A 144,179-nucleotide genomic window follows, 5' to 3' on the forward strand; every position below is an offset into this window, starting at 1 on the left:
TACACTGTAAAAAAAATATTTAGAAAAAAAGTTACCTGGTTGTCTTAAAATTTTGAGTTCATTAAAAATGTAAATTTTGAGTTAATACAATGAACATTTTTTGAGATTCGACATTTTGAGATTTTCGCATATTGGGTAATTGTGTGTTTTATTTCTGATGACGTGGTGAAACATGCCAAATTGTGCTATTTTCATGATTTATCAAATTTTTTATGTGGTTCAGACACAATAATATTTTGAGTTTCTATTAAACAAATTTCCTTCAATGTATCAACTCAAATTTTTAATTTCAATAAACTAATTTTTTTAAGGCAACCAGGTTGGTTACTTTTTTAAGTTAAACCAACAACAACAACAAAAATTACAGTGCAGTAACGCATTAAAGCGATGTAAAGGCAGACTTATAGATTAATAGACAAACATTTGTAGCAAAATATTTTTGAAATTCGACTTATTTGTTAAAGTGATGATTTGTAAATAATCTTACATTTCTCACTACTGTACAATACTGTGGTGGAGCCGTTGCTTAGCCTACATCTGCACTTTAGAGCACCCTCAGTGATTTAAGAAGCTTCCTCTGTGATTTGATTCTGTAACCGGGCCATAGGCACAACCCTTTTGCACCAAGTGCAGCGCGCCAATCTTTTTTTCCGTCTTTCAAGCAACTAGCAAAAGTGGACACGCTCAGATCGTTAAAATAGGACCCACAGTCTCTCACTTCTACCAATATGGATAAATGATTTTGGTGACATCACTCTGCACTTGAGCTTTTTATCAGATTTTTAAAGAAGTATTTGTCAATTCAGGGGGAGGTACTTTTGACAAAACCTGAGGGAATCTCCAGATCAGTCTGTGTCGTTATGGGATATATTCGAATATATTCATCCGAAAGTTATTCCAAACAATTGGGTAAAATGCTTTTTAAGTTTATTTGGAAAAACAAGCCACATTATCTGGGGAAATACATTTGATGCAATTCCACAGATCATGGTGGTTTAGAGGTGTTGAGTTATGATGCTTAAACAATGTATTTAAAATAAGTTGGCTAATTTAAAGAATAAAGACAATGGCAACACGATCACATGAGAATGCATATTAATAATACTAGTGTGCAATGTTGTGGAATGTATACAGCAAAATGAGTTCTGTACGCCATAAAGTATAATACGCATGCACATTCCACAGTATTGCACACTTATACTATTAATATGCATTTTCGTGTGATCGGGCTATTCAGATCTACCTATTCTTTATTGAAGTGTAATTATTCAATTGACAAAATACCAGTTAAGCTTGCAAAATGTCCTAAACAAGCTCTCATGGCATGGACACTGGCCTTCAAGCATAACTTTTCACCTAGGAGATATTATACAACAAAGACATCCTATAATAAATCCCATTTTCTTATTTTTGGTTTAAAAACAATATTGTATTAGTTAGGCAGCTTTTAAACAATGATGGAAATGTATTAACATATAGAGAATTTTTGAATACATTTAAAATACTAGTTAGCCCTAAGGAATTTGCTGTTGTAATGGATGCAATCTCCTGAAAAGTATTGATCCTTCTGAGAAACATCACATCACAGGAGGAGGATCTCAATATACTTAACAATGTATATCCTCCAGCTCACTTTTTCTGGTCTTCTGTGTTTGGAAGACAAAGAATTTAACATTTATTTGCCGCTGAGGTAACTTGATATAATATACTTAAATGAGTTTGGGATTTGAGAAAGTAAGACTTTAAACGATTATTAATTTATTGTTCTGTTTTGTGTGTAATTGCACAAGTGAAAAGGCAATTAGAGCTTATATCATTGTAAGCAGGTATGATGTTTTATAAGTAGCACCCTTTTTGTTATAAATTTGTTCTTGTCCTCTGGTTTATGTTACTTCGGATACTTTGTCACTTTACTCTGAATGAATATGCATCATTATTCTGCATGGGTTCTGTCCAATCAAACGCTCTCTAGAATCCACAGCATCCCATCCCCTACTTTTTTTTCTATATTGTTTATCTATCGTGCAGGCAAAATTATCCATGCAGCTTTTAATGGTAGGTGTTAGACACATTAGAGCGATAAAGAAATATGGATAAATGAGTAATAAAGAGCAGGATGTGCTTGATGTTCAAGTTCAATGAGCACAACAAGTGTGATATATCTCAAAAGAGAACTTGTGTCCAGTTTTCGCACACTGACAGGCAGCTTATAATATATAAAACTCCTGATATTAGAGTAACAATTACAGAAAAAGCATATTTCATTACCTTTTGGAGCTTAAGCGTTCAGTTTGAGCAGATGTTTTATACCATCATCACTGTCCTCGTCAGAGCTCATTTCCCTGTACATTCAGCATCTGGCTTATATTTGCGATCTCGCGCATATTCTCAAAACTCATTTTCAACGTCTTCAAGATCAATATTTTAATCGCTGACAGCGATAGTCACCCGATCCATCATAAGTGACACTAATATTTGAATGTGTTCCTACTTGCTCTGCCATAGTAATTTCATAAATGAGTAATTTCAAGTTTTGCAAATTATAATTATTATTGTTTCGTTTTCAGTCTGTGGTAATATGAGTGAAATGTCACTTCATCATTGACATTGTGTATCAGACATTGACACTTTTTGGAAGAGAGGTGAATTGCACTTATTTCGTCACTATAGATTATTTTATTGTTGTAAAAAATATATTTGTACACTCTAATACATCTCCGACCCTATACAATTTGTACATAAAACGAATGAAAAAAATAGGCATTATATATATATATATATATATATATATATATATATATATATATATATATATATATATATATATATATATATATATATATATATATACAGTCTTGTTCAAAATAATAGCAGTACAATGTGACTAACCAGAATAATCAAGGTTTTTAGTATATTTTTTATTGCTACGTGGCAAACAAGTTACCAGTAGGTTCAGTAGATTCTCAGAAAACAAATGAGACCCAGCATTCATGATATGCACGCTCTTAAGGCTGTGCAATTGGGCAATTATTTGAAAGGGGTGTGTTCAAAAAAATAGCAGTGTCTACCTTTGACTGTACAAACTCAAAACTATTTTGTACAAACATTTTTTTTTTCTGGGATTTAGCAATCCTGTGAATCACTAAACTAATATTTAGTTGTATGACCACAGTTTTTTAAAACTGCTTGACATCTGTGTGGCATGGAGTCAACCAACTTGTGGCACCTCTCAGCTGTTATTCCACTCCATGATTCTTTAACAACATTCCACAATTCATTCACATTTCTTGGTTTTGCTTCAGAAACAGCATTTTTGATATCACCCCACAAGTTCTCAATTGGATTAAGGTCTGGAGATTGGGCTGGCCACTCCATAACATTAATTTTGTTGGTTTGGAACCAAGACTTTGCCCGTTTACTAGTGTGTTTTGGGTCATTGTCTTGTTGAAACAACCGTTTCAAGGGCATGTCCTCTTCAGCATAGGGCAACATGACCTCTTCAAGTATTTTAACATATGCAAACTGATCCATGATCCCTGGTATGCGATAAATAGGCCCAACACCATAGTAGGAGAAACATGCCCATATCATGATGCTTGCACCTCCATGCTTCACTGTCTTCACTGTGTACTGTGGCTTGAATTCAGAGTTTGGGGGTCGTCTCACAAACTGCCTGTGGCCCTTGGACCCAAAAAGAACAATTTTACTCTCATCAGTCCACAAAATGTTCCTCCATTTCTCTTTAGGCCAGTTGATGTGTTCTTTGGCAAATTGTAACCTCTTTTGCACATGCCTTTTTTTTAACAGAGGGACTTTGCGGGGGATTCTTGAAAATAGATTAGCTTCACACAGACGTCTTCTAACTGTCACAGTACTTACAGGTAACTCCAGACTGTCTTTGATCATGCTGGAGGTGATCATTGGCTGAGCCTTTGCCATTCTGGTTATTCTTCTATCCATTTTGATGGTTGTCTTCCGTTTTCTTCCACGTCTCTCTGATTTTGCTCTCCATTTTAAGGCATTGGAGATCATTTTAGCTGAACAGCCTATCATTTTTTGCACCTCTTTATAGGTTTTCCCCTCTCTAATCAACTTTTTAATCAAAGTACGCTGTTCTTCTGAACAATGTCTTGAACGACCCATTTTCCTCAGCTTTCAAATGCATGTTCAACAAGTGTTGGCTTCATCCTTAAATAGGGGCCACCTGATTCACACCTGTTTCTTCACAAAATTGATGACCTCAGTGATTGAATGCCACACTGCTATTTTTTTTGAACACACCCCTTTCAACTAATTGCCCAATTGCTGGGTCTCATTTGTTTTCTGAGAATCTACTGAACCCACTGGTAACTTGTTTGCCACGTAGCAATAAAAAATATACTAAAAACCTTGATTATTCTGGTTAGTCACATTGTACTGCTATTATTTTGAACAAGACTGTATATATATATATATATATATATATATATATATATATATATATATATATATATATATATATATATGCATATGCATTTAATGGTTATGAAACAAAAAATGAGAGAAAATCACTCGCTGATCTTGACTGAATCACTTTTGTAGCTTAATAAATATCAGAGTGTATAATTGAAGTCTCTGCAGTGTTTTATTTTACATTTCATTACTTTATTCAAATTGTATTTACTCATTTAAAGTATATTTGTTCTACTGTATTTATTTGCTTGCCATTTGTTCCTTTGTTCTTATTTCATTACTGACTGTTTACTTGTCTTCCATAGCTGCTTAGGAATGTTTTCCTTACACTATTTGACCTATTTTTTTTTTTTTGCTGTGGTATCGAAACTGGTAATGAGAATAGTGAAATGTGACTTGTATCCAAAATTACCACTGGTATCGTAGCAACCATTCTATCAAAAAAGGAGACTAAATCATGATGTATTTTGTTACTGTGAAAATAACTCCTGTTGTGATATAAGGTTGTGGTCATCTCACACATAATATTGTTGCCAGACAGCTGGTTCTTACTGTTTTACATGTTATTTAATGTTCACCACAAGTAAAGTCTATTTGAGCAGTTGGTTGTAGCAGATGAAATGAAATGCGAGTTTCTCAGCAGTTGTACAAACCAAAATGTTCTTTGCATTCAGAATATATCCAGATTTCAGTCTAATATTGATACTTCACTGACTGGCCAATTCTCCACATATTGTTTTTGTTTTTATTTGAAATACATTTCCTGCGAAAGAGCATTGCATTCGTTGTAAAATAGCTGAGATTATATAGTCACTGTATCAGTAAATCAATGTTTTACCACTGAAACTTGTATACAAAACTGATTGAAATACAGTAAATACTGAGGTATTGTCAGCTGTTTAGTGTGGGAGAAACCTCATGCATTACAGGGAAACTCTATAATAGGTTTCTGTAAACTACTTTAACAGCCAACATATTTACACATCCATCAGTAAATCGATAAATCTCAACAAATATATTTTATTCAATAAAGTATATTACGACACATACAACTTTATATACAAATGCATTAATGCATGTTAAAAAAATGTACATGAAACCCCCGAACAATCATTTTTTTGACATTCATCCTCTAGCCAGTGCTCTTGGAGCAGAGCATACATTCTGAGGGAATACTTGTATTAAATACCCATGTCAACGAGGTCACAAATTTGAATTTGGAAGAGTTTGCATTGACTATAGATAATCAATTTCAGACACTAAAAAAATTCCCATTGACAGGCAACCTTCACACCAGTTCGCGCAAGTCTAGTAAATCCCAATTCAGAGGCTGCATCCTTTGAAGGCTGAATGTGGCACAACGACAAAGGCTGTCCCAGTCCAAAGGCTCCTTCGAATGTGGCCTTCCTTCTCTAGGCCGTGAGTACATAAGTAAATAAATGGACCAAGGTGAACCTATTTAGACAGGTTGATTGTGAACCCTGTTTTGTTTTCAGACAGCCCAGTATAAATGTTACTGCCGTTTGGCGGCAAGAACAGTCTTCAAATTACGAAGGATTGGGACGCAGCGAAGGGATATTGTTGCGGTGTCTTCTGTGTGTATAATAGTAACAATATAGCTTTCCTTAGTGTATTCATGGTGTTAGATTTTAACTATGACCTGGTCAATTAGAGACGTGTAGCATGTAGGAAAAAAGGGGGTCCTCCTCGGTAGAGATCGCGTTCGAGGGGGCACTGCGGTGCGATCGAAAAGGGCACTTTCACTTTCAGAGGGGCAGGGGCTCAATCATGGCAAATCAACACTCTGAAAAGAATCTTGCTCTGCAAGTTTTATGTTTAAGCTACCTGAATAACATTGTACAAACATGCATGGCACAAACATTGAGGAAAACTCTATTGCTCTCTTAAGTATTGAGGTTTGTTGCTTATACACTGACCAAGCGTTCACTTTAGGATTAACACACTGAGTATTTCTTGGCTAGGAAGTGAGGTTCATTGAATGACTGAATGGTACAGATTTTTACTTCTAAAAATGTCAGTCTTTGAGATTCGTCCAAACTGTTTGAAGCAGTACCAAGCCAAAACAAGTCAAATTGGAAATGGAAACTGATGCTTCATTTGAGATTTTGTAGTTGTAACATGCTCAGTAAGAATGTGGAAACATCAAATGTAACAAGATATCCAGGAGTAAAAGCTAAAGGAGGTCACTGGATAAGGAGGCCAATATATTTAAGAAAATGTCCCAGTCCTTGTAATAACAAAACACACCATTTTTTTAATGTAACAAATAATCAAAAACTAAAAATGTTATAACCTGTAGGGCCATAATAGTTTTTATTGACTATAAAAAGAAACTATATGTTAGTTGGATTGATGAAATGTATCCCAGAATCATTGGGAATCATTCTTTCCAAGTAATCCAGTTACATTTTGTGCCAAGTACAGATTTAGATCAATATTGCTTAATGGAATTTTCTTCTAATTGTTTTAGCCTTGATCACGACCAGCTGTTGCCAAACTTATGAATAAGCACACCCACCTGATACAACATTTAAGGGGACAATTTCAGACACTAAAAAAAATATTTAATATTAATGCTTGTTACTGTGATTAGGATACAAAACAATTTGATAAAAAAAATAAAACATTTGAAATGGTTTAAACTCATATGGGTCGCATAAAGACATTATTGCTGTGAGTATAAAGTGACCACAAATGAAGGATGACAATTGTACACATTCCTCAAATTTCATATTTGTTCTCATTACTTGGAAATCATTCATTGAAAGTTTCATTTTAGATGTTCACATGCTTTTTTTTGTCATTGTGAACGATAAAGTGCCACATACATTTACACAGACATGGTAACAAAATACCAATGGGCGCACACTCATTGATACAGACAACATACCCTATTTTTTGTTTAAGTAAAGCAGTCAGTACCACTGTACATCAGTACCACAATAGCATAAATTACAAAACTTTTTCACATTCACAATAGTCTGCTATAAAGTCTGTTGCATACACTTGATCGAGTGTATTGTGGGTTGCTTAGCCTTGACGCATCATCTGTATTCCTCAAAATTATTTTTTCCCCCACCAGAATCAGTGATTAGCTTAACCAAAACATATTAGCTTAATAAAACATACCACACACGTATACCATTGAGCAGTCACTGTGTAGTATCTACTTTACAATAGGTCTGAAAATATGCATATGGTTCATCACATATACTTCTGTGTATTTGACACCTAATTCATCGAGGTATTTGCCTTTCATGACATGTCTTTCATGACTCAGGACATGTCGGCAAAACATTCCCAGCGTTAAACGTACACTGTTGGGTTTTCCCTTTGAGACTGGACCTCACAGATGCTGTATTCCCACCTGAATATAGCAACTCAATTCCAGTCAATTTATTACAGAAACATCACATTTGATCCTAAATGTTAATTACTACCAAACAAGCAGGTATGAGTAAGCCTAACCACTAGACTATGTGGAATTCCAGAGTAACTCAAGAACTTGTCACTATTGTTCTTAGTGTTTTAATAATAGAAGCTCAATGATAACACGTGGAATTTTGGATCTAGCTGCCCAAAAAGCAGATACTGGCACCACAGTAAGAAGGCTTGGAAACCAAGGGAGAGTAAAAACCTTTCAAGCATTGACTTGCTTATGGCCGTTCCCTTTCAGTCAAATCCTTCTCCTTGCTTTGCCATTCTCGAGTCATGGCTGCAGGGAAATAACAATACTTCTAACAATGAGACTTCCCGCGGCAAGAACTGCTTCTTGATAATAAGCAGTTAGAATAATAAGGCTACCCATCAAGCCATGTGGAGCCAATGTGCCTGTCATGAAGACGTCTCCCTACTGGTTTCCGTGATGTTCAAGTCAGCGTTTGTAGGTAAACCTGAGTCAATAGGCGCGGGAACGGCTAAGTCCGCCATGAGCGGGTGGCCAGATTCTGTAACAGAGTCAGTGCTTGTGGCACGAGGTGCGGTTGAATCCGCAGTGGCATGAAGAGTAGTACCATTACCTAAAGACTCTAGTAGAGCTGGTGAAGGTGGGCTGGATTCTGTGGAGTTCATCGCAGGTGGAGCAACTAAGTGTAACAAAGGAGTGCCGGAATCTATGGGTGAAGAAACTGGGATGCTGCTAACTTGATCTAGTACTGGTGATAATGACAACTGTGTTGGGGAAGGGGCTAGGTTAACAGGGGAGTCTATTGAGGAAGAGGGAGGAATGTGATTTAAAGACTGATTGGGTGATTGTCCAGTGGATGTAGGTGATAGATCAGACAGGGTCATTGCGCAGAGAGGAATGGCATTGTCTACTGGGGAGGACACTGTCAGGTGGACGCTAGAGTCGCTGAGAAGCGGTGGCGAAGAGGAGGTAAATAGAGGACCTGTAGAGTCCACTTCAACTTGGATGTCTGGCAAGGGAGACTCCAATGCAAGAGAAATATCTTTATTTATAAATGAAGGAGTTTGGATCTTGGTCGATAAGGGAGAGGTCTCCAAGGCATGATTGCTGTCCGCAGTGGAAGAAGGCAGAAAAGTTAGAACAACATCTGGAGGAGATTCTATTTTAGACGTCTTAATTGCGATCGGGGTAGAGGTGTTTGGGATAGAGGTAAGGAGAGGATCCTTGGCAGCTTTGGGATACTCCTCAATGGTTTGCTTGAGTTCATCTTGCTCCTGGGAATTCAAGGTCTTCAAACTGAATATCTCTATCGGACCCTTCTGGACAGGGGCATCGTTGAACATGAGATCGACTGCAGATGAGGCAGTCGAGTCCATTGTGGAAATTGCAGTGGCCGCCGCTTCGTGGAGAGGCGTGTCCCCTACCCTTGCATACTCGCGGCTGTCAGACTTGGTCAGGAGATGCCGTTGCTCAGCTGGCCTGCGAGGTGGCAGTAACGGTTGGCGCATGTAACTTTCAGCATCCGCTAATGTTTCTGGTAGGGCTTGATTTCGTGTCTCTGGCAGCAGCAGGATGCAAATGATGCAGATAAGAGTGCAGCAGGCAAAAATGATATGATGCAGAAAATAGCCTTTCTGGTTATGCAGCTCCATGATGGGTGCAGTCAGCATTCCGAAACCAGCACTGGCCAGCACGAGGCCTAGCCCACCACCCCTATACGGCAAATAAAAGAACAAGGTTAGGGGTGCACCCACCTTATTTTTCATGCAAAATTGGGCCCTGTCATTTGTACTTTGAATGTGTCTGACTTCTAGCGTAACAGCTCATCATGCTGCTTTATATTGCAAACTGGTATTTCTTTCTTATTCCTTGCAAAATTTGGGATATTCCCACGTCAAACCTCATCTGAAATGCATCATAAAGGCTGATTTATAGTCATGCGTCCTTGTCTGTGTCAATGTGCAGTTATACATGCATAGAGAGCATGTGTACTCCCGAGAGAGGGGTTCTGGCAAACCAATCACAGCGCTTGCAGTCCACGTACAATTAACACGTTGTTAAATTTTAGGAGAGGTGCACGTCATGGTACTTTAGGCTACGCACTACACTCGACACAGAAGTATAAATTGGGCTAAGTCTGGATCAGATTCAGAATGATGAGTCATCAACACACCAAAAGCGTCACAGTCTTTCACCCTTTAACGTTACGCAGTTTTGATTTCTATACGGTTTAATGTTTGATGATTTTTTATATTTTACATTTGTGTCAGAAATGCTTCTATTGCTTGTTTCTGCTGCTTCTTTTCCTGTGTTTTGATCCAAAGATTTTGTACTCTTTCAGAAGGTGAGTACCATATTCTTACTATATAATTTGAACTATTTCCCCACCGGCATTCAATTTGTTTTTATTATTGTAGCATTTGTTATACGTTTCACAATTTCATGGCTTCCAGAATACTTAGTTGAACGAAAAACTAAACTTGCCATATATCAAAAGAAAGAACAGTGATTGTGTTTTTGGCAAAGACATATGCTTCGTTCCCGACAGATTGGACTTTGGATTTTTCCGTTTCTCTGAAATAACATCTGGAACACCACTCAAAGTCAGACATTTGGCGTGTGAACTCGGGGTACATTGATCAACCCGATCTCAGTGAGACGGGTCTTTGATGTCACTTTCAAGATGTCAGCAAATCATGTTTCCAATGAGCATAAAAGTAAAAACAAACTTTAATATTTTTTTAAAGCGCTGTTTTGAAAGCGATTTTATGATGTTTTTATTCTATTTTTGCCATAGTTGACACGATATGCACCTGATATGCACGAATGATGATCAAAACATAGATGGAGTCCATCAACACCCCCAAAGCTTCACAGTTGTTTCCCCCTTCATGGGTTCGACATTTCATTTAATGTTTGATGATTTTTTATATTCTACATGTGCGTAAACAGCACCGCCTACCGCATAACAGTGAAAACACAGATTGCTAAAAACGTTGTAAATGGTAAATAATTCTTGTATTGTCGACTCGTAACTATAAACACTGGTTTGTTGTGCAAATATTTTCACAGTTTACTGCACTTTTATTCTTCTAGTTATTTTCCAATAGTGGCTTATGAATTGGAAGTCTCGCACATTCACAGAAAACAGCTTACTTCCGCATTGCTAAATAAGGTGGATATAAGCAGCCATGTGTAAAATGGAGTATCACCTCAATCTATATACACAATAACTAATATAGATGAATGCCCTGCTTTAATAAATTAAATAAAAGTATGCATGGAAGTATGTCCATTGCAATGAAACAGACATTTATCAAAACACTGGATTATAAACATCAAACTTTTTTTATCTAACATAACTGGAATAAAATACCCATACAAATCAATGTTGGAAACAGATTATTAATAAGAAGGTCTAAACAAGAAAGACCTCTAGCCTTTTTTATTTTTGTCCATATCATCTGGGATGGCTCACCTAATAACAGTAGGGGTGATTTCAGCACAAAAAAAGATGCTTAGGTTGCTGACAGCGTGGGAGGAGAACATGCCAATCATGGAGAATGCCACGGAGAAGTTGTACTTCAGCGTATCGGAGCGTTCTTCTGGGAGCGAGAGAAGAACACAAGATGATGAGTCATTTATTATTTGTTCCTCAAAAAGAAACATCACATGTGCAAATGAAAATAAGAATGATTTATGACTCATGCAAAAAGGTGAGCTGGCCCCACTTTATATTAGGTGGCCTTAAGTACTATGTACTTACATCAAAAAATAAGTACAATGTACTTTCTGTGTTCAAATTGTATTGCAAAGCACTTTTGCTGATATTGAGGTGGGATACAGGTAGAGTTAGGGACAGGTGTGGTGATATGGGTCAGTTTAAGGCTAGGGTTAGGTGTAAGTGAAGTGCCAACTGTGTAATTACAAATATAACTACAGAAATTAATTACAGATGTAATTACGTGCAGGTATTTTTAAAATGTAAATACAATGTAAAAACGTGTATGTACACAATAAGTGCATTGTATCAAATGAGTAATTAAAATGTTAGTATATAGTAGTTAAGGCCACCTAATATAAAGTAGCCTGGTTTTACCAGACTCTCGTACATTTCATTTGTACATAGATTCTGGCCACTCTCCATTGACAAGGGTTTATTTCCGCGAAGGCGGGCACTCTGTTGAGGTTTAAAACTATTGGATCTGCCCATAGCCACTCTGGATCTGCCATAACCAATCGCTAACGTTTGGTCGTGACGTATGTCATGTGCCCTTCGCCTGTTTCACACATGGAAATCCGACAAAATAAAAGTGCACATGTGCATGCCACCTCAGTTATAAAACTATAGGATAAAACCTTAAAACTCATGCATTCGGATTGTGATTTATTCACGCCACGGTGGATGGAAGAGTTTTGTGATCGGGAACGCGACGCTCACGTGGTCCGTAACATCATTGTATGCTGTAAATAAAATGTCATATGCTTGGTATGATAATAAATGCTGCTATAAAATAACAGACCAATTCAAATGTTTAAGTCCTTTTATTTTAATTTGTTTGAGCGGTGATGAAATATATTGCTCTTCTAAATACTTGGCAGCATTTTAAGGAAATACAAGTCTATAAATGCATACAAATAACAGCAAAGCAACCGTATGCTGCTCTGCAGTGGTCAAAAATGATTACAAACAGTGAATTTTGAAGTGATATATTGTTAAAAACTCAGAGATGTGGTTTCGGACAGCTATTACATCAACACGACCTTGCGTTTGTCAAAAGCAGTAGGTAACTCGGCCGGGGATTTTTACACTGGTGGTGAGAGACGGACGGGAATAAAAAAACTGACCAGTCCCTGTAACTTAAATGATGGCAATACCTTCCGACCCCACGAGAAACAGTTACCGTCCGAATAGCTTCAGCCAACTCCTTCATCACTAATGAAGCGATCTGGAAAATCAAACTTTTCCTGAATTTACCCTGTTGGAGGGCCACAACATCATGGCCAACAACAAACCCCAGCAAAGACTGTTATTGCTCCGGCTTTAACTTCTGGATATTCAGCAGCGGTGCCACAATGCAATGAATGGTTTAGTTTGCATCTTTCTCCGCCGCCATTACTGAATCTCAAACTAGCGCTCGACATCAACATCATCGTTCTCAGCCACTCCCTCTGTTCGCTGATTGGACCGGTAAAAATTTGTTCGGAGAAAACCTAAGACTACACAGCAGTCCCAGTAGTGCTGAAGGAAAATGAAGATTGAGCGAAAGTACGTAGGAGGGCAGAGCCAGGCTAAATATAAAGTAGGTCTGGTGAGCTTTCAGCAAATGTGAATTTAAGGATATCTAGGGGTAGGACACCTGGTTTTGATGCTTGAAGGCTTTCTTGCAAATACTTTCAAGTTTAAACCTGCTGGTTTTGTATTGGGTAATGATCTTCTCAATATCAAATGTTAAATTAAGGTTCAGCTTCAGTGCTTTTTCAACCTTCTCCTACATTGTGGTATATTTCACTTATTTCACCTTTTTTTGACAAACACTGTTTTCTGGATTAATTTAATCATGCCTCTACATTGCTTTAACTCCCCCCTTCTATGTAAAGCACTTTGAGTGCCTAGAAAAGCGCTATATAAATGTAAAAAATTATTATTAACTGATTAAAAATCAAGCTTTTTGACAGTGTTTGAGACCTGGGAATATTTTTCCAATTATGTTTACATGCACACCAAACAGCAATGTAAAGATGAAGTATGTAGGATTTTTTTGAGGTTGTGGAAAATTATTCTGACAAAACTCTATACGTAAAGCATGTCTGAAAAATACGTTATTTAACATTTAACATTACTGTTTTAATTAGAAGATGTTTAAAGTAAATCTATAGTTCTAATAATAATACAAAATATATTATTCTATTATTATCTCGCGCCGCATATTAAACTGGCATAGGTGATATTTTAACATTGGAGGAATTGCACAAATCATGTGAATAAAAGAGCAAAACTGCACAAATAGCGTTACATTATACTTTACCAATATTTAGCTGAACACTGTACTTCCCCAACACTTCATTCATCATGGAGCACATGCAGGGGAAAAAACAATAACACGTCAAACTGTGAAACTGCAACAGGAAAGTATACATACATAAAGATATGCATTTGAGCTGGCAAAATATAGTATGCTTCAAATTCCCCCCAAATAATATGTTAGATTCACAATGCACAGCACAAAGCCAGTAATAGTGAGAGCTTCTTAAGACGTGTGTGTTAATGATGTACTTTTAACCTGCTTATCCCGTACATGCGGCTAAAGCTTGGTTACTTTAGTTGTTGGCGTTTTCAACACACGTGTATGATCTCTGTAAGAATGGAGCTTATATAAAGGCCTCACGAGCCACCTTCCTCGCCAAAAAACTCTCTTAATCTCTTAAATGGCGAAAGGAAAATGCCGTTTGTGTTTGCATCAAGGTTGCTTTCTGCATGTGCATGTAAATCTAGACATTGTTTACCACGTATAATTGGATTAATGTCGCCCTCATTGCAATCATCGGGCAGTGGTTGTGGTGCGTGTGTGTTCTCACAGTTTAGCAGGCCCAACTGAAGGAGAGACGCCAGGGCTGTAATGATCATGAACATGAGGAGTCCCCCACGCCGGCCCATCACGCCCACCGCAGGGCAAAGGGCCACGCATGACGCCACAGCAATGCTCCCCATGGTGTAGTAGTCGGCGTAGAAGTTATGGAACATGGTCGTCTGGACATCCTGGTCCATCATGCTGCGCGCAAAGCAGTGGTGTATGCCATAACCTGTCAGTCTGAGAGATGGAGATACTTTTAATTATATATGAGAGGTTTCTGTCCCTTCCGGGTACCATTGAAGATCCAAAAAGGTCATAAAGGCAAATCCACATGAGTAAAAGCTGTTTAATCCAAGTCTTGTGAATAACATACATGATGAACAGATTGAATTTAAGCTTTTATTTACATATAAACACTGATCAACACTCATACATAGAGCGTGCTTATTGTAAATGTATAATAACCAATAAGCCAAATGTCTGTTTCTGTTTCCAGTTTCATTCACTTTCATCTTCCATTTTACCCATGTGTATTTATTTGCATGTGTGTATGCGTTTGTTTAGGTTAGTTATATGTTTGTGGTTTAGTAAAAGAAAACTTTTATGCACATTTCACACACGTTTTGATTCTGGTCTCTGCTTTTAAATCAAAGTCCATTTTAAGATGTATTTTATTTATTTACATGCTAAGATTTTTTTTCTTTTGGCCACTAAAAATATCCTTTCTGAGAGTTGATAGATTAATTGACTGTAATATTAATTCAGCTACATCAATTTGATTTGATGAACTGACGCAAATATGTATAATTAATTATAACAGATGAAAAAAAGTCTTACAGGTTTGGAAGGATATGAAGGTGAGTAAATAATGACAGAAATTGAATCACATTTTAGGTGAGCTGACACTTTCATTTTAAAAATGAATAATCATCCTATTTCACACTTGACTAGATGTGCAAATGGACACAAATTGGTTTGTAATAAAGAAACTTACGAGTTGACACAGAGCACAACTATATTCTTCCACAGGTTCCTCGTGCCAACCATTTTCACAATGCACGTCTTCTTGGATGGCTTTGGTAGAGCTTGGTTTAGCTCTGAAATCAATGTAGAAAATAAGGAAAAACGTGGTTAGTTCAAAATTCCCATTCTAAAGCTCTAAAAACATTTTAAAGGTAGAGGTCGCCAAATCACTCTACAGTTGGTATTCCAGCCACTGGATGACTAAACAAATGGGATTATATTGCTATTCCATTTTGTCAAGGAATCCGTTTTCTGTTTGCCGATTGGGACATTATACATATATATTATATATGCCTTGATGACGTTATACATGGGGTAGGCACTACCATCCCTCAAAGTTTCAAGTCTCTATGACTTATGGTTTGGTCTGCCCGATCACTTTTAGGAGAGAATGCTGATCCTTGGTAATTCTAACAATTGCAATAGGTTGTCAGCAGCGCAACGTACTTGAAGCCCCAAAAATGCGCAAGGATCAATCGTTCACAAATTTGACCGTAAACATGCATGCAAGGAAATAAACAGGATACACTGTGATGTAATGCGGACTTTTGCTCCTGTTGGTAGTCACTTTGGCTCCGTGAGTGTTTACATTGTCAGCAGCCGCAGCACAAGCACAACTTATTATGTTGACTTTGGATTGTCAGCAACATACAAGATATTATTTTTTTCATTTAAGAAGCCTGTCACTACCAAGATCATAAATGGAAAAGACCATTTACAACCAATACTGGCAATTTACTAAGTAAATAGATGTTTTAAAGCTTTTTAACAGTAATCGGGGTTAAGCCAAAAACCTAGGACTAGTTCGCAAAAGTCGGGGTTTGGTATAAATGTCGTGGGCATGTACGAAAAATCACGTAATATACTTTGTATTACAAAAAACGTGAAGGGTTATTTTATTTCGAATTTCTCACAAACTTCTAGGGTGTAAGTCAGACATGCCCAGCTAGTTTAATTTCGATCGGTCTCTGGTAAGCTTGTCTGACAGTCGCCGGAATTTCCTTTCCGTGTTTTTCGATACGTGAATGTCCTCGTAGACAATCGCGGCGCCTTGGACAAAGCCACCGCATGCCAATTTTCAAGTCAACCAGGGGTGCGTTTCCCAAAACCATAGTAGCTAACCTGTTAGCAACTTAATTGGTTGGAAATGGGAAATTGCATTGCAACCAACAAAGTTGCTAACTTAGTTAGCAACTATGGTTTTGGGAAACGCAGCCCTGGTTGACTGTTTTTTAGCTATAACCGTTTCCATATTTTTTTCATTCTATAGCGCCACCAAGTGGCCAGTTGCCCCTTCCTTTTTCACGGGACCACAGACAAACTCATACATATGTGTACCAAGCATGATAAAATGATCTCATTCCATTCAAGTGGGACAGCCGTTTTAGTAAAAGTGGCCACGCCTACTTTTAAAGTTTTGGCATCATGTCGCAGGTAGTGATGGCCAAATGAGTCTTCCTGAACCACTGAGGATTTCCAGCCCATTGGTTCACCAAAAGGTTCATTCACCCGAAGCCTCATGAAACAGTGTGCTCCCTAGTGACAACTGCTGTGCAAAGCAATGCATCGCACACAAATGTATTCATCCTGAGCAACCAAATTGTCATAGTGTGGGCACACCCTTTTTCTATTGCCTGTGTATTAATAAAGTATTTTACTCTGCTTGTATTAACCTATGCACACACAACTCACACAAACACACAACTTTGTGTTCAACTATTCAGTAGATCTTTAGGTTAGTGATGAGTGAATGCCCAGAATGATTGTAAATAAATTATTGTGAGTGCAGTGCTTATGGGACTGGAATTCTGGAACAGCAAACTGCAACAGGGATGGGAAATGCTTTCCCTAATACAGTCTAGTCTTATATTAATATTATTATTATTATTAATAATAGCAATAATATATATAATAATAATAACAACACTACTACTAATATAGAATATATATATATATATATATATATATATATATATATATATATATATATATATATATATATATATATATATATATATATATATATATATATATATATATATATATTATATTATATATATATATATATTATAATCACGTAGTATAGGTATTACAACTAGATATAGGCTAATTTACTCTAATAATCTACTGAACTATGTATAATTTACTCTAATAATCTACTAAAATAAGTATAATGTAATATAATATATAATACAAGCTATGATATATAATGATATCGCTACTACATACAACCAACACCTCAACACCAATGCAAATGCCTACTGCAAACCCCACAAGAGCCGCAAGGTTTCGAACCACTTTTATCCGAAAGCGATACTCCGAATGAAGCAATGACGTATTCAACAGAAAACGAGGCCTCGTTTGTCATCGTCACGTGATTTTCACGGAAACGATACCTCGAATCGAGGCTTCATCTGGAACGCCACTTTTTGCTCGACACAAGCTCCGGAGCCTCGCTTCAGATGTCCCATCACTAGTCGCAGGCATGTGTCGAAATTTCCACTTTTTTTATTATTGATAATCAGATAGGAGGGTTTTGTTCTGATAGGGCGAAAAACCTAGAACTAGTTTGGGGGGGTTTATTAAAAAATGTATCCCAACGGATGGTGTTTGTCCATATTTGACCCAAATTTGAGTTAAAACAACCCAGCATTTTTTAGAGTGAAGTATTCCAACGGTTTAGGATTTATGAGCAATTACGTACTTTTGATCACTGTTGCGCCACCATCAGGTCAATTGGGACATGCCTCGGTGACACTGTAGATGGGGTGGCCACTACCATCCTTCAAAGTTTCAAGTATCTATGACTTACGGCTTGGTCTGCCACTTTTAGGAGAGAATGCTGATCCTTGGTAATTCTAACAATTGCAATAGGTGTTCAGCGCAGCGCACTTGAAGCCCCAAAAATATGCAAGGATCAATCAAACGTTCAGAAATGTGACCATAAATATGCTTGCAAGGAAATAAACAGGATACACTGTGACGTAATGCGGACTTTAGCTCCTGTTTGGAGTCAGAGATAGTGTTTACATTGTCAGCAGCCGCAGCACAAGCACAACTTACTATGTTGACTTTAGATTGTGTCAGCAACATTCACCTGTCTGACAGCCACTGAGGGCTTGTGCAATGCAGAAACCGGATAGTATCCTGGTGAGCAAAACCGGTTTCGTGTTCCACAGACGAAAGGCATACCGGTTTGAACAAGGCGAATGAATAATGGTAAATTATATCTTTGGGACATTTAAATGCATTATAAAACAACTGGGAAGCCTTTTGGTGGTTTGGTGATTTTGGTCAACATAATGACACTAACAGGTGATTAACTGTATGAACCATTGAACGCCACACAAACCTTTTCCCTCCAGTCAGACATGACATGCATTCAAAAACATCTCTAGCCATGATGGTTCATATAATGCCTTTTCATCAGTGCATTCTACATTCCCCCAAAGTTACCCTGAACGTTTTTAACCTCTCAAAATGATGTATATAGAATAATAGCTGTTTATTGAAAACAAGGCCTTCCACTCATTTTCCTACTTCGGGAACAGTCTTATAATAGTCCTTATAAAATGTAACGTTCCGGTCCTTGATTCTGATTGGTTGAACCATGTTTGAGGCCATTGCAAATGACTCTACAAACATAAACCTTTGACCCCATTAGAGTCCATAGAACCACTTGCGCGGTTTGGGTTAGTATTAAAGGGATAGTTCACTCAAAAATGAAAATTCTCAAGTTGTTCCAAACCTGTATGAGTTTCTTTGTTCTGCTGAACACAAAAGAAGATATTTTGAAGAATCTTTGTAAACCAAGCAGAGAAAGCAACTATTGACTACCATAGTAAAAAAAAAAATACTATTGTAGTCAATGGTTACTCTCTCTGCTTGGTTACAAACATTCTTCAAAATATCTTCTTTTGTGTTCAGCAGAAAAAAAGAAACTCATACAGGTTTGGAACAACTTGAGGGTGAGTAAATGATGACAGAATCTTCTTTTTTGGGTGAACTACTCCTTTAAGAGCAGAGCATATTGGAGGTAAGGCTAATATCGACACAGCACTTTAGCATATTGAGACCTGTCTTGGCACGCGTCATTACAATCGCTCGGCACAGCTGAACTGGTCAGGAGATATCTAAAAATAGCTTTTTGTTTCAAAATGGTGTCAGCCTTTTAGAATTTTGTCACTGATTGCTGTATTTCATTAACGTGTTAGCGTATCATTACCAAACTTGGAATGTGTCATCAGGACCAAACCCTAAATAGTTAAATCCAAAATAAACATAATCAATAACCCACTCCATCCCTCTCAGTTAATGGAAGACATAATGAAAATCCCTAACTCCAAAAAATTAACTTCCAAATTACATAAACTTATATCAAATAATGATGCAACACTTATAATAACCATGACCAAATGGGAACAAGATTTAGCCATTTCCCTCAACACGGACCTCTGGAAGGAAATCTGTAACAATACATTTTCAATGACCCACAACACAAACCTCCAACTCATACAGTTTAAGATTATTCACAGAACTCACATCACCGAAAGAAAGAAGTTTAAAATGGGCTTGAAGGACACAGATATTTGTTCACAGTGCACATTGGGAAGCACAGATGACTATTTTCATGCCACATGGACCTGCCAACCAGTTCACTCATTTTGGATATTAGTAACTACAAAACTCTCCAATATCATGGGCTGCAGAATCCCTCCATCTCCATCACTCTGTTTACTCAATCACAGCTTAGAAATCAATAATCTCCCAGTCAAATATAAAAAACCACTCCTCATTTCACTAACTATCGCCAAGAAAGTAATTCTGCTAAATTGGAAATCAAAAAATTGTATACATATCAATTACTGGACCAACCTTCTTACAGAATATATCACATTAGAAAAAATAACCTACGCTAGCAAAAATATTATATCTACATTTAATGATACTTGGAAACCATTCCTAACTCATCTTCACATAAATCACTTGGAAACTGACCCACGCACTCTCCCAACCACATGTTCACAAACTTATAATAAATAATCTATTATTGTATTACTATTGAATATGCTATTATTATTTGAATATTATTATTGAGTATCATTGAATGAATACATTATTCTACAATTATTTATTGATAAGATCTATATATGTAAAATCTATATATTACTATTCCACTTTTGTTTGTGATGATGGTAGTAGGGATGGTGGTATTGGTATTGACGTTATACATTTATCTGTCATATCTCCTTTGCTTAGTCTAAATAAATAACATTTCAGAAAACATATATAAATATTTACTATTTGTAAACCCTTTGTAAAATGGTCTGGGTAAGGCCTGTCCTAGATACTGTCAGTGGGTACAGCTAGCACATCCTGTAGGCATGGTCATCACAGACTTGGCGATTGGGTTGGCTGGCCCCTCCCTCTTAGTGTCTTTGCCCCAATCCCTCCTCTCATGTAAAATTACATTTGATTGCTATCTGGGTTGGATATGGTGGCTCTAGCTGGGGAGCTAACTAGTGCACACTGCGTTCCAAAGCCACAGATAATAATAATCATAATAATAATTTAAAAATAATAATAATAAAAAGCTGCTGAGGGTTTCCCAAACATATCTTCTGTTCTGACAGGTCACAACCAGACTAAGAGAGCTTGGCTTGGCGGTGCCTGTTGTGGTGCCCCAGCATACTTGGTGGAGGAAAACACAGCAATACATGAGAGGGTTAACTGCTGGGTTTGGGAGTCACTGACGAGGAGGAAAGGGGCTGGGGGATGAGGAATGGAGAGAAGGGACCATGTCTATCTTAGGGATGTCTGTTGGTTGTGCTCACTGGCAATTATGGAGTCGTTCCCAGATCTATAAAATAAAATTAAATAGTGTATATCTACAATAACGTTACTGGCTATTCTGTTATTATTCTTATCATTATTCTTCTTCTTATTATTATTAATAATATCACTGTTATTATATATTACTAGTACTAGAATACTACTATACTTATACTTGTCATCACTACCTCTATCACAACAACTACAACAACTAATACAACAACTATTATTATTATTTCTAATACTATTATCGTTATTATAATTCACAGATGATACAGCTACTATTACGATTGTTAACATGAATACTATTGCTATTACTACCACCTCTGCTACTATTATTTTTAATTTATTTTTATTGTTATATTTATTATTATGATGACTACTGCTACTAAAACTCTATTATTACTATTCCCCCCCCCCCTTTTTTTTTTTTTTTTTTTTTTTCCCTCCTCTCTTTCTCCTCTTCTGTAAGTGTATGTATATCATTGATCCCCTACCTTGTAAAAGTTATTATTTTGTAAATTTGCAATTTTGCTCAATAAAAAAAAAAAAAAATCAGGACCAAACCCTGAACATAAGCAAAGATTCAGAACAGCGTCACCTTCTGGTCAAAACTAATAATGAAATAAAAAAAAATGGCTTATACAATAGCTATGACAATAGCTTTTGATAAATTTTGCCTATTCGAATTATGCGATATTTGGTCAAACTTGTAGTCTGCCAATTTGAGCTCCTCCTAGACCACTGGTCTGATTTTCACTAAAATTGGCTGAGAACATCCTGAGACCATGTCGGCCGAAGGTTATTAAAAGCTTTTTGATTGACCAAATCAGTCTTGAGTAATCCATGGACAAATTTAATGGCATTGTGCCAAGCTGACTGTGAAGCTTTTAGGCTTTGGCATACTGACATCAAACTTTGTGCACACTTTCACACTGACCACACAGCATCAATTTTGTAACAGCATCTATTGGTCAAAAGTGAAAAGCAATTTAATCATATTACATGAGATTTTATTTGAGATTTTTCATCCATTTTGACAAAAATAATCAAAAATATCTTAAATTACTAATTGTTGTGGTTGCTCTAATGCTCCCAGCCATGCTTGCATAACTTTAATTTAAAATTTACATATAATATACATATACAGAACGCATAACTCTGTAGCTCTGACTGGTGATGCCGTGCGCAATGATTATAGCTGCAACAGTTATTATTTTGCACACTATAAACACAGCCAAGCATCTGTATAGTCTTCGGTTGTGTACCTGTCAGGAGTCCATTAGCGTCCTGCTCTAGATTGATGCCGTTCTTCTTGGCCACACGCTCCATGATCCATTTAGAGCGACTGTACTGTTGAGTCGCAAGTAGCCACCGCAGAGATTCTGGAAAAATCCTGAAGAATGAAGGATAAACTTTACTATATTATTATGATTACTTCGTATTAAGCCACAGGCACTGACCTTATCTAATCTGGATCAAACACATTATCACTGAATGCTAGTTACTTTTATAACAGGGCCTCATCAGGGTACGGGATAGTTTTGCACAATTTTAAACGTCCCTAAACACAGTAACAACACAGTAATTTACGCACATCTTACCTGTATATAAAACTAAAAATTACACTTGCAACAAATACATTTGCAGAGTACACATACTTTCTTTCTGCTTCAAATAAGCCTGGAATACAAAATAACAATCCCAATTTATTAAGGATAGTAAGATTAATTGAAGCAATTAAAGCAAATTGCAGCAAATTAAATGTAACAGCTTGTGAAAATGAAAATATTATATACAGTTATAAAATATTTATTTATGTATTATATATATATATATATATATATATATATATATATATATATATATTTTTTTTTTTTTGCAGATTTATTTTAATGAATTTTTGTAAGGTCCAAATTTTGTTATAATATTGTTTTGAACCGCTTTATATTTACATTGGTTACTATTAGCTGTTTTCTAGTGTGTATTTTGTATTTTTTTTGCAGGTGTGGTGATTTGTAATTAAAACCAGACCAAAAATCTTTATAATCAAACTAAATCATAGTAATAATTAATGTTAATAATATAGGGAACTAAAATAACTTTACAAAAAACTTGGGTAGTAAATGTCCGCAGTTTCCATTTCAGATATCTGGTCACCTTAGGTTACTAGCATGACTTAGCACATTGCTAACATGTTTTAGCACATCATTAGCACGTTGCTAGCAAGTTTCTAAGCAGAGGCCGACCTATTGAGATCTCATAAGTGGTTTAATTGTCTCAGTAACACCCCTGTTATTGGACTGTTTTGCTCTTAAAATGATTCCTCATGGTTGACTGTAAATAGTGCATTTATAATGTCATTGACACATGAAAATGTTTGCTTTTGTGTGAAATATTTGAGTACTTTAATTTGAGACATTTGAGTTTTTTAACTGTGATGCAAAGCACTGCTTTCAGCACTTTGTTTCTCCAGTCTACTAAAGAGACCTTGTGTTATATAATCCTTCTAATGCGCTAATTTGCTTCTTAAGACTTTCCTTAGCATTTTCAGGTGATTATGCTGCTAAATGAAGTGTGGAAACACGTGCTTGTTTCAGTATTGAGCACACTTACAATATTTGCTATAAACTTTCATTGTAAATTCATAGAAGTCAAACACAATTAAAATAGATAAAGTCAAATGTTGATTTTAAGAATGGCCAAGCAGCCATGTCAGCGGTACTCACCAGATGTAGGACAGCATGAGTATGAGGGGGCAGATTATGACAACTTGCAGAATCTGCCAATCCCGACAGAGGGCGGCCAGTCCTGGCATAAGCAGCTGCCCGGCCAACAGCATGAAGTTCGCCACCATTGTCATGGAGAAACGCCAGCTCGGCAGACACAGCTCGATCCCTGCAGACCAAACACACATTGTCATTACAACTCAAACTAAAACCAGTTTAAAATCACTTAAGGCAGATTGCAAACACCATTTCAGCATAACACAACTTTATTTAGGCTTCTACAATGAGCTTCTTCACGGGTTAGTGACATCACTAACCCTAAAATTTACATAAACCCCACCTCCGGGAACACGCAACAAAGGCTATTTTGAGAAGAGGAAGAGTTAGAAGGCTGAACAGTTTCTGACATTTTCAGTGCATGTCTACCTGGTGTAATCGGAGCTGCTAACATGAGCTCTTAAAGCTCCATCCTCTTTTAGAAAGGGGGCGGGAGCAGCAGCTCATTTGCATTTAAAGGAGCGCACACAAAAATGGTGCTTGGCGTTTTTGCTCACCCACTAAAAGTGACAATTTTAACTGGGTATTTTGAGGTAAAACTTCACATACACACTCTGGGGACATCAGAGATTTATTTTGTAAAAAGGGGCATTATAAGTCCCGTTTAAGCCATATTGACTTGCAGGTCTTTTCTGTAAAAGGTTCAAATGCACAGTTTTATGGGACTTTAAAAACACTAATTCATGCATGAGCCTAATTCAAAGGCTTCTGTCCTGTCATCTGTCTACAATGAAATGCTCATTAGTATTCATAGCGCAGAAACGCACAGCAGACAGCATGGCTGGTCTTCAATGACAGACCAACACTGCAATATCACTCACAGAACAACATACAGCAGCCCCTGACATGGACTCGGGGCAGAGCTTTTTAAGGAAAACACTCCGACTGCAACACAGTGACTGCACTATCCCTCAGAAAAGCCTAGAATTTCAATGAGGAGCAAGTGAGGGATTCTCTGTGCTCAAAAGAGCTCAGGCTGAAAACACATTCACAGAGTTGACGGGCAAACCACTCTCTCTCTCAGATAAACTGTAGATGATGAACAGCAGAGACTGTAACCGCATCATCCGAACTCAGAATGTTTGAGCTGTTTTAACCGAAAGCATATCTTAAAATATGTCAGTGCCATTGTTTTGTCTCAAGGCTCACACCAGTAATGCATTTTTCTAAGGCATTTATAAAAGCTATTTAAAAGTCCTAATTGAACTAATCCTGGCCTAATCTAAGCCCTGTCTGTGAGACCAGGTCTAAATGTCACACAAAAATGTAATTGAATTAGACACAAAATATCAACCAGTTTTCAGTTTGCGTATATTTAAAGAAAGTTAGCACAAGGACATTTTTCAAGCCAAAATTTAACAAAAAAAGTGTTATATGATTTATTGTAACATGAGTATACATATACAACCCCTGGCTAACAATTATGGAATAACCCCACTTAGAGGATGTTCATCAAGCTTTTTTACTTAATCACAGATATGACACTTTCTTTTTAATGACACTTTATACTGTATATTATATATTAATGGCATGTCTGTTTCAAGATCAAGTAGAGGATAAAAGTTTGGAATCATATTTCTAAAACTAATACCAGGAAATGTCTAAAAAATGCAATTAGTCACCAGTTAAAAGAGAGTGCTTACACACCTTAATGAGCTGTTGGACTTAGCTAATTGAAAGGAAACATGGGCCAACAAGAGAGAGTTGTCAGCTGAAACAATGGAAAGGATTATAAAACATTTCAACACAGAATGTGGCCAAAGAAATTGGTTGCTCCTAGTCAGCTGTGTCTAAAATTTGGTGCAAGTATAATATAAATGGGAAGGATATAAATTGAAAACATACAGGCAGACCAAAGAAGACGTCAAAGCGGCAGGATAGAAAACTCAAAGTAATATGCCTTGAAAATAGAAAATGCACAACAAAACAAATGGGAGGACACAGGAGTCAATGTTTGTGACAGACTTGTAAGAGCAAAATGGGATTTACTTTACCAGAAGAAACAAGGTTACAATGGGCTAAGAAGAAGCAATCATGGAGTGTGGAATGATGAATCATAAATCTGCATTGGTCAAGGATATGATGCTAGAACTTTTGTCTGGCGCTGTTCAGAAGAACACAATTTAAGATTTTTTAACTCCAACCGTTGCTTGTATAATGCATGTCAATGGGGGTTTAATTCTATTTAGACCCCATTGACATGCATTACATGAGCAACGGTTGGAGTTAAAAATCTTAATTTGTGTTCTACTGACGAAACAAACACACCTACATCTTGGATGCCCTGGGGGTAAGCAGATAAACATTACATTTTAATTTTTGGGTGAACAATCCCTTTAAGCCGTGCATTTATGTAAAAAATTAACTGCACACCTAAGAAAGTTCATCAGCTAATCAGAATCGAGCTTTCAACAGCCCTGTAGTATAATTCTACAATAGGTAATAGGCACACTGCGTTACTTAGAGGATGTTCACCCAGATTTTTTGCTGTATTACAATATATTTTTATACAATACAATTTTTTGGTACAAGGTTTTGCTCAATAGCTTAACATTCTGGCCTCATGAAAGTGAGGAAAATAAGTATTTGAACACCCTGCTATTTTGCAAGTTCTCCCACTCGGAAATTATGGAGGGGTCTGAGATTGTCATCGTAGGTGCATGTCCACTGTGAGAGACATAATCTAAAAAAAAATCCAGAAATCACAATATATGATTTTTTACCTATTTATTTGTATGATACAGCTGCAAATAAGTATTTGAACACCTGTCTATCAGCTACAATTCTGACCCTCAAAGACCTGTTATTCTGCCTTAAAAATGTCTACCCCCACTCCAATTATTTTCTTAAATTAGATGCACCTGTTTGAGGTCGTTAGCTGCATAAAGGCACCTGTCCGCCCCATTCAATCAGTAAGAATCCAACTACTAACATGGCCAAGACCAAAGAGCTGTCCAAAGACACTAGAGACAAAATTGTACACCTCCACAAGGCTGGAAAGGGCTACGGGGAAATTGCCTCACAGCTTGGTGAAAAAGGTTCACTGTTGGAGCAATCATTAGAAAATGGAAGAAGCTAAACCTGACTGTCAATCTCCCTCGGACTGGGGCTCCAGTCTCACCTCATGGGGTCTCAATGATCCTAAGAAAGATGAGAAATCAGCCCAGAACTACACGGGAGGAGCTGGTCAATGACCTGAAAAGAGCTGGGACCACCGTTTCCAAGGTTACTGTTGGTAATGCATTAAGACATCATGGTTTGAAATCATGCATGGCATGGGAGGTTCCCCTGCTTAAACCAGCACATGCCTAGGCCCATCTTAAGTTTGCCAATAACCATTTGGATGATCCAGATAAGTCATGGGAGAAAGTCATGTGGTCAGATGAGACCAAAATATAACTTTTTGGTCATAATTCCACTAAATGTGTTTGGAGGGAGAAGAATGATGAGTACCATCCTAAGAACACCATCCCTACTGTGAAGCATGGGGGTGGTAGCATCATGCTTTGGGGGTGTTTTTCTGCACATGGGACAGGGCGACTGCACTGTATTAAGAAGAGGATGATAGGGGCCATGTATTGCGAGATTTTGGGGAACAACCGCCTTCCCTCAGTTAGAGCATTGAAGACGGGTCAAAGCTGGGTCTTCCAACATGACAATGACCCGAAGCACACAGCCAGGATAACCAAGGAGTGGCTCTGTAAGAAGCATATCAAGGTTCTGGTGTCGCCTATCCAGTCTCCAGACCTAAACCCAATCTTTAGAGAATCTTTGGAGGGAGCTTAAACTCCGTGTTTCTCAGCGACAGGCCAGAAACCTGACTGATCTAGAGAAGATCTGTGTGGAGGAGTGGGCCAAAATCCCTCCTGCAGTGTGTGCAAACCTGGTGAAAAACTACAGGAACCGTTTGACCTCTGTAATTGCAAACAAAGGCTACTGTACCAAATATTAACATTGATTTTCTCAGGTGTTCAAATACTTATTTGCAGCTGTATCATACAAATAAATAGTTAAATAATCATACATTGTGATTTCTGGATTTGTTTTTTTTTTAGATTATGTCTTTCACAGTAGACATGCACCTACAATGACAATTTTAGACCCCTCCATGATTTCAAAGTTGGAGAACTTGCAAAATAGCAGGGTGTTCAAATACTTATTTTCCTCACTGTAACTTATACAAATTCACTTACAATTTTTTTTTTATTAATGACATGTCTTTTTCCAGGTCAAGTAGAGGTAAAAAGTATTAGGAATTATAACAAAAATAAATAACAATTGCTCCTCCTCTGGCTTTTATTTTATGCCAGCCTGAATTCTTTGAGGCATGGGCTTCACTAATGAAAAACAATATTCCCCATCAATCTGGTTCCAACTTTCTCGAATAGCAGTTGACAGATCAGCTTTACAGGATGGAGCCTTATCATGGACCAGTTTTTTTAATTCACACCATACCTTTTCAATTGGATTGCGATCCGCACTGCTTGCTGGCCATGTGATTAAGTTGATATGCCTTTCCTGAAGAAAAGCTTTAACACTCTTTGCGCTGCTTATTGTCATCCTGAAAAATTATTTGTGACTTCTATGTTCATGTTTTACACATGAAATTACGTTTTATAATCTATGGAAAGCAAAGCACGCTCTCCCTCATACAAACGAACGCACACATACAACCCAGACATTAACGTAGTGTCGGTCCAGATCCAGTGGGAATCCACATGTACCAGATGTGGCCCGGATCCAGGCCGACACTATGTTGCTGTCACTGAAGTAACCTTTATTTCTATAGCGCTTCCCACAATGCAATTTGTTTTAAAGCAGCTTTACACTGACAGCAGCTTTACACTGACCAAATGATGGTTCAGTGATGCAAACAATTCAATAGTGACAATAGTGTCATTGTTCAGCTGAAGTCAGTTCAGTCAAAGTCCCTTTAAGACAAGTCCTTTCACTCGGTGGCCGTCTTTGTATGAAATTTTGATTTAAAAATATGCCATCGCATATTAGACATACGAATAAGATATTATATATATATATATATATATATATATATATATATATATATATATATATATATATATATATATATATATATATATATGCAAATAATTAACATTGATTACTTCATATCTACAATTAGACCTAGAGCTTCTTTCACCTTTCTTATTTATTTTTTCCCTTAAATCCCTTTTAATCCTTTAATTATTAGATCCATTTAAATAAGATGTTCAAGACATGGCCTTGATTATAATGACTGGCTACTAATGACTCTAATCCAAACCCTCCGTCTGTGGCTGCATGCCGCTAGGAGCGACTGGGTTCAAGTGCGCCAGAAGAGGGCGTCGTGAGGGATCTGGGTTGTTTGTCTGGCCCGAGGCTGACATTATGACCTTCCCCTGTCACATGAGTCACTCATGGCTTCATGCCACTATGTCACATATTCAAATACATTCCATCCTGACAGGACCGCCGGCTCTCTGTGTCAGGGAAAGACATGAGGGCGAGTAAACAATAACAGAATTTGCTTTTCATCAATGTCCCTGTAGCTCAAACTGGCAAATAATAGGGCTATTAATGGATTTGAGATTGTTTGACTTATAAATGTATACATTGAATGCAATAAAATGTTCATGAAAAACTAGTGTCATCTGTAATTTATAATAGTTGAACAGTTTTTCTGTGTCTAGCATACTGCTTTTCCCAGGTGTAACACTGCAGGTGGCGTTAGATTTGGTGGGCTGGGTCAAAGGTCACAGATAAACAGGTGTTGATGCAGCTCCGGAGAACAGTATCTCAGCACAACAACTGAACTTTACTCCAGTCAGCATACAAAACACTGACTGCACATCTTCTCTAAGATTACAAAAGAGCTAAAGATTTGATAGCAAGAAAGTAAAAAAAAACAAAAATAGAAGAATTTATTAACAGTCATTGCACAGGATTGAACATAATGTTTGATTTGCAGATTTGCAGATTTGTCCATTTATAGTTTGTTTACTCAAAAAGCAGGTGATAATTCACCCAAAAATGAAAATGTCTGTCATCATTGACTCACCCTCAACTTATTCTAAACCTGAAGTTTCTTTCTAAAACCTGTGAGTTTATTCCTTCTTTTGAAAACAAAAGAAGATATGTTGAAGAATGTGTGTAACCAAACAGTTTTCTGGTCTTCATTGACTTCCAACTATATAAGTCAATGGGGACCAGAAACCAAGACATGTTTCCAAGAGGGACCCATTCATTTTCATGTAGGATTTTTAGCCTTTTCCTTGAAGTTCAGGTTTGTGTCAAAAGGCATTTTCAAAAGGTACATTATGTGATTTAATCTGAGTTAAACTAAAGCAAAAACCAGCCTTGAACTCTGGATGTCTTTAAAAGGGCACAGACATGATTATTTTACAGAACATCTATCTTGGCAAATCTCATAATGACCCTAACAACAGTGTTGTTATCTATGTCATCTCATTATCTTAGAACACTGTATGTAAAGGTCTCTGTCAATGTGCACACAACATGACTGAATCAGTACACATTAGCTAAGGATTCCAATGATGGGAAAAATTGAACACTTCTTTGGTGTGTGAGAAATACAGCTAGCATTCACCTCAACCTGTTATTGAAGTACCCCGAATAATCACATTTGTGATTGATACTGTTATCCTGGGATATCATGGTCCATAATACAGTCATAACACTAATTATTATCATCAATTAAAAGGGTCATTAAAATGGAAAATCAAAATGCCCATGATATTTACTAAGAAATATTATTAAGAGGTTACTCTACAATAAATACATACTGCAAGTTTCATACCTTAAAACTAACTCCCTAGTTTAAAATTAGTTTTTGTTTTCCATCCTTCGTGAAACACCAGGATTTCATCTATATGCTGTTAACATGCATATGTAAATCATGACGGTCTGTTCATGTTTGTCCATCTGTCACTATTAGCAGGGAAGTGGAGAGGCAATGATCTATTTGCTGCAGTTTATTAACAAAACACTGAAATAAAGGTAATCTAAACAGAAATTATAATGACAATAATCCAAAAAGGGAAACATAAAACCAAGCAGGAAAGAGTATAAGAAACCAAACAGGGAACAGGAGACAATAATCAAAAATAGGGAACAGAAACGCAATAGCTTTACAAAAAGATATGTAAATTCAATGACCGAAAACTAGAGACTCAAACCCAGTGGTGTACACAGACAAAAAAATAAAAGACACAGGTAAAACAGAACCATCAAGGCAACAGAAGGTTCCTAGGACACAAACTCTATCACCAGACCACCACAGCAGAGCAGAAGACCACCATGGTGGAGCAGGCATAATTGGAGACCACCACAGAGCAGGTGGCCACCAAGGGGAAGCAGCTGACCACCATGACAGAGCAGACGAAACTGGAGAGCACCATGGCAGAGCATGGAAACCACAACGTGAAACAGGCAGAACTGAAGACCACAACAGCAGAGCAGGCATAACTAGAGACAGGTGAAACTGGAGAACACCATGGCAGAGCAGAGCAGAAGATCACCACGGCAGAGCAAGCGAATCTGGAGAACACCATGACAGAGCAGAAGACCACCACGGCAGAGCAAGCGGAACTGGAGACCACCATGGCAGAGCAGAGCAGGAGACCACCATGGCAGAGCAGGCATAACTGGAGACCACCACGGCAGAGCAGAAGATCACCACGGCAGAGCAGGCGAAACTGGAGGCCACCATGGCAGAGCAGAGCAGGAGACCACCACGGCAGAGCAGAGCAGAAGACCACCATGGCAGAGCAGAGAAGGAGACCACCACGGCAAAGCAGAGCAGAAGACCACCATGGCAGAGTAAGCATAAATGGAGACCACCATGGCAGAGCAGAGCAGACGACCACAATGGCAGAGCAGAGCAGGAGACCACCACGACAGAGCAGAGCAGAAGACCACCATGGCACTGCAAGCAAAAATGGAGACCACCACGGCAGAGCAAGCGAAACTGGAGACCACCACGGCAGAGCTGAAGACCACCATGGCAGAGCAGGAGGCCACCATGGCAGAGCAAGCGAAACTGGAGACCCCTATGGCAGAGCAGAGCAGGAGACCACCATGCAGAGCAAGCATAACTGGAGACCACCATGGCAGAGCAGTCATCCTTCAGATGAGACGTTAAACCGAGGTCCTGACTCTCTGTGGTCATTAAAAATCCCATGGCACTTCTCGTAAAAAGAGTAGGGGTGTAACCCCGGTGTCCTGGCCAAATTCCCTTGATTGGCCCTTACCAATCATGGCCTCCTATAATCCCCATCCACTGAATTGGCTCTATCACCCTCTCTCCTCTCCACCTATCGCTGGTGTGTGGTGAGCCCACTGGCGCCGCTGTACTGTGGCTGCCGTCGCATCATCCAAGTGGATGCTGCACACTGGTGGTGGTTGAGGAGAGACCCCTGACATGAGTGTGAAAGCGCTTTGGGAGTACAGTAGTACATCTGAAAGTGCTATATAAATGCCTCATTCATTCATTCATTCATTCATTCATTCATTCATTCATTCATTCATTCATTCATTCACAGCAGAGCAGAGCAGAGAAGGAGACTATCATGGCAGAGCAAGCATAACTGGACACCACCACGGCAGCAGAAGACAACCACGGTAGAGCAGGCAAAACTGGAGGCCACCACGGCAGAGCAGAAGACCACCATGGTAGAGCAGTCAAAACTGGAAACCACCATGGAAGAACAGGCAAACCTGGAGACCAACACAGCAGAACAGGCGAACACTGGAGATCACAACGGAAAAGCATTGAATGTTCTCTTATGGCCTCCTTAACTGTGACCGGGAGCACAGAGAGTTCCAAAACAGCCCACATGGTCGTGACAAGATAAGCAGAGAGTTCTGAAACAACCTCTTTGGCCATAAAAGGAGACAGCCTTCTTGGCCGTAACCAGGTAAGCAGAGGTTTCAGGGATGGCCTCCTTGGCCATGACAGGACATGTTTGTGTGTGTGCACAATCTCCTCTCTCTGTATGCAAGTGGCTTTGGCCTATGTGTGTGTGCTTCAATGAAAATGACGCATTAATATAGAACTGACTTGGAACTACCTGTGCATTAAACAGTTTTATTGCACACCTTCCAGCCAATCAGAATCGAGTATTCAGACAGACCGTGGTATAATTATTTATAATCTACAAGCGCGTTTGTAATAAATGTTAAGCCAGCATTTATCACTATTAAAAGATCAAGCATGTCATTGTTAGAGGGCACTCAGGGCAGCTAATCAAATGAGTACATACATGGACTAACAATACCTACTTGAATATGAATATATAGAATGAAAAAAGTGTAGTCAAGTACTGTAGAATATATACAAGTGTAGCTTGTGTAATATTTATATAGATACGTGGTTAGGTGGAGACCATGCAATTAAGGTAGCCAACCATGTTTATAGCATTTCTGGAAGATGCAATGCCCCTTGAAACTGTTCTTAACAGAGAGTGAAATGGCACTTTGTTGGCACAAAAATCTTATGGCAAATAAAAACCCTACTATTACAAGATGATGTTATGAATAAAAAAAGTTATTGATGTAGGGAAGGTTACCAAGGCATGTCTTTATGACTGATTAAATATTTAGGCAGTGCACCATTATTTCATAGTGGGGTGAAAATACAGACCATGTTGTTGTCCAGGATAGATTGACACACTGTGTGCCACAAAACCCAGTCTCCTTTGGTGAGGTTGATTCACAGCTGCACTGACCTTAATTATTTTCACCTGTCCTTGTTCTCTCTCCTTTATATTCTCAACTCATTCTCAGTTATTTGGCGAATTGTTCCCTAAGTTGGTCCGTCTCCAGCCTATTCCAGTCAGTCTTGCCTAGTCATGTTTCAGTCAGTCTGTTATAGAATTCTTGTCTGGACATTCATTATATGCTTGAACACTTAGAGCTCTGCTCTGTCTAGTCAATCTTACATTGTTCCTGTTAGATTCTGTAGATGCAGGTTAGCTATATAGTCCTGTCTAGTCTAGTTCTTGCCTAGTTTCTGTTGTTTTCTGTTCCTGTTGAGCTGCTCTCAGTTTACAGACTGCTCTGCTACTTGTTTTGTGAGCAGTTTAGTGGGAACGATTTGTTCTTTTTTGACAAATTTCCAATTTGCAAACAATCATTTTCAAAAAACAAAGTCTTTAAGAACAAGCGGAAGCTTCTGCAAGCAGGTTGCTTTGGCAGTGGGTGGGACTAATGTGGACGCTAGTGCTCACCTTTCACTGTTCATGCTTGAATGTTCATGCACCAATCAGAGCAGAGTAGACCTATCACAACAGACTGGGCCATCTGACCAATCAGAGCAGAGTAGACTAATCACAACAAACTAAGCCATCTGACCAATCAGAGTAGAGTAGATCAATTACAACAGACTAAGCCATCTGACCAATCAGAGTAGAGTAGACCTATCACAACAGACTTTTTTGTTTTTTTTGACCTTGGCTGCATGTAAACCTGTTGTAGGAGACTCCAAAACAAAATTAGCAGCCTTTAAACTAGCATATTAGGGGCATTATCAGTATATAGCTAATTAAGTTAAATTTGATAATCTTTCCATGAATTGTAATAGTGAACAATAAGAAACATAAATATATGTCCTTGTTTGTGCTTATGTTTGACACCACAGCTCAGGACAGTCAATAGTGAAGCTTTTGGAACAGTGTGTACATTTTTGTTTCCACCTGCCCATCAGCTTTGTCATGATGCAATTGTCCAGAGTAATTAGTCACATGGCATTTAAAGCACAGGTTATTGGCTAATTGCAAATATGGCAGCAACCACTTCTTAAACAGTCACTCAGATTAATGAGAATGCTAGTGGATGGCTAACAGCCAACTCAGCACATTCAACTTTTTTTTTACTTACTTTTTTTGTTTACTTTTTTTACTTTTTACAAATATTAGCAAGTGTTGTTGAGAGAGACAGGTTTTTTGGGAGGCTGTTTCACCACAGACATTTTTCATCGGTATCTATGTAACCTTGTCCTGGTCTCACTCTGGTGGCATCCAGCTCAAGGGTGGGGCTTGTCAGGGAAGAAATTTGCATAGCAACATCATTTCCCCCTTCACCCACCAAGTTTGAATAATAATAATAATATTTGAGTGCTGCTAGAAGGTGATTATAAGTAAATAGCAAATTAGGGTCTGCTTATAACAAAGCGATCACATGACTTCAGAATACTCTGTCAAATTTAATGGGATAAGTCATACGGACTGCTGTGATACTTCACTGTGTTTTTCTTTTTGGACTTTAGTCCCTGGTAGCCTGACAAGCCAGACCCACATCAAGATGTTTGGTCTGGAAACTCACCATTGACAGGGCTCAATCCGAGGGGCGGGATAAATGGTTGTCTTTCAAACTCCCTCTGCACGCGGGATAGCGCTACACCAACCGGAGCAATGAAGATAAAGTAGAGCTTGTTGATAGATTAAACATTCGCCGTATCCGGTCAGCAAAACTCTGAACATGATTTTCCCTTTTTAAGAATGACTTCAGTGCCGTTCTTTGTTCTTTTCTCAGAGAAAAGCTTAACTCCAAGTCTTCCAGAGTCGCGGTCAGAGCTGATTTGAAAGACCGCCGTTCGTCAGTATCTGTGTTTACTAGAAGCACGAAAGCGCAACTCTACCGTCATTATGGCCCCGCCCACCGACTCTATACACGATGTGATTGGCCCGACCAGAGTTTGGTGTTTACAGCTCAGAAGTGTTTTGAGAGTTGCTAGACGACACTCGCGGGCAGATTAGATTTGCTGCCGCTAGGGTGCGTCTAGATTTCTAGGCTAAGTCCCTGGTCCTTTCTGTTGCATTGAAAATTCCAAAACAAATGTTTTATTCTGTGTTCTAAAATAACAATTTCTTAGTGAAAGATTGTTTCTACACCATTTTTTATTATAATCTCATTAGCACCCACTGAGAATTATAAAGCAGCCCTTTAACCTTTGGAAAGAACTGATGCACGCCAAAGTTCAGGACTATTTTTGGGAGTGCTGGGGGAGCCTTTTCAAGGTAGAAGGAGTCGAGCAGATTAATATGACAAGTAAAATGAGAGGCCACTGTACCCACTTTTACAGCATGGAGCCAAAGCTTGCAGACGGCCATCAGACCGCCAGGTCAGGCATTGGTGGCAAACCCTATTACTGCAAGGGCCACTGCAACATCAGTGTTCATCTAAAGAGGATTATCACTCATCAGAAAACGTCTTCACTGTTAAGCATGCAGAAGGTCACCTTTAGTCTACGGGTAATCCATCTGAATGAATATAACAAACTGAAAAGACAGTGCAGTAGAGTAGAACTGCAGTTAAACTTTGTGTGAGAGGCACAAATCATATATATTGAGTTAGTTCTTGACTAAAAACAGTCTAGAACTAAGAAATCTATAAGGCCAACAGCCAAACATACAACACATTAACTCAGAATTCACTGCTACGGTAGAACTAACTAATATTGACAAAGAAGAGCAAATGTTTTAAACACCAAATGGTTAGTCATAGCATATTTGTTTTGAGATATAGGAGCGCGTTGAGTAACTCAAGTCTCAGAGTCCATCACAGTCCCGTAAGAAAACAACACCATTTGCCTTTCCTCTAGAACAGCTGATGAAGGAATGAAAACCATCATACAATCCAATCAGAGCCTAATCATGTGACTTTCACAAAGCGAGATTTCGATGGAGAAAGAGAAGTGCTGTAATGCAGCATATTCGTCTATGCACCCAATGTTTAGTACACTTAAACACTCTGATCCTTTTCCGTGGCTCACAAACAGGACCCACATTATGAAGAGAATTGCATTTGTCACACTTATAGCCACGGTAGAAAGAAAAAGAGACAAAGCTAAAAACAGTAATCACTGCATCACGGAGAGAACTGTGTTGTAATGTTTTCTAATGCCAATGTTAAAATGGGTGTATGAATGATAAATGTTAAATTTGAACTGTATCCGTATCTCAGTATCATTCTGTCTGTAATGCACATATAATGTACACAGATCAGCATAACATATGTATACGCAACAAACTGCGAAGCACTGTGTATTCTGACACCTTTCTATTAGAACCAGCATTATCTTCTTGAGCAATTTGAGCTACAGTAGTTAGCCACACGGGCCAGCCTTCTCTTCCCATGTGCATCAATGAGCCTTGGCCACCCATGACCCTGTCGCCGGTTCACCGCTGTTCCTTCCTTGGACGACTTTTTATAGATACTGATTACTGCAGATCGGGAACACCCCACAAGGGCTGCAGTTTTGGAAATGCTCTGACCTAATCGTCTAGCCAATTTGGCTAAAACAATTGCTGGCTTAACAAATTGGCCCTTGTCAAACTCGCTCAAATCCTTACGCTTGCCCAGTTTTCCTGCTTCTAACCAGTGGCGCCTCCAGAAATTTTTCATAGGGGTGGCCAGATGGGGCCACTTAAAATCTTGGGGTGGCACACCAAAACTAGAAACCATAATTTCAGAATTGTATTCTACTGGTGTAGTAAACCGGCCTGTAGCACGTCACGACACATAATTCCGCGTCGTCTTTTACTAAAAAATATTTTTTTACTTATTTACTTACCAGTAGTCTTTGTCTTCTAACGTTAACTTCTTTTGAAATTGTTGACTGACAGGCATGAGCTGACCTGTTGCTGTCTGAGCGCGCAAAGTTTATTAATAAGTCTATTAATTTATGAGGCTCTTCAGTTCAAATTATCAAGTACCAAAATAAAAATACTCTTTATTTTCCAAGTTCATAAATGATTTTCAAAACGAATTTGAAAAAAAAAAAACATACACACAAAATGACTTATTTTAAATATAAAATACATGTATAAAAGTCTTGGGCATGTCAAAGATTTGTAACAACTTTAGCTTTGATGCATTGTTAGTTTTTGTGCAGCATCAGATTTTTTTCTCCCTCATTTACTGTTCATGGCTGTTTTTGCCCCATTGACTTCCATTATAGCCACAAAAAAATTATTGGAAAGCCATGACACCATATAATCATGCATTATTGATTGTTGGTGGTTTTCCCAGTTGGGAAGAGGTAAAATGTGTAATTTTTACAGTTGATAACCAGGTGGCACCATTAACCCTTTAGATAGGCCTGCTGAAGAAAAAAAAAGAAGCTTAGTTTCTGGCATTTGTATAGAGTATAATAACTGTATTTAAATGAGGGATTAAAAAAAATGTAAAATAAAATGTATAAAATGTATAAACTAAAAATGCATCAGAGCCAGTGTTGTTACTAATCTTTGACATGTCCAAGACTGTGATAAAAGGTCAAAAAATATCCAGTCCACAATCACTTTTTATATTGAAAATAAGTTATTTTGTGTGTATGTTTTTTTTTCCAAATCAGTTTTGAATCCGTTTTTGAAAATAATTTATGAACTTAGTTAAAGAGTTAAAGAGTGATAAGAGTGACAATGAAACATGGAATCAAGTATGTAAACTTGCAACAGAACACATTTTAAAGTATTTTACTTTTGATTATTTTATTTATTTCTAAAGATCTCTTTAGTAGCCTGTATTGGTGTACTTTAAAGGGATAGTTCACCCAAAAATGAAATTTCTGTCATCATTTACTCTCCCTCATGATGTTCCAAACCTGTATGAGTTTCTTCGTTCTGTTGAACATAAAAGAATATATTTTGAAGAACGTTTGTAACCAAATGTTTGCTTTGGGGGCAACATTGACTTCCATGGTAGGAATGTGTCTTCTACATAAAGAAATGCATACAGGTTTGGAACAACTTGAGGGTGAGGAAATTATGACAGATTTTTCATTTTTGGGTGCACTGTCTCTTTAAGCAGTCATTCTGAACCAGTAACCACTTTACTGACAATTCTGAAATTCAAAAATGTTTAATCGTCTTTTTTAATTTACTATTATGACTATATTATTATTTAATTATTTGTCCCATTTTAATCTAAATATTTTTTAAATATCAAACTGCTAAATGATAAATTGATAACATTAATATGCTATAATCTATTATTTAACCGTTCTAATATCTAGAAAAATAAGTCTGCCAAGCTCTGATAATGTATGAAATATTATATTATCCATTAAAAAAACAATAGGCCTACCTTTAGTTCACGAATGTGTCTGTCATCGCATGCTTTCAGTCAGACAGTCTGAGACACTGAAATGCTTCTCTGCAAAGGGTGCAGTTTGTCTTGGGTTCATCTTAAGTTACTGGACAGACCCACTCAAGATACCTTTTTTTTCTATTCAGCCCTATATCTGGAAATCCTCTTGCGTTCAAACTGTGGACGCGAGCTCGACATGTTTTTAAAAAAACGCGCAAGTTTCCAGCGCATGTTCTCGAGACTCCGTCGCTATGGCAGCAAAGCGCCACTAAAACGCAATCTTGTGCATCGCGTCCGTATTGGTTTGATACGGGACGCGTCATTTTGCTTATTCTAAATATTGATTGGGACTAGTACCTAGCGTCACCCCCAGTGGCGTAACTTACTAATGATGGGCCCCAGTGCAGGCTATGCAGTTAGGCCCCCCCTAACCTAGCATGTAACACTTTAGGTTTAGGTTTCATTTCTATATCAGGATATCGGTTGTTTATTATTATTTACAAATCAAATATTAATGGCTTATTCTGTGTCACCGTAGGGCCTACATCCCTTAATCGTAAAAAAGACACTATTTTATAATCACTAAGATTCCAAATGTGAGTTATTTAGGTTATTTAGGGGGGTTCGGGGGCATGCTCCCCAGAGAAAGTGTAGATTTCTAGGATCTACATATGTGCATTTTAAGATGTTCTGAAGGCCAAAAAAGTAGATAATATTACTAGAGACTCATCAAGATGGACATGTTGACATAGGCTACTTTTTTTTGTGAGTTTGTCCGTTCAAACGCAAGACTTGTGAGAGAAATCAATATTTGCGCGCGATGTGAGACTGCGCGCTTTCGGGATGAGTGCACATAGGCAGATGTTCCAATTCGCGTCTTCTGGCATTACACGCGGGTGATGATGGTGAAAATCACTGTCCATATTCGAACCTAAGGCAGCACTCGCATGCATTGAACAAAGTTTATAAAGAGAGACCGTTTTGCCCACATTTTTCTTTTATAATCGCTGGTGTTAGTGTACCACTGAGGAGCCCCATCACGAGTCATGACGGGGGATAGCCTATAACTCGCAATACTCCGTAATTTTTGGCCATACAGATAAATGTGAGATATAATTATAAACTATTAATTGTCTACTTTTATTTGTGTACACTCACATGACAACAAAACTTTGTGCTTTAGTAAAATAAATAAAAAAGGTGCGCTATCTGCGAGAATCTGAAACTCGGTGAATACATGACATAAACATGAAACATACGTCTAATGAAACCTAGAAATCGCTAGATTTAAATCAAATAATTCACATTTTATAGTGAATTGTTGAGCTCGCTGGCATAGAGCGGAATATCTAGCGGAGCGTCACGCAACTGTGCTCCGTTCACATGCTGAAAAAGGTGGTCAGTAGCCTATCCTAAGCGTGACGGTAGAGCGCGACAGCCGTGTGAAATCTGAAACCAGTGCTTTTCATTTGAAATGTGAGTGTCACAATATTCTGCGGAGTCACTTTGTCGCCAGGGGCACGTTTGCAATGTGGGCATGGGCCCGTGTGCGCTGCGGGCCCCCCTGCCGCACGGGGCATATATGCCACATGCCCCATGCCACATGCCCCCTGCCGCATATATATATATATATATATATATATATATATATATATATATATATATATATATATATATATATATATATATATATATATATACTTCATGAATATCAAACAAAAATTAAGAATGATGTAGTCTTCTGGATCCACAGCTCTTAATAAAGCCATTTAATCTAAGAGTGGGTGTTAAATTACAGAAAGAACTCACTCAGTGCGTAGAGGGACAGCGTGATTCCTGCCAAGCAAAAGCCCTCAAAGAAGCGCAGAGTGCTGAACATTGGGACGTTGACAGAGAAGGCCACAGTCATGCCGAAAACTAACATGAAGAAGACAGACAGGATCAGGACCGGGTGCCTCCCAAACCTGAGAAACAAGAGGAACAAATTAACCATTTCATCAAAAAGCTGCTCGGCAGCTTTGTAGGGCAATTTACAGAATGGTCTATACAAGTGGATCGACTGGTTTTGCTTCAGGAGCCAGAATTTAGATATTAGATATCATATGACATTTGACCTTGTTTATTGTTTAAAAAAAAGACAGCAAACATCATTAGGGTGATGCCACTCAAAAATGATTTATTCACTCTGGCGTTGTGCTAATGGTGTATTCTCATTAGAATAATGTTGTATTCTAATGGAGAAAAAAACCTTGGGAGAAACCAGGCTCAGAACATGGCGTCCTGACTAAGCCTGGTTTCTCCCAAGGTTTTTTTTTTCCCTCCGTTCTGGCTCTGAAGAAACTTTGGTTCCTTGCCACCGTCGCCTTTGCTTTTGGCTTGCTCAGTTGGGGATGCTTAAATTTAATTATATTACTGATCTGCCCACATTGACACTATATGACAATTGAAATTAGCTGGAAGACATCACCATTTTCTCCAGAGCATCTGTACAGCCGAACCAAATTCTATTGCAATATTTTCCTGTTAACACTGTGAAGCTGCTTTGAAAGAATTGGCATTGTAAAAATGCTATATAAATAAAGGTGACTTGACTATTCTGGATTGACAAACATATTTAAATGTAGGACTGAATCTAAACGTGTGAAACTCATAATGTTTATGTTTCCGAAATTGCCTTCTAGACCACATTGAGCAGTTTAGAGCTGGTCGATAGGATATTTTACATTTGGCTATGATATAAACAATCATAGCGATTGTGGGATTTGCAATATAATAGGTGAGATTTGTAATAATAAATATCGCTTAATGTAAGTACACTGTATGCAAAGAGGAAGCCTTTTCTGAGGGTACGTTTTTACTTTAATTAGGGGCCAAGCACCAAAGTGCATTGAAACGTTGCACTCACATTTATGCTAATAACTTTTGAACTTTAAAGGGTTAGCTCACCCAAAAATGCTTCTCAAAATGCGTATGCTAGAAACTCACTTCTTCTTTTACCCGAATACTTTACTTTTTCTCAAGCAATTATTAACATTATAATTTGTACTTCTTCTTGAGCAATTATTTCTAATCTCAAGTCATTATCCACCTATATTATGTTTGGTTGGGACAGTGTTATAATGAAGAAAAGGTACTCTTGGTAGCAATTTTACAGAAATGATTTTACAGTCCTATTCTGCTTGTACATAGTACTAAAATAATATGCCCTTATTTTAGTAATTACAATAGCTGGGTAATAATAATTGGGTACTAACCCTGAATCTACCCTGAACCTAACATACATTAACCCATGTAGTTACCTTATATTACCCAGTACTTTCAGTACTTTCTCAGGTAAGTGCAAAATAACTGTAAAATAAAGTGCAACCATACTCTTTAAAGCATAAATATCCAAAATAAAATTAGTTTTAAATCAAAATTATATTAACGCAAGAACATTTTAAACATACTCACCAATCTGCCAGAACTCCCAACACCAAATATCCAAAGATGGATCCCACCAACAGGGAAAATTTGGCAATGTGAACAATCCAGGCAGAGTCACACACGAGACTCCACTGTTGGGACAAAAAGACGGGATATTATTTAAAACATTTCTTCTTTCTCTGTCACCATAGGAAGAAAGAAAACTGATAAAAGTGTGTCGTTATTGTTAATAATTTGGTGGATCTTATTCAGACTTTTTTGTTGGTTTGTTTGTTTAAAGGAATAATCTTCATGCTTGTACTTAATTCAGAATTTTTTTTTGCAAGAGCAATTTATATATTTACAAAGACTATACAAAACATATAGACATTTAAAAAAATACATCAAAATGCCATCAGGGGTGTTTTAGAGTATCCGTTTCTTGACCAGATTTATCTTTTTTCTTAAATAATAATAATAAATCCCACAAAAGTAAGATTTTGTTATAGTCTATTCCCAGGTGTATTTATCACCCATAATGAACGCAACAGGAAGTGTTTGATAATGGGGGGTTATCAAGGTAAGGTCGTGTGATTTCAACATAGCATAGCACAAAAAGGGGATGTAGTTCTTATGTAAAACATTAAATCATATGTGTGTTTTATGTTTCATATCATATTTGACAGATGAGGATCATATAGTATGATATAGTGAGAATATGCAGCTCATACTCAAAGAGAAAAAAATGTATCCAGGGGCCAAATTTGGAGCCAAAACGTAGAACTTCGGATGCTTGTAATGTAGGTCAATGACATCTTTATTACAGTATAGCAAAAACTGACATAAACTGCACATAAATATCAATATCTTCCAATAATATGTCTTAGTAAGATGATATTTAATTTAGGGCTGTCAACTGATTAATTGAATCCAAAATAAAAGTTTGAATTTGCATAATATATGTGTGTGTAAGAAATATTTGCATGTATATACTGTATATCATTTACAGTGAGGAAAATAAGTATTTGAACACCCTGCTATTTTGCAAGTTCTCCTACTTGGAAATCATGGAGGGGTCTGAAATCGTCATCGTAGGTGCATGTCCACTGTGAGAGACATAATCTAAAAAAAAAAACTATTAACATGGCCAAGACCAAAGAGCTGTCCAAAGAGACTAGAGACAAAATGTACACCTCCAAAAGGCTGGAAAGGGCTACAGGGAAATTGACAAGCAGCTTGGTAAAAAAGTCCACTGTTGGAGCAATCATTAGAAAATGGAAGAAGCTAAACATGACTGCCAATCTCCCTCGGAGCAGGGCTCCATGCAAGATCTCACCTAGTGGGGTCTCAATGATCCTAAGAAAGGTGAGAAATCAGCCCAGAACTACACGGGAGGAGCTGGTCAATGACCTGAAAAGAGCTGGGACCACCGTTTCCATGGTTACTGTTGGTACTACACTTAGACGTCATACTTTGAAATCATGCATGACACGGAAGGTTCCCCTGCTTAAACCAGCACATGTCCAGGCCCATCTTAAGTTTGCCACTGACCATTTGGATGATCCAGAGGAGTCATGGGAGAAAGTCATGTGGTCAGATGAGACCAAAATAGAACTTTCTGGACATAATTCCACTTAACATGTTTGGAGGAAGAAGAATGATGAGTACCATCCCAAGAACACCATTCCTACTGTGAAGCATGGGGGTGGTAGCATCATGCTTTGGGGGTGTTTTTCTGCACATGGGACAGGGCGACTGCACTGTACTAAGGAGAGGATGACCGGGGCCATGTATTGCGAGATTTTGAGGAACAACCGCCTTCCTTCAGTTAGAGCATTGAAGATGGGTCAAGGCTGGGTCTTCCAACATGACAATGACCCGAAGAACACAGCCAGGATAACCAAGGAGTGGCTCTGTAAGAAGCATATCAAGGTTCTGCCGTGGCCTAGTCAGTCTCCAGACCTAAACCCAATCTTTAGAGAATCTTTGGAGGGAACTCAAACTCCATGTTTCTCAGCAACAGGCCAGAAACCTGACTGATCTAGAGAAGTTCTGTGTGGAAGTGTGGGCCAAAATCCCTCCTGCAGTGTGTGCAAACCTGGTGAAAAACTACAGGAAACGTTTGACCTCTGTAATTTTAAACAAAGGCTACTGTACCAAATATTAACATTAATTTTCTCAGGTGTTCAAATACTTATTTGCAGCTGTATCATACAAATAAATAGTAAAAAAAATCATATGCCATACATTGTAATTTCTGGATTTTTTTTAGATTATGTCTTTCACAGTGGACATGCACCTATGATGACAATTTCAGACCCTTCCATGATTTCTAAGTGGGAGAACTTGCAAAATAGCAGGGTGTTCAAATACTTATTTTCCTCACTATATATATTTTCCTCACTATATATATATATAGATTTTTCTACGAAAATGATGTCTGGATAATCACGTAAACCTCGCTTCAGTCCAGTTGAAAAATTATTAACAATATCAAAGTAATTCTTATTTTTACTTTTGAAAAAACATTCAATCAAAGATTTCACAGCAAAAAGACACATAAACCACAATATTTTTACACCACATTTTTGTTACAAATTGTACTTAATTATATAAATATTCTATATTTTACTTGCTGAAACTATCAATCAGAGGACAGATGGACTGTAGTGGATTGTGTGCGACAGGTTTATCAGTAAATTTTATGTTGATCATTTGTTTTTAAACCGTTACTTTTGTTTCCAAAGCTACAGTACATAATGGCACTTCCGTCTATCTGCTGGCAAATGTACTGCAAATGCTCTAAAGAATGCTGAAGACGAGCAGAAATGAGAGAAACCAAAAGTGCTAGTGTGAAAGCACCATTAGAGGCCTTTTAAAAAAAAAACTTTGAGAAAGCACTGACAGACAAATCACACAAACGCTCACAGAACAGTTAAACAAAAAGTAACCTTTTACACCATTTCCCATTTTTTTCCTGAAAACCACTAGCTACCAAACTCTAAAAAGGTCATATCCTGTAAAATCTGCACTGTTTGCACTTCGATATGTAAAAATGTGCCACAAATGCTCTGTTATGCTGAACAAACGATTCCAAAGCAGGCATGCAACGAGACAACACTCATATCACATTTTCAAAAGGAACAAAGCACAGTCCACTGGCTGAATGGAGTTTAATCAGAGTGTGCGAGTTGTCATGCACGAGCGCTAGTGTTTCCTGGGTTTCCCCCGCAGCTCCACTGACACAAAGAGAAAGTACCGCAGGATCTTGTTTCCTCTATTGTGTCATGACTGAGCCACGCCCGTCACATGCTTCAGGATTACTGGCATCTGGCAAACTCACTGACAAACATGAGTCACTGTCACCACCATTCGGTTTCATTGTCGAATTTGGTTTAGTCTCTTTGTCATGGTTTTCCCTGTCTTGCCTGAGTTCCAGTGCATAGTTTGTTTCCATGGTTTCTATTACACACCTGTTCCCTGTTGCTTTGATACGCTTCTATGGAAACACTACCAACACCCAAGCGGCAACCTACCCCAGTTTCTGTTGAAACCAATACTGAAGTAGTAACTTTAACTGCAATTCATCGACTGGCCACTAGGGACAGGCTCCAGAAGGGAGCAGAATCTCATTGAGCCCTATGTTAAAATTCCCAACTTTACAGCAGTAAAAAAACATGTTTACAGTCTGGTACAAATTGTGGTTTTAGTCTATATGGTTACTTTTGTCCTTCATAAAAACTATGAGTTTTTTTTAATTTTTTATAACTCATTCGTGTACATTATATAAAGCCTTAAAGTTATGCATAATTAAGGGTGTGGCCATTTTTGAATGACTGGTTGATAGCCATTTATCCGCTGTCTGTTAGTCACTGTGTCACCTCAGCTCCGCCCACGTCCCGCCTCTTTGCCCATTTTCTGTTATCCGGGCGTGACACGAGATGATACACTGCCAAGATGGCAACGACCAGCTTGTCTCTACTTTAAGCTTCAGAACTGCACTTCAGAATCCTATGAGTGATGTCACGGACATTACGCCCATATTTTTTTACAGTCTATGCCAACCAGTAAATGAACCTGCAGTGGTCAGGTGGTACAAGGTGCAAGCTGGTGAAAATTCACAGCTTACAAGTTTTAATTACGAGTTCTTTGAGGATGTGGACGCTAATTGAAAACTTGTATTCAAGATAGTTGTGTCACGCATCTATGTTTTAATTTAAACTAAACAATCCCCTGTGACTGTCAGAACTGGACATTTGTTGTTGTCTTAAATTTTTATTTATAAATATTTTGTAGTGACTGAAACAGAGAAAAAATTATGGGTTGCATTTAGATAGAGGTGTAATTTACTTTAACAATACTATTAAATTAAAGGAACAATATGTAAGAAATGTATTTCAATTAATCATAAAATGGCCCTCATATGTCACTAGACATTAAGAAATCATGTCAATTTCAAATACTTATATCACTGACAACAGTAGTCCGGCCAGGATATTGTATACTGATGTTGATGTTGACATGTCGTGTTTTGGCCTGAAGCTCCGCCCTCCACCTATCGACCAATCACGAAGTCAGTAGTGTTTCAGCATCCGGGTTGCCAGATCTGCTCTAGTTACCACAGCACAGCTACAAACGTTCCTGCTGGATCCTTCCATTAATTCAATATTCAGTTCTAAAAAACTTAATTACCCCAACCTTCCAGCAGTTAAAATGGGACATATTTCACAGTTTTTAATGCAGCCTACAAAATAATATTGCAATGTTTCCAAACTTTTGACAGGTACTTTGATTTTAAAAAACAAGTTTTTGAAACAGGCTAACAAGTTTTCCCCTTTTTATCTTATTTGTTTATCTCTTTTAAACTAATACAAAATGTAACATTCCATAAAATTGTGACTCAAAAAGTTTTTTGTATTCCATTGATTTGATTTGTACACAAATTGTAGTAATATTGTCTGAATTGACATTAACTCATCCATATTACGACGAAAAAAAAAAAAAAGTTTTTTTTAAATATTATTAGTCAAAAGTTACGATTATAGTTTTACAGTAGTAAATATGTAATGACATTCTGACAGAAATGACAGACTTCAAGATTTTTTTTTATTTTTTTATGGGCAAAACTGAGTTTTAGGGTGCGTTCACACTTGTCATGTTTGGTTCGATTAAAACGAACCCTGGTGCGGTTGCTCGGTTAGTGCGGTTCATTTGAACATATGTGAACGCTGCCACCCGAACTCTGGTGCGCACCAAACAAGCGGACCGAGACCGCTAAAAAGATGGGTCTCGGTCCGCTTCCAAACGAACTCTGGTGCGGTTCGATTGATATATGAACGCAACACGGACCAAAGATATGTAAACGGACCAAAAACCGGACGTAATTTCACAAGATGCCACGCATAATGCAGCTGATTTGACGACGCGGAAAGATCGGTGTACGTTATCCAAAATGAGTAACTTTAACGTTAGAGGGCAAACGTAGAGCAACGAGGAAGAGCCTCATCAATATTTGGTCTGACGAGCATGTTTCGAAAATGCTAGAAAAAACACACAAAAAGCATACCTGGCTCTTCTCATCAAAGTTCCTGTGTTGCCCATTATTAGCAGGTAAGTTACAGACGACAGAACGGCCGTCTCTTTTGCATAAGAGACGCCCGACTCTTTTCTGCACAACGGAGGAAATCCTGCTGCTGTTTTGAATGTTTTGAACATTTCATGAGCTCTTCATGAGTTCTCAGCGGGTAAAAATAATGCCACATGTACACGCATAAAATGATCGCGTTTAATCCAGCACACGGCGTTGTTTTGAACATTTCATGAGCTCTTCATGAGTTCTCTGGTAAGAAATAATGCCAAATGTGTTACACGCATAAAATGATCGCGTTTAATCCAGCACACAGCGTTGTTTTGAATGTTGTGAACATTTCATGAGCTCTTCATGAGTTCTCTGGTAAAAAATAATGCCATATGTACACGCATAAAATGCCCGCGCGTGTAATCCGCACACAGCATTGTTCTGAATGTTCGGTAAACGAGCTCATACGTCATATAAACCGACCAATCAGGTTGTGAGCGTCTCCCTGTGCCTTTGGTTCGGTAACTTTAGGTTCGCTGTTAAAAATGCTCGTGTGAACGCTAAGGGGACCAGGACTATTATGTTTGTTTTTGTTTTTTGGTCCGGACCAAACTAACCAAACGAACTGAACTACAAGTGTGAACGCACCCTTACTTACTTCCAAAAGTTGAGTTAATTTTTTTCCTATTGAAACACATTATATAAATTGCATAAACTGTAACTTAAGTCTAAGGGTGCTTTCACACTAGCACTTGTAATGAGCACCCGGGTTCGATGGACGTCAGAGTTCGGTTGGTTTGGATGACGCGGTCTTCCGAACTCGGGTGCGCACCCGAATCCACTTAAAGAGATGGTCTGGGGTTCGGTTCATGTGAACTCTGTAAGGTTTGCTGCTGATGTGAACGCAATCGTTATAAATTGCAGAAGTGAACAGCTATTAATGATGAATGATTTGATAAAAATGTGTGTTTTGTGTGTGTTTCACTCATATACCCGACGAGCGTCACTGACATACTGCAAGCAGAGCTGTAGATCTCATTTCTGCTCGTCTTCGGCGTTCTTTAGAGCATTTGCAGTGCATTGGTGACAGATAGACGCAAGTGCTATAACGTACTGAAGCTCTGGTAACAAAATTAACGGTTCAAAAATGTCAAAAAAGTCACGGGAGCAACGCTAGGCATTTCACCGCCTTCACGCTGACTGTCGTTACTAAGCAACCGGGTAAACAGCTGCTGCTTTGATGACGCAAACGAACCCCGGTTCGGAACCAAATAGTATAATATAATATGAACACAGTCCAGCGGGGGCAGGGGAAGGGGGGAGCAATCGAACTCTGGTTTGGTCCAGGCAATCGAACCAAGTGTGAAAGCACCCTAAAGTTAAAAAAAAAAAATGTTTTTACCACGCAGGTGACATGGTAAAGGTAAAAGGGAAGTAATAAAAGCTGTTCGACATTACAAAACAAATATAACCTTACAAAACAGGCTAACTCTTCAAACAAATGAAGACATTTTTTGTATTTGAGACCAGAGAGAGGCAGCAGCTCATAAGATCATTACAGAGAATAAGAATGAGAAGATGGTATATTAATTTTATAGGAGGCTATATGTAGGCTTGTATACTTGCAGCCACATTTCCTCCTTGTTTCTTACACACAGATAGTGAATAGGGTACGCAGAAGAGAATAAGCGCCAGTGAGGAAATGACAGAGACTGCCGCATAGTTTCTGCCTGGCAACAGACCGGTGTGAGAACCACCACATATAGAAACAGACAGCCCTCGCTCCAACAGCCTTTATGACTTTATAATTCAGAGGAAAGAACAACATGAGAGCGGGAGACACATAAGGAGAGCAGAGGAAGCGAGACGCACCGAGGAAGTAATGAACGGCAGTGACTCTTAGTTGTATTACAAGAGAGAGCAGAATCCACCGTTCTGGACTGTAAAAATGGCTGATTCTCCATGCACTCTGGCTCTTTGTGTGCTACAAATTGCGTAGCACATTGTGTAGCGCAACTGGATATTTAAGCTATTTTGTAAACGCAAACAATTTTGTGAAGCAGTGCATCGTTCTACCACATTTTGAACAAATGCAAAACAGAAAAAACAACATTCAAGCGCTTTTGAGCCACTGACTTCCTTGGTCCAAAGAGGGCCGATTGAGGCTTGAGCTGTGGTCAAGTTTATCCGAGTTAGGGAGTTTCATTTCCAATTTACTAGCTACCAGGAAAATCTAAAAAATCTACTTTTAAGACATGTAAAAACATTTTCTCAGCTCAAAACTCACTTTCTAACACTGTTTGAAATGACATACGATCACAATCTGATGTGAATTCTGGTCAGAGTATTAGAAAGAGAAACGCTATTTATAGATTTAGAGTACATGTGATGCTAAAGGCTACACATACTAATCATTTTTATAATTAATATACATACATTTAATTTAAAAAATAATACAAAAACACTTGAAAACAGACAAATCACATAGTCATAGATGCGTATTATTGAGAGATCAACATTGTTTTTCCCCCAATAATATGTATTTATGTCTGATAACTGAAATTCAGAATTATAGGCCTTTCCCGATCATTACTTTTGTGCTGAGTCACTTACAGTGTAAGCCTAATTCATTCATGTTTAACTTTATTACTAAACAGGCCCATATGATTTTCTTTGATGCAGTGAAAACTAAATATTTTAAAAGTAACTAAAAAACTAATATTTTATATGTTTAAATTGTATTATTTTTTTATTTTACTTTTTATTCAGCTTTAATATTGGTACACTTTAAATTCATACTGGAGCCCTTTATAATAATATAATATGATTAATATAATTTATATAATTAATATAATATAATATAATAATATAATATATGACTTATTTCAACAATTTCATATGAATGAAAACCTTTAACTGTATGTGAGTATATACAGTGCCTACAGAAAGTATTCAGACCCCCTTCCATTTTTCACTCTTTGTTCTATTGCAGCCATTTGCTAAAATCATTTAAGTTGACAGAACCCATATTGACAGAAAAACACAATTGTTGACATTTTTGCAGATTTGTTAAAAAAGTAAAACTTTAATTTAGGTGCTGTCCGTTTCTTCTGATCATCCTTGAGATGGTTCTACACCTTCATTTGAGTCCAGCAGTGTTTGATTATACTGTTTGGACTTGATTAGCAAAGCCACACACCTGTCTATAAGACCTTACAGCTCATGGTGTATGTCAGAGCAAATGAGAATCATGAGGTCAAAGGAACTGCCTGAAGAGCTCAGAGACAGAATTGTGGCAAGGCACAGCTTGCCGTCCGGGCAAACTGAGCTATCGGGGGAGAAGAGCCTTGGTGAGAGAGGTAAAGAAGAACACTAAACAAGATCACTGTTGCTGAGCTCTAGAGATGGAGTTGTAAAGTTCAGTAGAAAGTCAACCATCACTGCAGCCCTCCACCAGCATAGGCTTTATACCGAAGTGGCCTGACAAAAGCCACTCCTCAGTGGAAGGAGGCTGAAGGAGCCTTTTCAGGCTCCTTCAGGCACTGATCATCACCTGTCCAATACAGTCCCAACTGTGAAGCATGGTGGTGGCAGCATCATGCTGTGGGGGTGTTTTTTAGCTGCTAGGGACAGGACAACTGATTGCAGTCGAGAGAAAGATAAATGCGGCCAAGTGCAGGGATATCCTGGACGAAAACCTTCTCCAGAATGCTCCAACCTTAGACAGTCCATCCAGAAAACGTGTTGCGTCTTTCCCAAAAAGACTCATGGCTTTATTAGATCAAAAGGGTGCTTCAACTAAATACTGAGCAAAGGGTCTGAATACTTAGGACCATGTGATATTTCAGGTTTTTTTTAAAACAGTCAACAATTCTGTGTTTTTCTATCAACATCGGGTGCTGTGTGTGCATTAATGAGAAAAAAAACCCTAATAAAAACATTTTAACAAATAGCTGCAATATAACAAAGACTTTTTTTTAAAGAAAATTTAAGAGGGTCTGATTACTTTTCATACCCACTGTATATACTCACACACACACAGGATAGTTTGCACAGGGAGGGGACCCTCACAATTTCTTCATAAAACCTACCATTAAAAATCAAGCTATTTGTTTTGTTTAAAGACGAAGATAAGGGGATCATTCAGGCCCTTCCTTGGATTGTCACACTGCATGTGGGATTGGGAATGTGCTCGTTATCCATAGTTCTGTCTTCGAGAGAGAGAGAGAGAGAGAGAGAGAGAGAGAGAGAGAGAGAGAGAGAGAGAGAGAGAGAGAGAGAGAGAGAGAGAGAGAGAGAGAGAGAGAGAGAGAGAGAGAGAGAGAGAGAGAGAGAGAGAGAGAGAGAGAGAGAGAGAGAGAGAGAGAGAGAGAGAGAGAGAGAGAGAGAGAGAGAGAAAAAGGGGGAATTGTATTTTTTGGTAAAACAAGGGAGAGGAAAAAGAGCTCATTGTCTTTATCCTGTGACGATGTGTTACTGTCATAGTACAGATCTCACAAAACAATGAGAATCCATACATTGATTTATTTGCATGTTTGTAGTTATGCATTCCTCAAAATACATAGCCAACCAGTTGATTCTGTTCATAGATGGTCGGAAATACAGTCAGTAGATAAAAACCCTCCCACATTTCTCAGCACTTTTAAAAAAGAAAAAAAAGAAAAAAAGAAACAAAAAGAATCAAAGAAATCATCAACAAAAGCACTTATCAACTGTGCCAATAGACTAAAGAATAACATAAGAAACATCCAATACAAATTTTTGATCGATCTGATAAAGCGGTATGTTAAGGCGCATTTTGTTATCCATATACTATAGTTTGTTTCTTTACAGCCATTCTGAATCTGACTGGAAATCTGTGAATAAGCATGTTGTGTTTCAGACTAAAAGATCAAGTCACACCAACTGATAAAGGATCATTGAGTTGACCTGAACAGCTGAGTAAATACAGTGTGTGTGTGTGTGTGTGTGTGTGTGTGTGTGTGTGTGTGTGTGTGTGTGTGTGTGTGTGTAGGACAGGATGGGACAAGACGCATGTGTGAAAACTGAAGCTCACGTTTCCTTGACCATCACTAGCCCAAAAAAACAACTAGACAGCTGGTTTATCAAAAGCTCAGTTAATGTGTTCTTAAAATTCATTAGTAATGAAATAATGATTGTAATTTTATCATCTTTCATTTTCACATTTATAGTATATTTTTCATTTTCAATGCCTGATGTGTGTTAAAACTACAGTAAGTTTAGGTTGTTTTATAACAAAATGATAGCCTAGACATCTAGACGCACCCTAGCGGCATCAAATCTATTTTGCCGCTAATGTAGTCTAGCAACTCTCAATAGACTTCTGAGCTGGAAAACCAAACTCTGGTCAGGCCTATCACCTCGTGTATAGAGTCAGCATAAGATAATGACGGCATTGTTGTGTGCTAATAGTAAACACAGAAGCTGGCGAACGGCGGTCTTTCGAATCGGCTTTGGCCGCGACTCTGGAAGACTTGGAGTTAAGCTTTTCTCTGAGAAAAGAACGGCACTGAAGTCATTCTTAAGAAGGGAAGATCTGTTCTGAGTTTTGCCGACCGGATACGGCGAAAGTTTAATCTATCGACTAGCTTCGCTTCACATTGCTCTGGTTGGTTGTAGCGCTATGCTTGCGGAAAACCCAAGAGGAGCATAAATTCTAAAAATGCATATAAAAAGTTCAACTGAGTCAGACGTTCGTTTTTATCAGATAAGAAGACATGCACATAAAACTACAATGGAAACACATTCACCGAATAAATCCCCCAATAAACCCATGTGACTTAAACAGTGGCTGTGATTGGATACCTGGCTTAACCAGTGGACCAATGGCATCACAGCATCTCAAATCTGCATCTGGTTTGGTGGCTCTGAAATGTTCGAGTCAATTTGGTTTTATTTCCTCCAGAAGCATCTCACACGATTGTGTTCCATGACAGAGTTTATTGTGTTTAGTCTGACGAGTTTATTGTGTTTCGTTGTGCTATTGTGTTTTAAAACACAACTCATTTGTGTAATGTTAACAATAGATTGTCATATTTAGGTCGATAAATAACTCTAACTGTTAAAATCCATGGCACATTTGACTTGTATAAAGGAAACTTACTCAACAGGCATGACTGGCGTGTCGTTCCGGGAGGTCATGGATCACAGTGTCAAGGAAGTTCAGAATGAGTTGTTTTTGCAGCTTAAGGCTGTGATACACTATGACTTTTGCCCCGATTTTTGCAGTCAGAGCTAGTTGCTGTGAGTCAGAGTCCATCTGCAGATTTTAGCCAGTTGTAGTTGTGTGTTGTATGATGGCATTTTTGTACCCATGGTTATTTCTGGTCACACGATATCTAATGTTTGTTAATTTAAGCCAACTATTTGTAATGTATGATGAGCTACTTTTAATTACAGAATTAAAGGGATAGTTCACCCCAAAATGTGATGTTTATCTGCTTACCCCCAGGGCATCCAAGATGTAGGTGCGTTTGTTTCTTCAGTAGAACACAAATGAAGATTTTGTCATAGACATACGGATCCGTATTATTTAAAGCCTGTGGCTCGTGGCGACACATTGATGTCTCAAGACATGAAACGATCGGTTTCTGCGAGAAACCCAATAGGGTTTTTACCTTATATCAGACGAATCTCATCTAGTATTCCCCGGCGCCATTACTTCCGTCGAAGAAGGTCAAAAGACAGGCGCTAAAATAGATATATTTACATTAGGGATGGGACGAAATATCGTTTGACAAAATTTCGCGATACAAAACGTGACGAAACGCATCGAGGTCGAAAAAAATGGATCGCGAAATAAAGATAGATGGCACTGCTGCATGATTTGCGTAGTATATAAATAATTTAGTGTATTATATATGTGTGTGCGTGTGCGTGTGTGTGTGTGTGTGTGTGTGTGTATGGGGCAGACATAACAAAACGCAACGCGCATTTTCTGTTTGATCTGAGGCATAGTTGGAAAAAGTGAGAGCAGTCAGACGCGATGCAACAGCAAACATTAAAAGGGAAAGAAAAGGGTTGACATTAGCATTAATATTCTAAACCAAAAATGCAGTTATTGCCTACATAAGCTACCATATTTTCTGTTTAACTTTTATAAGACTCCAGAAAGAAAAGTGTGTTTTTTCACTGAGCACATTCTCTGCAGTCTAAGCGCGATGCACTGCAGCTCACTCTCGCTCCTGTCTGAGGTAAATCATTAACACCATGACCCCTTACAGAACACGTGTTTTATTGAGCTAAATACATTACAATCGGCTAAAACTAATGCACAGGTTACTTTCCTGAACAAGCGCGCTCCCGAGTCGTCCGTGTTCTTCACACTGTCCACGTGAATCACTGCCCAGTTCGGCGCGCGCACGCAAAATACCCTGAAAATACCGGCAGTTCAATAGGGAATGCGGATCTCTTAAAGGGGCCGCACTATATTCCTCCTCGTGTAATATGGACCTCCTCCAGGTATGGTGTGGTTCTGGTTTGCTCACTGGTACACATTAACAATTTTTCATACGAACTTTTCCCTGTTCTGAATTAAACTGCCAGTGTAAAAACTCCCTTTATATTGTTAAAATGAGAGAAATCACTACTTACTCATTATTTTTAAGTTTAGGCTTAAGAGACATGAACAATTTCTTAGATAAACATATCTATGACCTTTGATATGTCTAGTCTTCATGCTATATAGATTATTATTGAATAAGTATGGTTTCACTAATAATAAATGTACATTTGCATAAAGCATGCATATTTGTCCATACCTATGTTGATTAGAATATTAAAAACTTAATTTAAACTTAATTTAAGATACATTTACAATTGCTAAAAAGGTGCGATTAAATTGCGATTAATCGCGAGTTAACTCATGACAATCATGCAGTTAATCGCTATTCAATATTTTAATCGGTTGACATCCCTACAGTGCCCTCCACAATTATTGGCACCCGATGTGGTCGCGGACTTCTAAAAATTCTCCTTTTTTTAAACAACATTGAACCAAAATGCAAAAAAAGAGAAAAATCCTACCTTTCGTTTTAGTACATTACTTTGGTGGTAAAAAAATAATAAAAAAAAAAAAATTAAAAGAAATTCACAGATTTGGAAAGACTTTTTTTTTTTGATATCGTATCGTATCGTAACCCTGGCATATCGAGGTGCATCGTATCGTGAGTTTAAGTGTATCGTCCCATCCCTAATTTACATACAGTGTAAAAAATCCAACGTATGTTTTGTATGACAAATTCAGCTTTTAAAGTTTATTCACTTATTTAACATGGAAAAAAAGTTGAGATAACTAATTGACCCTAAGTTGAGAAAACTCAAATTTTCTGCAGCTGGTTGCTGTAAACTTTTAAAGGGTTAGTTCACCCAAAAATGAAATTTATGTCATTAATGACTCACCCTAATGTCGTTCCACACCCGTAAGACCTCGGTTCATCATCGGAAACCAGTTTAAGATATTTTAGATATTAGTCCCAGAGCATATGCAGTCAATGCCCACTTTACTGTCCATGTCCAGAAAGGGAATAAAAACATCATCAAAATAGTCCATATGTGACGTCAGTTGGTTGCTTAGAATCTCTTGAAGCATTAAAAATACATTTTGGTCCAAAAATATCAAAAACTATGATTTTATTTAGCATTGTCTTCTCTTCTGCGTTCCTCCAAAAAGATTAAAACGGTGTGAATCGATCAATGATTCAGGTCGCCAATGTCACGTTGTCACGAGCAGATGGAAACTAGCATTAGCTAATTCTGGTACAAAACATCTTTTCGTAAGATTAATGTATTTTGTACATTGTCCCTGATAAATAAACTAATTAAATAAATAAAAATTTCAGCAGTTCAGATCGCATCAAACCGCCAAACTGCTGAAATCACGTGACATTGGTGACCCGAAGCATTGGTTGATTCACTGATTCATTAACCGTTTGAATCTTTTTGGAGAAGCACGGAAGAGAGGAGAATGCTGAATAAATTCATAGTTTTTGATATTTTGGAACCAAAATTTATTTTCGATGCTAAAATATAAAATATCTTAAACTGTGTTCTGAAGATGAACGGAGGTCTTACGGATGTGGAACGACATTAGGGTGAGTCATTAATGACAAATTTCATTTTTGGATGAACTAACCCTTTAAGTTCTCACCTTTTTTTGTTTTTATACAGTGTAAATGCACGAGCAGTACGTGCAGGCTAATGAGGAATATATATATATATATATATATATATATATATATATATATATATATATATATATATATATATATATATATATATATATATATATATATATATATATATATATATATATATATATATATATATATATTGTGGTGTGACAGGCAGCGGGGCGAGGGGCCGCGAGAGCGGGCCGGTGATTAATGTTCACGAGTGCCAGCTGCGTGGCACACCGGTCTCATCTCGCGGCCATGTGACGGGAGCATATAAGGAGGAGCAAGGGCTGCGGAAGACGAGAGAGGACCAGGCCTGGATTATGTTTTGTTTATGTGTTTGTGGGCAGTCGTCCGTGAGGGGCTGCCCACGTTTTATTTTGTGTGTTCGCGGGCAGTCGTCCGTGAGGGGCTGCCTGCGGTTTTACGTTCGTTTTGTTTATTTATTTTGAATTAATAAATGTTGTTGAACGTTCGCCGGTTCCCGTCTCCTTCCTTCCCATCTACAAACCGTATTACAAATATACTGTTGGGCTTTTCATAGAAACCGATTGTTTTGTGTCTTAAAACATTAATATGTCGTCATGAGCGGCTGTGTTTAATACACTGTAAAAAAAAAAAAAGTCTCCAATTGAAAATTTTCTAGTGACTGATTACATCTCAATTTTTCAGTTGGCCCAATTGAAATTCTGTGAATTGATGCAATTTAATTCTCAGAAATTCAATTCGTCCAACTGAAAAATGTAGATGTGATCAGTAACTTGAAAATTTTCAATTGGAGATCTGATTTTTTTTTTTATTACAGTGTATGGATTTGTATGTCTGTGTGTCTTTTACTCTCATAGTGACTCTCATAGAAAAACACCCCATTGACATGCATTATACGGCAATGGTTGGAGTTACAAATCTTCATTTGTGTTCTACTGAAGAAACAAACACACCTACATCTTGGATTCCCTGGAGGTAAGCAGATAAACATCAAATTTTCATTTCTGGGTGAACTATCCCATTAAATTATATTTGATTACACCTCTCTATTCCTCCTCACACACACCTTTACACTTGCACACACTTAAAATAGAGATAATAGAATAACAACACTGAATTTGAATTGAATTACTAATAACTATTAATTTAAAATTAATCTTAAAGAAATTACTATTAAGGTTTCCACAGCACAGCCATCGCCAGAATAATATAAAATGTATCTTTAGCACTAAATAAGTGCATTAGAAGGATTTATTAATGATAATATGACACTGAAGACTGGAGTAACGATGCTGAAAATACAGCAATACCATTAAAGGAAAATACACAATATTAAAATATACAGTTTAAACTGTCATGTTCAACAATATTACTGTTTTAGATCAAATGCAGCCTTGGTGAACAGAATCGTCTTTTAAAAAACAAAAAAAATTAATATTACTGACAAAAAAAACTTTTGAACGCTAGTGGGTACTGTATGTATGTCCTCACTCACTCAATCAGTCACTCGCATACTCGCACACTCGCTAGTAAACTTTTGAACGCTAGTGGGTACTGTATGTATGTCCTCACTCACTCACTCACTCACTCGCTCACTCGCTAGTAAACTTTTGAACGCTAGTGGGTACTGTATGTATGTCCTCACTCACTCACTCACTCACTCGCTCACTCGCTCACTCGCTCACTCGCTAGTAAACTTTTGAACGCTAGTGGGTACTGTATGTATGTCCTCACTCACTCACTCACTCACTCGCTAGTAAACTTTTGAATGCTAGTGGGTACTGTATGTATGTCCTCACTCACTCACTCACTCACTCGCTCACTCGCTAGTAAACTTTTGAACGCTAGTGGGTACTGTATGTATGTCCTCACTCACTCACTCGCTCACTCGCAAGTAAACTTTTGAATGCTAGTGGGTACTGTATATATGTCCTCACTCACTCACTCGCACACTCGCTCACTCGCACACTTGCTCACTCGCTCGATTGCAAGTAAAAGCTAAATGTCAGTATTAGCCCTCAAGTCTCCTCTGCTGGCTGAAGTTGATAATCTAATACACTCTAGAAGTAATTCAATCAAACAGCTTCCAATCCAATAGGAAATGCGAATTTGGCATCACTGACAGCATCTTTGCTTCTATCATCCAAACAACTTATTACATTTAATATACTTGATTTTAGAATCATTCATGGGCCTTGACTTATGGTTTGAATGTTGTTACATAGAAACTAAAAGTTCATTATTATTGTCATTAAATAAAAAGGAAGAGTGGAATGGATCAACTGGCAATATGCAGCATTTTTATCCTACACTGATAAAGACAGAAAACCAGCTTCATCACAAATGTCTAGGAGTCTCATTCATCAAGGGAATTGTTTCATGAGCTCAGTTTTATCCTGTTTACTCTCAATCCTGCCCATGTCATCAGAATGTAAAATTAGAGCCGAACTACAGTCCACGCTTCTCCAGGTCTGCATCTCCCAATGATGATATTCTCCTATTCATTTTACCTAATCTTATTAAAGTCAAAGCCTTTGGGGCCTCCAATGCAATTAGAACAGTCCTCTAAATCTGAAAGGGCTCTCCCGATGGACAAAGATTTTCAAAGGCTGTCTGAGGAGATCAGAGAATAAGAACATGAACTATTTTTCAGGGACTTTTCTGACCTGCTGAGCTCAGTCAGAGGGACAATAATTAATTTTGACGTAACACCTTTGTACTAGGCTTTCATGTTAAACATGTTACTCTTTGGCCTAACTCAATGTTTTCATGTTGAAACAATCAAATATCTTGATTAAATATAGAAAACAAGATTTCCATTTCCCATCAGGCTTTGATTAGGGATGGATAGGGAGAGCAAGTGTTGAAATTGAAGAAAGAGGTATTTTAGGCATTTTTTTCCAAGATGAGAAAATTGAGAAACTTGTTTATCCTCTACTATGTTGAGATTTACGAAGTGTTTTCTGTTGTGTCGGTGTTTTTAGAGAATGTCCTGTATGGTGAAGCGTGTCAAGTGGCTTTAATAAAATAAAAGTACCTACTGTAGGAATGCAGAATGAACTAAACTGAATTGAGTAAACCCAACTAAACATAGACAGGTCCAAATAACGTAATTCAATCAAGCTCAATCAATACTACATGCAGTATTTGGGCAGAGATAACATGTCTTCATCATGTGGAATATGACTGAATCAAGTTCAGCCAGTACTTTTTGTACCCTGATACATTCCTCCTCTCATCCTAAACATTCCAAAATGTATATTTTCTTTATTCTGATCTATTCCTTTGCAGTTTTGGTCAGAAGTTCCAGCTGTCTGGCTATCACCAGACCAAGCTCAATCTTTTAAGATTGAACATTGCTGTGGAGTCTGCTCTGTATTTTCTTAGAGGCATGATCAACGGGCATAGTTCAAATGACCCTGAACGCAATTGGATCAATTGCGTTCAACCAATCAGACCAATGATCCATCGCTTCTCTATCTGTAATTTTGTTAAACCTGCTGATAGGTGGATAGGCCAATTTGTGTTTGGTCCCTGCAAATTTGTAACAGAACCAGGATAAAACTATGTACAGGTGTTCAGTCTGACCCGCAGGTCGAAATCAAATCGCCTGCAGATCTAGCTGGGTTTACACAGTCTAAAGTTTCAAACCCACTGTAAACCAAAACGCTCAAAATACTCAATTAGTTTGAGTAGACAAACGTAAATTAAACAAATTAGCTCAGTTGAATGAACTGATATGAGTATTTAGAACTTTCATTTTTCTTTCGGGTTCACGGGACTGACATATTTCAAGTAAACTGAACCGTTTCTTTTTGAGTTGTATGAAGTAATTTCCTTTCATTTAGACTAACCTAAGTTTAACTGAAAGTGGTCTGGGGTCTTATTTCCCAGCATGCTTTGACCATGGCACTCGAAAAGGAGAGTAAATGCTAAAACTAAAAGGTGAAAATTGTTCGGACCAATGAAATCATCAGGGCTGGCTTTAGACGATGACGGACAGATGATCAACAGTAATGTAATCATCCACATCATCAAAGGGGCTTGGATTATATTTGTTTGAATCCTAAACGTAGAGCTTGTTTGTGTATGCATTCACCTTCACTATTTCTCTCAGAAAGGATGATCATGTTAGGTAAGTACTCTGTGTATCATTAAATTATTTTATTTTTTTACACAGCGGCAAAGATCGTGTATTCCAGCTTGATTTCAGCATGCGTGCAGACAGGGTTGCCAAGTTTTTACAACAAAACCCGCCAACTACTAGCCCTAAACAATAGCTTCTCTGGGGGGAAAAAATGGCGTTTCGGGGGTAAAATGTGTGTTATTTTGGTATGGTTGCCTGCTAAAATTCGCACTCATGGGTCTATATATCACATAATAGTCGCTTCAACCCTAGGACATAGAAAACAACCCACGGAAAAAACGCGGACTTGGCAACACAGAGCAGTTGAACTTTGTTGACATTTGACAATGCGTCGCTTCGTTGCTCTGATTGGTTGTAGGTCTATCCAATTGAGGTCTTTCCTGGTTCGGTTGAAACACGCCCCATAATCACAGCCCAATGGAGCAGTTTCAGACTCATATTCTAACTAGAAATGAGTATGACCACGTCAGGCTATGTGAAACTTACAAATCAACTCCAAATCAGTCTCATCTGTGCGGAGAAACTGTCCCAGTAAACCTGCTTTTCGTTAGGGATGTGCCAAGATCGACTGGGGGTTTAATGCTGTGCATTTAATTACAGTGAATTTACAGTGATACGCTGTTATTGCTGAGAGTGCTGATACTGGGCTGTACTTTAATGTTTTAACAGTCAGCATGGCAGAGTTTCATTTTATATTTGATCTCATCAAGTCAGGAGTTCTTTGAGACTTTCTAAAGCATCTTGCACTCTGAATGAATTTGGTGCAAGGTTATTTTTATCGTTAACTAAAACGAATCCAAAACATTTGGGTAAAAATGGGCAAACCGCCAAATGGAACACTACAGGGTCACTTTGATTATGAATACAGGACAGAGTCATGTGATTTGCAAGACCTGTAAAGTCATGATTATTACAACGAAACTCTGTGAGCAACACCACAGATCTGTGCCAATATTTGAGACTGTGCCATAAAAGACCAATGCATTATGACAAAGTCCCACAAAACTACAAACACAGGCACACCTCGAAGCCTACCTGACTCAACTCAACAAATATTGATCATTCAAGCATTGCGTGCGTCACACCTTATGAAAAGGGCTCAAATGCACAAGGAAATAACCAAGGCTGTCATTTATGCAAAAACATGGTGCCTGCATACACAGACAGTGTTTGTGTAAAGACTTAAACACTCAATAATAGATACAGATTGCCATCATACATTACATTTTGGTCGGTTGCTATCCTTAAAATAAATGAGAAATGCAAAGCATGTGTTTAATCAGAGCTAAAGCATGTGAAATACTACACCACAATATCTACGTTTACATGCACCCAAACAATCGATTAGTAATCCGATGGATGGGTGACTCAATCAGATGGAAAAGCCTTCATATAAACGCCTCAATTGATCCGAATGAGCTTGGTCCCAATTAAAAATCTAATTGGGATTTTTAAAAAAAGTTGGTGTAGACCCAAAAAACAAAACAAAAAAATAAGGATTTTCTCAATCGGATTCAACAATACTTGTGTATAGTTGATGTATGCTCACATGTTTTATGTCATATGAATGCACACATTTACTTACGTCACATGACTTCCAAAGAGACTGAATTTGTACTGAATCATTGCTAAAAACAAAAAAGATGGCATAAATCATTTCTAGAGGTCGTTAAGGCAAAAACGAATAACCTTCTCCGGTTTGGATTTTGTGAAAAGCAGTGAGTGTCTATGATTACAGAAAAGGGCTCAAATATACTCAAGGCTGTCCCTTTGTACAAAATTACATTCGGTTATTTTAAATGAGAAACAAACTCAGTGTCTATATGTTTAATATAGTACTGACATTTAATATTTAATTTGTTGCACTTTTTGAGTAGTCTAGAGTGATATGAGTAGTCTAGAAATCTAGACGCACCCTACTGGCAGCAAATCTAATTTGAAGCCAGTGTCTAGCAACTCTCCATAGACTTGCAAACTGGAAAAAACAAATTCTGGTCAGGCCAATCACATCGTGTACAGGGTCAGTGGGCGGGCTTAACATAATGACGGCAGAGTTGTGGAGGTTTTGCGTGCCTCTTGTAAACAAAGAAGCTGGCGAACGGCGGTCTTTCGAAACAGCTTTGGCCGTGACTCTGGAAGACTTGGAGTTCAGCCTTTCTTTGAGAAAAGAACAAAGAACAGCACTGAAGTCATTTTTAAGAAAGGCAGATCTGTTCTGAGTTTTGCCGACCGGATACAGTGAAAGATTAATCTATCAACTAGCTCCGCTTCACGTTGCTCTGGTTGGTTGTAACGCTATCCAATTGCAGTTTCAACACACTAGCAACTAACTAAACCAGGACCTGCTCTGCGTATTATTTATTTGAATGAGGAATATTGTGATGTGTTTGTTCACGGAAGAAAACTCAAGACTACAAATGGAGGCGTTTCAGGGAGTTTAGAGAAGAACTCCCACTGGAGGGACTCAAACTGCAACATTACACACTAAAGACAGATGAACATGGAGAAAAGCAGAATAGCTCCTGCCACTAGCTTAAACCCTAGAGTTGAAAGAAAGAGAGAGATATGTTAGGAAGAAGGAAGAGCTTCAGCTTCCAGAGTATACACTCATAACAGAGCCTGACAAGATGAGAAACGGGTTTTGGAGCAACAGAGGACATCGGCCAAGGTCCTCTCAGCTGACTGTATAACAAAACACCTGCTGGGCAAAATGGAAATGCACAGACGTCCAAGGGTCTGTACAGCACTGGGTCCACTTCTAAAGTTCACACATACTATTTCCAGCCAGTTTGTCCAACCTGAAACCAATCCTTCATCTAATGAACACAAAGATTTGGCTGTGGAGGATGAGGACACTGCCCTGAAAAGACTAAAAACCCCAATTTCTTACTAAATAAAATAATAATAATAATAATTAAATGAGGATGACGTTATGAGAACTTCTGGATACTGCAACATCAGTGGCATCCAAAAATATAAATTATGTAATTTACTCACTCTCATGTTGTTTTAAACTCATAAGACTTTCATTGAATGAAGATATTTTTTATATCCTCTCATTATTTGTTGTCTATCCTTTCAAAGTCTAGGTCAGGGGTCCCCAAACTCGGTCCTGGAGGGCCGCTGTCCTCCAGAGTTTAGCTCCAACCCCAATCAAACACACCTGAACCAGCTAATCAATCCCTGTGTCCCAATTCGCATATATCCATACTAGTACATAAATAGTACTCGAAAATAAAATTAGTATGTCCCAAATCGTAGTATGTTGAAAAGAGTATTTCAAACATACCCGGATGGTTTACCATTTCCAGTCAGAATTCGAAGTACAGATCGACGCACACTCTTAACGGCTGATATTGCCCTTAACCCATTGCGAGTTGGACGAGGATTCGATTAGAACTACAAACATGGATAAAAAGTGTTAAAAAAACTACAAACATGGCGGATGTGCGAGTCCGACAATTAAGTAGAGAAGTTTAGATAACAGGGTTTCAGTGACAAACTATCAGTATTTAACCTGACAAAAATATATTTATTCAGTATTGTCCACATTATATTTCACCTGCAGCAGCATTGTGAACTTTTGAAATCTAAACATTTTCTTGACCGACCACAAAGCCTCATTAGTCAGTTGAAACCAGTTAACCGATTAGTTTAAAATATGCTGCGCTATTTTAAATAACAGCCGCGAGCCCCGCCTGCAATTTCGCAACTCTGTCGCATCTCTCTGCCGTTCTGCCTCCCGCTCTCACACACACACTGTCCCGGCGCCGCCGCCTCCCTTCCACTCACGTCACTTTTTTTTAAATCCCCCACAGCGCGAAACATGAGTCCAGTAAACGCGGCGCCGAGGAGCTTGTTTGTAATCGGAGGATAAATGGCTCCTTAGTTTCGAAATGGTTTGGGTACAAGCTGATCGCGTTGAAAATAAAGCCATTTGTCTAGCGTTAGAAGCTCATTTGAAACATTGCCGTGGCTCATTGAAGAAAGAGCAGCTCCGAAGAGACGCCGCTTTAGTTCGAGGTAGTGCTAACAATAATAAAGAAAGTTGATGATCAACACCTTATGTGTTACCACTGAAATGTAGATGTAATATATTTCAAAATGTAAGCCCATCTTATGTGGAATGCACGCTTCATACTGTCGTCTGCCCTGGCTCTAACCTTGAGTGTTTTAGCCTGTTTACGTTTTGCAAAACTTGTGAGCGCGCAAATGTTTTTATTGGTTTATTAAGTAAAAACAGGCGAGTTATAAAAAATTGAGTGTGAGGGATATGTTCACTTCACACAAAAAGATTTTGGAATGAGATGGCTAACTGTAGTAGCGTTTATTCCTCTGTCTATAATAGCCTAATTTAGAGATCACTTTTTTTTTTTACCGACAAACGACAACTTTGACCGGTTAACGTTGATACGGTCAACCATCGGTCAAACGGTCATCGGTTAACATCCCTAATTGACAGGGCAGATAAACGGTGATGGGATGCACGTAACTAAGCGACAGAGTCCTTTAAAGATGGCGAAGTAGTATGTCCCGAAGCTTGCATACTTTTCTGCTACACACTCAAAATGATATATTTTTTCTTCACAAAAAGATTACATACTTTTAGGACATAGTATAAGTAGGCGAATTGGGACGCAGAGAATGCCTTTATAGGACCTTGTAAGACATTGATTAGTTGTTTCAGGTGTGTTTGATTGGGGTTGGAGCTAAACTCTGCAGGACAGCGGCCCTCCAGGAAAGAATCTGGGGATCCCTGGTCTAGGTAATTTAAAGGGATACTTCACCACTTTTTCATATTAAACTGTGTTATTCCCTTAACTAAAACGAGTTGATACACACCTCTCTCGTCTCAGTGCGTGCTCTTAATCTCTCTGACGTGCGATGACGATCTGATAGCATTTAGCTTGGCCCACTAAGCCCAGTTCATTCACTATAGTACCAAACAGAGATCAAGTTAGAAGCGACCAAACACCTCCAAGTTTTCCCTATTTAAATACAGTTACACGAATAGTTGAACGATCAAGTATGGTGACACAAAATAAAACGTGGCGCTTTTCTAAGCGGATTAAAAAGGAGAACTATAATGTATGGTGCATTAAAAAGTCCGGCTGAAAAATCCTCCCTCACATCTCCCCGTTAGCCTAGAAATCTAGACGCACCCTAGCGGCAGCAAATTTAATTTGCCCGCAAGTGTGGTCTAGCAACTCTCAATTCCTATCTGGAGCTGTATTCCTCAGAATCTGGACGGCCCAATCACATCGTGTAGGTAGGCTATAGAGTCGGCGGGCAGGGCCATAATGACGACGGCCGAGTTGCGTTTGCGTGCTTCTAGTAAACACAGAAACTAGCGAATGGCGGCGGTCTTTCGAATCAGCTCTGCCCGCGCCTCCAGAAGACTTGGAGTTAAGCTTTCCTCTGAGAAAAGAACAAAGAGCGGCACTGAAGTCATTGTTAAAAAGGGAAGATGTGTTCGGAGTTTAGCCGACCGGATACGGCGAATGTTTAATCAGTCAGCAAGCTCCCCTTCACCGTCGTTGCTCCGGTTGGTGTACCGCTATCCTATCGCGTGCAGAGGGAGTATGAAAGACAACCGTTTATCCCGCCCCTCGGACTGAGCCCTGTCTATGGTGAGTTTCCAGACCAAACATCTTGATGTGGGTCTGGCTTGTCAGGCTATCTCCCCCTCCCTCCTATTGACAGAAATGAGAGAGGGAGGGGGAAATGTGAGGGAGGATGTTTCAGCCGTGACTTTTACTGCGCAGAGTCGAAGTACTCTCAGAAGTGCTATTCCGCCATACATTATAGTTCTCCACATCAAATCAACTCATACAAGTAAACAAACTCAAACATGCTTTCTTGATATCCAAAGACCAATGAGGTGTTTCTCTTGTATCACACATGTTTGAGTTTCTGTTAATACCATATTTAATGCGCTCTATGTAAGGGACCTTACATGTTTTAAAAAGGCCTGCACATCTTGCGCATTTTTGACAGACAGATTCATTCAAATTAGACCCAATCCGATCTGACAGCATTTTTTTAAAGGCTACCAGACTTGAACACCATCTAGTCATGCTTCTCAACCCGGTTCCTGAAACCCCGTAAAAGAAGAACCACATTGTGTAGTGTTGTTGAGTTTATTGGGTGAGCTAGTAAAATGTCAGCTCAAGTTAATATCTCATGTCAAATCATCCTTCGTGTGATAAGCAGGATAAGCCAGCCGGTTAAACCTGACAGGTTGATCAGGACCCCGAAAGGAACCATAAAAATGACCAGCTGTACATTATCCCTCACTCAATTAAGAGGTCACATTAAAGAAACCCAACGCAGTCTCAGGGTTTCTGCGGGTTTTATGAAGGTACATTTAAGATCTTTTTAAGACCAATTAAATAGAATTTAAAGAAATAAATTGATGTTCTCTAAATGTAAATATCCTGGCACAAAAGGAATTGTGTCAGTGACACACTGTTATGAATGAAACAACACATATCTGCCAATGAGTTCATAAAATCAGCTTAATTCAAATGCAAGTAATTTTCATACCCAATGACAGATATTTGTTCTTGTTTCAAGCAAAAACTTAAACCGAGTACAATTTCTCAGAAAACAAGTTTCAATTTCTTCATTTTGCATGTCAAGTAAATGTATATGTAAGGATGTTTTGAGTTTGCACTGAAAAACATTTTTTTTTGCAGTGCATGCAATTTAATGTTGCCAAATTTAAGTTCAAGGCCCTATGAAATCTGTTGAAATCTGATTAAGATTTCTGACACCGCTTTAATGGTTAGATTATATTTGACTGACTTTCATCCATCTTCAGAACACGAATGAAGATATTTTTAATGAAATCTGAGAAAAAGTTCATAAAGAGATCCTAAAACTAATCCATATATGAATCAAGAGGTTTATTCCAAATTTTCAGAAGAGACTCAATCACTTTATAAGATGAAGTCTTACGAGTTGAAACGATATTAGGGTGAGTAAAGGATGACAATTTTCATTTTTGGGTGAACTGTCCTTTTAAGTGTTCTGACCTACTTTTGATTTATTTATCCAAAATTGTACAAATTCTGTGACATACTGCATCAAATAGATTATTACATTTTACATTGATTCTGCAATTCTGTCCATATTTTCTGCAACGCAGAAATCATACGGCCCTAATTTATTGGCATGATATTCAACTTAAAAGGATAGTTCACCCAAAAATTTACATTCCGCCAAAACCTTTCCCCACCAAACATTGGAACATTCACTGTTATATGCTAGGATGGCGCTATTATACACATTTTCTGAATGAGTACAGAATCTCCTCATCAAAACACCGGCGAAGAAGATGCAAAAAAAAAACAAGCGATCGTATACAAAGCAGATGTTATTTTACATATGCGTGATCAACATTATTGATCAACAGGCGATGTGTAATATCTTTGCGCCGCTGCACCCATGGTATGGCACCAAAGTTCCCTGATTATTCGAAGACAGTCTCAACTTTTACTTTTCCGGCGGTTTTAGAGCACGATGTAACTATACACAATCCCAACATGTAAATAGGAAATTATTGGTGTTCTTTTGTCACTTATAGCAGTAGGCTAAATTGAGCCATTTACCTCCAGTTTTTGTGTTAAGCCAGGCTAGCGGTGGGTGTGTCAGAGAGTTAAAAGGTGCACTATGGAACTTTCCATCCACTAGAGGGTGCCTATTCAAAACAAAGTTGTAGTTTGATAATGCCAAGTTTGAGCGCAGCATCTTGGAGCCAGTGGAAAATAGGACTCTGGCAGAAATCATGTTCATGAATGCCGTTATTAACGTTACTGTAGTATGAAGCAGAGCAGGACCGAGTGTTGTGGAGCTGAGCACGGCTGCTGGAACGATTGTTACACAAACACCTACCTCGCGAGCGGCAGGACTTTTATTACGACGGGACAGGACACAGTCGCCAGGCGCCCGCACTATTTCCGCTCTTCCGGTCATGAGTATAATGTAATGCAGCTCTGTTTATCATATTAGATACATTTAAGTGTGTTTAAAATGATGTTATGACGTTACTCTGTGCATTCGGTCAGCGGCTGCTGTGAAACTTGTTCACATTGTTAAGAGTAAAGCGCTTCTACCAAATAAAACCCGAAACCAAAATGCATTTTAGATGCTTCAAGACATTCTAACTAACTGATGTCACATATGGACTACTTTGATGATGTTTTTATTCCCTTTCTGGACATGGACAGTATAGTGTGCATACACTTAGATACGCTGTCGGACTACATATAAAATATCTTAAACTGTGTTCTGAAGATGAACGGAGGTCTTACGGGTGTGGAACGACATTAGGGTGAGTCATTAATGACATCAATTTCATTTTTGGTTGAACTAACCCTTTAAGGCCTTAAATCACGAAAGGTCAACTAAAGACATTTTAAAGACCAGTTGAAACCCTGCAGTCTGGATTCACATCACAGCATGTGATTAACCCATAACTCGCACCTGCAAACTGAACATATTATGGATCAGTTTCTGAACGTGTAAATAAACGATGGCTCACTTTTGACTGCAACAAGTCATTGGTAAACTGACGCTCGTGTGCAAGTTTGCCGATTCACGTCCGTGGCAGGCTACGTGCGCCGCTCTTATCGGTTTTATGCACATTTGAGAAAACAGCTTTTCTTATGGCTGCGTACCCAGAATCACTCAAGCCTTAATCTGCCATATGGTTGCACATGATGCAACACACCACAGCATCCAGGCAGAGAGAGAAAAAAAAGACTTACAACATGTTTGATGAAGACTACCAGGACAATCCTTGACTAAACTCAGTTGTTATTATTATTGCTATAAGGGGAATCTTCCTCCAGTTGCACAGGCAGATTAGCTGGGAAGGACATAATGTGGCACTAATATGATAAACTCCAAAAGCCTATGGTGGCCTTCTCCTATCTCTGTGTAATCCTCAGGGTTTTCTGACCCATATTCCTCATTGCACAACATGCTAATGGAGGCCAAAGGGCAGGGCAGCAATGGTTAAAAGGGTGCTATTGATTTGTATGTGTGGTTGTGTCATCTGGTCAGCATGAGGGAACCCATTGACATGACACCCAATGACGGCTGTTGATGCAGATGACTCATATTCATCTCTGTCAGCAGGGCCATTCTTTCCCAGCTGCTCCTTTCCACTTTAATGGTTTGTAAACAAACTCACCTTTCCACATGCACTCATGTGGGTCCTCCTCTCGCGAAAACTGCGTGAAAGCCATGGTTCATGTGTTTGAAAGACTGGCCCCTGAGCAGGAACACTGCAGGTTTAGTTTCTTACCTTGGTGACCACATTTTGCTGGAGTCCAGTCTTCAGCTCATATCCTGCTGACAGCATGCAGGCGCATTGTGCTGCTGACGCGTCAGTGCCGTTGCTTCCATTATTGACGCCGCTGTAGAGCGGAGCGACAGTCGCGAGATCGTTGTTGTTCGTCTGCGCTGGAACACACGGGTGGTTCGGCTGAGGCTGAGCCAGGAGGAAATTGTCCGAGAACTGGCTGAAGCCAATGAAAATGGCCGGGATCCATGTTAAAACGATCAGCTGTTTCTGGTACTTCCCAAATCCGCCCACGTCCGGCAAAACGCGGTTATCGATCTGCGTAAGTAAGTCTGGATGCGTGTTGGTTTCGGGGGTGACGAAGCCGTTCTCCGGTGCATGAGACTCGATGTCCAGCTGAGACACGGCCATCACCGTCTCGCACATACTGCAGCCCGCTCCGGTAATGCGGCAAACCCACACAATCCCCGTTCACACCGAGCGACCGCTACGGCAAGAGCGCTTTACGCGCGGTGCTCAGGGAGTGGTTTGCGTGTCTTCACCCGCTCTAAAAGCGTCACGGACCGATCGCGATCAATCAATAGACCAAAGTCATCGGCTTGGCCCGCTCTCACGAGCGCTCCCCTCTCCAAACGCGTTCCTATAGTCGGGAGAAAACGGCAATGTTCAAAAACAGCAGTTCATTTCATCGGCATGTTGGTGTTCGAGCATTCACCGCAGCCACAGGTAACACACCTGTCCAGACACACACACAGACCCGCTGCGCGTGACATTACACTCGGGCGCGCGTCATGATCCACTCACGCGCTCAGGAATGTCTCCTTAGTTCTAACAGCAGTGTTTTATCTCCCGTTCACTCTCCGGTGATGATATGGACCGAGCAAACAGTCGACGAGGGCGGAACTCCGGCTGAACACCCCCGTCAACACACATTCATTGGATGGCATTGATTGCAGACTCGACTTTTGCTCATCGGCATCTGTTATCAGTAGCCTTTAATATAAGCTGCTTGTGGTTTGGAAGGGACGCTATATTTTAAAGAACCAAGCTTTAATAATCATTTAATCAAATCTTTTAGTGCGACGATGATCCACCTGTTTTCATTTAATAGTGACTGCTGCTCTCTACCGGCCAAACTGGAGGCAAGACAAGTTCGGGAATTAAACAAGATAAAATATTGTTTTCCAAAGTTATTTATATATATATATATATATATATATATATATATATATATATATATATATATATATATATATATATATATATATATATATATATATAATTTTATTTATTTATATATAGAATTCATTTATTCCTGCATCAAAGCTGAAGTTTCAGCATCATTACACTTCAGTGTCACATGATCCTTCACAAATCATTAATATATGCAGATTTATATATATATATATATATATATATATATATATATATATATATATATATATATATATATATATATATATATATATATTAACACTACTGTTCAAAAGTTTTGGGTCAGTCATTTTATTAAACAAATTTTGAATGAAATTAATACCTTTATTCAACAAGCATATGTTAAATTAGCAAAAGTTATAGCACATATTTTAGAATATATATATATATATATATATATATATATATATATATTCTAAAATCTGTGCTATAACTTTCGCTATTTTAACATATGCTTGCTGAATAAAAGTTAATTATATATATATATAGTTCTTTTTATTGTTTTATTCATCAATAACATTTTTACAAAAAAGCAGCTCAACTGTCTCCAACATTGATATTAAATAATCAAAACAGAATGATTTCTGAAGGATCATGTGACACTGAAGACTGGAGTAATCATGATGAAAAATCAGCTTTGATCACAGGAATAAATTACATTTTATATACACTTTATACAGTATATTAAATTCAATAGAAAATATTCAATAGAAAACCATCATTTTAAATTCGAATAATATTATATTTCACAATATAATTTTTTTTGTCTGTATTTTTTATCTAATATATCCAGGCTTGATGAGCAGAAAATACTTCTTTCAAAAACATTAACAATAGTAATGTTTCCAGACTTGACCAGTTTTGTATATGTATATTAAAGCCCAAACAGTTCTACTACTTGTGCACTAGCATAATTTAAATAAGCCTGCCATCTAGTGGTGAAATAGTGTTACAGGAGTTTTGCAGTTATCATGTATTTGTTTACAGAAGCAAGAAAACATTTGAAGTGAACATTGAATTGTGTATTGTAAGGCAGTGGTTATGACTCTTATTAACACATGCTTACGTTTTTTTTTGAGAACATGTTTTTACTTATACCTATTCACATTCACTATGCTAAATTCATTTTTGCACTGCTCCTTTATTCACTCATTCAAAGACACATGACATTAAAAACAAAAACTCTTTAAAAGTAGTAATACTCTTTAAAATCCCTAGTCAATTGGATCTTGTTTGATTCGGGATGTCAAAATTAGGAAGCGTAGCCTATATTTGCTTGCTAGTTTGTTTCATTTTATTCAGTCCTCAGTTTTATTCAGCACTTTGTTTTTCGCTTTAACATCAGCCACAGCTTTGGTTATGTTCACCTCTGATGATAGAAAAGAGAAGCTGGTCACACCCTTTCATTAAAGTCTTCAACCTTCAATCCCAGCCATGAGTCGTAAACGGAGTCATGTGAGAAAACAGACACTGTGCTTATTTATTGACTTAGCCTATTTTATGGTTTTCTCAACTTTTTATTGATTAAAAAAGACAAATAATGCATAGGGTGGCTGTTTCTGTTCGTCACACATGGATATAGCCTACGTATTATTGACAATTATTACAATAAGACAAATGCTATCACAGCAGAGACTGATTTTTGTTCTCAGGACAAGGGGTTTGCAGGTTGGGAATGAAATATAATTACTAACTCCGCAACTACATGTCAACTAACGTTCATTCATTTGCAACTACATGTTAAAACTTATTAATCTGCAAATGCATGCACTGTAAAAAAAATATTTAGAAAAAAGTTACCTGTTTGCCTTAAAATTTTGAGTTCATTGAAATTAAAATTTTGAGTTAATACAGTGAACATTTTTTGAGATTCAACAAAAGATTTTGTAAGCATATTGGGTAATTGTGTGTGTTATATTTCTGATGACGCAGTGAAACATGCCAAATTGTGCTATTTTCATGATTTATCAATTTGTTATGTGGTTCAGACAGATTAATATTTTGAGTTTCTATTTATTAAACAAATTGCCTTCATTGTATCAACTCAAATTTTTAATTTCAATAAACTAATTTTTTTAAGGCAACCAGGTTACTTACTTTTTTAAGTTAAACCAACAAAAACCAACACTTTTTTTTTACAGTGTGTCAACTAGGCTAACTCATTCATTTGAAACTATATGTCAACTAACTCTCATTCATTTGCAACTACATGTCAACTAACTCTAAACTAACTCTTATTAATTTGCAACTACATGTCAACTAACATTAATTTGCAACTACATGTCAACAAACTCATTAATTTGCAATTACATGTCAACTAACTCTCATTCATTTCCAATTACATGTCAGCTAACTCATTCATTTGCAACTACATACCAACCCATTAATTTGCAACCACATATTAACTCACTCATTAATCTGCAACTACATGTCAACCAACTCTCATTAGAGTATTAGTAGAGGCTTCGGGTACATAGTGTTTTAATCTGTAGTTATGTGACTAATAAACGTTTGCATTTTGTAGAATAGCTGTGAAATAGGCAATATAATTAGCTTTTTAATGGCAGGTTCCCATTGTGAACCTAAAAGCCATTGGGTCTTAAATTAATTTTCCTCAGTTTCTGTCTTATGTGATTGTGTAAGAGCTACAATGAGCAGGTGAAAATGGGCTGTGGTTGATGAAATCATTAGGTGTGTGTCATCTTCTGAGGTATCTGATGAGTTTGCAGCTGATGGGAAGTTTTGCTATCAATCACTGAATGGTTTATCCAAATATTTCATCTGGTGTCTAGATGTATTCTGTACTTTGACCTTTTCAAAGTCCTCTTAGATAGGCTACACAAAGTCACTCTTGCTTGCGAAGAAATCGTACACCTGCTTCAGCTGTCAGTCTCTAGTGTAATAAAAAAATTAAATAAATTAAAAACTCATCAAAAATGTGTGTGCTCTTGCCAGGGAGTTAAGACGAGCAGAATATGCTGCCAAGGGTGTGTCTGAATACAGTATGAGTAATGTGTTGTCATGAAAAGCCTTACGCATAGAAAGAAAACACAACAAGTGGTAACAGAGCAGCTGCAGACATGGGGGTATTTGAGCTGCCACACCTGTATCATGGCGACGCAGTGGGAAAGCAAGAGAGAGGCGTTGGCTCACCTTTGTGACCCATCCCTCGCAATATCTGGATGCTATATTCTGAAGAGTAGATACTGTATAAGCGTGTTTGGATAAAGCAGAGCTAAAGGGTCCATTCGGGTCTTTTTTATTTTTTAAAATAGTCTAAATTACTTTCTTTTGAATAGCAAAATGTCTCTATTACCTGAGAGATATTACTAAAATGTCTTAGATGGATAAAGAGTGTGTGGTTGAAGTATGCAAAATGATGAGCAATTGACTGAAATCATTAACCCTTGCAGGTCATTAGGGGTGGCAACTATACACTTTTCATAGGCTCATTCGACATGCCAAATGCCTCGCCTTGAAAGGCGAGAGTAGGCGGCGGCAGTCATGCGAGAAGTGAAATAAGTGCACTCAAAATGGACAGCTCTCACTAGTAGTGGATAAGCCACCTACGTTACGAGATCAAAGACGAATATTGTGTGATTCATGCTCACGTGCTTTGCAAACTGAATATAAATTAAATTCTTTTGTTTCTATATCAAAATAAATATGAAAAGAAACCCGACGAACCGGTTATTTAATTGACCCCCCCCACCCCCCACATACAAAAAAAAAGAACAGTTTCCCAGATATATTTTACTTTGTTTTAATGTATATGTCCACTATTCCACTAATTAGGACACACAGGATATGATATCTTGTTATTTATTTTGGACAAAACCGATTCATACCCATGTGTACCATCCACAGACAGATGCATGGGCTAGTTGAACGATTTAATCAGACCTGGAAGAACATGATCCGTTAACTTATTCACAAGGTTGCAAAGTCAACATTCTGTGCATCTTCGACCTGTGAGCAAAACTCCACACCCTTAATCAAGAGACCTTTCACCAGTAGACAAATTCCTCATATTCCCCCAGTTCAAGCTCTACACTGTAAAACATTGACCGTACACTCTAAAAAATGCTGGGTTAAAAACAACCCAAGTTGGGTTGAAAATGCACCGACCCAACAATTGGGTTGTTTTAACCCAATGGTTGAGTTGTTCTTACCCAGCAATTGGGTTGTCTTAAGCAACATTTAACCCAACCACTGGGTTAAAACAACTCAACCACTGGGTTAAAACAACTCAACCATTGGGTTAAAACAACTCAATTGTTGGGTCGGTGCATTTTCAACCCAACTTGGGTTGTTTTTAACCCAGCATTTTTTAGAGTGTAGGATTCACAGGCAAACAAAGTTGCCACTAAAATCCTGCAAAAATGTTGTTGTTTGCTGTAAATTTGATTGGAAAGCAATTTGCAGTTAATTGTTATATGTGAAATACAGTAATTTGTAAACATTTTTTACAGTAACATTGAATTAAACTGATATTTTGTATCAGTTATTGCTTATATTTATTAATTTCAGATGAATCCTGCTGATATTCGAGGTTCAGGTGGTTGTGGCTTGACCCATAATACATTGCGAACTACAGCTACATCTTGTAAAATGCTTAAACAGTAATTCTCTGTAAAATTTAGCAACTTCAGTAATTTGTTACAGTGTACATTACTTACCAAGTGACAAGGGCCCTTCAAAGTTGCACAGTTTTTTTGGCAATCTAGATTATGAGGTGGTGTGAACAGATAGGGTGTGTGCATGTCAAATATAACATCTCCCCAAATGATGGAGTGTGGCGGTCCCTGTGTCTCTGTTGGCATTATCAGTGATGGAGAAGGCGAAGCTCCAACCTGAGGTGTGTTCCAACCCGAGATCAGTCATCCTGATCCCTTTTGCTTCTTTCCCTGTCCCAAGTCACGGTATAGCCAAGTTGCAGAACAAGTTTGCAAGTGTATTCTCCACCTTCCCTGACTGCACACACCTCATACCGCATCAAGACGACCCCTGGTTTGTAGTTGAGCCTATAAATTGGCGAAATATGGCGGAGGTAGAATTAGATACCAAACCCCAAGAAGTGTGCAATTGGACAGGTTTAAGTACGGCATCTGGGCTTCCACTTGAGTCACGGGCAAGTGACTGACCAAATTTAAATACTGCAGTGATTGTGGCTTTTCCAAGGCCAAAATCAAAAGGTGGATGAGGCAGTTCCTGAGGTTTTATTGCCTCAATATTACCCAGCTCCTTGACTGATCTCACTGATAAGAGCGTGCCAGACCTGGCTAAGTGGATGGAGCTATGCCAATAGGCTTTTACCAAAGTGAATGATGATTTGTGTGGCATATGTTAGCTCATTCGTAAGGATCGGCCAACATCTTTCAGTGGTGGGGCTGCTCGACTTTGAAATGGGAGACTGCAGTCAACAGCCTTGAACATTTAGTTCTAGTGAATGTTAGGGTGCTTTCACACCTGCCTCATTTAGTTCGGTTGAATCGTACTAGAGTTCGTTTCTCTCTTTGGTGCGGTTCGTTTGGTCAGGTATGAAAGCAGCAATCGCACTCGGGTGCGCACCAAAAGCGGACAAAACAAGCGTACCGAGACCTTGTTGAAGAGGTGGTCTCGGTACGCTTTCAAACGAACTCTGGAGCGGTTCGTTTGAGGTGAGAGTGTAATCCGATCTCGAACAGAACCAACTGCAAATGTACTGATAATTTTTGGACTAAACCAGCTGTGCTGATATTATGAGCATGACATTACCTGATAGATCGCTGGCAATATTTTCGGAAGATGAGCATGTCAGAGTTAAGAATAATTAATGCATGTCTCCGCTTGAAGTGATGAGCGCTCACTGTTTGCAGTGCATTAGAACGTTGTTTTCAAGTCGCATCTACACTTCATTATAGAAATGTATTGTTTGCATACTGTGGTAAATATACACAATATTGTAGATTATGGCCAGGGATAAAACCAGCCTGCACAGTTGTCTCTCCATAGTTGTTTAGTTTGCTGGCTTTTCCTCTTCCTTTGGAATTTTCCCACATGTAAATTCTGACCAATCGAAAAGCAAAGGAAATACGCCATGTCCAATGAGTGAAGTGGATGTTGTCACGTGCCAAAAATGCAACAATGTATAATTGTTTGCCAATGGTTCGGACCAAATGAACCGAACTAGAGATGTGAAAGGGGCCCTCAACAGCGTACACACAGATTTGTGTGTAATCTGTGTAAGAACAGTTTCACGCAAACTACATCCAGTTCCCTTAATGAAGTCCTCAAAAAGCAGAAATAAAATGTGGCTTTCATGCGATTGCCAGATTCCCAAACATATTTGGAGCTAGACTGCACCTTGACTGGATAAACCCAGCCTGATCTGCAGGCGATTTGATTTCGCCCTGCAACTCAGTCTGGAAACCCGTACATTAATTTCTGCTGCTTCTGTTACACTTTTGCAGGAATTAATCACAGACTGGCTTATCCTCCTGGCACCCTATGGGCGGGTTTAACAAGATGACAGATAGAGAAGCGATGGGCCGTTGCCTGTTGATCACGCCTCTTGTGGTCTGATTGGTTAAAGGACTGTCCAATTGTATACAGAGTTATTTGAATAATGCTTGTTTGTCAAGCCTCATGTGCAGAAGAGAGCACAGACTCCACAGGCCAATGTTCAATCTTAAATTGAGATTGGTCTGGTTATAGCAAGACAAGACCGCACCCACATCACCATAAAATCAGCATCAATCAAAGTATTTAATGATGTCAATAGAAAAGGGTTTCATTCTGTTAATATGCAAATAATTTTAATTAAAACGTCATCCCAAATGGTTCATCCTGATTTACCAGCCATGCTCCAATTATGGGAAGCCCAACACATCAGTTTGCATGTTGAAGTCTGTCACCTGGGGCATCGAGGGCTGAGCCTCATAGGCCCCGACTCAAGAGGATGTCCAGCGGGCCTGAGAAAGAGAGAGAGAAAACAATATGCAATGCATCCTCTGAAGTAGGCCTAACAAAGTTATTTTTTTTTTATTTTTTTTTTTTTTTACTAAATGACAAATAACTCTAGGTTTTCACAGTCTTGGAAAGCAGTGTTAATAACTGTCCCTTGTACATTATAAGTACATTACATATGCACATAATGGTTTTACATGAAAAAAATAGCATAATAATTAAGGTTGTTAAACTACAACAGTATGTTTCCAGTTTCCAGTTCACACATGTGAATGCACATAGGCACTCAGAAAGAGAGTTTTTCTTGTGTCTAATCCAGAAACTTTGAAAGTATAGCCAAGTTTTGATATGCACAATACTAAAGCGTGGTGTGTGAGGCTTGGGCGGTGGTTTTGTTTCTTGCTTTGTCAAGTGTATACTGTATTTGAAGTTTCTTTCAGTCGTTACAATTATAGTAGAGGCAAGTTTGTTCATGTGCAGTTTTTTTTTCTTCAAAAGTGCAACTATTAACTGTACTAAAAGGAATTAAATCGTGAAATTATTAAGGGCTTGACTGGTGAGTCTGTAGGTGTGTGCCACTATAAGATTAAGAGAAACACTATGTTCCCAGTCAGAGACAACAAGCAGTAGTTAGCTCATTTTGTTTTAGGATTTGTTTTTGTTTTTTTAGAATAAAATAATTAGAAATAATTTAAAATTAACCAGAACAAATCATTTGCCAGTATTTTTAATTTAAATGTGTTTTTTGTTTTTGTTTTGTTTTGTTTTTTAACCTGCAACAGTGTTATCAAACCATTTAGGGTGTAAGATGTAAAACAATTATACACATAACCAATCTAAAATAGAAGCAAGTAAAGCTGTCCTTATATAGGACCTTTTTAAATGGGTAAAATAAGTCAGTAAAAACTAAATATGTTATATTGATTCATTATAACTAATTAAAACGTTATGCATAAAATTATGACCACTGACAGGTGAAGTGAATAACACTGATGATCTCTTAATCACGGCACCTGTTAGTGGGATATATTAGGCAGCAAGTAAACATTTTGTCTTCAAAGTTGATGTGATGAATGGATAAGCGCAAGGATCTGAGTGAGTTTGACATGGGCCAAATTGTGATGGCAAGAAAAATGGGTCAGCATCTCCAAAACTGCAGCTCTTGTGGGGTGTTCCTGATCTGCAGTAATCAGTATCTATCAAAAGTGTTTCAAGGAAGAAACAGTGGTGAACCGGCAACAGGGTCATGGGCGGCCAAGGCACATTGATGCACGTGGGGAGCAAAGGCTGGCCTGTGTGGTGTGATCAAACAGAGGAGCTACTGTAGCTCAAATTGCTCATGAAGTTAATGCTGGTTCTAATAGAAAAAGGTGTCAGAATGCAGTGCATCACAGTTTTTTTGCGTGTGGGGCTGCATAGCCGCAGACCAGTCAGGGTGCCCATGCTGACCCTGTCCACCGCCAAAAGCACCAACAGTGGGCACGTGAGCATCATAATTGGACCAAGTGGCAATGGAAGAAGGTGACCTGGTTTGATCAATTGGGTTTTCTTTAGATCACATGAATGGCACAATGCGTGTGCATTGCTTACCTGGGGAACACATGGCACCTGGATGGACTATAGGAAGAAGGTAAGCCGGCTGAGATAGTGTGACGCTTTGGACAATGTTCTGCTTGGAAACCTTGGGTCCTGCCATCCATGTGGATGTTACTTTGGCACATACCACCTACCTAAGCATTGTTGCAGACCATCTACACCCTTTCATGGAAACGGTATTCCTTGATGGCTGTGGCCTCTTTCAGCAAGATAAATCGCCCTGCCACAAAGCAAAAATGGTTCAGGAATGGTTTTAGAAGCACAACGAGTTTGAGGTGTTGACTTGGCCTCCAGATTCCCGAGATCGCAATCCAGTCGAGCATCTGTGCGATGTGCTGAACTAACAAATCTGATCCATGGAGGCTCCACCTTGCAACTTACATGACTTAAAGTATCTGCTGCTAACAACTTGGTGCCAGATACCACAGCACACCTAGTGGAGTCCATGCCCTGTTGGGTCAGGGCTGTTTTGACAGCAAAAAGGGGACCAACGCAATAATAGGAAGGTGGTCATAATGTTATGCATTGTCGGAATACTCTCGGGGGTGTCCAAACTCTTTCTGGAGGGCCACTGTCCTGCAGAGTTTAGCTCCAACTTGCCTCAACACACCTGCTGGAAGTGTCTAGTCTGCAGTAAGATCTTGATTAGCTGGTTCAGGTGTGATTATTGGTGTGATTAAACACCCTTGGGGGACACCACAAGATGTCACATGACACCTGGAGGTGTGCACACCCTCCATACATAGTTGTCCTTGTAGGACTGAAATCAGACAAATACAGATCCTTCTCAAAAAATTAGCATATTGTGATAAAGTTCATTATTTTCCATAATGTAATGATAAAAACTAAACTTTCATATATTTTAGATTCATTGCACACCAACTGAAATATTTCAGGTATTTTATTGTTTTAATACTGATGATTTTGACAGCTGATGAAAACCCCAAATTCTCAAATCTCAAATCTAATCTCAAAAAATTAGCATATTTCATCCGACCAATAAAAGAAAAGTGTTTTTAATACAAAAAAAGTCAACCTTTAAATAATTATGTTCAGTTATGCACTCAATACTTGGTCGGGAATCCTTTTGCAGAAATGACTGCTTCAATGCGGCGTGTCATGGAGGCGATCAGCCTGTGGCACTGCTGAGGTGTTATGCAGGATGCTTCGATAGCGGCCTTAAGCTCATCCAGAGTGTTGGGTCTTGCGGCTCTCAACTTTCTCTTCACAATATCCCACAGATTCTCTTTGGGGTTCAGGTCAGGAGAGTTGGCAGGCCAATTGAGCACAGTAATACCATGGTCAGTAAACCATTTACCAGTGGTTTTGGCACTGTGAGCAGGTGCCAGGTCATGCTGAAAAATCAAATCTTCATCTCCATACAATTTTTAGCAGATGGAAGCATGAAGTGCTCCGAAATCTCCTGATAGCTAGCTGCATTGACCCTGCCCTTGATAAAACACAGTGGACCAACACCAGCAGCTGACATGGCACCCCAGACCATCACTGACTGTGGGTACTTGACACTGGACTTCAGGCATTTTGGCCTTTCCTTCTCCCCAGTCTTCCTCCAGACTCTGCCACCTTGATTTCCGAATGACATGCAAAATTTGCTTTCATCCAAAAAAAGTACTTTGGACCACTGAGCAACTGTCCAGTGCTGCTTCTCTGTAGCCCAAAGTGGCTTGACCTGGGGAATGCGGCACCCGTAGCCCATTTCCTGCACACACCTGTGCACGGTGGCTCTGGATGTTTCTACTCCAGACTCAGTCCACTGCTTCCGCAGGTCCCCCAAGGTCTGGAATCAGTCCTTCTCCACAATCTTCCTCAGGGTCCGGTCACCTCTTCTCGCTGTACAGCGTTTTTTGCCATACTTTTTCCTTCTCACAGACTTCCCACTGAGGTGCCTTGATATAGCACTCTGGGAACAGCCTATTCGTTCAGAAATTTCTTTCTGTGTCTTACCCTCTCGCTTGAGGGGGTCAATGATGGCCTTCTGGACAGCAGTCAGGTCGGCAGTCTTACCCATGATTGCGGTTTTGAGTAATGAACCAGGCTGGGAGTTTTTAAAAGCCTCAGGAATCTTTTGCAGGTGTTTAGAGTTAATTAGTTGATTCAGATGATTAGGTTAATAGCTCGTTTAGAGAACCTTTTCATGATATGTTAATTTTTTTAGAGGAATTTTGGGTTTTCATGAGCTGTATGCCAAAATCATCAGTATTAAAACAATAAAAGACCTGAAATATTTCAGTTGGTGTGCAATGAATCTAAAATATATGAAAGTTTAATTTTTATCATTACATTATGGAAAATAATTAACTTTAACACAATATGCTAATTTTTTGAGAAGGACCTGTATGACACTACAAAATGTTCTTATCTATGTTAATGTTGCCTGGAGCAAAACCCTTTTCTGGAAAAAAGAATGACATTTAAACATGACACAAGAAAACACACCCACAACATTGCAAAATTATTTCTTATGTGTATACTTACATATTTGATGACTTGATCATTTATAATAAAATATAGTGATATCATAGAACATTACACCTTTTAGTTTTTCAACATATAAGGGCTATATCTAGAGTGAAGTTGGACTGAACCTAAGTTTCAAAGGTAAACTTAAATTGTTGAGATTTGAAAAGAGGGTTTTAACTGTGTGCACCTAATACACAGGCATGTACATAAAACTAAACTGGTTGGTTGAGATAAGTTTGTGTAAGATACTTGCTGTTTTGCAAAATGTAATGATTAGGATACTAACAATTCATATTGCGCTTGGTAACACGTAGTATTGCTATGTGTAGTATTGCTACACATAGTATTGTAATGTTGCAATTACGTTTTATTAACTAGTTTAAAATGCTGACATAAACAACAAAGCTGTGACTCATTTTCATCAGATTCAACATCTCTTCCTAACTTTCCCACACCAATGTAAAATGAATGTAATATATGATTATGAGTGGTACTTTACACTTGTCAAGGCTAATGGTCAATTACAAACTTTTTGTCCTATAGTGTTTTTCTTTTCTTTTTTCAAGATAAGACTAAAAGAACCTGACGAACCTCCCTGTGCTCACAGAGGAGTGTGAAGGGTGTGTGAGTTTGGGTGAGGTGGGTGTGGTGCTCTCCAGTGGAATACACAGACACATGCAGGCGAAAGTCCTCCGCGGACTGAGTGTGTGTGTGTGTGTGTTTGAGTCAGACAGGGCGTGCTTCTTTTGGTTCCCTGCGAGCTCATGTAAATTTTCTTACAACTTAATTTTAAACAAATGTAAGATGCGCGTGCACACCATTTCACTGATTACATGGGATGCCTTATATGTTATTATGGATGCCTTGGATACAGGTTTTTGGGAGTAACATATTTCATTTCAGTTACATTTTAAATGGGTGGTAATCAAATTACAGTACGAAAAGTATTTTAGATTACCTGAGTACCTACTTTAATTTTTACTTTAGTGTTGAATTTTAATGTCATTTATTCCATTTAAACATTAATGTAAACTGTAACATGAAATTATGTAAACAGCAACTGCACTCTAAAAAATGCTGGGTTAAAAACAACCCAGGTTGGGTTGAAAATGGACAAACCCAGAAATTGGTTTGTTTGAATGGATGCATTTCTTAGGGTTCAATCAACCCGATTTCTGGGTTTGTCCATTTCAAACCCAACTTGGGTTGTTTTTAACCCAGCATTTTTAAGAGTGTGGTAATTTTCAGACTCAGCAGTCTGCAAAATCATCCTAGTACTTCTCACAAGTTTCATACCCTTTGCAGAATATGCGAAATTCATATGAGAGGGATTTGGGATCATAAAAAATGCATGTTACTGTTATTTAGTACTGTCCTGAATAAGCTATTTCACATAATAGATGTTTACATACACTCCAGAAGAGAAAATAACTGCCACATTCAAAAATGCACAAACCCTTGAATCGGAACTGTTGTTACCTGGATGATCCATGGCATTCTCATGTTTCACGTTAAGTAATGTGCTTAGGAAATTGCGACATTTTATCTCACAATTCTGACTTTTTTCTTCGCAATTGCACAATTATATCTCACACTCTGATATATTTTCTTAGAATTGTGACAAACTCTCATGTAATGTTGCTACAAATTTAGGTGGGGAGAATAAGACAGATGTTTTTTTCTTAGAATTGCAACTTTAATATAAAAAAGTATGAAACTTTGATCTCACAATTGTGAATTTTTTATAATTGTGTTTAAATTCTGAGAGAAAAAAAGTCAGAATCGTAAGAATTGTCTTAAGGAGCAAACTCACAATTGTGATGAAAAAAGTGAGATAAAAAAATCTGAATCACTTTTTTTATTCTTATATTTAGTGGCAGAAACAAGCTCTCTCTCTCTCTCTCTCTCTCTCTCTCTCTCTCTCTCTCTCTCTCTCTCTCTCTCTCTCTCTCTCTCTCTCCCTCCCTCTCTCTCTCTCTCTCTCTCTCTCTCTCTCTCTCTCTCTCTCTCTATATATATATATATATATATTGTGGAAAACTGTTGTTGTTTAAAATAATATGCGGTTTGGTGGACCCTTTGTGTTACATTATTAACTTATTCCAAAGTAGGCTATTCTAAAGTATTTAGATTAAGTTACAAAACTTGTGTAATCGTTACAAATTACTTTTTAAAGCATGTATTTTGTATGTAGGGCTAGTGAAATACGTGTTTAAAGTATGCTGTGACACAGTATTTGAAACCTTGCAAAACGAATGAATAATTAATTAACATAAATAAAAAATAGGAATATGCAGTAGTCTAGAAGATCAGCTTTTAATAGAAAGTTATTTGGAAAAAAAATATTTGCATGCATGTTAACAAAGTTGGCTGAAGTTCAAGTGATAAAAAAAAAAACAAAAAAAACAACAACACAAATTTTGAGCAAGAAAAATAATAATTGACAGTATGCGAGAATTCCATGGGAAAGTGGGGGGGATTGTCGGAAACACCTCACTGGCCGCACCTCTCATGGGAAAGCGCGAGGCGAGCGGCAATGAGTCTGTGCAGGTGTGGTCTAACGGCAAAACCGGAACTATCCAGCGCTCAGGGGCCAGTATCTGCGCACTCACAGACGGGCAAAGACGCGCAAGAACAGCAGAGCAGGAGAGGAGGACTTTTACAGCTTTCATTGCGCTTGTTTCGCTGACACTCGTCGTTGACGTGCTGCTGCAGTTTCTACAGAGATGAGTTTGTCCGGATCTCAAACCAGGCTCAACCAGCTCAGCCGCAGATCCAGCTCCCGGCCCGACCTCACCTCAGTGGGCTACGGTTTTTCCCGCAATGACGGAGGGCAGATGTTCATGAGTGGAAACGGATACCATTCCGATTTCAACGATGGCCACACACAGACCTTTTCACACAGTTTCTCCAAAAACTCACAGGGAGGTGGAGGAGGAGGAGGAGGAGGAGGAGGGGGAACAATTGGAACAATGGGGTGAGTTTCCATTAACGAAGTATCAAGTTGTGTGTTATTTATTAACAAAGTCGGAAATAAAGTCGGATGTCCAAGCATGAACTCGAGTCTTTCTTATCAGAGTTAGGCTTTACATTCACTTTTACTGCATGTCAACAGGTGTTTATTTTATATTTTGCTGTATAAGTTAAAGTTGGTTAAACATCTAAGAGGTGGACGACACAATTAGGAGTCCAGATATTGTATGAAATTGTAAAATTTTAGGAATAAAAAATATGACCTATTCTATTATGGCGTGAGACAGGAAACTGTCTATTAATCACAATAAGAAACACAAAAAGGTTACACTTTATTTACTTTTATTAATTACATGTACTAATAACATTAAATTGTGCATAATTAGAAGTAATTAACCCTAACCAGACCCTGACCTTAACCCTGTAGTAAGTACATGTAGTTAATTAATATTACAAAGTACAATCATGTCACCTTTAAATAAAGGGTTACACTTTATGTCCTTGTTACAGTGTTATTATACGTTAAAGTACTGTGCAATATTAATTAACTACATGTAGGCCTACTTACTATAGAGTTAGGTTTAGTAATTATGCATAATTTACAGTTATTAATATAGTGAGTTGCATGTCACCTTAAAATAAAGTGTAACAAAATAAATTGTGACCCCCAAAAGATGGTTAAGCATGCTGCATATGGACTTTGCATGTTAATGCATGTATTAAAATGAAATGTAAATTATGTAATTCATAAACTTTGGCTTGTTTGTTTTTAAACACATGCCAGGTGGTATTCTTTAGTATCTGTCTTCTTATTATGGAAAATGGAAATGATAAATCTATTCAAGAGAACATGAAATGGTCAGACTTTAGGGTCCAATTCTCACTATTAACTATGACTTTGCCTCAATTAACTCCTAATTACTGTTTATTAATAGTAAGTAAGGTAGTAAAGGGAGAAAATGGTTATGCAGTGTGCTCTATAAGCCAAAATCCTAGTAATAGGCAAGCAAAAAAGCAACTAGTTAATAGCGAGAGTTGGATCCTAAAAATAAGTGTTACCATACGAAAATGTTGTTTTTTCTTTAAAATATCTTGAATAATTACAGTGACGTTAATGCATATCTGCCAAAGTTTAAGTTCTTAAGAACTTTTGTGTATTTATTTATTTATTTATTTATTTATTTATTTATTTATTTATTTGTTTTCTTAGCATGTCATCGATGTCATCGATTCAAAAAAGAGCTCAGAAGCATTGCCAGGAGTGTTTTGTCTTCCTGAACCGAGCGCAGAGCCTCCTCGAGAATGTAAGCATTGTTCGCACACACACGCATACACACACACACACACACACACACACACACACACACACACACACACACACACACACACACACACACACACACACACAAACACACACACACAAACACGCCCACACACACACACACACACACACACACACACACACACACACACACACACACACACACACACACACACAGGCGAATGATTGGAGCTTATTTGTGTTTTGCTGCAGATGGGACCGGCAACTGAAGTGGACAAGAACATGATGGCGGCCGCAGATGCCATGGAACAGATGAAGATGTGTGCCATCGAGTTACGCAACGCCGGTCTGCCCAATGATAACATCTTGCGCAGGTACATTTGTGTGTGTGTGTGTGTGTGTGTGTGTTGTGATATAAACAAACGGAACCGACTCACTTCAGTACATGCAGCCCAGCTCTTAGAAAATAAATTTAAAATAAAATGTGTCCACCAACAGTGGATTCACGTTAATGGTAACAATAACCACTTCTTTCTGAACCAACAAATGTAATTTCCACAACATCTGGAATGATTTATGATGTTAAAATCATGTGTTAGAAATTACTTTTATTTTAAGAAGAGTCTGAGCCACTTGCTAACCCTTGTGACAACTTAAAGGGGTGGTTCCGTGTTTTTTTTCTAGGCTTGGTTGTGTTTATGGGGCGCAGTATAACATGTCTTAATACTTCTTTTCTTTTTTTACGCTGTATTTTTCTTATATGTTACCTTTATTCCACACCGCTTTTCTTTTTCCACCACTGTCCTTTAACTTGCTTGTTTGCTTCCTGCTTCTGCGAAGCCCATCCCTCCGAAAAACTCAATGGTCTTAGATTGGTTAGATGGCCAAATGTAGTTTCATGTATTTTTATTGGCTGAAGTGCCAAGCACAGGTTGTCCGGAAACGCCACACCCCTTACCATTACGGGCCATAGTCACATCTGCGCTGACTAGCAAGGGATTATGATGTCACCAACCCTGGAAGAAGCTTGTTGTAGCCCAAACCGGCCGTTTTTGTCGGCAATAAACTGCCATAACTTTAAAAGATATCATCTCCGTTTGCATTGAACTTTCAGCGCTGTAACTTTGCAGATACAGTTTATGCTCAAGCAGCAACATTACACACTAACTAAAGTTAAAAAAGTGAAATCGCATGCAACCACACCTTTAAGCATGCTTATTGCAGAAATAATACACTTTATAAGAATATACAGTACTTATATATAGTGTGAACATGTTATTTGCAGTTGAAATGAATATGTGTTATAGTTTAAATGTATATTATATGTAATTAGTTGAACTGAAGTGTTTTTTAAACCACTTAAGTATATCTTTATATGTAACTTCTAGTGCTGGGCATTTGATTATTCACGATTAATCACATCCAAAATAAAAGTAAATTTTTTAAAACTTTTTTTACATAAATACAGGTGTGTGTAGTGTGTATAATTATTATTTATATATAAATACACACACATGCATGTATATATTTCAGATAAATATATTGAACAACACACTAAAGTTCAAATATAATCAAGTGCACAACATTGTGCTTTAGTATTGCCGCTTTCACACTGCACGTCGGACCCGCAATATTACCGGAACATTGCCGGGTCACCTTCTGTGTGAAAGCAACCACGTCCCGGGATTGATTACCGAATTCGACCCGGGTGGGGACCTAGTAACATTGCGGTATTCGACCCGGGACGAGCGCTGTGTGAACAAAAGCCGAAACTAATGCCGCAACGTGTACGTAGTTATCGTGCGACTCCTAGAGCTTGTTTTTTCAATAATACAACCCTGCAGTGCCAGAAGAGTAGTCGGTGTTTTAAACGCAGAGGGTGTCCGTATACAAAAGAAACTAAAATTAAACAAGCAGAAATGTGCGCAAACTAGACACAAGTCGAGACCACGGAGCTCCTTACTATCCGCGCTGAAGCTGAGATCGCTCGCCATTATACGTCACATCCGGATGTCACGTGTCAACTCGACCCCGGACCATTAAGCGTTGTGTGTGAAAGCGCACATATTATGGTATTTCGCTGGCAGTGTGAATGGACCAAATCTAGCGACCCGGGAACAAATGCCGGGTCGCATTATCCGTGTATTTGCCGGAATCGCAGTGTGAAAGGGGCTTATGTTAGTCAACACATCAAAATAAGGGCACTTCTTTACAGCACGACAAATTATCAATACAATAATGATTAAAAAACACTTAATGTATTAGAAAGTGTATATTTAAAAACAGTTGTGAAAGTGAAATTAAAATTCTTTTTGTTTTATTAATATTACATTATTTGCAAGTACAGATTCAGTAAATACTAGATTTGCACACTCAGTACAGTTAAAAGCACTTCACTTTCACAAGGGAAAGCTAATTTCATAGCTAATATATAATTGTAAAAATGACTTTATTGATTGGAAATGGTGCGCAATAAGAACAGTTCTGATCGCTAGTGATTGCATATTTTTCTACTCGTTTCAAGGCATGTGTCATCATTAATCGTACTACCGACACAAGTGTCTCTTCTGTTACCAAGAACACTAATTTTAGAGTTATGGTGGAAATGACATCACTACTGAGGGAGAGTTGTGATTGGCAAAAAAAAATTACAGTTGTGATTCATAATGATAATCTCTTCTTTTTAATGCTACTTGTTGAACAAATACCCAAATGTTTTTGACATGATTGCTGTTGATTGTGTGTTCCAGTCTGGAAGAGTGTGTCGCCTTCCACACAGATATCCGTAACTCCATCACGGGCACGACTCTCCGCAGGACCAGCACTATGAGCGGATGGGAGGATCCCAGCAAGAGCTTCCAAGAGGCAATGTCCTGGATCACCCAGAAAAAGGTCTAAAGCAACCTGACACAGATAGTCTTTCACTGCATATAGAAATGAACAATCATTTAGTTGTCGTATCGTTTCATTGCATTTCACTTTTAAAGGGCACGCAATATAATTCTCACACAACAATGGCAGTAATCGCACACAGTCTGAAGACATCAGCAGTTTTTGGGTAAAAGTTAATTTTACAGATTTTTGCTGATTATTTGTAATATTAGTGGTGGTACTTGACTCAGTTATTATTGTTAATATCAGTTATTATTGTTAACTAAAACTACAATTCTGTTTACTGAATAAAAAGCTAAAAGTAAAATAAAATACAAATATTAACTGAAAATCTTAGAAATGGTACATTAGCAATAAACTGAAATATGTCGAAATAAGTACTAAAAGGATTTACTGGAAACACATTAAAACTGAAACTGAAATAAAAATAATAAATTAAACCTAAATCGCAATATGAAAAGCACATAATGAAATGACTAAAAATGAAACTAAAATTAACAAGAAGACTAGAAATATAAAGAATAAATGCTAATTCAAAATACTAAAGTTAAAAAAAACTTACACTACTGATCAAAAGTTAACTAGAGATTTTATACTGTTTTTGAAAGAAGTCTCTTCTGTTTACCCATGCTACCTTTATCTGATCAAAAATACTGCCAAATATTGTGAACATTTTTACAATTGGGCAATAGCTGTTTTCTCTGTGAAAATATAGTGAAGTGTAATTTATTCCAGTGATCAAAGCTGAATTTTCAGCATTATTACTCCAGTCTTCAGTGTCACATGATCCTTCAGAAATCATTCTAACATGATGATTTTCTGCAAATAAAATGCTATACTCTACAGCATCTATTGAATATTTGCCTAATAAGCCTCCAATACAAGTGTTAAATGTTTCCTGTTGATTGACCCAAACCATTCTTACTTGGAACTTCTCTGAGTTTCTGTTAAAAAAAAGCTTAAAAAGATGATTTGACCCATACATTTTTTTCCCGTTTTTATATAAATTAATGTATTTAGGTTGATTCAGCAATAGTAACTCATATTTCTGACTTAAATAAAACAAGTTAATTTAGATATTTTTAGGGTACCATATTTTTTAGTGTATGCGAACTAGCACAGCCGATCTCCTGAGCTGTCTGGAGATCATCAGTGTGATATCTCTCACCTCGCTGATGACATATGCAGGGTTTACAGACAGCACAGCCCGTGATGACAGCACTGTACTGGAATTCACTCTCACCTCGGCCTCCTCTTGTGCTGACTGGTTCAGTGTCTGCCAGATTAATGAGATTTAGGCTTATCTCAGAGTCTGACCCTCTGAAGTGTGACTCATTTCCATGGAAAAAAGGGAGAGGGAGGGAGGGTAGGAGTGTGGGAGACTCCCTGACTTGTTGTTACTTGTGTTAGTGTAGAGAAGGACGCACACAAACACACCCACAACAGGAGACACACCCGGCTCTGCTGAGACACTCCCACACCACTGGCCATTTCAAAACGTTCACTCCCTTTACCTTTAAAGCAAAGGACTTACTTGAGCTGTCTGCAAAACCGAGAACATAGTTCCTCCCCAGATTCACCCCAGTGATTAAGCCAATGTGGTGTTTTTGGGTTCAGTTCAGCTCTTTGCTTGTGTGATTGTTTCTTTAACGGTAACTGTATACAGCTCTGTCTATTAAACCTTTGATGGGTCCTATCACAGCGATTCAGATCTGATCCAGAGATAGCCGTTGTCATGTATAGACATGAAATCATTCTTACAGTCATTCAGATTATCACAGAAGTTCTGTTTATAGTTCAGGTATAAACATGGATTTCTACAATAGCGATTAAAAGTGACTTGATGCTTCAAATAAAGACTATATAAATTGCATCATTACACCTGTAGGTGGCGACAAGTGTTAAAATGGTTTGTCGTTGGGTGCGATTACATGCACGTTCATGTAAACTCTTTTTACATTTTTATTCGTTTTTTGCCTCTTACCCCTATTTCGCGCTGCCTGTAAATGCATTAACCTGCTTTCTGTAGGCTTATTGAAGTGCGCATGTGTGATAGGTGAAAAAAACCCAAATGGAGCAGATTTAAATGCTTCCAGCAGAGCGAGCTAGCATTTTGCATGAAATAAGGACATATATCACAAACTCAGAAAATTATAAAGATCTGTAATCATCTCATGCAGCAAAAGAAGAAGAGGTGCATTCAAAACGTTGCATCTGTAACTGGGATAATATGAGCCGTAAATCTCCCGCTGACACAGTGGACGCTTTATTTAACATCACAACTGACATAACATTTGGAATACTCTGAGTCAGATACAGACATTACTATGTTTGACGTCACTACAAGGAAATAACCCGTTTTATTAATAAAGTAATGTAAATGCGGTTTACTTGCATTGTCAGTTTACTAGTTTGCAAAACTGGTTATTTCAATAAGCTGATATTTGTGAGTTATCAGCTTACGGGTGTGCATGTAAAGCACTCATTGAATCATTTACGCAAGAGATTCTTTCAAAAACACTGATTCATCCAGTAATGAAACAAGTGAAGTCTTTATTAGTGTATCATTGAATTGTTCACTCAAGAGATTCGTTAAAAAATGCTGATTCATCCAGTAATGAATCAAGACGTCTTTATGAGTGAGTCATTGAATCATTCCCTCAAGAGATTTGTTTAAAAATGCGAATTCCTCCAGTAATGAAACAAGTGAAGTCTTTATGAGTGAGTCAGTGAATCATTCATTCAAGAGATTAGTTCAAAAACGCTGAATGATCCAGTAATGAAACAAGTGAATTCTTTTAGCCTAGAAATTTAGACACACCCTAGCGGCAGCAAATCTAATTTGCTGCGAGTGTAGTCTAGCAACTCTCAATAGAATTCTGAGCTGGGAAAACGAAACTCTGGTCAGGGCGTCAGGCCAATCACATCGTGTATCTCCTAATCATGTATCTACTAACATGGCCAAGACCAAAGAACTGTCCAAAGGACACTAGAGAAAATTGTACACCTCTGGCTGGTCAATGACTGGTCAAGCTGGTCAATGACCTGAAAAGACCTGGGACCACTGTTTCCAAAAGGTATTAGTGTATTACCAAAAGGTTACTTTTGGTAATACACTGAGACGTCATGGTTTGTCCAGGCCCGTCTTAAGTTTGCCAATGACCCTTTGGATGATCCAGAGGAGTCATGGGAGAAAGTCATGTGGTCAGATGAGATCAAAATAGAACATTTTGGTCATAATTCCACTAAACGTGTTTGGAGGAAGAAGAATGATGGGTAGCATCATATATATATATAAATAGTGATTTTCAATTTATCCAGAATCCTGCAGCTCAAGTAACCTAAAAATGATGAAATCTAAATTCTAAATGTACTGGTTTCATTCAAGTCAAAATTATTATTTCGTATTGCGGAGTCAACCTAAATACATATTTATACCAACATATTTTTTTATAGGTTACATCAAGTTAAAAAAAAGAACAGCTGTTTTCTACGGTAACAATTGCAGGTTAACACTACAGTGTACATTGTATCATGCTTCTGTGACACACACACACACACACACACACACACACACACACACACACACACACACACACACACACACACACACACTCAGACACAGAGTTTAGACAGAGAACACATTGTTTCTCCCGAGCAGGAAGGGGGGTGGAAAAAAACAGGGAGTGTCTGCAGAAAAAGAAACAGAGACAAAATCAGTGAGAGTGAGTTGGGTGAAACTTGTTTGCAATGCTTTAACATTCTGATCTCTTGTCAGAGTGAATGCTTGAAATATCTCTGCAGGCTCTTAAAACAACAACTCCGCCGCTCACCCGTCCCACGGACCCTGAGCCTCATTTGCTGAGATTATATAAGACACCTCTGACTGCTCTGAGATCAGAGTGAGCAAGCACTTCATTCCACAGCTGATGTTAATGATTGAGCACGGACACCTACAGGTCATGAATATAGATGTCATAAAGAGCACCAATTATTAACCTGTGTTGAAACAGCTTTAACGTCTTTAGTTTTTGCACCAGAATGAAATAATGGCTTCTGCAGCTTTCACTGATATAAGAGGATGAATCCAGAATACACGAGGAAACCCCTACAAAGGAAAACATGCTTAGACAATTCCTGACTGTCAGCTGAGGAAAGGCAGGCTAGACAGACAGGTGAAGACAAGCTGTGCGCAAGGAAACCATTGAATAACAGGAAGAAACACAGGAAGTGAATATTATAACAACGGAACAGAATAGCAGATAGTGCAGTGTCCCAGTTCGCATACTTGTAGTGCGCCCTTTGTACTTCTGAGTGTACAGCAGAAGAGTATTCAAGCCTCAGGATTAACTATGTCATATTTGCAACTGTCCCATAGTTACATGAATTCTGTCACCATAAACTGGCCTATAAATCATCCTGTCAAAGTTCACACCCTCATGTACACACTAAATGGTGTAATGGAGGAAAAAAAAGTAGCACATTGATCTACCAGTCATGGGGCCTTGTGGGTCTTATGCCCAAACTTACAAAGTTCACAAGGTTCTTGCAGATTACATTTTTCATCAGGTTAGATATTGATTATTAATATGTCAGTGCTGTGAACAATTTTAAATATTATTCTAAATATTTATTCTAAATAAATTCTTAATCAATCAACTTTATTTATATAGCGCTTTTACAATCACGATTGTGTCAAAGCAGCTTCACAGTGTCAAACAGGATAATATTGCGACAAAATTAGATTTGGCTGTACAGTCGTACTGGAGAAAACAGTGATGTTATCAGCTTATTTTAATTTATCATATAGCAACAATGTTGGCAGATCAGTATTTAAGTTTATAGAATTAAATAAGACCTAATTCATACATTTTATTTGTATAATAAGTTGAATAACTTTAATCATATTTTTAGTGTCCCCAAGTGTCTTAATATACTTATTCATTTAACTAAGCTAATTAAATAAATAATTAAAAAACTTAAATATCGTAAATGTAGCCCATAAATAATTAAAAACGTATTTTTAGTTTGTCCTTCTCAAACAAATTAAGTATTTTGGGCATTGAGGGTTTACAGTGTATTTTGAACTAAACTAATTTATTTAATTTAAGTTTGCCCTACTCAAACCAATTAAGTATTTTGTGCATTAGGGTTTACATGCAGAATAAGAGTTCTTGAAACCAAACTAAATAAGTAACAACAGAACATAAAATAGATGCCTTGAATATATAGTGCATTATTTATAATATATAGCAAAAAATAATGTTTGAATGCAGATTTGAAAGATTGTCTGGTTTGAGATTTGTGAGAATAAAACAGGCATTGTTGTAATTATATTGTGCTGTCAGACTTCTGGAGCAGATCAGCTTCTCGGAGTAAATTCCTGTGGTTCCTTTCAATCACAGAAGGTTAGGGTTGCTCTCCGGGATAGCCTTTAGTATGCTGTTTTGGTCTTTATATGATGAAATGTGACAGCGTTTCAAAAATAGAAGATTGCACATCAGATGGTTGTGTTTGTGGGGGTATGTTGTTTACGCGTGTGTTTGTGTGTTGCAGAGACTCATCGAGACCGCACCCTTCGGTGAAGATACAGAGACCATCAGCCAACAAATCCAGAACCACAACAAGTTCCAAAGCTCCATCCACAGAAGCATGGAGGTGGAGAGAGCTCGAGATGAGCTGGTACGAGGACTGAAAGCTCTTTCCCGCATGCTCACCTGAATGTAGAATGTAGACCAGAACTGAGAATGCTTTTAAAATGATGCCTTTAAATCATGATGTTGTGTGAACTGGGATAGTAAAGGCCTGTTCACACCAAGAACAATAACTATAGTGATAACCATTAGTGTTCACAGGAGCAGACAATATCGTTCAGTTTAATATAAACACATGCTTTTCTGTCACTTTAAATGCTCAATGTCTTTACAGCAGGATGGATTCTGATTGGCTGTCAATGTTTTATACCTCATCATCATTCTGAAATTTGCCATTATAGTTGTGCTGTGGAATGTTTGGAATGATCTTTTTATCATTATAGTAATCGTGGTTGGTGTGAACGAGCCTTAAGAGAAGGCAGCTTTATAATAAAAATTTTAATGCAACTGAAATGGCATTCTAAGAACTTCCCATAAATCCTGTAAACTGTCACCCCTTCACTGACACAGATCTGAACTGTAGTTATTCTAGTTCATAAATGCTTTCAATCCAGATTGTTAAAGAAGACACTTTTTTTGCAGAAGTAAAAGCACTAATACAAATGACCATGTAAGAAAGTTATAGAAGTTTACTGTAAGGCAAATTAACTGAACTAAACACATTTATTTTATATAAAATAGACTGTATATTTTACAAAATAACATGCTAGCCAAGTTGTGGTCCAAAAACTGCTAAAATGGAGTAAAATGCATTGTAACGAAGTGCCCAATATCAAAACAGTTTTCACAGGATGAATTTGAAGTGCTTAAGCGTAGTTGACGATTTCACTCAAAGCCTGTGTTTGTTTGTCCTTCAGATGCAGAGCCGAGAGAAGGCTGGACTCCACTCTCTGGACCAGGAGTGGGACAATTTACAGGTCAGATAACCAAAGCAAACCTAACAAACAGCAAAACAAAGATTCTCTTCCTGATTGGGAGCCTTGCCCAGCCTTACACACTACACACATATTGTTTGCAATTTTGTTTATTGTTCTCAGCAGATTCTATTCTGAAAAATGCCCTATAAACAAGCATTATAATATTACCATGTTCAGATTGTTATTTCACGTGCATTTCATATGCAGTGCTGTGTCACCATTTTAGGATACATACTGAGTGCACATAGGCCACCTTGTTGACAGAGGCTATTTACACTAACTCCGCCCACTGATGTTTGATTGGGCCAGACAAAATGACAAAAAAACACTTTATTGTCAACAGCATCGATAGTGTAGGGGTAAGCTGGAATACATGAATGCAAATCGACCCAAGTTTTCTGAACTCGCTTTTCCAATCACAAATCAGATCAGAAAGGCATTTTTTTTTCAATAAAAATTAGGAAAACATTCAAAAAATGGAAAGTGTCTAATGTGTGTTTTAAGTATTTATCTGTTAGGGGTAGGTGTAGGCGGGGCTTTATTGTCCCAATAAGGTGGCATTCTTTTGATAATTTTAATAAATATAATCATTTTAAAGTCAAAACCCATTTTTATCAGGGTTAAAACTTATTTAACCAATCATTAAATAGCATACTAAATGCACCTTAGCGACGTCAAACAGTTAACAACAACAAGCAAGGTTTACCTCACTGTCACGTAACCTATTTGTAATTTTCTCTCATCATTTCTGTCCATCCATTAATAGTCCAAGCAACGGCTCAAGTTTGATCATATTTGATGTGCTCGATGTGTGTGCGTCGATCAGTGTTCACATGTGAATGAAAGCCTAGAATTTACATTTTTAAGGTGAACTAACCAGATTAATCATTAATATATTACTAAAATAAAAGTCATAAAAATATTACTTAAATAGAAGTAAAAAGGATACAAAAATAAACATAAACACAATGAATTTAAATGCATTTATGGGCCCCACTTTATATTAGGTGGCTTTACCACCTAAGTTTATTTAACTACCATGTACTTGGATCAAAAAGTCTTCATATTGTATTGCAAAACACCTTTGCTGATATTGAGGTGGGATACAGGTAAAGTCAGGGACAGGTGTGGTGGGATGGAAAGTAAAAGGGTAGGGTTAGGTGTAAGGGAAGTTTTGAACTGTGTAATTATGTATTCAAATAAATTACAGATGTAATTACATGTCATTTAAAAAATGTAAGTATAATGTAAAAACATGTAAATAGTAAGTGCATTGTATCAAATGATTCATTAAAATGTTAGTACATGTCAGTAGTTAATGCCACTTAATATAAAGTGGGTCCCATTCATTTAATAAAAGCCCTTTGTTTAGTATAGCACCTGCTGTTGGCACAATGACTGTATTCACATGTTGTGATCTTTTCTTCTTCCCTACATGTAGAAAATGTCTCATTTGCGTGTGGCTCAGCTGCGAGACTTGCAGGGCATCATCGAAGAGATCTCCAGAGCCATCATGTGGGTCAACGATAGAGAGGAGGAGGAGCTGGTGTTCGACTGGGGCGATAAAAACATTGACACCTACATCCCCCGCAAGCAGGAAAGCTACTCGGTGAGCAGATGCACTCAATCCACATATTTTACCTTGCAAGCCCATCCATTAGTGGTGTCATCTGCAGTCTGTGTAAGTCAAGTGCCTGATGATTAGAGCTTATAAAATTTGTCCTTCTTGCTAGAAACTAATGAGTGATCTGGAAGAAAAAGAGAAAGAGCTGAATAAACTGAAGACGAAGGTGGACACCCTCCTGAAGAACCAGCACCCAGCGTCAGATAAGATCCAGGTGAGGAAACCTCTGCTCCATAAGCGATGAATGAAGATCACTCCCACTCACTCTCAAGACATTTTCAGTTTCCGTGGCTCAGTGTGGCCAACGGCCAGCTTGACACCGCTGTGAAATCTTTCACCCTGATGCCAAATTTTCAAATGTTTGGATTCCTATTGAAATGGCCAGAGAGATTTTAACTTTTGAATCACAGCTGTGATTTTGTTTTTAGCCAATCACAACTCTCCCTCATTTGTGATGTTATTTCCACCAAAACTCTAAATTCAGTGTTCTTTGTCACTTAAGAGGCACAAGCATGTAGGAGTTGAATTATGACACATGCAATGAAATCAGCAGAAACATATGCAGTCATTTGTGATCGGAACGGTTCTTATTGTGCGACCTTTCCAATCATTTAAAAATTAACAATTTCCCTTGTGAAAAAGAAATGCACTTAACTGTATTGAGTGTGTACTTCTGAATTACAGATACCGGTACTATACTATTAATCAAATAAAAATCCATTTAGTAGACACTTTTACAATGAATGATTTCAAATTACTTTAATAAGTACATATTAATCATTATGTTGTAATACCGGCAATCATTTGTTGTGTTTTAAAGAATTGCACTGTTTGGCCTCTTGAAAATCACATTGCAATCATTTTCCATAGTTAATCATTTTACAATAATTTTCATCAATTCATTTAGCTCGAACCAATTAGTGTGCAGATGCAAATATATTTTAGATTGTTTTGTTAGGCTTACAAAAATAATCACGCAGGTGTTACAGTTTGTTGTGTTAAATCATCTGGTGTTGAACATAATGCTTTATAATTTTCTCTGAATTAGCTCTTTTCTCTGCTTCTTTCAGGCTTACATGGACACACTGCAAACCCAATGGAGCTGGTTACTGCAGATCACCAAGTGCATCCATGTGCACCTGAAGGAGAACGCCGCCTACAGCCAGGTAAGGCTTTGGCCGGATAGGAATCTTTGATTCACAGTCAGTTATAGCTGAGGGTTAGAGTTAGCGAGAATTGAAATAGTGATTATTCATGTAAACACAATTCCTTTTGAGAATGTGAACAGTAGAGGAACACGTCGGATGCGAGTTACAGCATCAGATCCGTGCATTACTTAAAGTGACAGCAGCCTAAAATACCTGCTGCATGTCCTTAATGTCCTCAACGCTTTTGACTGAAAAACCTCAAGCATGAAATGAAATAAGATTTTGGTCCAGTGAACAGATGCCAAATGGTGAATATGAAGTTCAGCACTAATCAAAGCCCTGAAGAAATATTTTGGGTTCAAAACAAGTGAAAAATCTGCGTTACAATCTGTAAACATTAATATATGGTTTTAAAAAAATGATAGCCATGTTTTTAATGTGGGGGGGAACAACTTTTTTTTTTAAGTTATATCCAATTTTATGAATTTGTTGCCATGACAAGGTAATGAAAGAAATACTTTAAAGCCCAAATAAAAAACAAGTTTGAAAAGAATTTTAATGCAAGTGATTTAATCAATTATAAACTACACATTAAACATGCATATGCATCTGTCAAAAACATTCTATTTACACTTTTATGTGTATCTTTTATAGCACTTTATCTATTTGTGTCTATAGATTTCAATTACAGTCTATGGGCCCTATCTTGCACCCAGCGCAATTGACTTTGTACACCGACGCATGTGTCATTCCTATTTTGCATCCGCGCAAAGCGCGCTTTTCCCTCCATAGAAGCACGTCGCTAAACTAGTGAATGAACTTGCGCTCCCTGGGCGGTTCAGCGCAAAAAAGCAGGTGTGTTCCGGTGCAAACAATCCCTGGTGCTATTTTGCTGTTCCATTAAACAATTGCGCCACTGACCAGAAAAAACCTAGACTAAAGTCAGTGGCGCATTGCGCGTTGTTCATTATGCTATTTTAAGGGCGCATGCTTGACCATTAGGGGTGTAAGAAAATATCGATACACGTGAATATCGCGATATTATGTTTGGCGATACTGTATCGATTCTCAAAAACGCTTTATCGATATTTATATATTTATTTATTTACATCCAAGATTCGTGGCTTTGTGTTCGGTTTAAACCACAGACTGTATAACACCCAACTGCTAGATGGCAGTGTTATCTCAGAACGCATAACTGACGCGGAGCCAGAGAAGCGCAAAGTAAAAGTGCGTGCATCACTAGTGTTTACATTAGCAAACCCAGCTCTCAAGACGATAGCATTATTCCGCTCCTGCAGTATACAGAGCTGAAGTGTGGACTCATGTTGGCTTCAGCTAAAAAGAAGCCACTAAGGAAATCGACAAGAATCATTTTGTTTGCAAAATAGGCCAAGTTATAATCTAATACTCGGGAAACACATTGAAACAGATCTCGCTTAACATCCTGACGTCACCCGCGCTGCTGAGAAGCCTTTCAATAGAATGTACTGCACGCTTTCCTCTCAGTAACAAAATAAACACACTCCAAAACTGACAGCGGTGGCAGGAGAACGAAAGATAATAGCGATGTGGATATGGATGCACCAGCTCTGCAGTTCAGTGACGTTACTTGAAATAGCACTTTATACAATAGACTGCTTTATAGAAAACAGCTTTAGGCGCACTGCACTCCCTTTTTTGGTCGGCGTTTATTCATTCAAAAATGAGCAGTGCGCTTTAATGTTTCTAGGCAACCCCCGAATCACCTGTACTGTCAGTCAAATCAATGTAACGGTCAACACAACGGAAGGCCCGCCGCTTCATTCATTCGATTGGACAACAGAAAATAAGCGCGATGATGTTGCGCGCTTTTCTGCTCAGAGTTGACTTTTTTTCAACTTCATGCGCTCGGAGCGCTCCTTCAAAAACGCGAGGGGCAGCAAGCGGTTTAAACACGAGGCGCCCAGGGCGCATAAGCAGCGCGCATAACGCTCTCTGCCAACCGAAATCCATTCAAAAAAGACGCCTCTCGCTGCAAAAACGCGTTCTGTGTGATCGGGGCTACTGTGTTAAATATAAAAAATATAAAAAAACAAACAGTCATTCAGTCATGAAATGGACTGCACTTTCTGTTGTTAAATAGCCACTGCTATACTGTGAACCTTTAAAACATATACACACAAAGAATCCTGCAGTCACTTTACATTTCCCTTAACTTAGATTGCACATTGCATATGATTAGTGATATAAATTATACTGTATTAATTAAATAAAATACTTTGTCTCGTGTTTTAGGCTTATGGTTGTGTTCTTTATTCTTTTAAATAATAAAAAACAAAAACACACAAAAAAGAAATATCGCAATATATTGCCTCTCTTACAATATCGCAATATATTGCAACATATCGTATAGTAACCCATGTATCGTGATACGTATCGTATCGCCAGAGTCTTGGCAATACACAGCCCTATTGACCATAATGTATAGCGTGCACAACGCGCATACACTTTGCTCATGTAATCTACACAGATGCAACAGTTATTTTTGCAAATCATAAATTGTTACAATAAAAAAAATTAGCACATGATATGACTGAATCATTGTGGTGTGAAACACAGATGTGAAAAAATAGGCATAAATCTAGCTTACAAATTATTCAGGCTAATTGTAGTAATTAAGGATCAGACCTGTTTGCCCAATAGTGGCAAGACATATATGTATAAAAGGACATCTGACAAATTGGTTTGTCTGTCAAGAACCAGGAAAAAAAATCGACTGAAAAACTGAAAGAACTGTTTAACCGACGCCTGTTTAACCGACGCTATTTTGGGTGGGCTTCTCCCATCCCCATACAACACTCTTACAAGAACATCTGTCTCCTCGGCTGTCCCTTACGAAAGGAAAATATATTTACCAATTTATTATTTTGAAATATATTATAATATATTGTAAATACATGGAATAATATATTGATGGTATTATAGCCTACAATATATTATATATTCCTGTAATATATTGCAAAATATACAAATGATTGCCGCTTTCATATATTTTAATATATTGGAGAATATAAATATTAAATCCCATATATGTGAATATATTGCCTAATGTATTACATGATATTTTCCAATATACTGCAATTTTTGTTTCATTAGGGGTGAACCGCTCCATAAATACGCCATAATAATAGCAATCCATAATGGAACTTGCGCAGCTGCTTTTAAAGGGAATGTTGGATGACGCTCTGATTGGTTTATTCACATTACACCCAAACCACAGCTATGAATAATGAAGCTACTTCAGACCAACCCATTTTAGATTTCCGCCGGGCGCAAGAGCCATTTATCCCGCCGGGAAAATAGCAACAGCGCCGAGACCCGCCCACAAAGTTACTTGCGCTTCGCGCTTTGACACTTGCGTTTCAGATCGTTAAAATAGGGCCCTATATTTTTAAATGCAGTTTATGCAAAATGAGTTTTTTACTCCACTTCAGCTACACTTACATAAACCAAAATTTACCGTTTTACTCCTATCTATATTCTGAAGGCTTTTACCAAGAGGTTTGTTCATATATAATTTTCCTGATTTTATGCAATGTTTTATTCCTTAAAAATGGTGAACATTTATTTTTTTCTGGCTGTTGACAGATGGAGTGATAACAAAAGAAATCCAAAATCCCCTCTGTAAAAACCAGAATCAAGGATTTTGAGCCTGGTTTTTTCCAATGTTCCGATTTTTGTTCTAGAATTATATGCAAATTAGTGCATATTTAATTAGATAATGCCTCGATTTTCATATGTAAATATAACATTTCAGAAAACTTATAATACAAAAAGTGATTGCAATTCCTAATGTAATCAACTGAGGAAATATGGAGAGATCTATTAATTTAGTTATTTTTACTCTATTCTTGCCATAAGAAATTTGCCCCATTTACATTGCAAATCCCTGACTGTAACTTTTATTTATGCTCAATTATGTTTAGTTATTTGTTCTCATTAAGTATATTTACATGCACCGTTATATTTAAGCTACTGTCTAAGTTTAAATGACACAATGCATAACGAAATATTTGAAGGAATAATATGTTGCATATTATGGGGTTACTGTTTTGAGCTAAAACTATTAAAAACATTTGTGAACTATAATCTGAAAGCAAATAGATTATACTTGTTAGTAAAAAAGCATAAACTTTTTGCTTGTGCAATGAGATTGAAGTTGAAGCACTAAAGCTATTAACTGGAAATAAATATATAAAACTAAAATTTTAATTAAAACTGAAATAAAAATCAATTAAACCTAGATAGCCATATATATAAAACAAATAAGCAAGAATGTGTGTCTTGGAAAAGACCAACCAGTCCATTATTCAACACTTCTCTTTTTGTGTTCTTTGGAAGTAACCAAGTCATGAAGTTGAGTAAATTATGACAGAAGTTTACATTTGTTTTTATTTCTTTGTAGTTCTTCAAAGAGGCCAATGAGACATACACCAGACTGCAGAGAGACCACGAGGGGATCCGTAAGAAGTTCTCCTGTGACAAGAGCACACCTCTGGAGAATCTCACAGACATGCTCAGAACCCTGGAGGTGAAACCTGCCGCAAGCAATGCAATTAAACTAACACGTAGCATGTGAAGTTCTGTGATTTTGTTTCATGTGTAAATATGCTCACAGAGATCGGTGCATGTTGGTGTGTTTGTGTAGAAAGAGAAGGAGAGGATGATGGATAGTAAGAGGCAGGTGCAGACGCTGGTCAGCAAGTCCAAAAACATTGTGTGCCTGAAGCCTCGCAACCCAGAGGAGAAGAGCAGCGGACAGGTCATAGTGAAAGCTCTGTGTGACTTCAAACAGGATCAGGTGAGTCGTATTTCTCACACATACATATAAGTGAAGTCTTTATGAGTGAGTCATTGAATCTGTCATTCAATAGATTTGTTATAGTGAATGATTCAATGATTCATTCATAAAGACTTGTTTCATTACTGAATGAATCAGTGTTTTTAAACGAATCTCTTGAATGAATGATTCAATAACAAATTTTTAAGAGTCAATTGTTGCCACCTACTGATGTAATGATATAATGATACAATCTTTATTTTAAGCATTAAGTTTCTTTCTAAAGGTTATTTGCTCTATTTTGATCGCTACCATAGACATCAGCGTTATATCTGAACTATACACTTATATCCCAGTACTTGGGATATAAGTGATATATATGGTAATGATACTAATAATGATACTGTGTGGTTGAAAAAACAGTTTGTGAAGCTGTTTCATATCTATACATGACAACGGCCTCTCTCTGGATCAGATCTAAATGTCCACTGTGATCAGACTTGTCAAAGGCGGAGCAGAATCACTGTCATTTAGGAATAAGATAGCAATCTTTTAACGTTTAAGTAATCGCGCAGCTTTACCTTGGAGGACCCAGAGTGTATGGGGTGTTTCAAGTCCTCCTTGAAAGATCGTATTTATCAGTTGGGAAATCATTATCACGAAGTTAGTCACTTTCATTGAAGCAAGGTGGCGGGGTTCCTTTTCTTAATTCTTCCCTGCCAATGTTTTAATATATATATATATATATATATATATATATATATATATATATATATATATATATATATATATAATAGATAATATAGTTGATAATTTTTTGTAACTGTTTTGTCGTATGAATAATGTATCATTCTAGCTTTATGAATTCTTTTTTAACCAACACTTGAATGTGGGTAAATTTCATAAAAAAACAAGTCTTAACAAAAAGCTGAGAAAATCATGTTTTCCCCCCCTGAAGACTACACCAAAGCATTTATAATTTGTTTTTGTTCCCTTTTTGCCTGTGATTTGATCTGGAGATTCTGTACTATTGCATAAGTTGCATAAGAGCGCCCCCTACCGTTTAACAATGAAAACATGGAAAGCTGGAAAATTCCGTCAATGGAACAAAAATAGAGCAAGGTTTATTGGTTAGAGTTTTCACTCTATTTTAAGGTGTCTTTGATACACTGTAATTATACATTATATTAGGTAACTACATGTACTTATTATAGGGTTAGAATTAGGGTTTGGTTTAGGGTTAGTTTTATGCATGTAATAATGTAATTATGCATAATTTATAATTATTACTATAGTAACTACATGTAACATGTAACAAGTACACTTTAAAATAAATTGTAAAACTGTAACTGTAAAATGTTAAGGTGTCTATGTTTCAGTATAATTATGCATTTAAGTACTGTGTAACTGTGTACTGTGTAGGGTTAGAATTGGGGTTTGGTTCAGGGTTAGTTGTATGTAATTACGCATTATTATTATTACAGTAACTACATGTTACGAGACATGTTAAAGAAAAGTTACTCTCTGCTACTAGAAAATTGCTGCATAACAAGCACATAATAACTTTTACAGTTTCTGAGATGATTAAAGGTCCAGTTTTTCGTGTGTTTTCGAAGCTTTGATTATGTTTACAGTGTGCAATATAACATGAGTTCATGTTTCGCGTGTAAAAAACACAGTATTTTTCACACAATTTACTTATCTGTACAGCGCTGTTTCCTCTGTGCTAAAACGGCCTGATGATTTCCTTGTTCTATGAAGTCCCTCCTTCAGAAATACGTAACGAGTTCTGATTGGGCCAGCGCTTCCCGTGTTGTGATTGGACAGCAGCTTAGCGCACTTTGCCCGGAAAGGTCCCGGCTCTTACCATAACGGGGAGATGCAAGCGCTGAATTTCGCGCTCTTCTCCACGTGGGAGAGCAACAAGACCACGCCCCCTATTTTGTGTGTTCTTGTGGGCGGAGGGTTAGTCAACAAACGGTTCTAGTGACGTCATTCCTGAAGGAAGTTCAGAGGTGTAGTCCAAACTGGCCGTTCGCTGTAGGCTTTGAAAGGGAACTTCTGTTAAATAAAATATCTTGCTTGGCATTGAACTTTGAGCTTTATAATTTTACGGGTATTATTTATGCTCCAACAGCAACATTACACACTAACTAAAGTTTGAAAGATGGAATTGCGAAGAACAGGACCTTTAAAAATCCATCAACTACACGCCCTCAGCTCGGCAATTTGAAGCTCAAAGAAAATTTCCGTTGGTTTCCCACTCTTAAATACGACTTTTTTGTGGCGTTTGTGTGAGTTTTGAGATGAATTGAATGCACCATTAGCTCCAGCCCTAGTCTGACTGCCAGGGCAGGTAAACACAAAGACCTTGGTAAGTTGTTTCAGGAGTCATTTTAAGCTAGAACTACATTTTCTAGAAGCAGGAACCCCTGTTTAGTATGTAACCGCACAGAGCATGAACATATATCTGAGGTTTCTGCATGTGAAACACTGACAACTGTGTGTGTGTTACAGAAGGGCATTCTGAAGGGGAATGAAGGCATTCTGAAGGACAACACCCAGCGCAGCAAGTGGCATGTCACTGGACCTGGAGGGCTGGAAATGCTGATACCATCCGTGTGTCTGATCATCCCACCTCCAAACCCTCTGAGCATCAGTCTAGCACACAAGTATGACAAAAACACAAATGCACACAGATTCTAGAGCAATTAACAGTTTGATAGTAAACTCACTTTCTGACTCACTGATTGGCCGACAGGAACGAGCAGTACTATGAAGCCATCATGTCCATCTGGAGTCAGCTGTACATCAACATCAAGAGTCTGATTTCCTGGCAGTACTGCATGAAGGACATTCAGCACATCAACTCCCTCACGCTATCAATGGTAGGAGAAGCTGCAGCATCAGAGCTTAGTGACATCCAGTTGCTTTTGGATGCTTACCGTTCCATTAAATAATAATACATCTGAGCCTTTTTGGTCAAAAATGACTGAACAATTTTACATTTTGAAATTATTTTTTTTTTGGCTTCATTGAAATGGGATGACACTTTTGTCACATTAGCTATGTGACCACATACACACAAAAAATCATGAGCATGATTTGGATATGTTAAATGGATCGGAAAAAAGTAACACTTGGCTCCTTCACGGGCAAAAATGAGTGTTAGAGAGTTAGATAATGCAATTTTGTTAAATAAATGTGACTATTATTATACATTTGGGCTGGTTAAAAATATGAGCAACTTGCTAAAACATGGTAGCAACATGCTAAAACGTGCAACAAGAACGAATATCTACCAGTGGGCTTTAAAAAAAGACTTCAAAGGTAAATAAAAAAATATATAATTTTTCTGATCCCACTTGCAGATATTTCTTTTGGTTTTAAGCAAAAGCTCACTTTATTTAGATTTTTTCAGAAACCAAGACTTAAGTCTCTTTTTCTCCAGTAAGTATATCTTGATTTATGAATTTTTTAGATATTTGTACTTGAAAACAAGTATTACTCTTTTGTAGCGTGTAAAGCCGCGTCACATGGTATTATGTTTCACCAGCAATGTCTCTATCAAAGGAATCATTTGTCTCTTTCAGCTGTCACAAATGCGTCCTGAGGAGTATCGCAACATTATTAAGAACCTGGAGATTCACTATCAGGAGTTTATGCGTCACAGTCTTGGCTCTGAGATGTTTGGCGATGATGACAAGAGAAAGATAGAGCTGCAATACGCTGGAGCACAAACCTTTTACGACCAGCTGGTGATCCAACTGCCCACCTATAGTAAGACCAAAGATACTCGCACACACATGCTAGAACTACTATACAGGGCTGAAGTTGCCCTTCTCTGATTTAGGACGACTGTCGCTTTACAAAGGAGTTGTATTTGTCTTTCAGGGGAGAATGGAGTGAAAACTGTGGTGAACGTGGTGACTGATGGAAAGACGGTGCCGTCGACTGGGAAGACGGTTTCGTCTTCTGGGAAGACGGTGGTGACAACTGGGAAGACAGTTAGCTCGGGGCTGAACGTCAGTCTCATGTCAGACTTGAGCATTCTCAGACGCAAACTAGAGGGAGCGGAGGCCGGCTTGATCCAGCATCTCCATGTGCCTCTGAAGGAGAACGGCGTTCAGCAGTGCTCCCAAAGACTTGTGCTGCTGCAGGTACAATCACACACTCGAACAAGTCTGATTATCAGCCAATATTTGGACTTCTAGCATTACTACATAAGTACATTTGCATAATTGAATGTTTTCGGTTTGTTTTTTCAGGGTATACATCATGATCTGGACTCCATCCGGGATGAGTACTTGCATCTGAGGGAGAAGATTTTAAGAGAGCTGGATGGAAACACTAACCAAGAGCAGACCCGTTACCTGCGCTCTGAACTGGACCTCATCAACCAGAAACTGGGCAGTCTGCAAGGATTCTCAGCCGCATATATCCAGAGGCAAGAAGCTATTCTGCTTTTCTCCATGTTCATCTGTCTTTAGTGTGTAATGTTGCAGTTTAAGTCCCTCCAGTGGGAGTTCTTCTCTATATTATTGTTAGTGTTTCTGAACTCCCTGAAACACCTTCATTGTAGTCTTGAGTTTTCTTTTGGAAACAAACACATCACAATATTCCTCATTTAAATAATTCATTAGCAGAATAAAGGGGCGGGGGCAAGTTAAGTTAGTTACCGGTACTAGTGTGTTGAAACTGGTGGTTATGGTAAGTGGCGGGACATTTCCCAAACACCAATCACAACACAATGCTCCAGCTGACCAATCAGAGCACACTGTGCTTTTCAGAAGGAGGGGCTTCATAGAGATAGGAACTAAATAGCGAGTTACTGACAGACAAGAGAAGAGAGGAGCTAGAAAATGGAGAATAGAGGAGCTAGAAAAATAAAGGTAAAATATAAGAAAAATACCGCATTTAAAAAAAGAAGTATTAAGACGTTATACTGCACTCCATATACAGAACCAAGCTTAGAAAAAAACTACGGAACCACCCCTTTAAGGCTCTAAGAAAAGAGCTGTGGAAAAGATGTGGAAAGTTGTGCTTATACTTTTCTTGGGCATTAAGATTATGTGATAGTAGAAAGTATTACTATGAGAAATAATGAGTAGTGTTTCATAGGTGTTTGTCTGTGTTTCCAGGCTCACTGCTCTTCAAGCTCTGATCCAGAGCCTCCTTCAGGCTGAGGACGTCATTAAAGTCCACGAGGCTCGTCTTACAGAAAAAGAGACTTCTTCTCTTGATCTGAATGAAGTGGACAGATACTGCACAACTCTGAAGGTGAACTTAATATTTGAGCTTATCCTCCCGTTCCACAGACAAGGCTTCAGCTAGTCTCAGACTTAATATCTTACAATTGCATGTCTCCACAAATGGCTCGTTGTGACTCAGAATGATGGATCATGATATACAGTATATGTCTATTTGAATGTCATGTATTGTGCCCTACAGAACATGAAAGCAGACCTGGAGCAGAAGAAGGGTGTTTTGAAGACGATGGAGGTGGAGCTGTCCAAGGCTGTGCACTGGAATGGCCAAATCGACAAATCTTTCCATCAGTGTGACGTTGACCTTTCCAGATACTCAGAACTTGTGGGACAGATGACCGACCGCTGGCGCAGAATCGTGGCTCAGATTGATAGCAGGTGTGGAGAGACGCATACATTGAAATACATACATTGTATTGAAGTTCAAAATGCTGGGGAAATGTAGAAAGCATCAGCACTATGATTATAGTTGTATTCCATTCCTTGCTTGTTTGTCAGGGTGTGGGACCTGGAAAAACAGGAGAAACAGCTGAATCACTACAAGCAAACCAGCTCCATGATCAACAAATGGATTCAGGAAACACGTCAGCGACAGGACGCCCTTCAGATCACCAAATTCAGCAGCGTGGAGAGTTTAATGAACCACCTGAACCAGCAAAAAGTCAGTCCAATACACTAGACGATCAAACACACGTTTGGTCAAATTAATTTAGGTTTGGGATTTTATGCTCCGATATGAACAATTTGGCCGGTACAATATGCTTTATATTTGAAAGCCAATACCGATATGTGACCGATATATAGTGCATCCCTAGTTCAGGTTACATTTACATTGATGTTTTCATGGTTAAAAGAACACATATTTCCTTACACTATCAAAAAGCAGCCAATACTGTAAGATTTATATAGATTTTCGAAATATCACTACAAAACAGCGAGGAAGAATTCAGTATTTAACAGTTTGAAATTATATTCATCATGTGATCATAAATTAAATGACCTGTCAATCATTAAAACCTGTCACTTCTTAAACTATTTAGAGCAGGGGTCCCCAGACTTGGTCCTGGAGGGCCGCTGTCCTGCAGAGTTTAGCTCCAACCCCAATCAAACACACCTGAACCAGCTAATCAATGTCTAACTAGGTCCTATAAAGACATTGATTAGCTGTTGCAGGACATCGGCCCTCCAGGACCGAGTTTGGGGACCCCTGAGTTAGAGCATAAAACTAAGAGAATATAATAGTCTTGTGTACAACAGTAATTATACCTTACTAAACTTGTGTCCATTATAAGAAAATCGTCTTCAGACGTCTGACACATTGGGCCCTATTATACACTCGGCACAATGCGACAGCAGGTGCAACAGAAGCGTTTTTTGCTAGTTTAAGCCCATGATAAACACAGTTATCATTTTCACATCCTGCGTCATGTTGTTTAAATCAAGTCCAAATAGCAAGTGCACTCGCGCCCATCTCTTTGCCCATAGGCGTGCTGGTCTGAAAACCAGGTGTGTTCAGGCTCATTGTTGGCAACACAAACCTGGTCTAAAGTCAATAGCGCAGTATTTTTTGTGTTATTTAAAGGCCGTATTAGTAGTATGTGTCTATAGGCGGGTGAACAAAGCACGTACACTTTGCTTTCACACACGCAGCAGCACACACACATTTTTAAATATGAAACTTCTGGAGAAGCATTCAGTCTTTCTGCTTGCATGTAAATAGCGAATCCTTCACCTCAGCTCACTGAGCCATGAGTCATGTTCTGTCATGAACTTCATATTGTATATCAATCTGAATCATAAGATTACCATATAGTCCGAGCTCTAGTGTACACTGCGGTGTCAAGATGATTTCAGGCACTAAACTGTGAACTTTGAAACCTTTGAGTTCCTTAATTAAAATGAGTGCTTTACTCTTATTTGATCTCAAGTCCAATTAGAAACTGTACTATGAAACTTTGGGGCCTCATTAATATAATATGTGTTACTTATGCTCAATAATGAAACCAATTCAAATTAACAAAAAATATACATTCTGATACAAACTGACAATTTTAGATTAGAGTAAAACTTGGATCGGTGTTATTTTTCTTATAGTTTTTATTAAAATTTAGATTTTTTTTATAATTAGTTTTTGTCATTTTTTGTGTAAAAGTAATGAGCATCAGCTTATGCTTTATTCATTTTTTATTTAAGTTCATTTAGTAAATCCAGTTACATTTACTGAAAATGAGAAATAAATGTTTACAAGCTTGAAGTAAATTTTTTTTCATAGTTTTAGTTTCACTTAATTATATAACCCTGACTTGGATAAAATATGTCCTATTAAGAAAAATATGTTGTCAATAAACAGGCGCTGTTTTCTGAGATAAAAGGAAGGAAAGAAAAAGTGGATGATGTGGTCAAAGACTCAGACACATGTGCTGCTTCCATTAAGGTGAGACTCAGATTCTCTGTTTTGATTAAGTATGTACAGAGAAGGTGCAGAAGGCTGAGGTCTCAGATCACTGTGTTCACAGGACTATGAGCTCCAGCTGGCATCCTATAGTGCAGGACTGGAGACACTGCTCAACATTCCCATCAAGAGGACAATGCTGCAGTCTCCAGCCAATGAGCTGAGGCATGAGGTAACCAAACCTTTCACATGGACCACTAAACACTGTGAACTAAAGGGATTGTTCACCCAAGGGATTTACTCGCCGTCAGGTTACTCAAAGCCTGTATGAGTTTCTTTCTTCTGCTGAACACAACATTTGATGGACTAGTATAGAAGTCAATGGGGTCCATCAACTGTTATCAACTTTCTTCAAAATATCTTCTTTTGTGTTCAACAGAAGAAAGACTTTAATGCAGGTAAATTATGACAAAATTGTAATTTGTGAATGAACTACCACTTTAACATCACAGTTTACCTGATTTACCTTATTTGTAGCATATGAGTATTCAACATACCTTCACTGACTTATAACTATTTCCCTAAAGGCATCGGAGTTGCAGTCAAACTACATAGAGCTCTTGACACGCTCAAGTGACTACTACAAGTTCCTTGGGGAAATGCTGAAAAACATGGAGGACTTAAAGGTAAACGTTGTGTCTCAGAGAAGATGTGTTGTGAATATATCTTTCCAAATAAAAATCTAAATCAGGGAGACGAGACAATTCATGAGATGCCAGTGCCAAATAACAGATAAATGAATAATCTGTATTATTATAGTGCTTTTATAAGCAGGGTTATTAATGTTAACTAAGACTAAAACTATTAAAAGTAATACAAGTGAATATATATATTTTAATATTTTTATATATATATATATATATATATATATATATATATATATATATATATATATATATATATGTTATAATAATATGACAAAAACACAACGAAATTACTGAAAATTAAAATAAAGTTGAAATGAAAACTAAAAATATACAAATAAAAGCAAATTCTAAATATTAATACAATTATAATAATACTAAAGTAACACTGTAAGAGGCATTATTACATTATTTGAAGTTTAAGTAAAAATAGTATATGTAGATACAGTATTAGTATTACAGTATTACAGAGAAAAAAGTAGTTCGGGAATCTCTGAAATATAAATATATGACTCATGCTGGCAAAAAGAGCATTTTAAATGTCTATATCAAAAGTAAATATAAATACTAAAAGTCTATGTATAAAAAAACACCATTCAAAACGGTGTTTGATTTGTTGGAATCAGACAAAGAAATCCAACAAATCAATATAATATTGATTATATATTAAGACCTACTATACTGGACGGATCTAATATAATGTTACAAATCATATGTTTTTCTTCAATAGTTAAGCAAATGCTTGCTTAAGAAATTACAGATAATTTTTGCGTGAATGCTCGTCAAGACAGAGATATTTTGAATTAATGTAATTCTTTGTATATTGGGATCACACGCTGTCTGAGAGGTGTCTGTGTGCGCACGCTTTGGATCTATCAGTCAGCGCGAGTAAGATCTTGTTTACATCAGCATCAGTTTGAAAATCACATTTTATTGGTTCAGACTTATGCCATCGAGAATTTGCTATGAATATTCATAAAGTTGTAAGGCTGCACTTTAAAATTATACCAAACTGAGAGAAAGTGGCTGTCGTCGAGAAGCAAGCATTTTTAATGGAAAAAGGAAAAGGTACTCCTCTCCGAAAACGTACAAATAAAGATAATTTTGTTTAATTGCTATTTGGAGCATTCAGATCACTAGACACGGGGTTAATGAACAAATTTTAGTTCGAACATAAAATTCGACCATTTTCTCGTTTTGCCTGTAGCTCGAAATTAGCATTCCATCTCATCTTGCCAGCATGTTAGCAGCTAAAGGGTTAAGGCTACATATTAGTAGTGCATATACCAAACGTAGTACAAATAGGAATACTCAAAATGCTTTCTTAAAAGTGAGAAATATTTGGCAGGGTTAAATTACATTCACTTGTATAAGACATGTTTTAATTTGATTTACTACCACTAAACATGGATTTTTTTTTTTTTTTAGATGCGGAACACTAAAATTGATTTTTTGGAGGAGGAACTGAAACGTTACAAAGACAACCTCAATGATCAAAGCCAGAAGAACAAGTCTCTGGAGGATAGTCTGACTCACTATCGGCTGGAGCTGACCCAGTCGAAAGAGCAGCTTATGTCTATGGAGGAGTTGAAGAGATCCCAGGCTAGGCAGTGCAGTTCTGCTCAGGAAAGCCTGGACAGCACCCAGAATCAGCTGAAGGGCTTACAAGATGAGATGTCCCGCCTCACCTTTCTCATTGAGGAGGAGAAGCGCAAGCGAAGGCTGGCTGAGGAGCGATACACCAACCAGCAGGAGGAGTACGAGATCGCTATCCGGAAGAGACAGAAGGAGCTGGATGAGCTCAGCATGTCCAAAAACCAATTTGAAAGGGCCATCAAAGATAAAGAGCGGGAGATTGAGCGGTTGAAATTACAGCTGGAGGATGAGGCCTCCCGCCGCAGTGCAGCAGAAGCTGAGACCTCAAAGGTAAGAATGCAGTTGACCCAGGACATTAATAGCCTAAAGCAAACTTATGAATCTGAGATCCACATCACCAAGACCAGTATACTAACGTCAACACAACAGAAGGAGGAGGAATCAGCAACTCTAAGACTTCAGATGGAGAGGTTAGCCTCTGAGAAAAGAGACCTTGAAGATGAGCTTAGAAAGGTGAAGCTTTCATTCTCCCACTCAGAAGCGGCACGGAGGAAAGCAGAAGAGGACGCACTTCAGCAGAGGTCTTCGGTGACCGAGGAGAGCAGGAGCAAGAGAGAACTGGAGTCACAGATTCAGCTCGTAATTCGTCAAAGGGAAGAGATTGAAACAAGACACAGGGTGGAACTGACAGAGGCAAACAGAGTTGCTCAGGAAAAGGTCCGTGAGATTACCCTTTTAACCCAAAATCTACAAGATGAGGCCAGGCGGAGGAAAGCCTTGGAGGTCGAGAATCAAAGTCTCAGGCAGTCTCAGGCTGAGATGCTCGCTAAGCAAACTTCAACTACAGAGGTCATTAACAAGTTAAAGATCTCTGAGCAAGAGATACTCGTTGTGAAGAGAGAGATGGAGATGCAAAAAAATGAAAAGAGCAAGTTGGAACAGAATGCCACCAGACTGCAGAGTTGCATCAGTGAACTGCAGTCCAAGGTGAACATGTTGCAGGCTGAACTGGAGAAGGAGAAGAGGAGTAATCAGGATGAGCTCACAAGAAGAAAAAGGGCAGAAACAGAGCTGGAGAAGGTCAACCAGATGTGCCGGGAATATACCACTACCATCAGCACTCTACGGGTCCATAAAGAGCAGGAAAGTGCTTCTGGACGCAAGTATGAGCAGGAGCTTCGCAATGCTAAAGAGGATTTTGAGAGAAGCAAGAAGGAGTACAAGATCGCGATAGAGAATCTGACCAAAGTGAATGCAGAATTGAAAGCTTTGCAGCAGCAGCTACAACGGGAACAAGCCCTTGTCCGTGAGGCCAATCAGCGAAACGATTCCCTCTACAAGACCATAGAAGACAAGAGTCGAGCGCTAAACGAGAGCACCAACGAGATTGATAAGTTGCAGAGCCTCACCCAGAATCTGACCAAAGAGCGTCTGCGGCTAGAGGAGGAACTAAGGAATGTGCGATTGGAGAGAGATGATGTAAAGAGAAGCCTGAGCACCATTGACAGTGAAAGTGCTTCCCGATTGACTGCCATTCAATTCCAGTTACAAACCAGCAATAACAGAGCATTGGAACTGCAGGAGCTAATCAATGAACTGACTAAAGAGAGGGAAAGTTTAAGGGTGGAAATTGCCCGAATCCAAAAGCAATTCACGGAGGTATTTTTTATGAGCGTCTCAACTGATTCTTTTTCTAAATCAGTTGAATCAAAAATACATCACCATTTTAAGTTTTTGGCTTTGCTGGGTAACGCTTTGCTGTGTAATGTTTGACTGACCTTTGAAAGCACTTTATCTGCATAACACTGCATGGTTGCAATCTTTACTCTGGTCTAATTTTTGTTGTTTTATTCTAACCATTTTCGAATCAGTCATAATTAAATTGTGTGATGCATAATAATTTCCTTTAATAAATCCTCTAAATTAATCTCTTTGTTTCCAGACATCCATGATAATCCAGCGATCTGATGCCAACTACAAAGAGATTGTGCAAGAGAGAGATAGCCTTTTAATCAAACTGAAAATGTCGCAACAGGACAAAGACAAGCAGCAGCGCTACGAAGAGGAGCTCAGGCGCATCAAACTCTCCTTGGAGTCTGAGTCGAAACAGAAGCAGCGTCTCCAGGATGAAGTTGATCGACTTACCAAGGATTTCAAGTACTGGAAAAGCCAATATGAGTTGAAAGAGGGACAGATCAGACAGAGTGAGGTAGATCGAGACAAAATTGAGAGAGACAGGGCTTCCTTCATGAGTGAGATCCAAAGATTGACTGCTGAGCTGAGGAGTGTGGAAGATCGCTACAAGAATCGCCTTCAGACCTCGGAAAAGGAAATCTCAGAGCTCTCTCGGAGGAAGGAGACTTTGGAAATGGAACTGAGGAGGTTGCAACAGCGTCCAGTTGCATCCTGTAAGAACACACAGACCGATGAGGTTTCCAAGCCCATCTGTGTGGATGACTTCCAAAAAAAAATTACAGTAAAAGGTCTGCGTGGAGAGGTCTCGCTCACTGAGCTAGTAGACTCTGACTTGCTTGATCAAACAGATTTGGATAAAATAAACCAAGGAAAACTAACAGGCAAAGATATCGAGTATAGGCTCAGATCGTACCTGGGTGGCTCTTCATGTATTGCTGGCATCTATGATGAGTCCAAAGATAGAGTCATGCCCTTTTATCAGGCCATGAAAGAAGGTCTAATTCGACGGGGAACCACACTGGAGCTCCTAGAGGCCCAGGCTGCCTCTGGTTTCATAATTGATCCAATCAACAATGTCTGCATGACTGTGGACGAGGCATGGAGGAGAGCTCTTGTGGGAAAGGAGTTTAAAGACAAGCTACTGTCTGCTGAGAAGGCTGTGACAGGATACAAAGATCCTGCAACAGGAAAGATCATCTCACTCTTTCAAGCAATTGAGAAGGAGATCATAGAGAAGGGGCATGGGATTAGACTGCTGGAAGCTCAGATTGCCAGTGGAGGCATCATAGATCCCAAAGGGAGTCATCGAATTGATGTGGAAGTGGCCTACAGGAAGGGCTACTTTGACCGTGAAATGAATGAGATTTTGTCATATGATGGTGACGACACCAAAGGTTTCTTTGACCCTAACACCCATGAAAACCTCACATATCTGGAACTGAAAAAGAGGTGCATCACAGATCCCAAGACTGGGCTTATCCTTTTGCCTTTGAAGGACAAGCAGAAGCCGAAGCAGGTGACCTCTCAAAAGAACACACTGCGCAAGAGGAGAGTGGTGATTGTAGACCCCGACACCGGCAAAGAGATGACCGTGCGAGAAGCGTTCCATCGAGAGTTAATCGACTATGACACTTTTCTGGAGCTTTCTGAACAAGAGTGTGAGTGGGAGGAGATCACCATCGAAACATCTGAAGGAAGCCGGCGTCTACTTGTTGATCGCAAAACTGGAACCCAGTATGATATTCAAGAGTCCCTAGACAGGGGACTTATAGATAGACATACCTTGGAGAAGTACCGTGCAGGGACTGTGACACTCACTGAGTTTGCAGCTTTGATCTCAAGTAAAAGCATTAGTTCAGAGCTTGCCATATGCTCCAGCAGTCCTGATGATGTTGCTACTTGTCCCGCGCAGATTGCGCCATCATCTCCAACTATTCGCAAGCGTTTTGCTAGTGTATCCATCACACTCTCCCCTCCATCTGATATTTTCGATGACCAGAGCCCCGTGGGAGCCATTTTTGATTCAGAGACCCTAGAGAAGATAACTATCCCTGAGGCACAGCGCCGTGGAATACTAGACAACATCACAGCTCAGCGACTCTTGGAAGCCCAGGTTTGCACTGGAGGAATTGTCAATCCTTCTACCGGTCAGAGACTCTCTCTGAATGAGGCTGTACAACAAAGCATCATTGATGAAGACATGGCCATCAAGCTAAAGCCAGCACAGAAGGCTTATGCAGGGTTTGAAGATGTCAAGGCCAAGAGGAAACTTTCTGCCGCCGAGGCCATGAAAGAAAAATGGTTGCCTTATGAGGCAGGGCAGAGGTTTCTGGAGTTCCAGTACCTGACCGGTGGACTTATAGAGCCAGAAACTGGCCACCGGGTGAGCATTGAGGAGGCCATCCGAAGAGGATGGCTTGATGGCAAAGGGGCACAAAAGCTGCAGGATACGAGGAACTACATTAAGAACCTCACCTGCCCTAAAACCAAACTTAAGATCTCATACAAAGAGGCAATGGATAACTGCATGGTGGAGGAGAACAATGGCATGAAGATGCTCCAGGCTACATCTATGTCAACTAAAGGCATAAGCAGCCCATACAACGTGTCGTCAGGACCAGGCTCTCGCACAGGGTCTCGTACAGGCTCAAGAAGTGGATCACGCAGAGGCAGTGTTGACTACACCTCCTCTGTTTCTTACAGCTACATCTCATCTTAGCTATACAGTTAGTCGTCATTCCTATGCTTAGTGTGTACAATTTAAGTATGATTTTTTTTCTATTCAGAATGGGTTTGGGATACAGAATGTAGATTGACATCTTACTTTTACTAGTATTGATATATTTTCTGGGGTGTTTAAGATTAAGAAGCTTTAGATTATTAATGTAATGGTATTTTCATTATTTACACAAGGGGAATTTTAGATTTGCCATGACATATAATAATACCTTTTTCATAATTCCTTATTTGCTTTATTCAGTATCTGAGATTGTTTTCAAATATTTTCCTTTGCATGTTTTATTTACATTTTACATACTTTTTTTTCATTTCGCCGACTTTTCTATTCAAGAAATGTAACAAGCATTGCAGCACAGAGCCAGATTAGGAAACAAGTACTCTTTTATCTCAATCATCCACTGACTTGGTAACGACATGCATTGAGTAATTTCAAAGTAGAAATCATATATTTTGAGATTTGCCTTTATTTGATCTGATTGTGTTTATATGAAGCAATTTAAACAATAAAAACTATCAAAATTTTAACTACCATTCTCTCTGTTACTTATTATGGGTCAAAACTCTTTTTATAGCATCACATTTGAAATTTCTTTTTACACTTCACACCTTTCTTTGCAACTAAAACCTATGCATATAACAGTCAGGTTGTAATTTAGCATTTACTAATAGCTAAAATGACATGCAATGATTTTTGGGTAACATATTTTACAGTGTTATATATGTTACATGTGCTTTCTCTAGCAATAACAGTAAATAATAACATGCAACTAACCCTAAAACAAGCCTAATCATACCATAACCCTAGTTAGTACATGCAGTTAATTATTATTAATCAGTACATAAATATATCATTGCACTGTAACAGTGACACCTAAAAATTGTGTAACCCATTTTTGCAACAATTTACAAATAGGTTGTAAGGTAAAGATGCCCCCTTACAAACAGTTTGCATTTACTTAATATTGGGCGTTATGTTTGAGGTCTAGTATTATGACAGTATGCCTCATGTAACTGTGTTAACCTGGGCTGCATTAATAAATAAATGATGTAAATCAAAATCATGGAGACACTTTATCTTACAGTGTCCTTTTTACATGTATATTTACAGTAATTGCAATAAATTGTGCATAATTACATGCAGCTAACCTTAAACCAAACCCTGACACTGTATACAATGTAAAATATTATTACTTAAATGTATAATTTTACTGTAACACGGACACCTTAAAACAAAGCAACCAAAAGCAGCTTCTGTGCCACTTCTGCTGTGCAAAATTTATTTAGCTGGTACTGGTTTTATCTGATTAATAGCATCCCTATAGTTTCTTAATATTGTAATTATATTTATAGATACATTTAGAAATTTGACATAGATAATGATGCTTACATTAGATGAGGTTATAGAAAAAAGGCATTATAAAAGTAAAAATACAAATTGGGCAACAAAATATTGACCTTTCATGGAAAAGTTGGTTCCGTTTCAGTCGGTCACGTTCGACGTACGTCAGAACTGAACCGACGAATGGGATCTTACTTTAGAGACCAATCCTACTTCGAGCATCTAACAACAAGCCAATGAATATGAGGCGCCACGTAGGATTTAAATCAAACTTCGCTTATCAATACATACATAACACACGTGCATATACACCTATACATTACTCGCATATACATGTATACTATTGGATGTTCAAAATACATATATGAAATACACGTGCACACTAATATGAAATCCATACCAATACATATAATGTTAATAATGAATGCATACACACTTGAGAATAACTTGCATATACATATACACTTTCATGCACGCATAGACCTATAAATACTCGCATATACATATAAACTTCCATGCATATACACCTATAAATACTCGCATATACATATAAACTTACATGCATATACACCTATAAACACTCGCATATACATATAAACTTCCATGCATATACACCTATAAATACTCGCATATACATATAAACTTCCATGCATATACATCTATAAATACTCGCATATACATATAAACTTCCATGCATATACACCTATAAACACTCGCATATACATATAAACTCGATGCACGCATACACATCCATAAAACGCGCATACATACAAAATAAAACGTGGATGCATGCTTTAGTTGTGTATATATATATGCGAGTGATTTCATATGTGGATGTGCGAGTGATTTCATATGTGGCTGTGCGAGTGTTTCATATGTGGTTGTGCGTGAACTTTTCAGTGCAAACGGAAGGCATTTCAGTGTAAAAGGAAGTCATTTCAGTGTAAAAGGAAGTCATTTGTGTGTACACGGAAGTAACCTGCCTATATTAACCGCATTTACAACTTTGCAATCATGGAGAAGGATCGTGCTACAACTGAAGCAATAGAATTTTGCGAAACGTGCTTACTTGGCGGTCCGTGTACCTTCGGATAATTTGTTTTTTCCTTTTTGTCTTACAAACGGAAAAAATAAGAAAGCATTCCTTTATCATATATTCGACCCTCCCTATGAGAATAAATAAACAAACCTTGAGTCGTTTTTCCCCCTCATATTTTTATTTTTGTTTTAATCACACTGTTCTAATCCGCCAAGTGAAAAAAAAAAAAAAATGGATAAACAGCTTGAATATTCGATCTCAACATGGGCGGGAACAAAACGCCCCTTTCCGCTGATTGGTCAACCAAAGATCAAGCCGCGCCTTCAGTTCTCCGCGCATTGCGCAACAGAATATATATATATATATATATATATATATATATATATATATATATATATATATATATATATATATATATATATATATATATATATATATATATATATATCCTTGTACAGATTATTAACAGAGTTTAGTGCAACTACATTTAATCTTGTTCTCATCAAACAGCCAGACTAATAAAAGAGAGAATGTTGCAGTGAAGTGATCAGCAGTCCAATAAAAACAATGCTTTATTTTTTCTGCCAGCTTAATTTCTAAAGCAAACCAGATCATTGTGCGACTTGCAACATAAGGCGCACAGAGTAAGCTAGTTAATTCATGAATGAATCCGAGTCTTTGAACAAATCGGTTGAGTGACTCACCAGCCATACAGCCTTTGTATTATTGAATGAATCAGCGGTTCGAGCGAATCAACTGAACAAAATGACTCATTAACACAGTGACTTGCTGCCACCTACTGGCAATATTTAATATTCGTTTCATCTTGTAATTCTATTTCATATTTCTGTATTCAAAGCATTTTGTATAAAACATAAAACTAATGTCATTGCATCAGGTTATATATTTGCTCTGCTGTGTGAATGAACAGAACTCTCTCAGCATTAAATTGTGTAAATACATCTATAAGCAACTTCAGATGCTGCATTGCCACCTTTGCAGTGCAGGATATTGTTTCAAACTCTAACTGTATTGAATAAATTTGAGATTTTAAATTAAAAGATGGCATGCCTATATTTAATAAGATATAGCTATTTTAAAAAGGTAGCCTTGTTTGACTAATTATATATGATGCTAATTGGTGGCAATAAATATCGAAATATATATTCATCTCTGGCTTTTTTTTTTCAATGTGTTAATTCATAGTTTCTAAAACATGTAAATGAACGGCAAGAGCGGATTAAACATTTCTGTTTCTGTTCTGTTTTCAGTTAAAAAGATGTAATTTAAGCGTCTTGTGTTAATGATTTTTACAACGAAAGTGATTCAATCAAGAACTTTAATAGCTCGATAAACTTTATCTTAGAGCTGTTGGTAAAGCCAAAAAAATTATGTCTATTAATTTTTATATTATCTGTAAAGCTGCTTTGAAATAATCTGTATTGTAAGAAGCGCTAGGCTTATAAATGAAGATTGCGCGGAGCGGAGTTCTGGAGATAAGAATGGCACGGCTTGATCTTTGGCTGACCAATCAGAGGAAAAGGGCGTTTTGTGCCCGCCCATTTTGAGATCGAACTAAAGCTTGCATCCACATTTTATTTTGTATGTATGCGCGAGTGTTTTATGGATGTGTACGCGCGCATCGAGTTTATATGTATGTTCGAGTGAGTATAGGTGTGTCTGCGTCAGTGGCGCCACCAGGGGGTGGCCAGGGGTGGCCACGGCCACCCCTGACCAAACCCTGGCCACCCCACTGGCCACCCCACTGGCTATGGCGTAGGTTTAGGGGGGGGACGCTAGGTACTAGTCCCAATCAATATTTAGAATAAGCAAAATGACGCGTCCCGTATCAAACCAATACGGGACGTGATGCACAAGATTGCGTTCTAGCAGCGCTTTGCTGCCATAGCGACGGAGTCTCGAGAACATGCGCTGGAAACTTGCGCGGTTTTTAAAAACATGTCGAGCTCGCGTCCACCACAGTTTGAACGCAAGAGGATTTCCAGATATAGGGCTGAATAGAAAAAAAAAGGTATCATGAGTGGGTCTGTCCAGTAACTTAAGATGAACCCAACTGCACCCTTTGCAGAGAAGCATTTCAGTGTCTCAGACTGTCTGACTGAAAGCATGCGATGACAGACACATCCGTGAACTAAAGGTAAAGTTAGGCCTATTGTTTTTTAATGGATAATATAATATAATATTCCATACATTATCAGAGCTTGGCAGACTTATTTTTCTAGACATTAGAACGGTTAATTAATAGATTATAGCCTAATTAATGTTATCAATTTATCATTTAGCAGTTTGATATTTAAAAAATATTTAGAAATAATTACATAATAATATAGTCATAATAGTAAATGAATAAAGAGGATTAAACATTTTTGAATTTCAGAATTGTCAGTAAAGTGGTTACTGGTTCAGAATGACTGCTTAAAGAGACAGTGCACCCAAAAATGAAAAATCTGTCATAATTTCCTCACCCTCAAGTTGTTCCAAACCTGTATACATTTCTTTATGTAGAACACATATGAAGGCACATTCCTACCATGGAAGTCAATGTTTCCCCCAAAGCAAACATTTGGTTACAAACGTTCTTCAAAATATATTCTTTTATGTTCAACAGAACGAAGAAACTCATACAGGTTTGGGACATCATGAGGGAGAGTAAATGATGACAGAAATTTCATTTTTGGGTGAACTATTCCTTTAAAGTACACCAATACAGGCTTCTAAAGAGTTCTTCAGAAATAAATACAATAATCAAAAGTAAAATAATTTAAAATGTGTTCTGTTGCAAGTTTACATACATGATTCCATGTTTATTGTTGAGCTGCTGTCATTGTTTCATTGTCACTCTTATCACTCTTTAATTGCCAAGTTCATAAATTATTTTCAAAAACAGATTCAAAACTGATTTTGAAAAAAAAAAAACATTTTAAAAAAATGTAATCCCTCATTTATATGCAGTTATTCTATACAAATGCCAGAAACTAAGCTTCTTTTTTTTTCTTCAGCACAGGCCTATCTAAAGGGTTAATGGTGCCACCTGGTTATCAACTGTAAACATTACACATTTTACCTCTTCCCAAAAGGGAAAACCACCAACAATCAAGAATGCATGAGTATATGGTGTCATGGCTTTCTAATCAAAAAATGAGGCTATAATGGAAGTCAATGGGGCAAAAACAGCCACGAACAGTAAATGAAGGAGAATAAAATCTGATGCTGCACAAAAACTAACAATGCATCAAAGCTAAAGTTGTTACTAATCTTTGACATGCCCAAGACTTTTATATATATATATATTATATTTAAAATAAGTCATTTTGTGTGTATGTTTTTTTTTTCCAAATCTATTTTGAAAATCATTTATGAACTTGGAAAATAAAGAGTATTATTATTTTGGTACTGGATAATTTGAACTGAAGAGCCTCATAAATTAATAGACTTTTTAATAAACTTTGCGCGCTCAGACAGCAACAGGTCAGCTCATGCCCGTCAGTCAACAACTTCAAAAGAAGTTAAAGTTAGAAGATGAAGACTACTGGTAAGTAAATAAGTCAAAAAATATTTTTTAGTAAAAGGCGACAGGGAATTATGTGTCGTGACGTGCTACAGGCCGGTAGAATAAAATTCTGAAATTATGGTTTCTAGTTTTGGTGTGCCACCCCAAGATTTTAAGTGGCCCCATCTGGCCACCCCTATGAAAAATTTCTGGAGGCGCCACTGGTCTGCGTGCAGTGAGTTTATGTATATGCGAGTGTTTATAGGTGTATATGCATGGAAGTTTATATGTATATGCGAGTATTTATAGGTGTATATGCATGGAAGTTTATATGTATATGCGAGTGTTTATAGGTGTATATGCATGAAAGTTTATATGTATATGCGAGTATTTATAGGTGTATATGCATGGAAGTTTATATGTATATGCGAGTGTTTATAGGTGTATATGCATGAAAGTTTATATGTATATGCGAGTGTTTATAGGTGTATATGCATGAAAGTTTATATGTATATGCGAGTATTTATAGGTGTATATGCATGGAAGTTTATATGTATGTGTGAGTGTTTATAGGTGTATATGCATGAAAGTGTATATGTATATGCAAGTTATTCACAAGTGTGTATGCATTCATTATTAACATTATATGTATTGGTATGGATTTCATATTAGTGTGCACGTGTATTTCATATATGTATTTTGAACATCCAATAGTATACATGTATATGCGAGTAATGTATAGGTGTATATGCACGTGTGTTATGTATGTATTGATAAGCGAAGTTTGATTTAAATCCTACGTGACGCCTCATAATATGAAATTTGGCATGCGATCACGCATTCCACGCTCCGCCCCGCAGCGCGGGTATAAAACAGGAAGTGGAATGATAGATCAGCGCTTTCTACTTCGAAGCCGAGCAGTGCTTACTGTTTCCTACGAAGAGTGTCTGACTATGAGTCAAAGAGTGTTGAGTGAGAGAGTCTGCCAGTGCGGGTCCCTTGTGAAAAAAAAGTGCACTTTAGTGTACTTTTATAAAGTGTACTTATTACACAGATAATATACTTATACTAAATACACTTAATTGTGCAATTAAATGCAATGTTTTCGGTGTACTTAACACACATTATATGTAATTGATTTCAAATTTATCACATATTAAGTTGAAATAAAATACAATAAGTTGCAATTAAGAGTGATTTTTTGGAACAACTTAAGTGGTACTTAAATACAACTTTATTTGTACTTTCATAATCACTTCTAGTGTATTAAAATTGTAATTAAAGTGCACTGCTCAATGTACTGACAAGCAATTAATGTGAACTAAAACATACTTTAATGTCAGCTAAATATACACTTAAGTGTGAATTAAATGCAATGTTTTCGGTGTACTTAACACACATTATATGTAATTGATTTCGAATTTATCACATATTTAGTTGAAATAAAATACAATAAGTTGCAATTAAGAGTGATTTTTTGGAACAACTTAAGTGGTACTTAAATACAACTTTATATGTACTTTCATAATCACTTCTAGTGTATTAAAATTGTAATTAAAGTGCACTGCTCAATGTACTGAAAAGCAATTAATGTGAACTAAAACATACTTTAATGTCAGCTAAATATACACTTAAGTGTGAATTAAATGCAATGTTTTCGGTGTACTTAACACACATTATATGTAATTGATTTCAAATTTATCACATATTAAGTTGAAATAAAATACAATAAGTTGCAATTAAGAGTGATTTTTTGGAACAACTTAAGTGGTACTTAAATACAACTTTATATGTACTTTCATAATCACTTCTAGTGTATTAAAATTGTAATTAAAGTGCACTGCTCAATGTACTGAAAAGCAATTAATGTGAACTAAAACATACTTTAATGTCAGCTAAATATACACTTAAGTGTGAATTAAATGCAATGTTTTCGGTGTACTTAACACACATTATATGTAATTGATTTCAAATTTATCACATATTTAGTTGAAATAAAATACAATAAGTTGCAATTAAGAGTGATTTTTTGGAATAACTTAAGTGGTACTTAAATACAACTTTATATGTACTTTCATAATCACTTCTAGTGTATTAAAATTGTAATTAAAGTGCACTGCTCAATGTACTGACATCCATTCTACTGTCTTAAAAACAAGCAATTAATATGAACTAAAATATACCTTAACGTAATTTACATGTACACTCTAATATAATGAAATACATTCATAATTACATTTTTCAAATAATACAGCTGCAATTTCGTATAATAAACACATCCAAATTTAAATCCTCTACATTTATTGACAAAACAATCTGTAAAACAAATATACAAAAAAAACTTTTTTTTGATGCCCAAGAAAAATCCAAAAAACTATTTACACAAACACAAATTCATTTAGAAAGAGTCTGGAGGACAATGAGGATTATATGCAATTATATGTAATTATATGCATTATTATATATCTCCCTCATTCAAAGGTACCTAAATCTACCCATCACAGAAAAGTACCTCACACAACAGATGAATAAATACAAACAAATGGAAAGAAAAGAATCGTTTCATGTACAACACTAAGGGTAACGTTTAATTAGTTAACTACTTAATTTAACATGAACTTAGAATTAATAATAATATAAACATTTATTTATCTTAGTTAATGTTAATTTTAACATTTACTAATTAGGGGTGTAACGGCACATGTATTCATACCGAACCGGTTCGGTAAAGGACTTCCGGTACAGTGCACGTGTGTACCGAGCGGTACGAATGCAATCTTTAACAGTTAACAGACGGCTTGTTTAATGAGTGGAACACACTTCAATACAAGTTTCCATAAGAACATATGTATTCTGTCAATTTTATCATTAAATTCAAGTGATGCCATATTGATGCTCTTTAATGTGACATGACAGATCACTGTAAAGACACATCAGTTCAAGCAGCACCGCGGCACGAGTGAATGTGATCACCTTGTCATAGTCAAAGAATAAACATGAATTAACATCAGAAGGTATTTTAAGGATACATTACAACTTACTAAAATGTATCACATTGTGTAATCGTTCAGTGTTTCAACAGCAGAAAGACGTCGATAAAACACGAGAGAGATGAACTCTTTCACTAAATGTATGCATTATATTAGCCTATATATTCATCATATTCTACTTAACCTGAAAACCTGAAAAAAAATCTAACCTATAATTAGATTTATAAGTTAATGCAAAAACGGTCTTATGAGAAGTTTACACGTTTGCATACAATGCGAGTGCAAGTAAGGCCTCCCTATATAGTCTACACTATACAGCATTCTTTGTCGTTTGATTAAACAGAAACAACAAGACAATTATATATTACATTCTGAATCAAATTATAATCTTTATGTGTGCCCTTTGTTAGAGTTAAGCTTGGTAAAACGTCCTTTAAATATGTCGCAGCCTCAGATTGGAATTTGCTCCAGACTGAGTTGAAGCTAAAAGATCTGGTGACATTTAGTTATTTTAAAATTTTACTACATCATTTTGAGAGTAAATTAATGGTGTGTAATTGTTTTTGACTGGTTGTATGTTTTATGTTTTTTATGTGACTTTTTATGTATAACTGTACATGCAAACAGAGCTGCCTATCTTGGCCAGGACAGGACATTTTAATCTCATTGAGTTTTTCTCCTGGTTAAATAAAGGTAATAATAATAATAATTAGCAGAGATATTTTTTATATTATATTTTTAATTTTTTAAGAAACCTTTAGTTTAGGACAATTACAATGTGTTCAGTAAACCAAAAAAAAAAAAAAAAAAGCATTTTTATATTTAGTGTTCCTCCCCGAACTGTCAGCTTTGTGTACTGTTACACCCCTATTATTAATGCAATCTTAAAATCAAAAGTTGGATATATGTTAATTATTTAATGCATTGTTAACTTGCATGAACAATGACTATAAATTTAATTAACTAGCTTTTAACTATAATTTATTAAGCAAGGTCAACAACTATTAATAAACACTATAAAAAATTAAATAAAATAAATAAATAAAAAGAAATCACTGTTAGATCATGTCGGCCAATACATTAAATAACGTTAACAAATTAGATCTTATTGTAAAGTGTTACTAAACTTATAAGCTCTTAAACCTTTACTAGCACCAAAATTAGGACCAAAATGTTTATTCTAAAATCTTATTCCAGCATTACAGTGAAAGAAAAAGAAAAAAAAAAGAACTCCAAAGGCACACAAAATTGTTTGTCACCAACTATTTTCAAGTTGTTTGGAAAGTGCTGTTTATGTCAATGTCCCAGAAGCTCTCCATCAGTAGGAAACTGGCGCACCATCTCTCCACAGTAGATGTGAATGGACATGTTCCAAAGAGGCAGGAAAGCAAAAAAATATATACCTTGAGGAAAGAAAAAGAAAATGCAAAGAAAAAACTTGTTTATAAAACAGATCTATCCATTATTATAATTGGCTCAATTAAATTAAAACGATAGATGTACAGTTGTGCTCCAAAGTTTATATTCACACAGCAGTATCTGTATGAAAAAAAGAAGAACAAAAAAGAAATCATAAAAATGAGCATGTTGTCTCTTTTTTATCTAGTACTGCCCTGATGAAGCAGTTTATTCTGCATGGTGTGTGTACGCTTTTGACCACAACTGCATCCCCTATGTGATGAATTACCTCAGTCGTCAGGGTAGAATGATTGGAGAGGTTCCTTCACGTATCCCACTGAGCACATCATCTTCACTGACACTGGACTTTAAAAATAGAGAACATTTTAATAATGGTTTTTATTCCTACTTTACAGGGAATTAAACATAACTTAAATATAGATAAATAACCCAAGACCAGTGTAAATTGAGAAAAGTATTCTTGCATTTTTCCTCATCTTGCCTTGCAAGTTTCAGCTTACCTCGCCCATCTCCATGAAGGATGTTCCTGTATTTACCACGCCTGGCACAGCAATGCTGCGGCTCCTTTCCTTTGGGTGTGTGGCCTGTAAAATATATAATGATTAGGGGATCTGTAAATGCACAAGTGGGAATGTATTACTTACAAATGGACAAGATACAAAGCATTTAAAAGCGAAAGACTTGATAGCAATGTTTTAGCTTGTGTGACCAGTGTCATGGCTGGGCATAAATTCATAATTAACATTAACTTGACCTCATCAAGATGGCTCTGTAATTCCACACAGCTTGCACTGGATCTCCAATAACACATCTGTATTGATCCTACAAAATAAAATAATATAAGCACAAAATATTAAAAACACAAATAGTACTTTAACATCTTACTCTCCAAATGCAAAAAGAAAAGAACATATTAAAATCATTATTTCATTACTGGTTGTTATAAGTTAATATATGGAATACATGTATAAAACGTTAAGTGTCTTCTGTCCATTTAAAAAGTAGGAGTTTGATTAAAATATTGTATTTACAGCAGGCAAATTCATTGAACATGCCCACACCGGCGATCACATTCCGATTTAAGAAATTATTATAATGCAATCTTAGATACATGAATATGAATAATACAATCTTAGATACATAGGAAACATGATTAACGTTAATTCACCTCCCGAGTCCATAGTGCGTCTATCCTATCTGCGATTAAACTAAATAACTGCACCGTAATAGAGAGCTACCATGTTACGGTGAAAATGTAAAATCAAGAGAGCTTATATCAAGATATACTTACTTGACTCGTTATTTGTAGCATATAACGTCTCATCTGTAATGATCCAAACGGTTTGCTCCTCTGTTGTCTGTTGTCCTTCAGCTTCATTACGCATCGCGATGACGCAAACATGGCAGACCGCGCATTTTTCAAAATCATGACGTAGTATTTTTGGCGCATGCGCATTGAAATATTAAGTATAAATATAAAATAAGATATTTCGTGCATTAAATGTTGATTATAAATGACGTATTAATTATCCCTTTCTCTTCAGGTTGTTCTAACACACTGTGTAGTTGGACTGTATTTCAGAGAACTTGACTCATTCACCTAACTAAAAGTCAATCATGTTTAGAGTCTGATTAAAATGAAATGTAGCCTATTTTAACAGAATTTTAATGCAAATTAATTTGGTTTAGATTTGTTCAACTTTTTCTTGCAATTAATGCAATTAAATGTGTGTTTAATCGCCATACAACAACATAATATTTAAAGTAGGTTATTCTGTACACAGATGTAAAGTAGCCTACAGTAAATTAGACAACTCCTCTCATAAAGATTGACAATGTCAAATTATGTAGAAAACTGACACTTGTAGTTGAGTTCATATGAGCTAGTTATAACATTTCAACAGTATGTTGTACTGGAGTGTAAGCGAGTGAAATTTTGAAGAAAAATAAATTAACCAATGTAAATTTGGACAACTCATTTTTTTTTTAAATCATTTATTTTCCATGTGCTTTGTCATTAGTAAAATAAGTGCACTTTATGAAACAAACTCATAATTAAAATGGTTTAAGTAAATTTAGGTGTAGACATTATTACAAGGTGCATTTTTAAAAAGTGCACTTAAGTGTGTTTATAAATATTGTCATACAAGTGTACTTTCTGTAAGTGAAAATTAATTAGATATTATTACAAAGCGCACTTATTAAAAGTGCACTAAAGTGGGTTTGTAAATATTGTCATGAAAGTGTACTTTTTTAAAGTACAAATTAATTGTATATTATTACAAAGTGCACTTATTATAATGTACTAAAGTGTGTTTATAAATATTGTCATGAAAGTGTACTTTTTAAAGTACAAATTAATTAGATATTATTTTAAAGTGCACTTATTAAAAGTGCACTAAAGTGTGTTTATAAATATTGTCATGAAAGTGTACTTTTTAAAGTACAAATTAATTAGATATTATTTTAAAGTGCACTTATTAAAAGTGCACTAAAGTGTGTTTATAAATATCGTCATGAAAGTGTACTTTGTTAAAGTACAAATTAATTAGATATTATTATAAAGTGCACTTATTAAAAGTGCACTAAAGTGTGTTTATAAATATCGTCATGAAAGTGTACTTTTTTAAAGTACAAATTAATTATATATTATTACAAAGTACACTTATTAGAAGTACACTAAAGTGTGTTTATAAATATTGTCATGAAAGTGTACTTTTTAAAAATACAAATTAATTCGATATTATTACAAAGTGAATTTTAAAAAAGTGTACTTAAATGTGTTTAGAAATATTGTCATTAAAGTGTATTCTCTTTAAGTACACTTAAGTGGCACTTAATTTTAATTATATCATATTATCTACAAGTGCAGTTTTTAAAAAATATACTTTAAATGTATTAAGTGCACAAAAAATACACTTTCAATACAATTAAGCACACTTCTTTTTCACAAGGGGTGATACGGCGCGTCAGTGAGAGACCGTCTGATCAGTGATCAAGCGATCTAAAGGAGCTTGTTGGTTCGCTGAGCGTTTCCCATACAAACTGTTGGTTCGCTGGGCGTTACACACACACAAATACACATCACTGAGAGCTCACACAGGCTTGCAGAACGAACTGTGTGGAGCCGCGGTCATCTCCCTGAGTGCTTCAGCACACTAAAAGAGCAGCTTTCCATTCACAAAAGAGCAACACGGTTTGACCCTGCGTCTTTTTCAAGATGTTATTCAAACCGTGTATTCCTGGTATGCAACTGTTTCCTGTCCTCTTTGACGGCCACGAGCGCATGTAAGATTGCGATCGTGGGTGATTCATGTTCTGGTAAAAGAACATGGTCACGTCGGCGCGTTGTTCGTCTCCCCCTTCTCATAAAGGGCTCGAGTGTTCAGCGCGCCGTGTGCCGTCGAGCGGCCGGCTGACAGCGGTGGTTGTCACAACAACCGGCGCGCGTCAGTCGGCGCTCTTGATGCGCGGTCGAGACTATGAAACCTCAGATGGGGTCGAGTCCCTTCGCCTATACCCCGATCTAGTTCATTTCTAGTGTTACTGGAAAAGGGCTACTTTGGCTGATAAGCGCTGGTGGCCTGAGGATTACAGTGGGGATTCCCCGCCGGGTAAATCCCCTCGGGCCCCCACTCCTCTATCGCATCAAAAGCATGCTGAGACTCTGTTCGTGGGTGGTACGGATTCTCTCATGAGAACACGACCACGTCAGGGCATTGTTCGCCTTGCCTTCTTCATAGAGGCTTGAGCGCTCAGTGCGCTGTGCCTGTGTGCCGTTCTGACGGCCACGTTCACTGTCTCGCATGCCTGCTGGTAGTTGAAGGTGGAATCGCTGATCCTAAAGAGAAAAGGGCTTAGTGTTTCATTTTTGGCTCTGGCAGAGGACAGATGTCAATTGCTGCATCGGAGAGAGGGAATATGGAGGGTCAAAAGGGCCAAAAATGAGACAAAAAAAAAAAAAAAGTATGATTGTTTTCCCTCTCTCACTGCCCTCTGCCCTGCACGCACGAGGGTAGTCCCAGCCCAGGGGTTGTGCAGGAACTGCGTGCGGTGTTGGACCTCGCCCTATGGGCGACGAAAATCACTGCACGCTCCCTGGGTCAGGCGATGTCCACACTAGTGGTCCAGGAATAGGGGGCTAACCTGGCAGATATGCACGAGAAAAGCCTGTCTGTCGGGCTGGCCTCCTCGGCGACACCATCGAGAACTTTGCCCAGCAATTCTTGGTGGCCCAAAAGCAGACGGAGGCGTTGCACCAGGGTGCCGACGACCAGCTGCTCGGTTGTCGGTCGCAGCGCTCTGCCGGCTCGTCGCCGAGGGCATCCCCTCCTGCGTCCGCCTCCACCCTGCTAGAGCCGAGCAGCAGCCTCCACTGGAGGAGCAGGGTGCCGGACGCGAGGGACGCCCAACCCGTCCAGGGCCCGCTAACCGGCAGGCAAGCGCAAGGGGACGCGGCCCTGAGACGGGCCGGCTAGGGAGAACAGGAGCTGCTCGGGGGAGACGATGTTCGCATCCCTCCCCCACCCCCCCGGAGGAGGACCGGGGGGCCCTGACTGGTTTCGGTTCTGCCACTGGCTCTCCGGAGTCCAGCGGTACCCACATTTTAAGAGCAGCTTCCTCTCTCTCTGGGCCCCAAGAGGGTCAGGTTGGCAGTGTGCGACGCCCACGGGCCTTGTCACTCCTTTCCTACCCTCCCGTCGCCAGGGGGCAGTTGTGTGGGCCTCGAGGACGCCCCCGGGCCTTCTCACCCACACACTTCCTCTCTCGTGAGCACTCAGTCAACACTCCGGGCCGCCCACGGGCCTCCCGGGTCGGGGCTGAGTGCTTCACTTCCCTGCCTCCGGGCAGTGGGCAGCAGAGTGGGCTCCGAGGACGCTTCCGGACCTTCTCACTCACTCTCTGTCCAAACCAGGAGTGCTCAGGCAACACTTCGGGCCGCCTCCGGGCCTCCCGAGTCGGGCCAGAGTACGGCTACGCGATTCAGTTCGCACGCCGGCCGCCCAATTACAGGGGCATCCTCTTCACCTCCGTGCGAGGCAGCGATGCTCATGTCTTGAGGTCAGAGATCGAGGTCCTACTGGCGAAGGACTAGATCGAGCCGGTTCCTCCAGCCGATATGAAGACGGGGTTCTACAGCCCCTACTTCATTGTGCCCAAGAAAGGGGCGGGTGACGACCAATCCTGGACCTGCGAGTTCTGAATCGGGCCCTGCTCAAGCTCCCGTTCAGAATGTTGACGCAGAAACGCATTTTTCAATGCATCCGTCCCCAGGATTGGTTTGCAGCGATCGACCTGAAGGATGCGTACTTCCGTGTGTCTTTCTCCCTCAACACAGACCGTTCCTACGTTTGGCGTTCGAGGGGAAAGCATATCAGTACAAGGTCCTGCCCTTCGGGTTGTCCCTGTCGCCCCGCGTCTTTACGAAGGTCGCGGAGGCAGCCATTGTTCCGCTCAGAGAACGCGGCGTTCGGATTTTCAACTACCTCGACGATTGGCTGATCCTAGCCCAGTCGAAGGACCAGTTGTGCGAACACAGGGACCTGGTGCTCAGTCACCTCAGCCAGTTGGGCCTTCGGGTCAACCGAGAGAAGAGCAAACTCTGTCCTACACAGAGGATCTCTTATCTCGGTATGGAGCTGGACTCGGTCAACCGGACTGCGTGCCTCACCGAGGAGCGAGTCCAGTCGGTGTTGAACTGCTTGAATATGTTCAAGAGCAGGACAGCGGTCCCACTGAAATTCTTTCAGAGGCTCCTGGGTTATATGGCATCTGCAGCCGCGGTCACGGCGCTCGGATTGCTTCATATGAGACCGCTTCAACGCTGGCTCAATGGCCGAGTCCCGAGGTGGGCGTGGCAGAGCGGTCAGTACCGGGTCCCAGTGACTCCTTACTGCCACCAAACCTTCAGCCCGTGGTCCAACACTTCGTTTCTCCGGGCTGGGGTGCCCCTAGAACAAGTGTCCAGGCATGCTGTGCTATTCACGGATGCCTCCGCCACCGGCTGGGGGGCCACGTACAACGGGCATGCAGTTGCTGGTCTGTGGACGGGGCCGCAATTGCATTGGCATATCAATTGCCTCGAGTTACTGGCAGTACACTTGGCACTCCGCCGCCTCAAGGGGCCGCTGCGTGGCAAGCATGTACTGGTCCGTACGGACAGCACCACGGCCGTTGCGTACATCAACCGTCAGGGTGGTCTACACTCCCGTCGTCTGCTCCAACTCGCCCGCCACCTCCTCCTGTGGAGTCAGAAGCAGCTGAGGTCGCTTCGGGCCATTCATGTCGCTGGTGTGCTGAACCAGACAGCCGACGAGCTCTCTCGTCAGCCGACACCTCCGGGAGAGTGGCGACTCCACCCCCAGGCGGTCCAGCTGATATGGGACCAGTTCGGAGCCGCACAGGTAGACCTGTTTGCCTCTCCGGACTCGACCCATTGCCAGTGGTACTATTCCCTGACCGGGGGTACCCTCGGCACAGATGCACTGGCGCACAGCTGGCCCCGGGACCTACGCAAGTATGCGTTTTCCCCAGTGAGCCTTCTTGCACAGACACTGTGCAAGGTCAGGGAGGACGAGGAGCAGGTCTTGTTAGTTGCGCCGTATTGGCCCAACCGGACCTGGTTCCCGGAACTCACACTCCTCGCGACAGCCCCTCCTTGGCCGATTCCCCTGAGGAAGGACCTTCTTTCTCAGGGACGGGGCACGCTATGGCACCCGCGTCCAGACCTCTGGAATCTTCATGTCTGGTCCCTGGACGGGACGCGGAGGTTCTAGATGGACTACCACAAAACTGTCCTGGATACCATCGCTTCAGCTAGAGCCCCCTCTACGAAGCGCCTCTATGCTCTGAAGTGGAACCTGTTTGTTGAGTGGTGCGCTTCCCGCCGGGAAGACCCCCGAAGGTGTTCGATCAGTGTCGTGCTTTCCTTACTGCAAGATGGGTTGGAGAGAAGGCTGTCTCCCTCCACCCTCAAGGTATATGCTGCTGCGATAGCGGCGTACCATGATGTAGTAGAAGGTAAGTCCGTGGGGAAGCACGACCTAATCGCCAGGTTCCTCAGAGGTGCGAGGAGACTAAATCCTCCTCGTCCATCCTCGATACCCTCTTGGGACTAAGCTCTAGTGCTCAGAGCACTTCAGAGCCTTCCCTTCGAGCCTTTGGCGTCTTGTGAGCTTAAGATCTTGTCAATGAAGACAGTGCTCCTGACGGCATTGGCCTCGATCAGGAGGGTAGGGGACCTGCATGCACTTTCGGTCAACGAATCGTGCCTAGAGTTCGGGCCAGGTAACTCTCACGTTGTCCTGAGACCCCGGCCCGGATATGTGCCCAAGGTTCCTACCACTCCCTTCCGGGATCAGGTGGTGAACCTGCAAGCGCTGCCTTCGGAGGAGGCAGACCCAGCCCTGGCTTTGCTGTGTCCGGTCCGCGCCCTTCGCGCTTACGTTGACCGGACCCAAAGCCTTCAGACCTCAGAGCAACTCTTAAAAAGCGTCTGTTACGGAGGCCAGCAGAAGGGAAAGGCTGTCTCCAAGCAGAGGTTAGCCCACTGGGTAGTGGATGCTATAGTCTTGGCCTACCAGTCCCAAGACGTGCCTTGCCCGTTCGGTGTAAGAGGACACTCCACTCGGAGCGTTGCTTCTTCCTGGGCGCTGGCTCAAGGCGCCTCGCTGACAGACATATGTAGAGCTGTGGGCTGGGCGACACCTAACACCTTTGCTAGATTCTATAGCTTACGTGTAGAGCCGGTATCTTCCCGCATCCTCGCCCCCAGTGGCCAGGAGCGTTAAGTGCCCGTTCTAAGTGTCGGCTTGCGAAACGCCACTCCCGCCCTCTGGGCCGGATACGTGCGTCTATTGTCTCCAGTTGTGTTCCCCGGGAAACCGGCTAACCCTGTCGAGCTCCTCCGTCACCCCGCCGGTGTCAGACGTTGCGGACCGTCTGACGCCAGGCCTGCACCCGTATGCTTGTGAAACGTGGCTGTAGGCTGGGTTCCATATGTAGCGGTTCCCTCATGGCAACCCCATATGTGTATTCTTCCACGGTACCAGCTACCCTTCGGGCTAGCCCTGTGTCTTTCCCTCGACAGAGCCCGCTCTGTCGTCTCTGGGCGTGTTCTTTCCCCCCTTCAATCAGGCTGGAACCACCCCAGAGACTGCCATATGTTGCACTACCCTGCCAGGTTAGTCCTTATGTGTATTCTGCCACCTCTCCTTCCCTGAAGGACGTGGCCCTGCAGCGTATCCTCTCTCTGAGGCAGGCACGCTTCCCCAGCGTTATATAATAGTCATTCTGAGTGGGTCTTGCAGAAACAGCAGTGACTGTACTCCCTGCTTGGAGCCCTGACTTCCGTACCATACTAGACGGTGCAGTGCGCTCAAGCAGGACGCTGGAAGGGCCAGCATCCTGGCGTTTTCCATAGGGATCCCATTCGTCGGTTCAGTTCTGACGTACGTCGAACGTGACCGACTGAAAGGGAACGTCTCGGTTACGTATGTAACCCTCGTTCCCTCAAGGAGGGAACGGAGACGTACGTCCCGTCGCCAGATGCTGTGCTTCCGCTGGGAGTCCGGTCACCTTTCAGCTCCTCAGCAGGAAAAGCGCTGATCTATCATTCCACTTCCTGTTTTATACCCGCGCTGCGGGGCGGAGCGTGGAATGCGTGATCGCATGCCAAATTTATTTGGCTCGTTGTTAGATGCTCGAAGTAGGATTGGTCTCTAAAGTAAGATCCCATTCGTCGGTTCAGTTCTGACGTACGTCTCCGTTCCCTCCTTCAGGGAACGAGGGTTACATACGTAACCGAGACGTTTCTGTCGCTGTTATGACCTGAAAATCTTTGAGAGTCAGCTGTCCATAAACCGTTTCCAATAACTGAGTTTTTTAAATAATCTGAAGCATGCAGTAATATATATTCCAAAGTGATTTATAATGCATTTAACGTCAAATAAATAAAATGTAGATATGTTAAAGTGGACACTTAGCGGTGTTTATAGATGTAGTTCTCATGTCTGTTTGGCAAGTATTTGCTGAGTTTCTGTTCATTTTTGCGAGACCAAAATGGCAGAAAGCGCACCATGTTTGGTTTCTTTATTTTATAAAATAACTTTTGTTATTTTGAGAATAAGTTTTGTTATTTTTAATGTAGACAAACATAGACCCTTTACATTTTTGAATGTGATCTGAGATCATACTCTTATCTGTATGACCATAAATGATGGAGTATTTGGAAGTTGTTTCAGGGATAAGAAAAAAAAGATCTGTGCACAGATCACATATCAGTTCATCCGAACACATGCCAAATAAGAGAGGAGCCCAATGCCAGTTTCACTTTCACTTTAAATAAATTAGTTTACAATTTAAATGTTAAATTTAAAGTTTAATTAAAATGAAAACAAAATAAATGTTGTTTGTAATGAATGCCACAATAATTTATGTTTATTTCATAGGCTACTTGTATTTTTCATCCTTGTTTGGCTCTGTTGAGTCAAATGATTTGTTGAGGGGGGACTAAAATACATGAATATGTTGTTAAACATTTAGTTTTATTTACCAGTATTTTACATTATTTTTGAATGTAGTAATAAAATGCAACTGATACACCAATGTTTTTTTTTTTTTTTTTGTCAACAAATACAGATGAGGTTGTGCTAATGAAACAAGCATATTATGTTTATTACTCTCACTCACATTAACTTTGGGTTTAATTGCTGTTTCATGAGGAGGTCCTTGAAAATGTTTATAACGTTTAAGGAGTCCCTGGCCCTAAAAAGTTTGAGAACCCCTGGTTGAAATGATCTGCTCTGCGTGCGTGTCCATCTGCTATGCCTCTGGAACAACCTGTTTTTGCACATTTCACCATGACTTTGCATCATAATTTTCGTTAAATCATCCTTACTAATATACACAGATCAGGCATAACATTATGTCCACTGACAGGTGACGTGAATAGCACTGATTATCTCTTCATCTTGGTACCCATTAGTGGGTGGGATATATTAGGTAGCAAGTGAACATTTTGTCCTCAGTTGATGTGTTAGCAGGAAAAATTAGGCAGTGTGATACTTTGGGCAATGTTCTGCTTGGGTGCTGCCATCCATGTGGATGTTACTTTGACACATACCACCTACTTAAGCATTGTTGCAGACCATGCACACCCTATTATGCAAACGGTATTCCCTGGCGGCTGTGGCCTCTTTCAGCAGGATAATGCGCCCCGCTGCAAAGCAAAAACGGTTCAGGAATGGTTTAAGGAGCACAACAACGAGTTTGAGGTGTTGAATTGTCTTCTAAATCCACCAGATCTCAATCCAATCGAGCATCTGGTTTGTGCTGAAGAAGCACGTCTGGTCCATGGAGGTCCCACCTCGCAACTTACAGGACTTAAAGGAGATGCTGCTAACATCTTGGTGCCAGATACCACAACACACCTTCAGGGGTCTAGTGAAGTCCATGCCTTGACGGGTCTGGGCTCTTTTGGCAGCAAAAGCGGGATCAACACATTAGGATATGTCTTAGGTCAAAATGTTGGTGTGTGTGCAGCATACATAGCATAACGAATGTTTAGTACATATGTTACATGAAAGGCCTATGCCACAGTAATATATAGCCTAATACATTTATTGTTATGCTTTTGTGTATCATGCTGGCCTTATCTCAGACCTGAATCAGCTTCAAACTTTACACCATCTAGTGACTCAGTAGCTTTGAATACCTTTATGTTGTAAATGGAACTGACAATTTGGTCATTTGAGTTCAGACTACACACACATATAGATACCTGCATATTTATTTGTTATTTGCAAGGAAAAAACCACAATGAAATACCAGAATTATATTCCAAATTATTCTACTATACTGCATAACCTAATGTCAATTAATTGAAAAGTAAGAACTTAGTAAGTAACTTTTTTAAATGAAATCAACAAACAAACAAACAAATAAATAAATAACACGTAGGGACAAAGATAACCGCCCTTTTCTGAAGAGAAAATGTAAATTACAGGATGTCATTGATGATGACGTACGCTGACCTCCTTGAACTCAGGCATACAGCACGCGAGGGTCACGCCCCCTTTTTGAGAAAGAACTCGTTTGATTCCTTCAAAATAAAATCACAGATGAAAATATATGATTTTGTAAACTCATAAAGGAGTTTCTCAAATAGTCTCAATTTTTTGTATAAGAAATACAATCTATATCGTTCGTGTTGTTTGATTTCACAGCTTAACCGGTCGGTTATTTTAAATAGACTTTTATTTTGTATACATGCCGGACTGCAGCGTCATTTTGACGTAAGACATGTTACATCATCGTGTTCCCGTGCACGCTGACAGTCACGCACAGCAGTTCAAGAACCGGCAGGCAAAGCGCATTGTAAACCCAGTGCGTAGCAGGAAACTTCAACAAAATAGGTATGTTATACATTTAATCTATTTTGTGTGTATTTTGATTGTATACATATTATGTTAAAATAACATAGGACGATATCGTGTCTGTTTTCAGAGACTAATCTTTAAACTAGCCTATCTATTGAGGAAACATCGCATCTTGTTTAATTGAAGATGATAAGATCTAACGTACACCAAACGGCTGTCATAGCTGTTTATATTTCATTACACATATACGCTAATTATCTAAGTAGACCCGTGTAAAGTCACATTTTAAATGGCCTTTGTGCGTCATTTGACCTTCATATAACATGATACGAGTATCACTTTTGCTCAGTGAATCAGACTGATTTCCTGGATCTTCACCTTCATACACTATTTGATGTATCATTAACCCCCTTTTGCTAATACTCAAATGACAGTTCTTTATAGTGGTAGGGGATTATATAATAATTTGATAGTTTCGAAATCAAAATAGTTTCAAATAATAATATGGTTTATATATAGATCGATTAATATGTATGTGTAGATCAGTTGTCCAAATTAGTAATTAACTAATTTATTAGCACATTTGATTATTTGGATGATATGTATCAATTTATTATTTGCCTTTTTACCGAATGTTTTATTACACTTGTCTACATTGAAGCATCAGTGAATGGAGCTGTGGTCTTTCATTTATATATATATATATATATATATATATATATATATATATATATATATATATATATATAATCTTGTTTTGTTGATTTTACCTTTTAGCTAAGATGACCGCTGTGGAATACGAAGACAATGAATCCAAGTTCATCAGAAAAGCCAAAGAGAATCCATTCGTCCCTGCAGGTAAACTCACATCTTTAACATCTCACTCGCTCACATGTGTGCATTATCTCCGTATTGAACCACATGGATTTGCTATTATTATTTTAGAGAGTCAATTCCCTCCCTTATATTTTGCTCCAACACATTTTGTCACTTTAATTAGAAGTATTGTTACAATCACGACCAAAAACCACAGCAGTGCTCTATCTTCATCCCTCAGCCAAAATGAAATGATACTAAACAATCGTTGTCTTAATGAGTGAGTCGTTGAAACATTGAGTCAAACGATTCCTTCAAAACTGCTGAATTCATTCAGCAGGGACCAACATTAAAGGGATAGTTAACCTAAAAATGAAAATTACTCACCCTCAAGTCATCCTAGGTGTATATAACATTCTTCAACACAGAGTTAAATTTAAAAATGTACTGGCTATTCCAAGCTTTATAATGGCAGTGAATGGCAGCTCAAAATTGGAAGCCCACAAAAGTACGTACATCCATTATAAAAGTGCTCCACACTGCTCCGGGGGGTTAATAAAGACCTTCTAAAGCGAATCTATGGGTTTGTGTAAGAAAAATATCTAGCTTCCGGTGGACCCATTTCTGTATTCAACAAAGTGTAACATGTCTCGCAGATCAAACCGCTTGGCTGCGTCTGACGTTATCATCGTGGCAGTTAGGCTTTTTCCGCCAAGGGTTAATTTTTACATTTATAATATATGATGCAGTTAAGTGTAAGGCCGCCCAAATCGTCCCAATGGAGGCTAATGATCGGCGGGTGAAGGTCGCTGCGCGTTCGTCTTTTCAGCGGGGCAAAGGGATTTTATTCCAATTCCTCGTTATCTGACTCCATTTAATCATAATTTAGAATTTAGGTTTAGAATGCCAATTGGTTATTTGGTCATTTATATTGATAGTTTAAGTACACGTTTAATTATTCAGTTTAACCCTTTGTTGAAATTATGCCCGTTCGTAACCTGAATAATTCCAGAGCAAGTCAGAATCAATCAAAGTATAACAATTTATTAACAGTCAGGTAAATGTATAATGCCAATTACATAATCAATTCAAAGGTAGCCTAATCCATATAACATCAAATACTCTGAAGTAAAGAATGACTTCTGAAAATTACATAATGCTGGCTATCTTGAAACATCTAGCATTACGGGCTGACCTGACCATTTATGATGTTTGAGTTTACTTCAGTGGAGTAGAGATATTTGTACCAGTCGCACTGAGACATTTCAAATGATATCAAACGCGTATAATACTGTATCGTGAGGATTGACATTGTAGCAAAGAGATTTCTGGTGCATTTCAGGTGATCTCAAGTTTGGGGGTGCAGGAGTTTGGGGGAAGTTTCATGTGAAAGGAAAGGCATGCAAATTAGAGTCATTCGTAGATGGTTCACTCAGTGTGATGTCTCGGACAGAGACGCTAACTGTATGAATGAGTTCAGATGCTAATTTCCTTTGTTTTCTCAGAGCGATTAGACATTTCGGCATCTACTAGGTTTTTCCAGCCTTACATAAGCAACATCACATGACCAAGAGTGCTGTTTTACTGAATTACATCATGATTGAAACATGATGTGACACTGATTTCATACAACAGTTCATTATACAAGTAGTTCCTTTGGTAACACTTTAGAATAATGGTCATTAGTTAACATTAGTTAATTCATTAACTAACATGAACTAACCATGAGCAGTTAATTTGTTACCATATTTGTTCATCTTTGTTAATGATAGTTAATTAAAATCGAGCTGTCCATGGTTTGTTTATGTTAGTTCACAGTGCATTAACCAATGTTAACACGATTTTAATAATGTAAATGTTCAAGTGAACAAAGATAAATAAATGCTTTATAAGTGCAGTTCATTATTAGTTCATGTTAACTAATGACCATTATTCTAAAATGTTACCGTTCATTTTAAATCACGTTTTAGAATAAAACAAGTAGTTTTGATAGCATTTTCGCCCCAAGCCCCCGTTATTTTCCACCCCTGCGTGTGTGAGCGCAAACGGAGGCCTCTTCTGTCGCGAGGCCGGATTCAAGTGTGTTATGTTCAAGAAATGCAGTCATTTGTATTCCTGACATGATTGTTGTCTGTTCAGGGATGGTCGGGTTCTTTGCCATCGTGGCGTACAGGCTGTTGAAGATGAAGAACAGAGGAGACACGAAGATGTCTGTGCACCTGATTCACATGCGTGTGGCTGCGCAGGGCTTCGTGGTGGGAGCCATGACTTTAGGTAAGGTGGCACTCTCGATCTCACACACACACCCTCAACAGTGACCCTGGTGTAAAATGTAAAGCCGTGTTTATGTTTCGGCAGGAGTGGTGTACTCCATGTACAAAGAGTACATGCTAAAGCCGGCTGAAGCACAGAAAGCGTTGGAGCAGAAGTCCATAGGGAAGTGAAGAGGAATGACCGGTTCCTGAGATGCCCTTAATACCGCCTCATATTAAGGTGTCACTTTGTATTTATTGCACACAAAATTTAGTTTTTTTTTTCCTATTTAATAAACCTCTGTAAAGAGGTTAGTGTATTATGTTGCCTGGCCTGTTTGAGAAACATTGTAAGTGATGGAATAGTAGCTATTTTTTGTACCTGCCAACTACTATTTATGTATCATATCAGCAACAAAGAAAACACTGTATAAATAGGTTGTTCTTTTTTTGAGTGTATAATTGATTTGGATTGATTTATGCAGAAGGCTGCTGCTCTTATGTCCATGTGGCATTAAGAACTTTGTACCTTGTCATTCAAGATTCATTCTTGTATCATTGAAGCAGACAAAAGAAATTCCAGGACAACAACCATAACAAACATTCTAGTTATATTTGTGAAATGTATAACACATAAAACACTTAACGTCTGAATGAATAATGGTACT

General features: G+C 38.4%; 3 protein-coding genes and 1 long non-coding RNA gene across 7 annotated transcripts in view; 2 read left to right on the forward strand and 2 right to left on the reverse strand.

Annotated features, from left to right (window-relative positions):
- Positions 1-7,754: 7,754 nt before the first annotated feature.
- slc22a23 (solute carrier family 22 member 23) lies at positions 7,755-71,917 on the reverse strand. Of its 3 annotated transcripts, XM_067452267.1 has the most exons (11): positions 71,558-71,914; positions 70,826-71,462; positions 42,654-42,757; positions 41,010-41,164; positions 24,039-24,207; positions 22,578-22,705; positions 15,449-15,551; positions 14,459-14,691; positions 13,909-13,941; positions 11,358-11,484; positions 7,755-9,592 (listed from the first exon to the last, which is right to left on the reverse strand). In XM_067452267.1, exons 2-11 carry the CDS (start codon positions 71,246-71,248, stop codon positions 8,308-8,310), a joined length of 2,760 nt encoding a protein of 919 aa, XP_067308368.1. In that variant the 5' UTR covers positions 71,249-71,462; positions 71,558-71,914; the 3' UTR covers positions 7,755-8,307. The 3 variants fall into 3 exon arrangements, with proteins under 3 accessions (XP_067308368.1, XP_067308369.1, XP_067308367.1); XM_067452268.1 differs by having other exon boundaries at positions 11,358-11,481; positions 70,826-71,917; XM_067452266.1 differs by having other exon boundaries at positions 70,826-71,914.
- Positions 71,918-85,184: 13,267 nt separating this feature from the next.
- Positions 85,185-119,292, forward strand: dspa (desmoplakin a). Of its 2 annotated transcripts, none has more exons than XM_067452252.1 (24): positions 85,185-86,039; positions 87,246-87,339; positions 87,570-87,691; positions 90,068-90,209; positions 95,766-95,891; positions 96,721-96,780; positions 98,222-98,389; positions 98,514-98,618; positions 99,475-99,570; positions 104,000-104,125; positions 104,243-104,395; positions 106,892-107,046; positions 107,136-107,262; positions 107,968-108,154; positions 108,269-108,534; positions 108,643-108,821; positions 109,516-109,654; positions 109,826-110,019; positions 110,140-110,302; positions 111,992-112,075; positions 112,158-112,265; positions 112,621-112,719; positions 114,166-115,992; positions 116,276-119,292. In XM_067452252.1, the coding sequence occupies exons 1-24, from the start codon at positions 85,789-85,791 to the stop codon at positions 118,745-118,747; spliced, it is 7,443 nt and encodes a 2,480-aa protein (XP_067308353.1). In that variant the 5' UTR covers positions 85,185-85,788; the 3' UTR covers positions 118,748-119,292. The 2 variants fall into 2 exon arrangements, with proteins under 2 accessions (XP_067308353.1, XP_067308354.1); XM_067452253.1 differs by having other exon boundaries at positions 85,196-86,039; positions 114,166-114,663.
- A 9,191-nt stretch (positions 119,293-128,483) lies between these two features.
- On the reverse strand, positions 128,484-130,934 carry LOC137088906 (uncharacterized). The gene is made up of 4 exons (XR_010907601.1): positions 130,357-130,934; positions 129,566-129,887; positions 129,334-129,410; positions 128,484-129,049 (listed from the first exon to the last, which is right to left on the reverse strand). It is a non-coding gene; the product is annotated as an uncharacterized lncRNA (long non-coding RNA).
- A 9,434-nt stretch (positions 130,935-140,368) lies between these two features.
- Positions 140,369-144,179, forward strand: part of higd1a (HIG1 hypoxia inducible domain family, member 1A) — a 4,088-nt gene continuing 277 nt past the window's right edge. Inside the window, exons 1-4 of the mRNA XM_067452284.1 lie at positions 140,369-140,479; positions 141,221-141,301; positions 143,399-143,533; positions 143,618-144,179. The exon at positions 143,618-144,179 is cut by the window's right edge and continues 277 nt beyond it. Of these exons, the coding sequence (XP_067308385.1) occupies positions 141,226-141,301; positions 143,399-143,533; positions 143,618-143,703 (297 nt within the window). The 5' untranslated portion in view covers positions 140,369-140,479; positions 141,221-141,225 and the 3' untranslated portion in view covers positions 143,704-144,179. The remainder of the gene's footprint in view (positions 140,480-141,220; positions 141,302-143,398; positions 143,534-143,617) is intronic.

The sequence above is a fragment of the Pseudorasbora parva genome, chromosome 9 (genome assembly GCF_024679245.1).
Source record: "Pseudorasbora parva isolate DD20220531a chromosome 9, ASM2467924v1, whole genome shotgun sequence".
NCBI classification, from domain to species: Eukaryota; Metazoa; Chordata; class Actinopteri; order Cypriniformes; family Gobionidae; genus Pseudorasbora; species Pseudorasbora parva.

Coding starts and splice junctions, on each gene's coding strand:
- dspa (XM_067452252.1), top strand. CDS start 85,789: ATGAGTTTGTCCGGATCTCAAACCAGGCTCAACCAGCTCAGCCGCAGA. Junction 87,692..90,067: donor AATGATAACATCTTGCGCAG/GTACATTTGTGT, acceptor TGTGTGTTCCAG/TCTGGAAGAGTGTGTCGCCT. Junction 108,535..108,642: donor AAAGACTTGTGCTGCTGCAG/GTACAATCACAC, acceptor TTGTTTTTTCAG/GGTATACATCATGATCTGGA.
- slc22a23 (XM_067452267.1), bottom strand. CDS start 71,248: ATGTGCGAGACGGTGATGGCCGTGTCTCAGCTGGACATCGAGTCTCAT. Junction 42,758..70,825: donor AGCAAAATGTGGTCACCAAG/GTAAGAAACTAA, acceptor TTGTCCCAACAG/TGGAGTCTCGTGTGTGACTC. Junction 15,552..22,577: donor CGCTAATGGACTCCTGACAG/GTACACAACCGA, acceptor CATTGATTTCAG/AGCTAAACCAAGCTCTACCA.